Source organism: Rousettus aegyptiacus, unplaced genomic scaffold (genome assembly GCF_014176215.1).
Source record: "Rousettus aegyptiacus isolate mRouAeg1 unplaced genomic scaffold, mRouAeg1.p scaffold_m13_p_5, whole genome shotgun sequence".
NCBI lineage: Eukaryota > Metazoa > Chordata > Mammalia > Chiroptera > Pteropodidae > Rousettus > Rousettus aegyptiacus.
The window spans coordinates 58,922,488-59,066,666 of NW_023416308.1; the positions used below are offsets into that span (position 1 = coordinate 58,922,488).

A 144,179-nucleotide genomic window follows, 5' to 3' on the forward strand; every position below is an offset into this window, starting at 1 on the left:
GTCAGAGACATTAGTTTTCCTTAAATTACAATTCCTTTGTGCCACAGAAGATAAGACCTGAGTTCGAATTCAACCTCTTCTATTTACAAGTTATATGACTTTAGGCAACTTCTTTATCATTGCTAAAAATGTTTTTCTCAAATGTGAACTGAAGATCTGATATAATTTGAAAGGGTTTTGTGAAGATGAAACACTACCAGACTTGTAAAGTTTTCATTCCTTGCGTATTAATAAAAACTAATTTTTGAAATCCTATTATGAACAAGGCACAGAACTCAGAATTTTTATATATTAGAAATAAATTTAGGAATTTATATAATGATAAGTCACCTAAACCTTTATTTTGATATTTACACATATAGGATTACACTCTGGAGAAGATTTATTTTCAAACCACGCAGGAGGACTTAATTGACATCTTACTTGTGTACTCTATTTCTAGTTATATTTCTATCCTGACAGGTAAGGATTAATTCTGGACACTAGTGTGGCTGTCTATTCTTTACATTATTATCTATTTCGACAATAAAATTTTGTCAAGCTATTGAAAAAGTCATATATTTTGGCTTTTTGTTATAGGAATCGGCACACAGATCAACATCGAGAGTCAAGGAAACTTAATATAACTCAGTCCATATTCTTTCTTATTAGCAGCACAGGGCTGCCATCTACCAGTAATAAGAGAATTTGCAGTTTCCTAATTATAACAACATAGAGAGAAAAAACTGTTTTCATTATTTTGCTTTTGGAGTAAATTTCTAGAAATGTGTTGAAATGTTGAAATTATTGACATACCCGATGTTTAGAATCTCAAAAGAATCAGGCCCAGAGGACATTTCTACCTAAACTAGGCCTTAGAAATTTGATAACAAAGCCTGTTTTCTGTATGGTCCTAAGAAGGTTACCTTGAAAAGTTCATACATAAAGAAAAAACTGGGAAGAAACATTTCTGAAAGAATACAAACACTGACTGAACTAAGTAGACACTAGTCTAGGTGAACTAGATGGAGATCCAGACCTCCCTAAGTAAAATGTTCCCTAACACGGCATAAGTAGATGTTCAAATAAATCCATGTATTCCTAATATTAACAGTTAACAATTATATTGTGTTTACTGTGTCATTGGTACCAGGTTCAATTTTAAATGCTTTTCCTGTATAAATTTAGTAATAAAAATATTAATAAGTATACTATGAGGTAATTAAAATCTTTATGATCTTAGTGATAATTCTGTGCGTCAACTGGGGAGGACCACAGGATGCCCAGATATCTACTTAAACATTATTTCTGGGTGTGTCTATAAAGGTATTTCTGGAAGAGATTAGCATTTAAATCAGTGAATTTAGTAAAGCACATGGTCTCCCAAGTCCCACAAGTGTGTGTGGGTACTGTCCAATCCACCGAGGACCTGCATAGAATGAAAAGGTGGAGGAAGGTTGATTTTACTCTCTGCCAGACTGGCTGAGTTCACACATCTGTCTCCTTCCCTTATTACTTCTGGTTCTCAGGTCTTTAAACTCAGACTAAATAAATCTATATCATTGGTTTTCAAGCTGGCAAGCCCTCAAAGTGTACCACTGACTCTCCTGGATCTACAGGTTACAAACATCAGATTATGAGACTTTTCAGCTCCATATTGATTTGAGCCAATTCCTTATAATAAATCTCAATCTAGAGATAGAAATTGAGATAGCCATATATGCAGGCATACTTTGTTTTACTGTGCTTCGCATTATTGCACTTTACAAATATTGTGGGGTTTTTTAATTGAATATTTATGGCAACACTGCATTAAGCAAGTCTATTGGAACTATTTTTCCAAAAGCAATTGTTTTGAGGCACAATGAACTATGCCCCTATAAGATGGCAAACTTAATTGATAAATATCATATGTGTTCCGATTGTTCAACTGACTGGCGGCAGTTCCCCTCTCCTTGGGCATCCCTTTTCCTTAGACAAAACATTATTGTAATTGAGCCTACTTACTAATAACCCTACAATGGTTTCAAGTGTTCACGTGAAAGGAAGAGTCGCATGTCTCTCACTTTAAATCAAAAGATATCAAGCTTAGTGAGAAAGGCACACAGAAAGCTGAGATTGGCTCCAGAGGCCTAGCTTTTAGCCTAACAGTTAGCCAAGTTGTGAATGAAAAGGGAAAGTTCTCGAAGGTACTACTCCAATAAACACAAAAGTAATAAGAAAGCCAAACAGCCTCCTAAAGATATGAAAACAGTTTCAGTGGTCTTGTAGAAGATCAAAACAGTCACAAAAGTCTCTTAAGCCAAACCTAATCTAGAGCAAGGCCCTGATTCTCTTCAATTCTGTGAAAGCTGAGAGAGATGAGAAAGCTGCAGAATAAAAGTTTGAAGCTGGCAGAGGTTAGTTCATGAGGTTTAAGAAGCCATCTCTATAACATGAAAGGGCGAGGCGAAGCAGCAGGTGCAGATGTAGAAGCTGCAGCAAGGTACCCAGAAGATTAAGATAATGAATAAAGGTGGCTACACTAAACAACAGCTTCTAAATGCTGATGAAACCACCTTATATTGGATAAAGATGTCATCTAGGACTTTTATAGCTAGAGCAGAGAAGTAAATGCCTTGCTTCAAAGCTTTAAAGGATAGGATGAATCTCTGGTTAGGGGCCAGTGTAGCTGGTAACTTAAAGCCAATGATCATTTATCATTCTGAAAATCCTAGGGCCGTTAACACTTATGCAAAATCTACTCTGCCTATGCTCTATAAAGGGAGCAACAGGGCCTGGATGACACTACATCTGTTTACCATAAGGTTTACTGAATATCTGAAGTCCATCTTTGAGGTATACCGCTCAAAGATTCCTTTCAAAATATTGCTCTTCATGGACAATTCACTCGATCACTCAAGAGCTCTGATGAAGATGTACAGTGACTTTAATGTTGTTTTCATGCCTACTAACATAATATCCATTCCGAAGCCCATGTATTAAGGAGAAATTTTGACTTTCAGATCTTATTATTTAATAAATACATTTCATAAGTCTACAGCTGGCACAGTGATTCCTCTGATGGATTCAGGCAAAGTATATTGAAAAGTTTGTGGAAAGGATTCACCATTCTAGATGACATTGAGAACATCCCTGATTCATGGTAAGAGATAAAAATATCAACATTAAGAGAAATTTGGAAGAAGTGATTTCAACCCTCATGAATGACTGAAGGGTTCAAGACTTCAGTGGAGGAAGTAAAGACAGATGTGGTAGAAATAGCAAAAGAACTAGAATTAGAGGTAAAGCCTGAAGGTATGACTGAATTGCTACAGTATCCTAATAAAATTTTAATAGACGAGAAGTTGCTTCTTATAAACAAAGAAAGTGGTTTCTTAAGATGGAAACTACTCCTGGTAAAGGTGCTATGAAGACTGTTAAAATGACAACAAAGGATTTAGACTGCATAAAATTAGTTCATAAACCAGCAACTGAGTTTCAGAAGATTGCTTCCTATTTTGAAAGAAGTTCTACTGTGGGTAAAATGCTATCAAACAGCATCACGTGCTACAGAGAAATCATTCATGAAGGAAGAGTCAATTGACGCAGCAAACTTAGAGTCTTATTTTAAGAAACTGCCACCCCAACATTCCATTATCATCACACCAGTCAGCAGCCATCAACATCGAGGTAAGATCCTCCACCAGCAATAAGATTCAGATGTTTAACATTTTTTAGCAATAATATTTTTAAATTAAGTACATCGGCTTTGTAGATGTAATGCTACTGCACACTTAACAGACTACAGTTAGTGTAAATATAACTTTAGATGTACTGGAAAACCAAGAAATTTGTGTGATTTTATTACGATATTTGCTTTATCGTGGTTTGGAACCAAACTTGCAATATCTCCAAGATATGTTTGTATAGATATTCTATTGTTTGTTTTTCTGGGGGAACACTAATGTACATCTCTATTTTACATATATAAAACTGATATTATAGATGTGAGTTTTCCAAGAGCCAATTTTCAAACTCATGCATTCTGAATAGAGTCCATGTTCTTCAACTCTACATATATCTCCTTTCTATCCCTACATGTTTAAAATGTAAACAGAGAAAGAGATCAGAGAGATAGTATCTAGATTATACTCTCCCGAAAGGAGTGTAGGGTGATGTTTGAAAAACATGGTAACAGAACTAAAGTCTATTTCTATACCTCTTGTACAACTTACAATTTTTGTAAAATTAATTTAATTCTCTGGACATCAGCTCTTCATGAGTAAAATAAAGCAAAGGAGTGAATCATAATTAAACAACCCTATAAGTCTAAGGTGGTAATTACAGGGCTATGTGTTTCAGATGATGAGAATGAAGGTGATATAAATTAACCTAGTATGTTTCACCACAAAGAATTATTCTTCCAGGTTCAACCTTCCATAATAGCCTTTATAAATTTTAAGTTTGCACAACTCCTTGAACTGTAAATTCAGGTTCTATTAGAAATTATCTAATCACCTTCTCCCATTAATAACCCAGGAGAGTTCCCACTGTGTGTGTCGCAGAGATGCAAGACAACAGAGAATCCAATTCAAAAGCTCTTCTGTGATCATTGGAAATGGAGTAAATTTTGTTTTAATGGATAAGTGGATAAATTTTGTTTTATCCTGTATGACCTAGAGCATTGTAAGACAAACAAATGAGAAAATATAGTGCTGTGAAGAAAAGGGGAGTACATAAAATTTAGTGGTCAGAGATGAGAACTATTCTGATATGGTACTGAGTCCAGGTTTGTGGTTTTTTTTGTTTGTTTTTGGTCAAAATATACCACGCAGAAATAATTCAAATAATTAAGAATATCAAAGTCTTGTTGATAGTTTCCTCCACAGATAAATCATCTTCCTGTTTTGTACCTTCATAAGTAAGTGTTTTTGTCTCCAGACCTTTCTTTTAAAAGCAACAAAAAGCAAAGCTTTACATCTTTAACATACAAATAAAGTTTGTGCTTGGAAAAAAAATCAATCAAAATCAGGCTCTAGGACCAAGGAAGTAAATCATCAATCCATCTTGTCACTGTGATGGGTACAGTTCCTGTAAACTGCTTGATTAACCTTTTGACGCCAACATGTCTGAAGTTTCATCATTATGATTAATTTATTTTTCATTAGTGTTCCTATGAGCAAGCCCAAATATTGGGCAATGAGAGATTAAAAGTCCAATAAAATATTATAAAATGTCTTTAGAGCAGGAAAGAATTCATTGGGGTATTAAAGTATTGATCAAACAGTCCCCAAATGGGTCTACTCTAAGTTAGATTACAAACAAATCTTCTGATTGTAATTTTGTTTTTCCACATGGGCAGTACAAATAGCAAAAGTATATGTTCAAAGGCATCATAAATATCTTTCAATGCTTGTCATTTACATTTCGCAATGTATATTCTATTTACATTTATTTTATATAAATATGCAAATAGAAACTAACAGTCAAAAGGCAAATAATAACTTAATACTATAGTTAAAATATGAAGATCCATGCCTTTAAAACTAGATAATGCTTTCAAGGTCAATTAAGGCTCGTCACAATTCTCACTGGTACAGGAGGTCAAGGTCCCTTGTGCCATTCTATAAAGTTTGATATTTAAACTAAACTGATCTTGAAACATAATGGATTGCTTCTTCAGGCTTCATGTCATTACAGGACATTAAGTTAGAGTATAGTCCTCTTGTTGAAGATAATAAATGGTGACTTGGGAGCTGTATTGCATTGCCCTGCATGATCAAAGCCATCAAGGGAATAATTTGAAGGAGGCATTTGCCTGTTCCCCTTCTCAAGCAGTCTTCCTGCACTCTGTTTTCTAAAGTCAATGCTGGAGATGATTGCACTGGAGGAAAGTGAGACTGAAGTAGACCTGAGGGCCCTGACTGATTTTTCTATTTCTATGATGTGCCTGGCATGAAAATATACACATGAAATAAAATTATGAATAAAATAGAGACTGACTGGTATCCTTCATCTACCAGGTGAAAGACATTAACTATTTACATGGTTGGAAACATAATAGCTGTAGACAGTTACACATATAAAAGAGGAATAAATTTTGTTGGTGGGGTGTCAAAGAAGGCCTTACAAAGAAGTAGACATTTGAGGAGAATTGAAATATAAGATTTGGGGTGGCAGAAAAATTGTGGTGCTAAAATATCCCAAGTACAGAGAATGCCATGGAAGCAAGAAAGTCCATGGCACATTGTGGGATGGTAAATAGTTGAGTGTTTGAGAATACAGTGTGAATGATGGGGTGGAGAATGTTAAAACATGATGTGACATTGGGAGGGCCATACCAGTAAGCTTAAAATTTGTCCTATAGGCATTCGCCAGGTTTTCAATGTTTCAATATTTCCCAGGTTGATACAAGGTTGTAAAATGTTTGCCCCCTTAACTTTCTACAGTAATTTATTATTTTGGAAATCATTTATTGAAGAAACTCTGGGTATAATGAAAAGACAAAAATAAAGACATGTTCAATTACTGTTCTCAAGGATCTAATATCCTCTGGGGAAGCAAGATTTACAAGAATAAGAACTTAGGCACAGGCAAGATAGTTTATAAATTTTAAATCAGAGACAAAGGAGAAAAAAAATCTGGTTTGGCACTTGTGATTTCTAACTCAACTCCTCCAATATCAGTAGGTGTAGTGTAAAATCCAAGAGGCAATGGAAAACACAAAAAACTTAAGAAAGCTAACCAGATTTCTACAAAATAGATTCTCACTTCGATTTCACCTGTACTTCAGAGGTAGAGATGCTTCTAAAACTGAACACTCATTGTCTGTTATAATCTGCTTATATCAAGGTCTAACAAAAGTAAAGCTATGTATGAGCATTTTCCTTTTAGACAATGATCTTGATGCCAAATGTAAGTCAAACTGTCTTACCTGTCTTTCCTATGAGTCACTGATTCACTGCTCAATATCATGGATACTCAACTCTAGCTCCTGCATTCTGGAGGATGTTTATTGTCATTTTCTTCCTCCTTATCTCTTTCTAACTCCCTCTCTCTTAAATTCAAAATTGTCTTGATTTAACTCTAGTCAGTGGCATTTTTATCTTTCCAAAGTGGACTCTTAAGATCCTCTCTCATTTGTTTTCCTGTCCTTTATCCCTCATTTCATCTTTCCCCGAACTGGCCTCCTTTATCCATAACAGAGAAGTTACTCTTGATTCTTTCTAGAGGCACCCTTTTCCATTTTGTTCCCTTTAAAAAGAGATAGCAGCCTTGTAGTGTAACTAGACTTTCACAGGTGATCTTCAGGAAAGGTGGCTGAGGGAAAACTGATGCACTAGCCTAATTCCAAGAGACTTGAGGCCCTAAAAAGGCAGAAACTTCACAACAAGGAAGAAAGAGTCAGATAAAATCAGTGACTCTCTGAAGTCATAAGAGGTTCCTAAGTTGGAGCCTTACAAATCAGCTAAACTGGCAGTGATGAACTAGCCCAAGATTCGGGTCCATGAAAGGTCAGATTATATATCATCATTAAAGTATATTTAGGAATAATGCTAAAAGTAAAATTTTATCAACTGTATGTTTTATGCTTTAATGCATCCTGCACTTCTACTCTAAGATTCATTACACTGGTGATTTTTGTACATTAACTTTTTTCACTATAGACTTAGTAAAATGTAGACAAAAATTTGCCTTTTGAGAAATTCGAGAAAAGTTGCCTCTTAAAAATTCAAGAAATTTTATACCAAAATTACTTTTGTATAATTATTCCTTTGAAATATGTAATCAGATGAATAATAATCATAATGGAGTCTTGAGAGGTCATTTAATGTCCAGTTCATGAAGTTTCAAATGTCTGAACTAAACTTTCAAATAAAAGTACACATATATACTTATACACATGTATGTCAAGAAAAAAGCAAATGTGGCAAATCAAACACTTGGGAACCTTGTTGAAGGCTATGTAGTCATTTATTATAATAGTCTTTCAGCTTTCTTACAGCTTTGATTTAAAAAATAAAAATTAAAAAAAAAAAAAAAACAGGACAAAAAAGAAAGGAAGACTGAAGGAAGAAAGAGAGACAATGTGTCCTGTCTGCTCTCCTTTGAAGCTTCCAAGGCCTGCCAGATGAGTTGAACCCCTGCCCTGGCAAACTTCAAGCTATTCAATGGTAGTTGGCTCCAGACCTGTCTCATAAAGGAGCTAACAGGCAGCCTTAGAACTAGGAAAGATGGTTTAGAAATTCAACGACCAGGAAACCAGCTTAGAAATTGGCAAAATGTAAAAAGCAAAGATGTGTACTTTGCTCACCTCAGCTAGAAGAAAATAATGATAATGTGATGAAACTTTTCACTATAATCAAACCTCGCAAAACTGTATCGTCTTCCAAAATGACTGCAGAGATTTCTGTTTTTCACAATATGCGGGTGAAAAAGACAAGGGTCATGCTGCAATTTCTACAAAGCTTGTAGTAAAATGGCATTCCATAGCCATGGCAGATTGCCTCATCATTACAGACTTACATGCTTTTCAAACCTAGAGATTGACATTCCCATGGACAATTTACTTACAGAATTTATAATCTGCAAAGTGTTGAGGTAAATATTGCGGACTGGAGAAACTAACATGTTTTCCTCTAACACTGGTGTAACTGAATAGTTGTATTAATTGTGGACCAAGCAAATGCTAAAGAAAAACTAGCAAAATAGAAGGGATGGCTCTGGTTACTAGTACTATTATTAAATATTTTAGGAGATGCATGACAGAGAACTCAGAAGTAAAGTATTAAGGTGTCTGAAATTTACTATTTGCTATTCCTGATCATTAGCAATAAGTAAATATGTCAAAATATTCATATTTTTAAATCTAAATTTTGTTTTTAAATGTATAATTCTAAATCTAAAATTTATAACTTAAATCTTTAATTTTAAAATCTAGTTGGAAGATACACACATGTTCATTGTTCTATTCTTTCATATTTCCTTTAACTGAAAAAATTTTACATTAACAGTTTTCAAAAATGTTTTATAGAAATAATTTGACATCCATATAACTCATGAATACATAAAAACTGACTTAGATTGCCTGTGGTTCAATCCATCTATACTTTTTTTTTCTATTTTCAAGAGTTTTGAATGACTCATATTTCCCTAAATCACTTTTTAGACATCCTTGTTAATCTCTGGTATGGTCAAGAGCTGAAGTGTTTGTTTCTATAGCTTTTTGTGTTATTCTATTCCCTGGTGGTTCTTAAAACTAGCTCTTCTTAAAAAGTTTCCCCCCCCGCTGATACTTAAACTGATCTTTATGTTGCTCCAAATTAAATCCATTATTTCTAGTCTATCAATTTTCTAACTTGAATCAGCACCCTTTAAGATTCCCATCTGCTATCTATTGTGAGGCCAAGTTTTAAATATTTTTGTCCTTTTCATCTTGGCCTCCTCAGGTGCCTTGCAAGCTCCCATCACAGACTTTCCAGAAACTGATCTTTGCCTGCCAGTGATGTCTGGGCTACTCTGTACAGAATTCAGAAGCAGGCATCACTTCCACAGATTTACTATCAGATTTATAAATGTTCACATTTCAAAGAGCTTTCAAGCCATGAGTAAAGTTAACTCCCAAGAGAAAAATGAAAAATCCCTAGGAAATAGCTATAACAGACTACAGTAAAAGGATGTAAGGAAGTACTAATTGAAAAATCCCTGGGTTGAGAATTGAGAAAATTGGAATTGGTCTATCTGTGATCTGAATGTACAGTGCAACCTTGGCGAAATCACTAATTATTTCCCTCAACTATAAGAGAAATGGATTGAATAAAACCTGTGGTCCATTTCAACCTTACTTTTAAATAATTATAGTTTTATATTTATAAAAGTAATATATGCGAGGCTTATAGAAAATTCAGAAATTATTTAAGCACATAGAAAATAAATATTAAATATCACTTAGAATTGCCTACTTTTAAACTATTGGTGTGTATCCTTCTAACCTTGAGTGCATTCATGTGTTTCTATGTGTATTCATGTAGATATACTTAGATTTATTATAAATTATAATGTATAATACATTGAGCTTTGTATACTACTTTGTTTATATATTATATAATCGTTTTATACATTATTAAATATACATATATATCATTTGAAAACTTGACATTTAATGACCATATTACATAATATGGACGTGTCATAATTTTTACTCAGCTTTAATAATCTACTTTTTCAGACTTCACAATATGCTAAAGAAACACTTTCATTAATACACAAGATTGCTTCCTACTTCACGGACTATAGATTTTGTCAAAGCAAGTTTAATACTACCAGCTCCAGGGTTTCATTATTTCGTACAACAAAACAAAGAAAATATTCTTTTCTGGAAGTTTTTTTTCTCTTAGAGATAATACTTTGGGTAATCCTTGCTAGAACTTGGAAAGCATTAAAAATGGAAACTTACATGGTTTTAAATAGATTCATGTCTTTTTTGTAATGAATAATTGTACCTTTTTAGTAGAATTCCTGCTTTTCTATAGATATTGGGAAACATTTCTCCATGACGTCTCATTTCTGGATATCCTGTGAGGAGGCTACCCAAACTGATGACTTTTGTTTTGAATTGTGTGTGCAAGGGCGTTGGTACAGTGAGCAGCCATGGAAGGCAGGGAAAGTATCATCTTCCTTCAGAGCAAAGTTTTTGTTTCCATTTTTTTAAATATCTAATATAATAAAGACAATGCCTCTCTCAAATGCAAAGTTGAGTAGATTTGCTTGCAGCCCATTATAAGAAAAGACTTAGGTTTCCTAAGCATGACATTCTTGAAGCTATAATGAGAACCTACCTAGGTCTTTCTGCTTTGTCCCATGGGGCTTAGGAGATCAGGAAGTCCAATGTGAATATGAATCCATGCTGATCTTGTTTCATAAGTAATCTAGTCCTTCTCCTCTGACCAGATTTCTCCTGTCTTCTGTCAGCATCCAGAAATTGTGGCAAGTTAACATCTCAGCTAGGCAATAGGACAAAATTCCAAATGCTTTACAGTTCTTAACTGTTACCGCATTAAAAAAAAAAAAAAAAAAAAAAGCCAGGAAAAAGACTAAGCTTCTAAGAATAAAGAATAAAGGAAATTAAGGCTGTTTTTTTCCCCTGACTTCCGGGTATTATGGTCTTACTGCTAAATATCAAACTACAAGAAAATAGTGATTACTCAGGACTGTCTAGTCTTTTAAAAAGCAAAGTAAGTAGGAAACTTCCAGTTAACTTTCAGGAAATGATCAACAAATTTAAATTTAACACAGTTTTGTAATACATATACAATCCCCTCGATATATTCAAGAAATGTTATTTTTTGTTTTACTATAAAGGAGACTTTTCTTAAAAGGCCTATCTCCTATTACATCAAGCTATCAACATCCTTCTTATAAAGATAATTTTGAATATAATGAAACTATCCTGTTCCCTGAATTTAATCTACTTCTTTTATGCATATCCCCATAGACTGCTTATTCCCTCCAGCATTTATACTATTCAAATATTTGTAAGTAATCATGACAATCTTCATAAGTTATTAAATAGCTAGTTTACTTGGAATTAGGTTCTTTCTTCTCACTAGTCTAAAGATACACTCTCATATAATTTTTAAATGTCACCATAATCTTATCTATGAAATCATTTACTTGGGATTAAGTATATATGGGATCTTTATTCCTGGGACTTCATGGTCCTGGGCCAGAGCATGGATATCAGTCAAACAAGTGGGCTTATGGGTCCACCGTTTGTAGAAACCCATTTAGAGCTTGACTGAACTTTAAAGCCCATCTGTCCTAGCACCTCCAATGAAAGACAATGAAGCTGAATCTCTTGAGTTTAAATGACTTGTCTGACTCACAAATTGACTATTTCAGGGATATCCCCACTGTAGATGCCAATCATTAAAGAAAAAATAATGTTCCAAATTTTCCAAAAAGCAGGAAAATTTTTGAGAATATCCAGAAAATGTCAGCTCCATGAAAATCAATAGAAAAGTAGGAAGTGATTAAAGATTGGCTATGATTATCACATTTGAAATTCAAGCATATGTTAATGACTTACAAATCCTTTCTAGAGCAAAAAGAAATTCCAAGGACTAGTGAGATAGGTCACAAGACATGATTTATAAAAACTGGATACATAAATTACATTTTTATTCTGAGAAAATATCTTTTAATTACAAATTATCACAGTGAAAGAGAGGTACAGCCTTAAATAGATAAAATATTTATATTATTTTTGCAAATAAAACAGATTTTTCAAATATATATTTGCATATTCTAGGAGTCAGACCATATATCCCAATTTGAGAGACATTGAATGAGGGGGATCTAGACATGATTTTTTAAAAAAGGGCCAATTATAGGTCACATCTATTGAAGTGAAAGTTTATATAAAGTACAAAGAACTGTCTGTTCCACCTGGGTTGAGAAAATAGGGAAGGTTTAATTAAAGAAATTGATCTTTAAGTTAAGTTTTGAAAGATAAGGCAGTAATAACAGACTGACACCATGACTGAGCGGGGGCACTCTAGGAAAAGGAAGCATCAAAATAAACACACAACAACCTAAAGTTATGGAACAACATGTTGAGTGAAGTTCTGGTGATTGTTTGGCTAATGATAGGTGTTGATCAAGAAAACATGGAAGAAACAGGAAAGGAGGAGGAAAATGTGTAGAAAAATTATATTGAATTGGGTGAAAGCGTAAATATAAAGGAATGTTAATCCACTGGAATCAGAATAATCAGCTATCTTGGTTTAGCCAGGATTTAGAGGTTTTCAGTACACATGATATCACTGTTAAAAGAAGGATAATTGCAGGCAAATCAAGATGGTTGGTCATCCTAACCAGAATATAAACAGAAATGTGTTTGGTTGTCATGAGTGTTGTTTTAAACCCAGTTTCAATCTGTACTATGTTAAATTTTATATGATATTTCATATTTTATAGCTCTGCTCTTATATTTGGGTAATAGAATTAACTGAGTTCAATATCTAAATTCTGTCCTATATATCACCATATTTTTTTTTTTTAAAAAAACCTTTCCTCCTAAACTTAATTCAAAGTTCTTCTCTTTTCCCCTATACCTAGGTAGAGCTATGTGTAGCTCCTGAAATTGAGGGCCACTGGAAATCTCTTCTCTACAAACCTGTCTAAATTCCTATACCCCATCCTTTAGTGTCTGGCTCCTCTAATGTATTGGGCAAGGAAGAGGGGTAAGAAATTTAAGTCTTACTTAGTAAATTTAGATTGAAGTCTTTCTCTTGGAAAGAGTTGTATTGTCAGTCTCCTATGTTTTATCCATCAAGTGCCTCCCTATGCATCCCAAGGGTAACTTCAAAAGGTAGCTGCAGTAGATCAGACCACAAGTTTCTACACTACTTGCCAACTGGCTAAATATGCTTCCAGATACTCCCTCTAGATCAGCAACAGTATTACAACCACCTGTAAATCACTCAGCCAGACACACCACTGACTTGTGGTAGCAAGCGTAGCATAGTGTTAAAAAGTCTTGTTGGTTACATGGATTCAAAAGCTCATTTAGCTACTTAGTAATTATAGAACTTACTTTAAAAACCCTAGGTCTCAGTTTCTTCAACTATGAGGATGAATATTCTTATAGTAATCGTCTAAAATACCATAACCAAATAGGCCTACATATGTAAGAGCTCTAACACAGTGAGCTCATCTTTCACGCACACAGTGGTCCAGATCAGTGATTGAGATTGTGGACCACAGTTCTCATAACTGACAAAGCTTGTTCTTTCCAACAGACAGCTCTGTCATCCCCCAGCACCTTATCCTTAACAAAACCAGCTGGTAAAAGGGAAAGCGATTGAGAACAATGCACAACAGCTTCTCCAAGACTTTGACCCTGAAGTAGCATATACCCCTTCCTCTCACATTCCATTGGCAAGCACTTGTCACAAGGCCACACCTAGTTTTATAGATGGCTAGGAAATAACGTAGGGTTGTTTAGAGGATTAAATAATAAAATTATATATATATACACACACACATATATATACACATATATGTGTGTATATATACACATATATACATGTATATATGTATATATATAAAGGGCTTTTAAGAATGCTTAACACAGGCTAAGTGCTCATAAATAATAGCTATTGTTGTTATCATCTGGGACTTAACAGTTTTAACGTCTTGAAGGTCTTAAAGACTCTTCTCCCTAGTAATGCACACTAGAGTGTGTCACTCTGGGGAAGTCTCAGCAGTAGGAATTATATTAAACAAAAAAAGATAAAATCCTGTGCCTTTGCTTTATGAATTCTAAAAATAATTTTTAAAAACTTGAGAAATTTAATATTCATGTATTCATATTCTAAAAGTAACTTCAGCATCTTTTAAAATAAAACCTTACTGGTAATCAAAAGACTCTATGCACATTATCCTTATCCTTAAGGCAGTGACACTTCCCACTTGGAACTTAAGCAGAAAGATGCAGTCTTGGATTTAAGATCATTTCTTTTGATAGCCGTGTATGACTGTTTTCTCTTGGCTATGCAAGATTAATTGACACTGATTACTTCCTCTTAATGGTGAACTAGAGCGGTTTGGGAATGACACTGCTGGGTTCCCCACCCTTTCTCTATGACCTTCAACAGAGTTGAAGCCAACTCCTCTCAAACTCTTTCATTAATGAGCTGATGCTTCCATTTTGAGTGTATTCCTGCAAACTCATCATGAAACTTCTGCCTGACAGTTTTAGAAGTTAATGGACTTGAAATTACCATTCAGCAAGGTGTATATATTTACAAATCACCAGGTAGCCACCATTATAGCTTATATTTGATTAATAAAATTATATTCCCAAATAAACAAAAATGTAGGCATGCTAATTATATTATTTATTAACTGAAGCTAGTAATTGTCTCCCCAATGTGCAGCTCCCCACTTTTATTTTAATAATTTTTTTCCTGACAGAAAATAATCTCTTATGAAATTACTAGGCACTATGTAATACCCTTAAAATTTTTTTTATTAGTTTCAGATATACAGTACATTGGTTAGACATTTATATAAAGTGAAACCCCAATTATGCTAGCACCTTTAAATCTAAACCCACACAATCTACTTCACTCCTTCCTAACTCCAAAATTTTTAGATGAATAAGAAGCTAAACAAATCCCTTTTATGAGTTCTTGATTTTTATATTGTGAGCTTATTTATGGGCTCCAGATAGATATGCTATTTCCCAAGATTTATACTGCAGATGTCAAGTTAGAAGTTTATCTTTCCTCACTGAAGAGTCTTCTTTCGTGCTAAAAATTTACTAGATAATTTAACGTTTCTTTGAGTTGTCAACTTTGACTTTTTAATGTTTTCTTTTTTGAATTCAAATTGTAACCAAAGAATATTCTAGAAAGTTGGAAACTCAGAAAACACGAGTCATAACTTTTCATTCATTCGAAAAGATTAACTGAACTCTTGCTATGTGTCAGATACTCTGTTAGATCCAGAACTACTGTGTGAGGATGGATAGGAAAGTCCCCTACTAACAGATTTTCCAGAGAAGACAGACTAAAATAGCATCTAAATAGCAAACTGAAAAATGGATGAGACTGTCTAAGAAAAGAGTAGCAAGGATATTCCAGATAGAAGAAACCTCTTGTATAAGAGTTGCTAGGGTTCAAAGATCATGTAGCCTCAGGTCTACATGAAAGGAAGCTTTCTGTGTATGTTCAAAGAGAATTTTTATCTTTCTGAAACAGATGTGGACTGTCATTGGGAATATAGGGCCACACTGCTTAACGTTTTAGAAGCTCTTTAGGTATATTTACAGGTCATAAATATTATAAAATCATGGCAATGATTACTTTGATAGTTTTTTAGTCTTCTCTGTGCTGTTCTCAGAGATTTTAAGATCCAATATATAGAGAGCAACTAGATCGTGGCCCCAAGATTCATCCTTAAAGGGAAAATGAAGGAGAGTCTTGAGAAAGTTTCTCTCACAGTGCAGGCCTGCAAGAAAGGAACCGCGGATGCTAGAAGTGCATGAAACTTCTGTCTCCCCTCTTCTCTATCTCTTTTATGGGAAAAAGAAGGAAAAAGCCTTACCCTGAAATGGCAAGGACAATTTCAAACCAGTAAAACTGATTTCAATGTCCTTTCCTCCTATAGATTGGTTGTAAAGTTTAAATATAAAAATAAGCTGCTATGTAAGAACATACTTCAAATGTGTGAAAAGCTATGGAAATTGAACATAATAGTATTAAAATCTTTCATAAAGATGAAGGTTTATGAATTGCACTTAATCAAAGTAATTATCTATCTTGAAAAACTGCATTTCCAGAAGGAGAGCAATAAGCTGAAAAATACCTATTCTAACCCTGCTTTACCTACCCTCAAAGTCATATTGGAAAGGGGAGAATTACTTGCGTATATACCTAAGACTTGAATTATTGAGTATGTGCATATTTAGCTTTTTTGAGTATTGGCAAAATATGTCCCAAAGTGATTTTCTCCCATCGGTGGCCTGTGACAGACAGTTCCTGTTATTCACATCCTCGTCAACACACAGTACTGTCAGTCCTTATATTTTTAACCATTTGGGGGATTTGGAAGAGTTATTTTGTGGTTTCAATTTGCATTTCCCTGTTGACTAACAATGTAGATGGTAGCTAATCAAAGTGTGGCCCAGTAAGCCCAGCATCTACATCGTCTGGGAATTTGTTAGAATTGCAGAATCTCAGGACGTGAGTACTTGTTTAAATGGAATGAACGAAACTAAACATGAGAATTCAGCTAGAATAGTTGGTGAATTCAGAGGTCCAATGTGGGCTGGTAAGAGGTGTGAAGTCCTTGGTAACCCCCGTACCTTCTAGGAACTCCATACCACATTGAAGAGAACTGATTACGGCAGGTATCTTTTTCTTTCCTAGGCAAAAACTTTCAATCATTTATCATGAAGTATGATGTTTGCTCTGAGGCTTTTGTATATATTTTACAACAAATTGAGGAAACTCTCTTCTCTTCCTCATTTGTTTTTACATGAGTGACAGTTTAATCTTATTAAATGTGTGCTCAGTGTATTTAGTATTCCTTCATTATATTTGGGGATATGTTCCAGGATGCCCAGAGGATACCTAAAACCACAAATAGTACCAAAGTCTAAAAATATAATGTCTTTTCCTATACACATATACCTAAGATAAAGTTTAATTTATAAATTAGTCACATTAAGAGATTAACAATAAAATAGAACAGTTATAACAATATAATGCAATAGAATTTTTCTGAAGTGGTCTCTCTCTCCAGTAATTTTTATATTCTTCTAGTCCAAACCTATTCCTGAATATGTATAACCATCCCTTACTTGTAGTAAATGGCTTGGTGTCACTTGTTTCAGGAGACCCCTTGCTGAAGTCCTCATTTAGGCTTAATGCTTTCTGGTGCAACTCATGTTAAAGATATGCTGAAATGTATCCTGTTCTTTTAGTTTTTCATTCTTTTCACAGAAATCAGTTTGGATATTTTCTGTCTTGGCTTACTGCTTACTAATGTTGTCTTCTGTGTCTCATCTAAAGTCCCATTGACTGAATTTGAATTTACTTTTCATTTGTAAAATTTGTATTTAATTATTTACAGATTTCAATTCTCTGTTGAAATTATTCACATTTTTCTACTCTGTAATTTCTTCTGTATTCAATTAATTATAATAATTTAATGCTCATCAGCTAACCCCAGTATCAAGATCACCTACACATCAACTCCCATGGTTTGTTTTTTTTTTTTTTACTCTTCACTATTCAGTTGCATAGTCTTTTCTCTTGGCGTAAAATTTTTTTTTTATTGATTTCTAGGTATTATATAAAAATCACTTAAATGTTTAAGATTGTCATCTATGATAGAGGATTTACCTTTATATTTTCCATGCCTACAGAGCGGGAATTTAGTCACCTTAATCCAATAAGAAACTGAGTTGAAGTAAGGCTCATATTGAAGTGTTTTTGTGATCGATCAACCTCTGGTTCACTCACGTTCCTAAAACTAGGCCGACAGGATTTTTAACAGAACTTTGTCTCTTTCACATGGCCTCTTGCCATGAACTATTTATTTTCTCAGCTTTGGGAGATGGAAGAAAACTCTGCTTGATTTCTTCCTGTATTTTGCTTGGCTTTCTAGCCTTTCTCACACATATAGCTTCTGATTTCAGCAAATGACTTGAGAATATAAACCATGCTTAAGAGAAAAGTTCAGTCTCCAATTTTTGTCACTCCAGTATTGAGGACTGCCAAAAACTTGGTTGAATTATTTATTCTCCCAGCAGTGAGTCTTTCCACAGGATAGACCAACATTTTATGTTAATTAGACATAACCCATATTATAATGTGCTCCCAAATAAAAGTTGTTATATATTATCAATCAGCTTGCTAATTTCTTCAAAATCTTAATCCATCTAGTCATCTAGTTTTGACTGTTTCTCCAGATTCCTCATGCCTTTCATCACATGATTTTTTATTTTATCATCGTCTTCCAGTAGTTAGCAGCAGGAATTTTGAGATATCAAAAATGACTTCATCCTATCCAGAAATAAACATACCATTTGCCATTTCTTTTCTAAATTATTAATATACAATTTGAGGATGTGAATTTAAAGAGTCCTCCTACTGCCTCAACTTTATCCCAGAAACTTTGTCCTACTTAATTTACATTGAATACAACCCTCTATAAAAATTGTAGTTTGAAGGTAAGAAAAAAGAAGCTTAAGTCAGTGCTTATTCTGTAAAACTTGGTAATTTTTCTTCTAATTATAGATATTATAAAGGTTGATCAAAATTTAATAGCACCTATAATATGGATAGAATATATAGTGATTCGTTTTATGTGTGTTACATGTCATTGAATTGGCTCCAACTCCTGTTGACCCTATGAATGAATGATGCCTACAATGTCTTGTCCTCAAGAGCCCTGCTCAGCGACTATAGATTCATGTCTATGGCTTCTTTTATAGAGTCATTCATCTTATATTTGGTTTTCTTCTCTGCTGCCTTCTATTTTTCCCAGCATCATTGTCTTTTCCAAAGAACCCTGCCTTCTCATGATATACTTAAAGTAGGGAGGGCAGCTTTTGTCATTTTGCCTTCAGTGATGTTTCAGGCTTAATTTACTCCAGGACCTATCTGTTCATCTTTCTGGCAGTCCAGGATATTCACAGAGCACTCCTTCAACACTATATTCCAAACAAGTCAATTTTTCCTACCAACCTTCTTCTCTGTCCAACTTTTGCATTTACTAGGTATAAACACCAGGTCTCAGTGTATAATCTTCCAAAAAACAATATTATCACCAGGAAAACTAGCAGTTGACAGGTCCATCCATAAGCTAAAGACCTCCTCAAAGATATCTTGGTTCTTGACTATTTTTGTTGTTTCCATACTGTTATTATTAATTCAATTATATTACATTTTTAATTTAGACGTACTACTCTCCATATGTTCATACTTCTCAGAATACCTACATATTTCATTCACTGCAAATTTTCTATTACCTATCTGATCCCCAAGAATATTAAAATTTTTATTTTCTCCCTGATACCAGTAACCAGTACACTGTCTGGTACATAATAGAAAATAAACATGTATGGAGAAACTATTTGCTTCCATCCCTGGTCACATGTTTTTTATGTTTGTTTGTTTTTGGACATGTTTCTCTTAGATGTCTATATTTATATTTCCTGATTACTAAGCAATGCTTCTTTTCTGTGAAATATGACTTTTGATATATACTACTCAGATGGACTAAGGCATAAATTCAAATCTAAGAACACCTCAGGAGATAAATAACCACACATGCTGCCACAGCCTGCTAAACTGTGCTAATCTGACGAAGGCAAAGCCAGAAAACACAGAGATTCAAGATCTGGAACCAGATAATTTTAATATCAAGAATCCATTTCTTAAAAATTGATTTATCTATGATTACTACTTGATTTGCATAAAATTCATAATATTCATATGTCTTTACAGTCAAAGTGCTATAAAAGCTGACTCCAACTGACGTCAATAGTGTTATCTCAAACTATATATATTTTAAATTGCAAAGTAAAATTGTCTTTACTGCCTACATTTAGTACCGCATTTTCCTGCCTCTGACTTTGCTTAGGACTTTAAATCACCAGTAATAATTCTTCTCAACATCTCTACACATTAACACCCTAAACTTCAACTTCTGGCTTTCATAATTCTTCAATAAAGCTTTTCCCAATCTTCCACTGAGGATGCATTTCTCTCCCTCTAAAGTTGTAGTCCTTTGTTTATATTTTCTCTTATATCTTAGTCATTTGTGTTTATATCTGATTGCTCCTACCAGCTTTTACATTCCTCTGAGTTGAAAGTTCTATCAGTTCTTTACTGCTGTGTAACAAATTACTCTAAAATGTAATCGCTAAAATACATTTATTGGTCCAGAATTCAAGAGTAGCTTAGCTAGATAGTTTGACTGAGTCTTTCATAAGGCTGCAGTCACAATATGACTAGAGCTACAGTGATCTGGAGGCTTGACTGGGGGAGACAACCTGCTTCCGAGTTGCCTCACTCACATGGCTACTGACAGGTGGCTGCAGTTCCACCTGTTACTTGTCAAACTGCTTAGTTCTTACACATGGCAAGCAGCTTCCCTCAGAATGAATGATTCAAGAGAAAGCAGGAAGGAAGTCACAATGTCTTTTATAATTAAGTCTCAGAAGTCAGCTACTATCATTTCTGCCACATTTTGTTTGTTAGAAATGAGTTAAGTACAGCCCGAACTCAAGTGGAAGAGGATTAGTTTCTACCTTTTGAAAAGAAGAGAAACAAATAATTTGTGGATATATTTTAAAACCACCAGAAGAATGATATCTAATTACTATCCATAAAATTACATTACAATTAGCTACACATTTTAAATAAATAAATGAACAGATGAAAGAACATTATAAGAAACTAAATAAATTGTACTTGTAGATTTTTTATACACTCTTAGCATCTCTGGAAGTCCTCAAGGGGGCATATTATATGAATGTTTACATTTTGGGTGACACTACATCTGAATTTTCCAAAGACAGTTCCAATTAACGCCTATTGTCCCAGCATCCCATGCCATTTAATAATTGTCCTGGAAATTTTTTTTTAATGAACTATTGGTATGAACAATGACACTAAAATCAATCAATTGGATAGACCTTCACTCTTTTCAGCCTCTGCTATAATTTGTTCTAGAATTCATAAGAGAAATGTGTAGTTAAGAAACTTTTTAACACATGCTTAAAACATGAAATATACCTTTGACAACCCCAGCCAGATGCAACATAATACTTCCATTTAAAGACATATGGAAGCTACAAGTGACTAAAACAAAGTATCATCAAGCAGAAGCAGCTAGGACAGCTGACTACATCTAGCCTGGTATCAGGAAAAAAGATATTCAATTCCACTGCACTTACCGGAGACTTACATACTAATCGGTTGTGCCATATCCTGTGCAATGTTGCAAAGCCGCCAGCTGTCTCAGTGAAAATTGTAGTACGTTATCACCTCATTTTTAGTAAAATAAGAGCAGGAAATAGAGGATTTCTATCTCATGTTATATAAAAAGTGCAGTCTGAACATTCTTGGTATAAATGTTCCTGTTATACTGCATTATACTTTAAATATTTAACTATGTTTTGGTATTTTAACACTATTATTTTTCAAGAAACACTTACAGCAGAAATGTACTCGAAAATATCATTTCATAATAAAAATACTATGTTTATATTTCTCAAGAAAGTTGACAATAAAGTTTTCATTTCAAAAGTGTTTGTTGCAATTTACTTTCCACCATGGAAAATCACAGAGCACCTGACTATTATTAGATGATATAATTCTCTTGAAAAAGTATGAGTATCAACTTCAAAAGTTAGTATTTTAAGAGGAGGAACAGCATTGTGGGAGCATAAATTTTTCCTCTATTTTCTCCCCCTTTAGGAACTAATTAGATGTCCACAGCCAAACAAAAGTGCCTCTGTACATTACACTAAGGGATCTAAAAAGTTTCTAGCTCACCTGTGCATCTACAAGCAAACAGGACCTCAGTAAGAGCTACAGATCTGAAGAAGTCAACAAACTGCCCAACACCCACTCACCACAGTAGGGAATTAAAAAATCTAGAGTGAGAATTGGATGGATACACGTGAGAGACAGAATTTATGGAAGTCTGCATGATGGGAGATTCCAGCACACCTTCAGAGTGGGATAAAGATGAGTTTGGGAATAAGAGGCCAGATTGATGTCCCTCTCCAGCGGCATACTGCAAAATCCGGGATTTTGGCAATGGTTGTGGCAATGCCTTTGGCAGAAAGTGGTGATTTTTCCCAAGGAGGATGTATAAAGTAAAAGTAATGAGTGACTGCCCGACTATCCTGTTTGTGCGGTTTGTAGCTAGAGAAACCCATTTCTCTCCAGCAGCAGTTGTATTTCTGAGGAGATATCTCTGCAGCAGGTAGGAAGAAAAAGAAGGGAAGAAAGCACATATCAAAGGGCATTAAAGAAATGCGTTTCCTGCTATCTGTCCTGGAATTCAGCAGAAAGTCTACCCACAAACATCTGGGAGTACCCCACTCAAGGATTCCGCCAGTGGCCCATGGACAATCCTAAAACCCCAGGTACATACATCCCTCTACTCTAATGCTGGCTCCTTATACATTCTCTCCTGAGTGCATGCCTGAGATCCAGCTCTAGTAGACACAGAGGAAATTCAAAAAGATAGAACGTGGCTAGTGGGCAAGGGAGAAACCACAAACTTGATCTATAGTACCACCTTCTGAAAGACAAAAGTTTTCTAATAGCCAGCCTTTGAATTGTTAGAACCAAAAAAGATAAAAGCTTAAAAAGTTGTCTGTGAGTTCTAATGCAATAGCAGGAGCACATACCTTAAAAATACACACATGCAGAAATGTGGAATCATAAAAAGAAAATGAAAAATTATCTGGCGACTGAACTCAAAAGCACAGAATATTACGATCTAACTAATAAAGAAGTAAAAATAGCTGTTATGAAGAAATTCAATGAGCTACAACTCAGAAGTCAATTTAACATACTCAGAAACAAAATTAATGAACAGAAGTTCTTTAGAAAGAGATGAAATCATAAAAAAAGAACCAAATAGAAATTCTGGAGCTAAAGAATTCAACAAATGAGATAAAGTCCACAATAGAGAGCATTGGGAACAGGGAAGACCGTATGGGAAAATAAATGACTTGGATGATAGAAATATAGAAATGATTCCATTAGAAGAGGAGAGAGAACTGATTTTTTTTTTTTTAAACACCTACAGCACCTGGTATTCCGAGATGGTCTCCCATCCAAGTACTAACCAGGCCTGATCCTGCTTAGCTTCTGAGATCAGACGGGATTGGGCGTGTTCAGGGTGGCATGGCTGTAGACTCAGATTTTTAAAAAGTGCAAGAAATCTTATAAGAGCTAATGGATTCTGTCAGAAAAGCAAGTATAATCATAACTGTTGTACCATAAAAAAGGAAGGGGACAGAGAGATAATTTAACAGTAAACAGATACAAAGGGGAAATAAAGGCTTTCTTAGGTAAGCAGAAGTTGAGAGAGTTCACCACTAGACCTCTCTTGCAAGAAATACTGAAAGTGTTTCAAACTGAAATGAAAAGATTCTAGTCAGTAACATGAAAACATATGAAAGTACACAACATGCAGGTAAAAGTGAATAGATAGAATTAGGAACTATAACCGTATCAGGATTGTGTGCTAACCACTGAACTATAGTAAAGGTTAAAGGAAAAGATTGTTTAAAAAAAAAAAAGAAAGAAACAAAACTATAGCTACTATAGTTAATGAACACACAGCATAAAAGAGGTAAACTCTGCCACCAAAAACATAAAAGGGGATTCTTGCTTGCCCTTCCATACAGTCCTTTCTAGCGACCCTCATGCCTGCTCGTCTACCTTCTCCCTCAGTGCCAACATCAGGATGGGTTAGAAACACATTTTGTAGTTCCAAACTTGAAACTAAGAATTCTTTTTGTAACTGAATGGGCCCTCATATGGAATACAAAATTCTTCAGATGAGAATTTTAAAATACAAACCTTAGGAAGTACAAGATTGTAAATAGAAGGATCCTGAACTAATCTCTTCCCACAGACACATCAACTCTACAGCTACATAGGGAACAATTCCCTCTGAAAATGACCTGAAAACTAGCTGAACAGCTCCTTCACTTCATATGAGATAAGAGCCACATGAAGGCAGGTTGGAGAGGCTGAAACGCATTCTTTCCATAAACCCAGCCAGGAGCCCGGTGACCCACACTCAGGAGGGAACTCACAAATCCGGAGCTTCTCCTTGAGTGAAGGGTTCATACCCCATATATCAGGCATCCCAGTTCTTAACACTGGCACCTGAGAGATGAGCTCCAGAAATATCCGCCTTTGAAAACAGGGATGACTTCCACAAGTCCTAAAGGGCTATAGCAAACTGAGAAACACCTCTTAAAAGGCCAGTTTACAGACTCACTCAAACCACTGCCCAGGGCAAAACCAACAGTTTGAAAAGCACCTGCCTATGTCAAAGAGACTCATTTGCTTATCTTAAAGCATCAGCCTGAGGGGCAGGGGTCTATTGGGATACTCTCTTGGGACAGAGGCACTGGTGAGAGCCATTTTGTGCTCTACCTTGCTAAACCCAGCAGGCAACAAGTGGCATTTTTTTTTTCCTTTTTCTTATGTTCTCCCTCTGCCTCTCTAAAGCTGTGGGAGTCATCTCTGAGCCATCTTTATGCCTTGCTAGAGTGGTGGATGCCATCTTTGCACTCCCCCTCTGCCCCGCTCCACAGTATCAGTATCTCCCATAGGGGGGCTGTTACACAGGTCTGGTCTTTTTTTTTTTTTTTTTTTAATCTGGTGCCCTAATTTTTTGTGGCTATATCCCAGGGGCAACTCTTAAGCACTTGGCTCTGAAGGTCAGGGGGTCTTGCTTTCTTGGGTCCCATGGAACTGTAACAATTTAAGAGACAGCTGGCAGATTACCACCCCCAGGACACTGCACAGATATCAGAATGAAACATAGCCCTAGACTTCCTGAGAAAGCAGCCCATTTTATATCTAAGAGCTTTGGCCTGAGGGGCGGGCTTCTGGTAGAGCACATTTTTAGAGGCCTAATGAAGTCAAAAGAGAGCAGCTACACCCTCCGTGTGCTCTTCCTCTTCCTCACTCCAGCTTGCTGCTATCTCCCAGAAAGGAGCTTATACCCTTGTGTTGCATCCTGATTTTTGAAGATGCTGCTAGGGGGCATTTCTATGTTGCCTGATTTTGGATGCCAGAGGGGCTGATGTTCCAGAGTCCCATGGGAATATAACCAATGAAGAAAGTGTTCTTTAACAGCTACCGCCCTCAGGGCACAGTAAGAGGCAACAGATCCAAGACCTCAATCTCTCTGTGAAAAGAGGTCTATAAACTTGACAGCAGCCCATGAGGCAGGTTTCTAATTAAACACATTTCTAAGGCCTGACAGTAAACCTTTTCATAGACCTTGGAATGCGGATACTATCTAAATGCTCTCCCTCTACCATGCTCCAGAGTGCCATTATTTCCTGAACAGAAGCTCTTACAGAGGACTAGTGCTATAGTTTTTACATCTGGTGACATGCTTTTTGCAGCTGCCACACAGGGGAAGCCCCTTGATAACCTGGCTCTAGTGGCCAGGAGAGCTTGAGCCCCTATTTTTTGCAACTACCACCCAGGGAGCACCTCCGGATCACCTGGTTCAGAGGCCAGGGAGTTTTACAATTACAATACTGCAGGACCTTATGTATTTGCATACTTTAAAAGTTGCTGCCTCAGGGTCTGGTTTCTGATAAGCCTGAAACTAGTTGCTGACCGAGATCTCTCCCTTGTGACACTTAACAAGTCTCAGCTCACCCTTAACAACTGAAAGTTATTAAAAATAAAAGAGGCTGCTTGAACAATCACAAAGGTTCAAGAAATAACCAAGAGTGAAGGCAGGGTTGAATGATAAGTTTCACCTCCTATGAAGAGGCCACTCCTTCAAGACTGCGAGACCTAGCTATTTCATCTAATATATAGAAACACAGAACAAAACAAAATGAGTAAACACAGAAATATGTTTCAAATTAAAAAATGAGAAAAACCTCAAATGAAAGAGATAAATAAATTACCTGATAAAGAGTTCAAAGTAATGAACTTTAAATGGTTTACTGAACTTGCAAGAAAATTATCACAGTGAGAACTCTAACAAAGAGATAAAAAATGTAAAAATTACCAAACAGAATTCACAGAGCTGAAGATATAATAGCTAAACTAAAAAATACACTATAGGGGTGTATGTGGGGTCAACAACAGATTAGATTAAGCAGATTAGGAATGGGTGGTCTCAGGATAAAGCAATTGAACTCACCCAACCAGCAACAAAAAGAAAAGAAAATATTAAAAAGTGGAGATAGCTTAAAGGACTCATAGGACAACATTAAGCAAATTTTATAACAGTCACAGAAGGAAAAAAGAAAAGGGGCAAAAAATTATTTAGAGCAATAATGGCTAAAATCTTCCTTAACCTGGAGAAAGAAATAATGTTCATATCCAGGAAGTTCATGGAGTTCTAAATAAGGTGAACCCAAAGAGATCTATATCATGTAAATCATAATTAAAACATCAAAAGTTAATGATAAAGACAATCTTAAAAGTATCAAGACAAAAATAACTTGTTAGGTACAAGGAAACCTCAAAAGACAACCAGTATATTTTAAGCAAAAATTTTGTAGGCCAGAAGAGAGTGGCACTATATATTTAAAGTGTAAAAGAAAAAAAAAAAAAATCTTCAAGAATACTTACCCAGCAAAGTTATCATTTAAATTGAAGAAGAAATAAAAACAAAAGCAAAAAAAAAAAAAAAAAGTTACCACTAAAAATGTTAAAGGGACTTCTTGAAACTGAAAGAGTGCTAATTAGTAACAAGAAACTATGAAAGCATAAAACTGGTAAAGGTAAATACATAGTAAAGGTGGTGGATTAATTACTTACAAAACTAGCACGAAGCTGGTATGAAGGTTAAAAGATAAAAGCAGTAAAAACTATAGCTATGATAATTAAAGAATACACGAATAAAAAGATGTAAAATGTGACGTCAAAAACAAAATCTGGAGTGACTATAATTTAGAGTTGGAGAGAGCGCTCCAAATTAAGTACAAACTTAAAAGAGACTTATAAACATAAGTTGTTATATGTAAGTGTCATGGTAACCACAATACAAAAACCTATAGTTGATACAAGATAATTTGAAAGAAATCTAAGTAACTGCTAAAGAAAGTTATCAAACCATAAAGGAGAAAAAGAGAAAGAAACAGAAGAAATACGAAATAGCCAGAAAATAATTAAGAAAATGTCAATAAATATATGTCTATCAATCATTTAAATGAAAATGAGCTAAATTCTCCAATTAAAAGATATAGAGTGGCTGAATAAAATTAATACCCATCCATATGCTGCCTACAAGAGATTCATTTCAGGAGGACACACAGAGACTAAAATTGAAGGGATGGAAAAACATGTTCCATGCAAATAGAAACCAAAAGAAAGCCAGAGTCTGGCTCAGACAGACAGACAATTTGTGGCTGGTTCAGACCATCAGCCACCCCTGATGGAAAATGTAGCTTCCCAGGTCTCACTGACCTGAAATTTTCTTGAAAGGAAGAACCTGTGGCTCTTGGAGGAAACCAGCTTTCTGGGAAAAAGGTCTAAAGGATTGTATACCCTGCACAAGTGCAAACTGACGAAGAAAAGACGAGTTCTTCATGTCATAGGGAGAGCCAGGGGTAGCTTTCTCCATAGGCTTAGGAAACCCACAGCAGAAGGTATCCCAGAAGAGGCCTCTGTCACATTGCCACCTCTTATGGAACATAGGGAATGCATTACCTAGAGACTAAGATATGTGCTAGTTGCTTGTTTTCTTAATAAATCAAATTTTCGGAATTTAATCTAAAAGTTATACAATGCTTTAACAACTCCACCCCTCCTAAGACTCTAAAACTAAAATACTCACTAAATATCTCTATGGAATTTATGACCAAAAATAAGGCGATAGAGGAAGAAATTTTCAGTTAGTCATTTGACCACTTCTGTGACAATACTCACTGATGAACTTGCTTCATGATTTGTTTTTGTTCTTGTTGCATTCTTTAACTTGTTGGTCTATTTGAGATATTTCTGTGTTATCAAACGTATTAACTTTAGAAAAGGAAATTAAATGGGTGTTTTTTAATATTTTAAAGTTTGCTGACATGCTATAAACATCTTCAAAGCACATCAAAATTTTTCAGAGTGTTTAAATCAAGCAGTACTTGTCATCCACTCTTGTATTCTCTCTTTAACTAGATGAACTGTCCCTGAATGTGGGTTTTCCCAAATTCTCAGAGGGTTATTTGAAAATTTTTGTTATATTTTAAAATATATTTTGAAAGAGATGTTAATTTTATTTTTAGGAATCAAAGTTGTAAAAATATGCCCAATTATAAAAAGAACACCTACCTCCCAAGACATAATCCAGCATCACACTACACAGAGCCAGGCTCAGAGAGAGTGCCTCTCTGCAGATGTTTTTTTTTTTTTTTTTTTTTTTTTTTTTACAGTGGCTCTGAAAAGGTTTTATTTATTATGTGTAAAATGTTTAATTAAAAATGGAATTAAGGAAAGCTAGGGTAGTCACATTATATCGAACAGAACAGACTTTTAAACAAAGACTGTCATAAGAGATATAGAAAGGAAAAACATAATGATAAAGGAGTCAATCCAACAAGAGGATATAAGATATAAATATTTATGTACCCAACAAAGGAGCACATAATATGTAAAGCAAATATCATGAGACCTAAGAGATAAGATTGCCTAAGAGTAGAAATAGACAGCGAAACAATAGTAGGAAACTTTAATACTTCACCTACATCCATGGATAGATCAAGCAGAAAGAAAATCAATTTAAAAAATGGCAGTTCTGGTCAAGATGCCAGAGCAGGAAAATGCTGTGCTGACCTCCTCTCACAACCACATCGAAATTAAAATTAACCTACATAACAACCAACAATGAGAATTGCCTGAAGTATAGCTCAACAGAAGTCTTATAATTAAGGGTATACAGATGCTATACCAAGACTGGGAGGAGTGGTAGAGGTGCAAAACATGTTGGTTCCACATCCACGTATAGGTATTCAGAATATAGAGGGATATTTCAGCGGTAGAGGTGCCCCAGATCCACACTGAGCTTTCTAGCCTCAAGTCATTTCCAGTGGCTTTCATACAAACGTCCAGTCTTGGCTCATGCTGCAGACCTTCTTAAAATCTCTCAAAGGTTCACAAACCCTTACAAGTAGCATTTGACATTTATGACCCCATCCCCCTTGATAAGCATCCCCCAACCCCAGCACTAGCTGCATCTAGCCTTGATTGGTTCCTGGCTGAACCTGATGTGAGTGAGGACATCTGTGGATTGCTTTGTGGCTCATTCCAGGTAACCCTAGGCAGGGCACAGGTGGGGGCTGAATTTGGTCTGAGGTGGGACCCCTCCCAGAATACCTCAGGGCAGGTATGCCCAATGGCTGGTTGAGACCTAGAGCCAAAGTACCACCCAGCCACATCCACTAACACCACAACCAAAGGGCATACTCAGCAGGGACCAGAGCCCTGCTAATCCAAATCCCACTCTGTAGGGTTAGCCCTTGCACAACTCCTCCACTGGAGTCATGGACAGTCTTCACAATTAGTCCTAGAATCAATCTCTCCCATTGACATATAAACAGCAACCTAGGCTCAACTTCAAGAGAAAACCAGTTAGTTACCTATGAGCGAGCATCCATAAGAATGCCAGCTGATTTCTTAAAAACTTTGCAAGCCAGAAGGGATTGACAAAATATTCTAACTAAAATCAAGATTATCCAGTAAACCAATTATTAAAAAATCAAAGGACAAATAGAGTTTACCAGACAAGAAAAAACTAAGGATTTCATCAATACCAAACAAGTATTATAAGAAATGTTAAAGGGACTTCTTTAAGAAGAAAAACAATTTTTAAAATATGAATGTCAATAACTACATATCTAGTAACAATTATGTTAAATGTAAATGGATTAAATACTCCAATCAAAAGACATAAGGTGGCTGAATGGATAAGAAAATAAGACCCTTACATATGCTGCCTATAAGAGACTTACCAAATCCAAAGACACACAGATTAAAAGTAAAGGGATGGAAAAAGATATTTCATGAAAATGGAAACAAAAAGCTGGGTTAGCAATAGTTATACCAGACAAAACAGACTTTAAACAAAGGGTATAACAAGAAACAAAGAAGGACCCAGTAATCCCGATTCTGAGTATTTATCCAAAGAAATCTAAAACACTACGTAAAAGGGACATGTGCATCCACAGATTCATTGCAGCATTATTTACAATAGCCAAGATATGGAGGTAACCTGGATGTCCACCAATGGATTAAGTGGTACACATATACAATGGAATATTAGTTATAAAAAAGAATGAAATCTTGCTATCTGCCATATCAATGGACCTAGAGGGTGTTATACTGAGTGCGGTAAGTCAGACACAGAAAGACAAATGTCATGTGATTTCACTTATATGTGGAATCTAGAGAAAAGGATAAACAGTAGAAACAAGCTCGCAGATACAGATAACATTATGATGGTTGCTGGATTGGGGAAATATGTGAAAGAGAGGCGATTAACAGGCACAAATTGGTATAAATAGTCATGGGGATATAGAGTAAAGCATGGGGAATATAGTCAATAGTAATGTAATAATAACTATGTATGATGTCGGATAGGTACTGGATTTATTAGGTGATTGTTTTATAAGTTTTATAAACATCTAATCACTGTTACACACCTGAAACTAATACTGTACATCAGCTATAATTGAAAAACAAAATATAAAAATTAAAAAAAATCTCAATCTTCACCCCCAATGAAATCCCAGTTTATAGTGAGAAACAGAAATGTAAACAATTATCCATTCAATATTATGAATGCCATAATGAAGATAAGCCACAAGACTGAGAGGACAGAAGAGGGACTTCTAATCTTGAATGGCATATAGAATATGTGCACAGAGAAACATGTTTAAATCCTTACTGGGAAACTGATCACAGTGGTTGGCTTAGGAGGGGAAATACGTAGTTGCAAGAAGTCAAGAGAGACTTATTTTCATTCTGTATATGCATTCTTCAGCCTTTGAAATGTGCATATTTTACATGCATCACCTACTCACAATTAGTTTAAAATAAAATGGTAGATAAAAGTGAAAAACAAATGCAAAGTACCAAAAAAAAAAAAAATTCACCTTAAGTGACACTTTAGATGAGTTTAATAGATATATGGAGAACATGTCATCCAAAAACAGAATACACATTTTTCTCAAGTGCATATGAAACATTCTCCCATATAAATCATGTTAGGTCATAAAACAGGTCTTAATTCAAGACGACTAAAATATTATCAAGCATCTTTTCTGACCACAATGCTATGAAACTAGAAATCAACTATAAGAAGAAAATTGGAAAATTCACAAGAACATGGAGATTAAACTTGTCACTGAACAACACATGGGTCAAAAAGAAATCATATGAGAAATTTGAAAATACCATGGACAAATTAAAATGAAAATAGGACATATCAAAATTTCTGGATGCAGCCAAAACAGTTTTAAGAGAGGGAAGTTCATAGGGATACATGCCTACCTCAAGAAACAAAAACACTCAAACATTCTAATTTTATACTTCTAAGAACAAAAACAAAATAAGCCCAAAATGAGTAGAAGGAAAGAAATAACAAAGATTAGAGAAGAAATAAAATAGAGATTAAAAATACAATAGATCAATAAAACTAAGAGCTGCTCTGTGAAAGGATAAACAAAACTGACAAATCTTTAGCTAGACTCACTAAAAAAGAGAGAGCTTAAGTGAAATCAGAAATGAAAGAGTTTATATTACAATTGATACTACAGATACACAAAGGATCATAAACGTCTACCATGAACAATTATAAACCAAAAAATTGAACAACATAGAATAAATTACTAGAAACATACAACCTCCCAAGACTGAATCATGAAGAAATAAAAGTCTGAGTAAACTGATTACTGCAATGAGATTGAATCAATAATGAAAACATCTTAAAAAATAAAAGTCCAGGACTATACAGCTTCTCTGGTGTAGTCTACCATACATTCAAAGAAGAATTAATCTCAATTCATCTAAAACTCTTTAAAAAAAATTGAAGAAGTAAATGCTTTCAAATTCCTTTTATGAGGCCAGATATCAAAACCAGAAAAAGACACTAAGAAAATTAAGGTCATTATCTCTGATTAACACAGATGCAAAATTCCTCAACAAAATATTAGTAAGCCAAATTAAATTCAGTATCCCATTACTGTCAGTTTTGCTTTCTGCAGTTTCTGCTATCCACAATTAACCATGTTCTGAAAATATTAAACAGAAAATTTCAGAAATAAATAATTTATCACTTTTAAGTTGTAAGCTGTTCTGAGTAGTGTAATTAAATCTTAAACCATCCTGCTTTATCCTGCCCAGGATGTGAATTACCCCTTTGTCCAGTATAACTGCTGTATACATTACCTGCCATTTACTGACTTAGCAATCAGCTCTATATCAGTTTGACTGCCACAATGTTGCAGTGCTTACATTTAAGTAATTCTCATTTTACTTAATAGCCCAGAAGCACAAAAATATTGCTGCTGGCAATTCAGATATGCCAAAGAGAAACCACAAAGTGCTTTCTTTAAGTGAAATGTATGTATGGGTAGAACAAAACATAGTAAACCTACGGTTTGGTACTATCCACTGTTTCAGGCATCCACTTGGGGGCTTGGAATGTATCCCTCCCACACACATGCACACATGAAAATATTATTCAGTCATGATAAAGAAAGGCATCCTTTCATTTTCAACTACATGGCATAATGTCCTCAAGATCTGCCTGAGATTAGTGAGACAAAGACAACGTAGGATAGCATTTGTATGTGGAATATAAAAATTTCAAACTCATAAAAACAAAATATGGTTACATGGAGATGGGGGTTGGAGAGTGGAGAGACAGAACATATGTTTAAGGGTACAAACTTGCAATGAGTAATAAATAATTTCTAGAGATGTAATGCACAGTAGAGAGAATACAGATAGCACTAATATAATATTGCTAAGAGACTAGAACTTAATTAAATTATTCCTACCACTAAAAAGAATGTAATACGATAAAAATTCTAATTATTGCTACAATCACAATGAAGTTACAATATATGTGTATCAAATTATTATGGTGTACACCTTAAATTTATAGTTATACTTCAAATATATTTCAATAAAATTAAAAATCTGTATTTTAAAAATGTGAGCCAGGTAAGCAACAAGGGTAAGTTCAAAAGGTTTATTTGTATATTATTTGGTAAAGCATGGTGTTTTATTTAATAGACATCTTCCTGTTTTTTTTTTAAAGCTAAGTATTCTTGTCCACTTTTGAAAGTGAAATAATAGCTGTTAATACACTAGTTCCTTTAGCAGAACTTAGTTGAGTAATGCTAGTGTTATTACTTAAGTATAAAATTGGATGTTTTAATACGTAAAATTGTTCAATGTTTTCATCCAATTCATAGAATCAAAATAAAGCTTTTGAAAGTACATTCTTTTGAAGATTAAAATTAGATAGCAAGTGCTATTGAATTTAGTTTAAAAAACCAGTGAAGATTTTAAATACAAATATAAATATTGGTAAATTATAACAAAGTCAATGCACTTACTAAATTATAAAATCTATGCAACATAAATGTACTTGAAATTCTTTGTAAGACATTTTATTCAAGCAAGCTATAATATTCAACTAAATAGAACAGACAATTTTACATATATAAAGGGCAAATGACCTAAAAAATTTTGATGATCCTCATGGTGAGGTTGAATACAAGTTTTTTTAAAAGTGCTTTTGCCCTTAATCAATGGGAATTTAGAAATTTTGAAACTTTAACAAATTTTTAAATTAGCCTATGTTTTCTACAAGGGTATTAAGCTTGGGAAGCTGAGCTTGAGTCTGGCACCTTGGTATTAGACCTGAAAAGGTAATTCTTTAATATATTAGATGTACTTTGTTAAAAATCAATGACAAAACTAAGTAAAATATTCAACAAATAGAATGTCACATAAACTTTAGCATGTGAAATTTGGGCCACTTTGAATTATTGAAAACAATATTTACAAAGAGAAAAGCAATAAAATTTGTCTACATAAAAGCAAGGGAGAAATGCAACAAATTAAACAGTGGGAGCTCGGTCTCCTTAGTGGGCTGTGGAATATTTCAATCTGTGGGGAGAATTCTTTATAGTCCATACAAGAATATTGTAAAATTGAAATCCACTACTTTGGAGCATCTACACTTAGTAAAATATTCAAGAGAACTATAAACAGAGACAATACATTTGGTGAGTTTTGTCTTGTCAAAAAATTGTTTAGAAAAGATACTCTGAAAGGTACTCTGTCAAAACATTTGAGCCGAATATTTACACAGTCCAACAAAACTAATCATAATGAAGGATTTTATTATTTGACAGAATTTGTTCAAATCTTACTATATAGACTGTTTTCTAGATTAGAAATATTATGGTGTAGAGAGTGGTCAATTAAAAACTTCAGCAATTTCAAATTTATTAGCCATTTTATGCAATAATAGTACTGATGGGAATTTTGTGAAATATAGAATTAAGAAATCAGGTTAAAATATGTTCTTTAGAAATATTAGAGACATTTTATACATTAATATACTTATACAGTATGTGGATATACTTTTTAGCCAAAAATTAAACTCTTGTTACTTTTAATGTTCAGTTAAAAAAGGAATTTTTATATGTCCATTGGTGTGAAAAACAGACACATGAAAAGATGTTCAACATCACTAATCATTAGGGAAACACGAATCAAAACCACAATGAGATATCACCTATTAGAATGACTGTCATCAAAAAGACAAGAAATAATAAGTGCTGGAGAGAACATGGGGAAAAGGGAAGGTCATAGACTGTTGGTGGGATTATAAAATGGTGCAGCTAGTATGGAAAACAGTATAGAGTTTCCTTGAAAAATTAAGACTAGAATTACCATATGATCCAGCAATTCCTGTTCTGCATATTTATCTGAATATATATATATATAAACTAATCTGAAAAAATATATGCACCCCCATATTCACTGCATTATTTACAACAGCCAAGATATGGAAACAACCTGAGTATCCACTAATGGATTAATGGATAAAGATGTAGTCTATATGTATATGTAAATACACACACACACACGCACACACACAAAACACACAATGACTACTCAGCCATAAAAGAGATGAAATATTGCAATTTGTGAGAACATGGATGGATCTTAAGGGTATTATGCTAAGTGAATAAGTCAGATAGAAAAGGACAAACTGCATGATTTTTCATATGTGGAATATAAAATAAAAAAAGGAACAAAACAAAAACAAACTCATAGATACAAACAACAGATTGGTGGTTACCAGACGCAAAGAGGGTTGGGAGGGCAATAGGGGTAAAGGGTGTCATACATATGGTGAGGAATAAAAACTAGATTTTGGGTAATGAGCATGCAATAGAGTATACCAGTATCAAATTATAATGCTGTGCACTTGAAATCTATTTAATACTATTAACAAATGTTACTTCAAAAAACTGTCAACAAATACTTCAAAATCATAGAACTATGTAAATATTCCAAGTAGTCTTAAGTCTTCTTTTTCTCTCAAAATGATCACGGATGGATATTTAATTATATGGCCAATCTCCTTTTATGATTTTCAGATTCTGTTACTCCCTCTAGGCCTCTGCTTCATTCACTTTATATTACATTTTTAAATCTTTGACATATGAAGAAAGACTTTCTATTATTTCCTTTAAAAGCTAGTATCTTTATTTTTATATGTAGTGATATAAACTATTACCATGAAATTTCATGGTATTTATTATTTTACTGAGGAAATTTTGAAAGATAAATCTTGAATTTCTATTTGGTAAAATGAACTTGAAAAAATTACATAACTTTGAATCCATTTTCCACAAATTGCCACTGAAGAAGAAAATTGTATCTCTGCAGCTTTCATTCTTTACATTTTATAAATATAACACTGTTTCACAAGGTTTTAAACACAATATAACTCACAAAATTGGCAATGATCCAAAGCTTGACAGTACACCTTTGTTAAAAATAAGAGGAAACAAAGTCATACACTGCTAGCGGGATTGCAAATTGAAACAACTATGGCTTGGTAATATTTAATGAAACTACAGGGGCATCTATCTTTCAACTCGGCAATCCCACTTCTAACAATATACCCTGAAGGTGCACTTCCCAAAATAGAAAAACACATATGCACAAAGTTAGTCTTTACAGTGTAATTAATCATCGAAAAATGTTGGAATATTCAAGCATTGGAGAGCCATTGAATAAATTGTAATACACATCACATGTAATACTGTTAAGACTTTAAAAAATAGAATGAGTTCTATAAACAGATATACAGGAACTTCTAGCATGTATTATAAAGTAAAAAAGGAAAAATATAAACTAATACATATATTATGTCATGTTTTGTTCTTTTTAAAGGCAGGAGATAAGAAAACACGAATTTGCTTATCTTTTCACAAATAATATAGAAAAGATAAATAAAAAAATGAAACTGATTATTTTGGAGGGAGTAGGGGAAACAGTAGAATGAATATGCGAAAGAGACATTTCTGAGTATGCCTTTTTGCATAATTTAATTTTTTGGAAGCATGACAATATTGTACAGTAAAAAAAGAAAAATATGAATATAATTATTTTTGAAGGAATATCAAACACACTGACAGAAAAAGAAAAAGCTAATTTAAGTTATAAGCACATTATTCAGGCATATATCCTTGGTCTTGGGTGTATGAGTTGGGGAGGAGAGGAGATATTGACAGTCTTTTTAGAACACTTCATATTTTTAGTTGTATGAGTAAAGAAATTCTGAAATTTTAGATGCAGTATATGATTGAATTAGTTAATGTGCATATACTGGAAGTCTGTTTTCAATGTAGGAGGAAAATAAAAATATGAATAGGGAATGCAAGAAAGGACGTTGTATGGATGTATGAAAGAGGTATATAGGTTTCGACTTGATTTCTATTTGTATGTATATGTACACACATATATGTATATAAATAATATACATATTTGTGTGTATGTATAGATATAGATATATTAATGTATGAACATATATTTGCATGTGCTTCCAAGCTCTAACCATTAAAGGGCCTAGAAACAAATGTATTCAATTAATAAGTACATTTAACATTCAGAGATCTTATTTTCTGATAATATTTCCCACTAAAAGAAAAAGGTTGTTCCCAGTAAAAGAAAAAGGTTGTTCCCAGTCTATGATGTCATAAAGCAGCAGCTGGCAAAAAATGATGGGGACATGGTACATTGGGCACAGGTGCTAGATTGAAGGGGCCCACTGGTCAAGTCTGGGATAATCTGAACACCAAATATGATAACAAATTAGAAACAATGAGAAAGTTTGTCAGTCTATGTCAATCATTAATAATACATATATAAACATGAATAAATACATATATAAATGGGAGAGGAGTTGTTGCTTACAATAGAATGGCAAATACTGTCTAGTAAATGTGGAATAGATACTTGGATTGGAAAGTTATTTTGCAGCCATGTAGTAAAGTTCTGTTAAGCAGAGAATCGATAGTGGATGATAAGCTTTGGGGAGAAATTTCAACGAATACAGATTCTTTCCATACCTTAAAATAGTTTCCCACAAATTGCTTATCAGTTTCAAGTGAAAAAAATATATAAATGGTAAATCATACAATCAGACATTACCTTTTCTGGGTATTCAAAATTGATACCACTAATAGGGACAGATGGACATCAAATGGTTTCAGATGTGATTTTCTGAAAAGAAAATATCACTTAGGTATTATTCCAGACAGAAATATATAATGGGCACTTAATGATGAGGAAACATCAGGAAAACATATTGAGAAACTTCTATTGAATATAAATAGGAGATAACTAAATTATTTTAAAATGTAAAAGTTGCAATACACAAAGAAACACTGTGGTACCATTCTAAATTTTTAAAAAGACTAAATAGACAACTTAATACCTATACCTTAGTGGCACAAAAAATGTTGTAAAGGAAATTATTTAAGTGAACAATATCGAGCTATAGAGAGAAAAAATGATAGAGGCTCTGTTCATCCCTCTGGCGACCAAATCAAAGTTGTGATGGAAACAAGGAGAAGCAGTAAGGAAAAATCGCCTGGGATCTAGATGAACAAGCCATACAACTACTCAGAAATCCAAGAAACCACCATGCAATGACAGAAGGTAGCACGGGGCGAGGATGCAGGGCTGCTTGAGTGAGACAGAGGCTGCGGCAGCGGCAGAAGCCTCTAAAAGGGGCCACGTCCATGAGCGGATTTTTGCAGTGACAGATATGCTCACTCTGAGCACCAGTGCCCATTCAGCTGCACTCAGGGGGCACGAGGGACTTACAGGGAGATACTGTCCGAGTGAGGGCCTAAGAGAGACTCACTTGGTACAGAAGTGCCGACAGTATCCATTGTTCCCTGTTGAGCCCTCCCCACTACCAGTGCACCTGATACAGCGCCACCGCAGCTGTGACATCACTAAACTGGATACTAAAGGTCGCTTCACTCAGAGGATTCCCTGAAACCCCGCCTTCCCCAACTCATGGCGCCACCCAAGCCACATTCAGGTATATCCTCAGTGAGTCAGATGGTCTTTGCTAAGTAGAACCTAGACTCACTCTGGAGGCAGCTGGCCTCAGTTTCTGGTGTGGCCTTTTGAAGCAACTGTAAACACAGCATCTGTGGATTGCTTGCTGAATCTTAACAGGTGGCCCCGGAGAGTTAGAGGCACGGGCTAAGTTGGCCTGCAGCTGAACCCCTCAGGAGTGTGCCACTGGACACCTACTTCACAAATCCAACTAATAAGACCGGGAGACTTAGGAGCTTTGCTTAGTACATAGAAACAGACATGGAAAGGCAGCAAAAATGGGAAGACAAAGAAGCAGAAACCATATGAGAGAAAAGAACAGATTCAGATATAATGGAGTCAAGTAATCTGATAGAGTTCAAAACACTGGTAATAAAGATGCTCAATAAACTTTTGAGAAATGTAGAGAACTCCAACAAAGAGATACAAAAATGGAGATAGATATTGTAAGAGGGAACCAGTCTGAAATGGAGAACACATTATCTGAGATGAGAAGCATATTAAATGGAATAAACAAAGGAATAAACAAAGTGAATAAAGAAGAGAATCAAATGCCCTATCTAGGGAACAGGAAAGCCAATCAGGGCACTCAATCAGGATAACAAGAAAAAAGATGCCACGATTATAATAATAATTTAAGGAGGATATGTGATACTATTAAGGTTCCAAATATTCATCTGATTGGCGTAAGTGAAGAAAATCAAGACGTTGAAAGCTGTTTGAAGAAACAGTGATGGAAAACTCCCCTAACCTGGTGAAGGAAACTGACATAAAACCCCAGGAAGCTCAGAGGATTCCAAAAATCAGAAATCCAAAGAGGCTCAGACCGAGACACAACATAAGTAAAATGCCAAAGGTTAAATACAAAGAAAGAATATTAAAAACAGCAAGTGAAAAACAAATAATTACTTATAAGGGACACCCACACAACTGGCAGCTGATTTCTCAAGAGAGACTATGCAGGACAGAAGAGCTTGGTAAAAAATATTCGACAGGATGAAGGCCCAGGATCTACAACCAAGAATAATTTATCCAGCAAAGCTATCATTTAGAGTCGAAGGACAGATAAAAAACTTTCCAGACAAAAAAAAAGCTAAAGGAATTTATCACCACCAAGCCAGATTAACAGGAAATGTTGGAGGGACTTCTTTAAGAAGAAAAAACATGTATCAAAAACAGGAATAAAGAATGGTAACAACTACGTTCCTATCAATAAGTAACTCAAATGGAAAAGAATTAAGTGCTCCAACCAAGGGATGGAGTGGCTGAAAGAATAAGAAAACAAGACCCCTACATATAAAAAGGAAGGAGATGGAAAAAGATATTGCTTTTATGGACCTAGAAGCTGTTTAAGTCAGGCAGAGAAAGATAAACACTATGATTTCACTTATGCAGAATCTAAGGAATAAAAAGAACAAACTAATCAAAAACAGACTCACAGATATAGTGGACAATTTGATGATGGGGAGAGGGGTTTTGGGAGCTGGGAGAATGGGGTGAAGGGTTAAAGAAGTACAAATTAGTAGCTGATGGTCATGGGGATGGGGAGTATGGCATAAGGAATGCAGTTAGCATTAATACATTGGCTAGGTGGAGGGTCAGAGGAGGGAGGGAGAAATTAGGGGGATCATTTCACTAACTATATAGATGTTTAACCAATGTACTATATACTCAAAACTAATTAAAATTAAAAAAATATATTGAACTATAGACCATAGATGTTATAGAATTAGATCACTGTTAAATTATTATATTTAATGACTGTTCTGTGATTATACAAAATAACATCCATTTTCTAAGACAATATACAGAAAGATTTTGTAGTAAAGGGCCATATTTTACTCAACATATTCAAATAAAGTAAAATGTTAACAGTAGTTGAATGTGTATAAAAAGAATAAACATGTTCTCTGTACCTATTCTTGAAGCTTTCTTGGAGTTTGAAGTACTTGCCAAGTAAAATGTTAAAAATATTAAGTCATACCCCAAAATCAAAGCATTAACTAACATTATTGGGTATATGATAAGTATAATAAGTCCTTAAAAACAGTAACCCTAGTAGTCAAGACCTCTATTACCCTCTTTAGACAAGTGAAGGCACTAAATTTAGGAAGATAGTAAGTGGAAATTTCTGGCAAATATAAAACTAAGTGGAGTTAGTTTTCTTAACTTTACACATTACTATTTAACATTTTTTTGAGACAACCCACTGCCTTAAACCATGTGCTTTAGTCACACATGAGTGTAAACACAATCACACATGTCTTTTGTACATTTATTAAATTTTGTTATTTGAAAATCTGCAGTTTAGAAACCAAAGGACCTTGAAAAGACAAAAGGCTATAGCTAGCCTGTCATCTATTGTCTTTTCCTTTGACTTTCTCACTATAAATTGTTTATTTCGCTGACACTTGAAATATCCTTGGCTTCAAGGATATTTCTTATGAATTTCATTCATTGATATTTTTATAAACACCAAGCAGTCATAATGAATCCCCAGTGACATGGATGAAAAGCAAACTCTTAGCCTCAACTTTAGGTCATACCTGTTGAGTTCAACAGTGTTCTCACAAAGCTATTTCAAAAATCGTGTAATTAAAACGCATCAAAGTCCCCCTGCTTTGTGTCTGTGTGACTATAACAGAAGCCAATTTTTTATAGAAAGAATGTACCCTTTTTATATAAAGGAAAGTTGTGAGGTGATTTCAGTTTTTGAAATGTAAGAAAATAGTTATTCGGAAGAGTTTAGATTTTAAGAAAAATACTCTTTTTAAAATGCCACCCTTCAAGTGAATTATAAATCCAAAATACAGGCTCCAAATAAATTTCAGTGCTTCTCCTAAATGCCAACAATAGGTAATCATCTTGAATAAGTCACTATTTGAAAAAGTTGAACATCACATCACAATGTTCTGGTAGTAATCACCTTATCCACAGATAAATCTCAGATTTTAATAATCAGAGTATGAAAGTAAAATTGCACTTGTGGTGTGCTTATTTCTTTTCCAGTTATTATTATGATGGCGTGCTTAATATCACTTTCTTAACATCTGTATCTCCCTATATGTTAAGGAAAATAGAATTAGTCTGTCCATATCAGACATGACAAAAAAATAAATAAATAAAAAGGTGGGGGGCAGAATTAGTTACCACATCCTTATCAACAAGTACCAAATTAATAAGTACTTGAAGTCTCAAACTATGGAGAATGTCTATTACCTGTATAGTCCCTCTATTAAAGGTTATTGTCAGCACTTGGATTGACTTTTGCTGTTGGTGATGATTTATGATTTTTCCCCTTTGCACTATTTAAAAATGGGTAATATATTTGTATTGCCAATATATACAAATTTTATTTGACCCTTAATTTCTTAAATTTTATATTCTTTGGATAAATCAGTATTACATCCAAGCATTTTTCTCCTTATGCAAAGACTATTACTATAATCTCCTGATTCAACAGTCTTTAGATTCTTCCTATATTTTATCTTTTCCTTTTTATTTGTTTTCAGATACCATCCTTCATGATCCTATTGCCTCATGCTTCATCCTCAGTAATTAATTCAAATTCATGTCTTCATTTTATCCTTCCCGTATATGATCAAAAAAAAAAAAAATCTTACCACTGCTTTCGCTAAGTATAACATGAAATAATAATGAGATAAATCTTCAATATGCATATGATTTTTGAAAATCAAGGTTAGAGGATATTCTTGGAGATCTGCACTTTGGGAAAGAGCTATGATCAAAATGTTGGATTGTAATACTTGTTAACATGTTAATCTTTTTGGGTCTAAATGATTCAGTCTCTTTCTCATTCATTTTCCATTTTTTCACCAAAATCTGTCAACTAGGAATTTCCTAAATACCTCTGTATAATGTGAAACTTTATAATTAACGATTTTGGTTTATATTTAGTTCTATACACGTGGTATTTTTTTTTCATGCCTCTATTTTCATTTTTTCTGAGTTTTTTTTTTCCTTATTTTAGGCCTCATATAAGTTGCTGGCTATTTAAATATTCACAATGAGAACATCTTTTATTTAGAAATGTATCCTCTTATATATAATTGCTGTTCCAATAGAAATTATTTTTCCTTTTCTTTAATTCATATGGTTCTTTTTCATCTTACTTGCCAGACATTCACAATTTAGTGACAAAGTAATTGAAAGGAACAAACTTCCAAAAATGCATAGAACAAAGATTGTGGGCTCCATTTTAGGCCCAGTGTCTGCAGGTACACATTCAAATATACAGCAGTCTAAGTCAAGAGGCTTTGAGAGATAATGTGGCTCTTTGCAGCTGGTTTCTTTAGAGGGACAGTACTGTGGGTTCACAACAAACTCCCTGGACAGCTTCATAAATTCCCTTTTGGACACTTCTCCCTCTTTCACAAGTACGTCATACACAGAAACTGCTAAAAATTCTCTTATCTTTTCTTTCTTTGTCTCCAGGGGCTCTATTCCACTCACCGTACACAAATACATCTATATCACACAGTGATTACCTTTAAATCATGTTGTTCTGCCCACTTTTTCTTTTCCTACTTGTCTACTCAAACGCACAGTACTTCTAAAATATCCTCGCAGACATTCACATCTTACATAGACTTCGAGGGAAATCTAGTTTATTTGGAAGACCAAGTTATTTTTCTAAATATTTGCTGCTCTTCCTGAGTAGAAGTTTACAGGCATAAGTTGTTTTACTGCATTTCACAGATATTGTGTGTCGTTATAAATTGAAGACAAGATCCTCCATTAGCAAAAAGATTACAGCTTGCTTTGTTGTGATACTCACTTTTTTGCAATAGTGTGGAACTGAACCTGCAATATCCCCGACTTATGCCTGTATATTTTCTTACTCTTTCTGCACACAGGCTTGCTAAAGTGACTTTCTTTACCCAGTATTTGCAAATGCAGTGTTTGTCATTTTAGGGTAGATTTAAGAGCCATCATGAGGAGAAGTTCACTGGGCTGTTTTTTTTTTTTTTTTTTTTTTTTCTGTAACAATTATGAGTAATGTTTCCATGATAGTTATTTAGTTTAACTGAGAAATAAACCCTGTCATGCCTAAGCTACCAAGATTTGGGGGTCGTTACTTTTCAGTGTAACCACGTATGTCTTTTATTTTTCCAATCATATTTTTAAATTTATTTTTTATTAAAGCATAGTTGACTAACCAAATACCTCTTGATCAATATTCATTCATCTCTCTCTGCACAGTGGTGTTGCATGCAAATATCTCTGGGATATTTGGTAAATAAATTGCTCCACAAAATATTCAGCTATGAAAAGTACTATATTGGAAATATAAACAAAGGAATAAAATAAGAGTGAAATAATTCTGATAGGGAAAGTTCTGTGGCAGTAGAGCCTAAATTGAGTAAGCTAATTTGTTAGAGGGCTCTGAGGAATATTTTGTATGGAGTGAGCTAGGAAGAACTGTTTACATCACGGCAAAGATGCCAGCCCACTACTACTAACAACAATTAGGCTTATTAGACACTTTTTATTGGATTCGGTTTTAAAGAAAACAACGAAAATTCCAAAAAGACTCTGCAACCAAACTGTCAGTGGATAACTCATGTAGCAAGTAGATTTGTATCAAATTTCAGCATATAGGAGTGATTGAACAGATGAGGGGGGGGGGTCGGTGGTTGGAGTATATTAGTTTTCTATCACTGTCATAATCTACCACAAATTTAGTGCCTTGAAACAACACAAATTTATCATTTTACAGCTTTGTAGGTCAAAAATTCAACATGGATTTCCATGCAATAACCTCAAGGTATCAGAAAGCTACATTCCTTTCCAGTGAGTCTAGGAGAGAATTCATTTTCTTACCTTTCTCAGCTTCTAGAGTTCCTGTTTTCCTTGACCGCTGTCTGGCTCTTTCTTCCACTCTAGCAATGTCCAGCTAAGTCTTTCTCACTGTGCCACTCTACAAACTCTCCCTTCTGAGGCCTTCTTTGACTTTTAAGGACGCTTGTGATTACTTTGGACCCACCTGCATGATTCGAGATTCTCACCCTCTTTTAAGGTCAGCTGATTGACATCCTTAATTCCATTTGCAACCTTAATTTTCCTTTACCATGTAACTTAACATATTCACAGGTTCCAGGGATTAAAGGTAACCACCTTGTGGGGGGCGAGAGGGCATTATTCTGCCTACAACAGAAGGTGATTCTATTTTCCAGTCAATATTGAGATTGAAGTATAATTATCCTCCAGGTGACATATGGTCAGGTGCTAAGAGGAATTGCAGCAATACCCTCTCCCTTGGTTTTCAAGGTGGGCCCTTTAATTTCAGCTGAGGCCCATCAAAGAACTCTATTGCCCTACAAATATTAACAGTAAAGTGAATTTCTACAAAAAGCTTTACCACAAGCTTTGCCTATGTCAACCTGATTGACCCCCAGAATTTTGTTATGAAACCTTGCTTTGGACATGTCTACATGTACAAGAGCCTTCTCACCACAGGTCTGCATACTTTATAAAGAGAGATTATACATGGTCACTGCCACTCTCAAGCAGCTGTAGACAGTTGAAAATCAGAAGCCTTATTTGTACCTCTACCTCAGCTTTGAAAGAAAAGGTCTACAAAATGACGTGTAACTAACATTAGAGGATGAAATCAATAAAAAAAAAATCCTCAAAGCTATCAAATGTTATTAAAATATTATCCATTTTTAAAAATATTTGTAAAACCAAAATATTATTGAGCAGAATTAATTGCAGTTATCACAAAGAATCTAGGAAAAGGGAGGGGAATTAACATGTAAATTACTTTGTTGTCTTTGGATCACGTGATGTGACTTAACACAATCAAGACAAATGACTGTGCTTTAAATCTATCCCGGATTTATTGCACTGTGTTCTATTTTGATTTATTTTATTAATTTATTTTATCTACTAGAGTTGTTCAGTATTAACATCCTCACAATCTGCCACAAACAATTTTTATACTTATGAGACCTTTTTGGATTAGGTTTTGATTAAAGTGGGCAGATTACAAAGGGATGTGCAAAATAGTAGAATGATTCATAGAGTGAGTATGAGGTACACACAGCAAAAATCATACAAAAGGGTTGAAAAGAGTGATGAAATCAAAGATAGGCTCTCTAAAATGTTTTGGTAGAAGGTTCCAAATCGAATTCTTTTTATCATTGACATAAAAAAAAAAAAAAAGGATGAAAAAAAATCTCAATTCTTTAGAAACTAGCTTTTATATCAAGATCAATGAAACATGGCTTGTTGGACTCAATTCAACTAATTACTGACTAAAATTGAAATATGTCCTGTGTATCAGCACAAATTCCTCCCTTGGCCATTGTAAATACTCCCATGTTCTTCACATAGGCATCTTTAGGGCCCAGTCTACTTTGTGTTATACCTTCATAGACAACTACATCTTTCTTGAAGTATCATGTGCATTATGTTTTATAATACTCCAGGTGAAGTCTAACTACTTTATATACAATAAGACCATCTTTTTGATTTATATTGTATTTCTCTAGAATTCTGCTTGCCTCTTTCAATATAGATTCATAGTGAATTTCAAGCCATGGGGAATACTTTCATAATAACTCACACATTTATCTGCAACTGATTGCATGCTGTAGAATTCTTTTTCTATTATGTTTTTTGCAGAATTTGTTACTCTATTTTGTTTGAACTAAAATTTAGTTGCATCTCAGTGAGCACACTGGGGGGAAAAAGCTTCTTTTTCTCAACTTTCTTTTCTTTGTCACACTTTAAGTCTCTTATCTATAATCATTCTCAAACAAATGTATAATGCTTTCACACAGTTACACATATTAAGCAGAAAGTAGTGAAAGGTTCTAGGTATATTTTTACTCCTTGATAAAAACAAAGTTGATGAAAAGTAATGAAAGAGCTTTTGATTAAAAGAGAAAACAAAACAAAATGAAACAAAACAAATGAAGAGCACCTGAAAGAACAACAGAAAACAATGCATTTTCTCCTTTACTCTTTCCTTCATCTTAAGCTTGCAGAAGATATTATACTGCTGTATCATTACTTTCCCCTTATCAATGTTAATTTCTCTCCTACTTTTCATGTTTAGTTGGCCTCGTAATTCTTTTAGCCTGCAAAGAAGGCCAATATGTTTGAATAACATATTTTAAAATATAGTAACTGTACCTATATTTATATGGATAAGAAAACCAATAGAGCTATTTTATAGCTTGAAGACCACAAAAATAATCAGGAGGAAGAGAATTATAGACTTGTATATCTTCTATTAAAAAAGAAGCTATTGTTTTTTCCTTTAACTAATCTCAGTAGTACTGTACTGGATATATTAATAAAATCACTGCTTTTGATTTTGGAGTTCTCTTAGTCTGGGGAAGGAAAGTTAACAAGAGGCTTTAAAAAGGGAGAGGTCTGTGAAGCCCAAACTTAAAAAGGCCACATAAACAAAAATGAAGGCAGCTTTGCTAGGCTGCCCAAATCCCACATTAGTGAACACTGTGTGTCTCAATGACCACAGAGCTGTAAGAGCCACATAACACCTATGGGACCGTTCAGCCGCTTAGGTCAGGACCATACATCACCTATGTAGAGTTCCTTTATTAGCCATCTTTCTTGTTTTTGTCTTGTGAATACATTCCATGGAAAGCAATCAGTATATCACAGTTTCATTTGTCCAGCAATAGTAAATCTATGTGACCTGAAACTTTGAGAGTTTAGATTAAAATATTCCCTCAGATTTGCACAGTTGTGAAAACAATGCCTGAAAAGTGAATTAATATTATTTATACCTCTACGCTATTAACGAACTATTAAAGATATTATATGAAGGCATCATTCTTTAATTATGAAATCAATTGTTAACAAAGACCTCAAACAGGAAGTTATTCTAACAGAGGGAGTGAAATGTCTTTTCTATCGCTCATGACACCACTTTGCCAAATGACAAAACATGCAACGGTTGCTCAGATTAGGGAAATATCCTTATTTTTTATAGTATCATAAAATCAATGTATCAATCCTAGTAACAGTCATCCTCAAAAAACTTATCATTTTCAAGTCCTAATGTAACTCTTGTAAAACATGCTTATCTAGAGATTTTAGGGGAAGGTTCAGTTAGGGTCTTGACATCAAGATTTCAGTAGCAAAAGAATATTAATACTATTTTGTATAGTCAGAATGACAAAGTAATAGGGCATGATGGTTAAAACTACAAGATTTGAGGTCATATCACAGCCCGAACTCACAACTGAGTTACAATTTCAGCTGTCAAATGTATATTGATGAAAATGATTATATTAATAAAATTATTTGTATTATTAAGTGCTAGGCATTGCATTGACTGTTTTTAAATATTATCTAAACAAAACACATTTTGCTCATGTTTTCTTCATCTGCTATGCCTTTCCATTCTCACTCTCATATACATATCCCACTATCTAAACTTTAAGAGCAAATCAAATGCCATCATTGCTGAAATTCTGTAAATCTACATCCTGAAATACCTTCTACTACCACTAGACCCAGGTATAATCCCTTCTTCTAATGTTCCCATAATGCACTTTACATAATTCTACTGTTTCACTTATTTTTATGTTTATATGCTTAAATTAAATACAAATGTCAAGATATACCTTTTATAAGTTTCTCTTCTATTGTCCCAGACATTTAGTATACCCTGAAAAATAGTGGCTTATTGAAGATGAGAGTACATGACTATGAACTCTAAATAGTAAACACATGAGAAAGGCTGATTCCAGAACTGTATAATGTGGTTTTCAATGGTTCAAAGATAAAAAGGAAGGAAGTTAACACATTGTTCAGTAATTGCAATGAAGAGACCAATACTGACAAGGGAGATATTAGCAACAGGAAGAATGAGGGGATGTTTTCAGGTAGGACAAGTATTTTTTTTTTTTATTAAAGTAATTAATTATTTAGTAAATGAATATATGCAAATTTTCTGCAACGAAGATATCAAATTTTGAGAACTAAGAAGAAAATAAAACACTGACCCAAATATCAGTGAACCAAAGATAAGCAGGTCTCTACATTAGAAGAATCAGAAATTAAAATCAGAATGGCATCTCTTCATGTAATGGCAGTTGATTTGAATTCTTAGGAAAATAATTTTAATTTAATTTTATTCTTCTTAAATTATATATGTCTATAGCCCCAATTGAAATGACACTGTAAGTATTTATCATAATAGAAACAAACCTATAAGAATTTTTTTCCAGTGCTAGAAAATATTTATTCATTTCTTTTTTTCAACTTTTAAAAATTTTTTGTTTGCTACAAACGAGGCACAATTTTAGGTACTAGAGATAGAAGAGTTATCAAAACAAAGTCATTGCCCTCATAAAATTTACAATCTATTGGGAGGATGCAATGTTTAAATAAATACATAAAAATAAAGTATATTAAATGATGGCAGGTGCTATTGATAAAAAATGAAACAGGTGAGAGGAGAAGGTGCTGAAGGTGTGATTTTGTACAGGGTAATCAGGGAAGTCTGCATTGATGGAGTAAATTTTGAGGAGAAATCTGAAGATGGCACAGAACAAGCCATGTGGATTCTTAGGAAGGAGAATCACTACGAGAGAAGAGCAAATGCAGAGCCCCAAGATTTGAAATCAAATGGTTTGACTCCATACTATGCTCCTAATATGAGTACTCTATATCTTGTAGGGTTGTTATGAGAATTAAATGAGTTACTATATAATGGCACTTATCATGGTGCTTTCAAAAAGTCTAATTATTATTAGAAAAATTGCAAATGCTTACATAGACCAAATCGGAGTGTTATTATAAAGATTTTTTACTCTTCAGTAATACAATACTGGCACACTTTATCAGCTAAAATAATATGGCAAACTGCAGAATTCAGACTTACTAATAATGACCCTAAAATATGTTAAAAATATTTACTATTCAGCTGTGAAAATACTGGCACTATAAAAGGTATTTTCTTACCAGATTATATGACTTAGGGATAAAAATAAGAATTAAGGAACAGAACAAGAATCAGTGGGGTTTTCTGAGTAGTCATTGGTGAAGATTTTTCCAGGCTTACTGGTAACAGATTTTATCCAACTGTGTTACATCATGAAACTTTCAATAAAATGTAAATAAAAACTCTCTCCCATAAAATGTTCCCTGAGTTGTAGAATCTACACATTCTGGAACTGCATGTGCCCATCAATGTCCTCAATACATTTCCAGAGCCAAGTGGCAGATGCACCATGCTAATGGAAACTACACTGCCTGCATGTTGGACTACACGTCGTGATTGAATTTGCAACACCCCATCAGTTACAAAATGTTTTGTTGGCACAGCCTCTTTGGGCCAAATGGTTGCTCCTGAATTTACACTTGTAGAAATGCTGGGCAACCTTTTACACTGTGATGACATAATTCATAGGTTGGTTCGGATGAGCTCAGAAGTACAAGATTTTCATGAACATCATAGACTAGTTCAAATAAGTGTCAGTTTTGTTGTTAAATAGAGGAAGTTAAGAGCTATGATAGTCACTAGCTCCCACAAATTGACTGTCTCTGGGTCAATACTTTCATTTAAATGCCAGTCTTCATCAACTTTTAACTCATAGAATTCAAATACAGCATCAATTACTTCAACAGCCTCTCGCTATATACCTGAGCAACGCCTTCTCTTTCCCAAAAGCCATTTCCCTCCTGAGTACCTCATATCGGTTCATAGGGTAAGCAGATCATGCTGACTTGTAGTAGCTTATCTTTCTATTCTGTTCTTAAGAGCCATGCCAATCTATTTTATTTCTCAAGTTTTCCCTTTCTAAGAGATTAGAGATAGTTACAGAGTTTTCAGAAATCTTTCCAAGTTATTACGGTCTCTATACCGTTTTGGTAGAACCTATTTTCCTGAAAACTCAAGTACTCACTTTGCCTATATTCCCTAGTCAATTCTCTAGATAACAATGTTGGTATAATTTAACATAACTTGTCACATTTAATTCTCACATCAAAAAGGAAAGCTGTATGGCAGCTACTATTATTTCTCTTTAAACATAAGACTGGGTTTCAAACAAGTTTAGGTAATTCATTGACTTTTAAACCTTTGTTTACTCAACTACACCCACACTTATTCCTTATGATATGTTAGAACATAAGATAATGATTATGAATAAAAGTATTCAAGAGGCCAGAGGTGGGTATTGTCTAATACTGCATCTGTTTGAGCGCATGTCAGAGCTGATTCCACTCCTTCCCCAAAGGCTCAGCTTTTGTTTTTTCATAACCTGCTTTAAGTTATCTGCTCTTTTCTTTTTCTCTTCTGTTCACAGGCACTTTTGTGATGGGTATAATACTTACGAAAACAACAAAAATCTTCCTTACAGTTTTTTGTAAGTTGTTTATAAAATGACACATCAACTACTGCTGTAATTTGATTCTGAGCTTGTTAGCAGAGGGAAATTAAAACAATGCCTAGTCCTTATTTTTTATAATTTGAATTAATTTGCTCAAAGGATGGCCAGGGGTGTTGTGTGTATGTAATGTCTCTGATAGAAGTGAAATATCATTGCTATCAATTTTATATTTTATAGAGTAATAATATTCGAATTTTAAAAAATGTTTGAAAATGTACTGATTGATAAGCTCTGCAGATAAAATACACCAAAGTGAATATGTAAGCATATAATCTTGCATTTATATTTGTAGCTAAGTGGCTCTCAGACTGTCAGATCTAATGTTTTCTCCTAAGAAAATAAAAATATTTTGAAATTTCCTCTTTACTTCTTGAAATAAAGCATACAGCTAATATAAAATGCAGACATATAGAAAAATAAATGTTAATGCATTAATGGTAATAAGAGATGGATAAAAAATTAATGTCTCAGGTCATTTTCCCTAGAAGCAGAGTCTGGCACAGGGATTCAAGCACTATCAGCAGAAGTAGTATGTGAATAAACATGTGCTCTCGGCTGGACTCTAGCTTTACTACAAGGAACTCTGGAACCATGTTGAACAATTTAGTAGCCACTTTACATGTGTGTCAGTTGCACACTTGAATGTGGTTAATTTGACTGAAGAGTTGAATTTTGTATTTGATCTTATTTTAATTCATTAGACTTTAAAATCTACCCATTTAAGTATTGGAAAACTTTTAAACGTGTTTGGAAAATCTGGAGTATGTAAATCTACCTTTTGACCATAAATATTATGAAATCTAAATACAGATCAGGTATTTCTGGTGAAAATTTAGTTGTCAAATTGAGATACACTGTAAGTTTGAAATACACACCTGAGTTTTAAGGCTTAGTACAAAAAATATTGTAAAATGTATCAATAATAATTTTAATATTTATTACATAGGTAAACAATAGTATTTTAAACCCATTGGGTAAATAAAATATATTATTATAATGCATTTCACCTGTTTTTTTCGCACATTTTTTCACGTGGTGACTAAAACATTTTAAACTTCAGGGCTAAACTTCATTTTATTTTTATCTAGGTCTGTTCTAGAGTAATGCTGTCCAATAAAATTTTTATCATAATGGAAATATTCTGTATCCATGTGATCTAAACCATACCACTAACCATAGGTGACTCTTGAGCCCACAAAATGTAACTAGTGAGATCAAGAAATGGCATTTTCAATTTTATTAATTTAAATATAAATTTAAATGGCCACATGTGGTTAGTGGTTACCATATTAGACAGGGTAGTCAGAGCGCGACTCGACAGAACTGGCAACATCTTAGTCGTGTTAGTCCATTCAGGCCGCTGTAACAGATAGCACAGGTGGAGCAATTTTTAACAGAAATGTATTTCTCACAGTTCTAGAGGCTGGAATTCCAAGATCCAAGGTGTCATCACGGTCCAATGAGGGCTCTCTTTAAGGTCACGGGCCTCTCAGTTTGATCTTCACCTGGTAGAAGGGGTGAGGGAGCTCTGGGGTCTCATTTACAAAAGCATTAATACTATTTATGAGGGCTCCACCCTCAGAACCTAAGCACCCCCTAAGGCTCCATTTAAATAATATCACATGGTTTTAGGACTTGGACATACAAATTGGGGGTCATTGGGGGGGGGGGCATGAACATTCCTTATCATAGCAGGGATTGAGGAATCTCCCATTTCAACCAAAGGCAATTATCCAAAGGAGTACCTTTGAGCACTTAGCAGTCACTTATCATAGCAGTTAGGGTATAGAAATGTAGGCCAGGTAATGAGGATAAAGATAGGGCAGCATCCACTGCAGAGAGAAATTTATAACAAAATGGCCCACGTTTTAATTTATAAATGCTCAGGTATAAACACACTTGAGAATAAAACATTCAGTCATCTGAACCTGTTTCTGGAATTATCATGAATGTGACAGCTGATGATATAGGCTAATACAGGTGATTTATATACAGGTTCAAATGTCATGCACAGTATTGCTTTAAGAAATATGATTTTACAAAATATGATTTTAGCTAAGTCTAGGGAGAATTTGAATTAAAAAAGACAATCTTCCTTCAAATGACACAGTACTTAATTTAAAAAAAATCAGCGTGCATAGAAACTGCAAAAACATGTGCTGGATGAATAAAATAGAGTTGGGATCTAAGGTTGAGTAACAATAAACAAAGTGTTCACTTTCAATCTATCTAGAGGAATATTTTAGTTGTGAAAAACATCAGAATATTCTTAATTTTTGAATTTCACATTGATGCTTAGCTTTCTTAACTTGTCCACTAATATCCCCTCTTGATCCTTGGAATAGATGAACAGCCCCTGCCAGAAATTTCCAAATATCCCTGCCACTCAATTTCCAAGATATCTCCAGGGTTCAACACAACCTCACTGAGTGGGGCATGGGCATTTTGTCTATCCTGAATATTGAAAGGGGATATTAGTGGGCTAGTGAATTGGGAACCTGAGAGTTAAAATAGTTGGTCTCTCTTAAACTCAAGACTGTAGTCATTTGCTTAGTTTTTAATAATAATAACAATAATGCAAAAAATGCTTACATCAGGCTCTCTCAAACTATATAAAAAATATCCATTAAAATTCTCAGATTTTATATCTGGCTTTCCCCCATTGGTGCATTCAAGTTATCATATATCTTAAAGACTATAATTTAAACAACTCTGAAATCCTCTACCTTTGAGTTTGCCCTGAAAGAAAATGGAGAGCAGAAAGGACAGGCATAGAAGGAAAATAAGATTGCCATCTCATTAGTCAGATGATTGAAGAAAAATGTATTGGAATATGTCCATCATGCCTAACTGCCTTCACAGACTGCTTATACTTGCCCTATAACCTGAACATGCTGAAAAAGCCTTTTAGCTACTGCATAAATTATTTTTCCTAGAGAAGAATCATTAAAGAACCAGATGAGTCTCAGCAGGCAGGAATATTCTGAGAAAACTAGATTTATGGAGAAATAATTGTTACTAATAATTATAGTAATTACCACTAGGAGAAAAAGATATCATTCTTAACTAAAATCACTTTCTTTTCTTATGATCGAAACTTCATCATTTCCCGTATCTTTGTGAAATACATTTCAACAGTAATATCTAATCTCCTGCAATCATTTAACTTGTTGCTATCTTCTATCTTCTCTTTTAATCTATCCTTTATATTCATTCCACACTGATCCTAAAATTACTCTCTTTAGTTACTCCAGGGGAAAAACTATAATATATGCATTATACCAAGTTTAAATTATCTGGTTGGCTTTCAAAGTCTATTATAGTCTGCTCCGCCCAACATTTTCATCCTTATTTTTTACTATTCCCTGAAGTGCTTTCTTTCCATTGTTCTACTCAAGCCTATGTGCTTAATGTAGTTCCCAAATTCTAATGAGGTGACTTCAAGTGCAGTTGAAGAATATTCTGGATCCTCTACTTAGTTAGGAATCTAAGGTCAAATTAGTCATGGCTAATAGTTCCAACTTATTTTGCTCCCAAATTACAGTGTTATGTCACTTTGCTATTATCTTTTAAACAGAGACCTGGAAGAATCTGCTATGTCATTTCTCTTCACTTTTCATCATTGCTGTGGAGAATCAATATAATTTACATATTTATCTGAAATACTGATGCTCAGTGGGTGCAAGGGTGGGAAATTATTGAAGTGTCAAGATTTTGGGTGAATGTCATGAGGACATAGGTATTCAAAACAAGGGTGTATTCCCAGATAAATACGTGAAAGTTAAGGGCAACAATTGTGGGGAAAAGCCTAATTCTCCCATTTTTCATGATAATGATTTCTACAATTCTAATCAAGTAATGTAGTCTGTTACTATGTTACAAAATTGTTAAGTTTAGGAAAATACTGTCAAATTCTGTCTTAGAAGAAAGATTTTGGCTTTTTTTGAAACTCCTTTCATATAAACCTTAATCATACTACCTTACTTGGGAGCTAGTATTATTGAACCCAAGGAGTTTATTTGGCCTGTGAACATCAAACTCAAAAGACACATGGACAGGCGTTTGCAGTAAAGTAGAGGTTTATTTAAAGAAATGGCACCACACCTAGAGACACAGGTGAGCTTATTCTCAAAGACCTGGCTCCCCAATGGCTCTATAGGGGATAGGTTATATAAGAGGAAAACTCATTAGTAGCTAAGGGAGTTGGGGTCGTGAGCTCTACTGATTGGTCAGGGATAGGGTAGGAGGCAGTTTGATTATTGCATCAGGTCCTGATGTCAGTCAAGTTATTGTTCTGTCAGTTTCAAGGAGACACTAGCAGTGTAGTCCACCTTCTTGTGTGTGCATCTGCAAGATGTTAACTTTAGTTTGACCAAAACTTTGTTTCTGTAGTCAACAAACCAGTCTTTGTTCCGAAGACTCTTTGATGCTGACCTAAGGAATTAATAATTAAGGGAGTGGCCGTGCAGTATATAGAAGCGTAAGGAAAGAAAAGAAGCAAGTGAGCCCAAGGCCAGTTTGAATCAAGGAGAATGAGGAGAGAATAATTCATTGAAAGGAAGTGAAGAGCCAGACTAGTCTTTTTATTTTGACTTTGCCAGGACTCAAACAAGATATTATTACTGTAAAAGGAGTCCTGGAACTGGTTACACATTCCATATTTTCTGAATCTTAGTATGTTTAGTCATTCTGTTTTTCTCTATCTGTAATATTCCTGAGATCTCTAAATACTAATTAAAAGCCCTACAAATTATTTGTGTCAGTTCATTTTTTTCCCAATGAATTTCTACCAAATGAGAAGGAAAACTTGATTGCAATTAATGGAAACTAACTAAAGAACAAGGAATTTTTGACCTCATGGATATCTAATATCAAAAAACAAAGACCAGCGTCCTGTGAGGCTATCTACTTCTTCTCGAATTAAATCTTTTGTCTGTGTCTCTTTGAAAAATCTACCTACTCTCCATATGGTATAATAAAAAGTTGTCTGGTCTTTGCTCTTCATTCCTAGGAGATAATCTCTAAATCCTTGTAATTTCCTGAGTGATATGAGTGTTTTTGTTATTTATGGTTAGCCCTTGGACCACACCTAAGTTATGTTAAGTGGATAAAATAGGGTGAGAACTGCTCATGCCAGAAAGATGAACCATGTCCTTAGAGGGTTGGGGCTTTGAGCCAATTGATATCAGCCCAAACTAGCAACATCATGAGAGGATTGGAGGTTGAAGGTTAAATTCAATAAAACAGTCAAAGATTCAATTAATTATGCCTACCCAATGAAATGAAATTTCTTTGATGAAAACCCAATAAAAACTCTGAGCACAGAGCTCAGTGCAACTTCCTAGCTGGTGAACATATTGATGTGCCAGAGAAACTGATTCCAATGGGGAGAGGGCACAGAATCTCTGAGTTCTGGACCATCAAAGACCTTGCCCTATGTGTCTTTTCATTTAGCTGGTTCTTATTTGTGTCACTTATAATAAAACTGCTATTGTTAAGTATAGTACTTTCCTAAATCTTGTGAGTTTTTTAGTGAATTATTGATTCCGAAGGGGGTCTTGAGAACTCTCAAATCTGTAGTCAGTTGGTAAAAAGTATGGGTGGTCTTGGGACCCCTACAGTGCAGCTACTTTCTGAAGGGAGGGCATTTTGGCAGAGAACTGAGCCCACAACTCACAGAGTCTATGTCGACTCCAGGTGGGTAGGGGCAGCAATAAATTGCAGTTCACCAGTGTGTGTCGGAATACTCATTCTTATTTTCACGGATATGCTATTTCAGCCTTTATATTTTGTCTTGACTCTGCCATTACTTTGGTTTACATAAGGCTTTGACTTGACCATAGTAATGTTTTAGCCCCTTTAGTTGATGTACAAAGATTACCAGAAACTACCTTAAATCCATTGAAGTTGGAGGCAAAATTTAGCAACCACTGGCAAGATTTTGCTAACTTTTGACCAAGGAATGAATTTAGACTAAATAAAAAATTATTTTTCTGGTTAAGGCATCTCCTCTGTGGTAAAATGAATTCCATGCCCCCATCGGATGTTTTAACATCTGATGCAAAGAATTGCCCTGCATATTAAGTAGATCAATTTTATCCTTTAGAGAGCTGAAAATGAAAGCAACAAACAACACTTGCTTTCCACATAAAAATGAGTTCATCCAGCCCATCAGAAACCTACAATATAAGCTAAAACTGATAATTTTGTGTGACAATTATTAAGCATCTATTATATCTGTAAATTTATTTATGCCATTGACTCTAACTGTGAACCTTCTTCCCATGGGAGAGGAAGTCCTATCCCTCCACGAAATTGCCTTATGTATGAGCTACCTACTTACAAGTGCTTAAATGAGTCAAAATGGAATAATTTCTTAGTGAAACAAATAGAGAAACCAAAACTTTTGGTTTAGTGAATAACAAAGAAAAATGCTCCTTAGTCCAGTTCATATGTCACAAATTTTATGACATACGTGTTATGGCTATTTGAATGACCAAATCTTGAACAAATTCTTATTGACAAATAAACATGTCAGTGCTTTCAGCAGGTAGCCAGAAGAAAGACAAACTGTCTTGGATTAATATGCACCTAAATAACACACAATTTGGGGGATCGATTCCTGATTTTTAAGTGACTTAGTTTTTTTATTATTTGGGGGTTAAATTTCGTGAGAGAGATAATATGAATGGTCCATTTTGGGTTGGATGAACACTCTTGGTTCAGAATCTGGGATTACTTGATACTAGTAAGGTCACTTTGCCTTCACCAGAGGCTTTAATGTGGGAACTCTACAGGATACATGTTAAGAGGCAAAACTTATGATGGATACTACGCTACTGCACAAAGACCTAACTCATAACGTATTTCTGTTTACTATATTATTTACTAGTTTTCCCATAAGTGTTGAATCTGTGACTTAATTGGGAATATTTTATACTCATCCTCAGTACCTAACACAGTGCAAGTTTGCAATAGATGATTAATAAATCATTATTGATAGACTAGGAAAAGAATATTGTAATTTAATCTTTGTCTATAGTGAGGGGTTGGCAGATGGTTATTAAAAAGAAAAGAGTCAGGAAAATAAAGAATAATAGTATCAATATGTGAAGTGCAAAACATATAATAATGACCTGGTGAGATACAGTGGAAAAAGCCCTCATTCAACAAGGCAGGAGACCAAGATTCAATTCCTGAGTTGAGGAAAATGAATTTCAAGTTGTGCCCAATGATTTAATTCCCTATAAATACAAAATTATATATTGCCTAAGTGTGATAGTTTTAGTGGTCTACATTAATATTGAAGTAATATTAGTGTTCTATGAACAGGGTGAAAGAAAGCATTAATGAAGGAACTTGAAAAAGGAAACAGATATTTTTAGTGCCCTCCAATGTGGGTGAAGGGGTCTCTTCACACCAAGAAGCAATCCTTAGGACATCAGCTGGGGGTTTTATGATTCAACTCAATCCTGACACTGTCTACCAGGAGAGAGCATCAGGTTATATAGGTTAAGGATCTAGTCCCAAAAGACTGTCCCCACCCCAACTTCAGATATCAGTCACAAGTTCAGGTTTTGGCTACTGATAAACTGGCTACATATTGGAGGTTCTCACAACCCTCTCTTTGGACTTCAGATGCCAGTATCAAGTTTAAGTTGTTACCTGTATGTCTGAACAACAGACTGTAAATCAGAGGTTTCCATGACCCGTCCTTACATTTGATTATTTTGCTAGAGTGGTTCACAGAACTCAAAGAAACATGTTACTAGATCACCAGTTTATTACTGAAGGATATAACTCAGGAACGGCCAGATAGAAGACATGCATAGGGCAAGGAGCTTCCATGTCTTTTCCATGTCGGTCACTCTCCCCAATCTTCACATGTTAACCAACCTGAAATCACTTTGAACCTCATTGTTTTGGGATTTTATGGAGGCTTCATTATAATAGGCACGATTGATTAAAGCACTGTCCATTGATGTACTCGATCTCCAGACTCTCTCCCTTCCCCAGTAGTCAGGATCAAACTGAAAGCTACAAGCTTCTAACCAAACGGTTCGCTCCACTGGCAGCCAGACCTCATCCTTAGGTGCTTTCCAAAAGTTACCTCATAACAAAAGACACACTTATCACTTAACACTTAGGACATTCCAAGAGTTTGGGGAACTGTGAGTCAGAGATTAAAAATAAAATATGTATGAGAATTATATTTTAGTCATCTGAGTGATTGAAAAAAGCATACGTGTTTTGTATAAATCACAGTATTGCATGTCCCTAGTTTATGTTATATATTATTAAAGCATTCTTAGTTATATGATTTTATGTTATCCTCAAAAATATTCCATCAAAACTGATATAAGCATTCAAGTGAATATATTGGCTTATGCAGATGAAAAGTCCTTTAGGTATGGCTCATTCGAGATCTAACATAACAACATGAGAATCCGAGCTGTATGATCAGTTAGCTCTGTAATTCCATGGGTTGCCTTCATTTTCAGAAGGGTGCCTCCTATCAGAGTGACATGATCACTGTTGCAGATCCTCCCAAACATTCTGCCAGCTCACAGCATGACAAAAATAATAGCTTAAACCAAGATAGCAGGAATATCAAGGGCTCAAATTGGGCTCCATGTTCACCCCTGAACTAGCTACAGTCATCCAATGAATGGAATAAATTGACTTAAACTCAATCTGTACCTCCAATAACACAAAACATATAAAAGAGAGTAGAAAAAAATTGCAGAAAATCCAGGGTAGAAATTTCTCAAATCAGACTTAATGGAGTTTAGGGAGCAGCATCAGTGATTTATTTATTCAATAAATGTTTTTTCACCACTGTCCATGAGCCAGACACTGTGCTAGGCACTGGGGGTATAGCACTAAATAATCAGACAATGTCTTTAGCTTTCATGTAGATTAGATTGGTGGGGTGGGAAAAAGGACAATCTCTTTCTGAAAATAGATTTTTATTTCTACTTATCCAGAATCCCAGAGAAAAGGCAAATGCATTGAATTGAGCCCCACATTCTATGCCAAATTTTCTATTATGCATTTTCAAATTTGTAGGTGACATGAGGTCAAGCAAATAAGAAGCTGTGCTGAAAGTGGTGCTTAAAATGTGTAGGACTGAAATGTAGACAGGATTCAATATGTAGACTAAGGGTAAATGGAGATAAATATTTAAGTTTCTAGGTTTATTGAGAAAGTATTAAGATTAATAAGTGATTGAAAGCACTTCAAAATTCCATATAATAGCTATAATGTCCTTTAGGCTCTTTAGATGAATCATCCTAGTTCTTTATCTTTAATAAATATTATTTATGTGCATATTTTGTTATTTTTGTTTTTGGTTTTAATTTTTTGCTTTGTTTTTGCCATCTACACCCATATAGCTTGTAGTTAATGGTCACATGACTTTACCATTGAACTACCCTCATTAACATGTCTTTTTCCTGGAAACTTTTGCCCAGAAAGATAAAAATTGCAAATCATTTTATTGTTCATTTAAGGATGTTCCCTGGAAACTATTTAATGAACATCAAGTAGATCAGCTTTTCAATAGACAGCTTCAAAAAACTGTCTGCTTTCCAGGATTCCAAGACTGTTTATGCTCTTGACACAAAACTTCCATCCTGTTGTATCCACCAACCTGCGAGTAGTGTTTCCTGATCCTTACCCAACCCAAATCAAACCACTGCTTTAAAAGATCCACCAAAACTGGACTCTGTAACCTGGTAACTGTCCTGAATATGTCCTTTCCACTTAGAGATGCTACTAAGACTCTTTCAAGGTAGAGATCTATCTTACTAGCTTTGCCTCAAGAGGTGGTTATAATGACATTTTCATGCAGCTAGAATTCAATAGCCATGAGAATTTATCAACTGCAATTCTAACATGGAGTGCCTGCATATACTTGTAGGATGAATTGAAAGTTCATTCTGATTCAGAATAGATCCCACTTTATAGTGCTATAATTAAACTACAAAAATTCTGTAGCAAATTATCAAGAATTATGCTGATAAAGCCCCTAAGATATAGCATTTCCACATTTCTGTTGTCTTCTTAAAGAATAGTTCAAAGAATTATAAGGGAGAAGTATGAAAATCTGGATGAAAATGTTTGCATCATTTGCAGACAGAGAACAGAATCAAAATGGACCAAGTTAACTATTTGTTGATACCTGATGAAAAGTACTATATTTAGGATTACAAATTTAAATTCTTTATGAGTGTTTTCTAATGAAGTATAGACAGTCAATACTCAAAACTCAAAAGCTTTTGTGCAATCATTTTTTTTCCTCATCAGCTCTAAGTGCAAAAACCTCACTGAAATTCATGCAAGATAAAATGGTACCAGAAACACAACCTAATATTTAAGAAAAATTTATTTCAAGCATTTTGGCCCATTTAAATAACTGGCCCATTTAAGTAACAGCTTGTCTTACTACTTCCTTAAAGGAGTTGCCTTCCTAAAATATAAGCTAACTTTTTAAAACATAGTTAAATGTCAGTTTTCCATGATTATATTAATCTAAATGTCAGGATTAGAACTCAAGATTTAGAGTCTCAGTTCTAGGGTTGCTTAGACAAGAGAGGAATAATAGCATTGACTACTCCGTCTTACAGAAATAAATAATGTGAATAGATACAGCCTTAGGATAGCAAATAATACACATTTAGTCTGTCAAAGTTCTCATGTCCCAGGAGGTTCTCTGTATGGACAGAAGGTGAACTCAATGAATGGTTCAATAAATGGCAATCCCTCATTTCTAGCTTCAGAATTTGATTTTGAGAGAAAATTTCTTTTCTCTCACATGTAGAGAGGGGAAACCCACAACTGCATCCTAAGCCAAGGTATTCCCATAGACAGAAATAGTTCAGATAGAAATTAAGGATGAAAGGTAGCCTAATGATTTGGGGTTTGCTCCTACTGAGTAGTTAGACAAAATAGACTAAGAATACTTTTGTAGACAACAAAGCCCTGTAAAAATGCTATCCCATTAATCAAGTGATTTTAATTACTGTGATATTGATTAGTATAGCAACTATGCAAAATGTAAGGCAGAACTGCACTTTCCTGAGCTTGCTTTTCTTCACTCAGTTTCATGAACAGCTGGTTTGACCAAAGACTATTTTAAGACCCAAAAAAGAGCAAACATGAATAAAATAAAGTTGAAGGTTGTAGAGAGCTATGATGAGAAGTTATTGAAGGCAATGGAAATCTGGTTTCTCTTAGAAAACTTGGAATTTTCAAAGAACACTTATGCCTCCAGGGAATGATTTAGTCAATTTTTTTTTACAGTAAATGTGTAAATGGTTTTATTTGGTTTATTCTCAAGATTGAATATATGTAGTTATTTTAAAAGATATATATTTGATGTACTTTCCAAAATAAATATGTACATTCTGTGCTTAGGGGTCTATCCTCTCAGCTTTTGTGGGAACATTATCTTCCTACACATAATTTTAGTTCACAGAAACAGCAATAAAGAAAACCACTGATTTATAGTGAAATAATATATCTGAAAATATCATGTCAGATTCACACACTTAGGCACGCAACTCAGACATGAGAAAACAGTTTCTTTTCTATAACTGATCTAATGGTCTTTACAAGTTCTCAACCTGCTATGTAGTGACAAATATAATTTAACTTTAAAAAACTTCAAAATCTTCATTTAATATCCTTAATGTATTTTGGTTTCAAAACTCTCTGAATGGATTTAAGAGTTGGGTAAATACTTAGGCTTTCAGATTTAATTTCACTGCCCCCATTCCCCTCACGTGATCTCTGAATACCGAAGGTAGGAATCTTAATAGATCTCAAGGAGAATGAGGTGGGCAAATGGCAGGGAGTCCAAAGAAGACTCAGAATCCTTACACGTAGGTCCTTATTCTGTTTTCTGAAGCAGAATATTTAAGCAGGTTGGTTTGTCACTTTTTGGCCTCTGAACTAATATCTCTTGAGACACTTCATGTCTGAATTAGCCTTCAGCTAGTACCTAATGATAACTTCTCGACTTTTCTTTTTTGGTCACAAAATCTCTATGTACTGTAATCACCTTGTTCTCTTGTCAATTTATTAATCTAGTCAGTATATCTGTGGTTCTCCACAGGAATGTGCAGAAATTTAAGGGTCTTTTACATTTTCAGTGGGCCTGTGGAGCCAGAAGCACTGGCTCATCTGTCTAGCTGCTTCTTCATAATCTCTCACTCAGACACTTGAGGAGCTTCTAAAGAACAGTAGCCTCTCAGGGACTATGCCATGAAAAAGCAGCTTCTCGTGTAGTAGCTGGTAGTGAGGTAAGATTAGAAAACAAGATCACGAATGGAAAACTTGCCTAACTTTCTTTCCTACTTTTTCTATGAAGGATGGTATAATCAAAGAAATAAGCTTAAAATATATTTTTTAAATGTATAAAACAGTTTTCAGTTACATCTTTAAAAAATGTATAACAAATAGTTCCCTTATCCTAATAATTAAAATTTATGTGTCAGGCATCATGCTAAAATGTCTTATTTAATCATTATATTAAAACTGTAAATAAGTCTCAATATCTCATCAATTTAATAGTAGTTTCAGGCCTTAGGGAAGCTAAATAACTTCTCTAATGTCACACAGCCAGTACGTGGTAAAATTGGAATACACATCCAAGTAGGTTTGATTTCAGATCAATATCTTTAAGTGTTCTGATCAAATGTAAGAGAAGGAATAACTAACTCACCTACACCCATATCCAGTAAGAAACAAATATCCATATACCTGAAACCTACTGGATTTTGTTAACCAATGTCATCATAATAAAATAAAATAAAATAAAATAAAAAATCCAGGAAAATAAAATGAAACCAAGCAAATACAACAAATGAAAATTTTCATTTATTTGGTTTTTTTGTTGTTGTTGTTTTAGATTCCACATGAGTGAAATCATCAGTATTTATTTATTTATTTTTCTGGCTTATTTCACTTAGCAATATACCCTCAAGTTGTATCATATGCTTTTTGCAAATGATGAGACTTAATTTTTTTAAGGCTGAATAGTATTTCATTAAGTATATGTGTATTATATATAGTAATATGATATATATCATATATATGATGTGTGATATATATGTGTTGTGATATATATATATATATGTGTGTGTGTATATATGTCACATCATTCATATATAACATCTTTATCCATTCATCTATTGGTGGATATGTGGGTTGTTTCCATATCTTGGCTATTGTAAATAATGCTTCAATAAATATAGGGGTGCATATATCTTTTCAAATTAATGTTTTCACAATTTTAAAATAAATACCCAAAAGTAGAATAACTAGATCATATAGTAGTTCTGGTCTCAATTTTTTGAAGAATGTTCATATCATTGGCTACACCGATTTACTTTCTCACCAATAGCATATAAGGGTTCACCTTTCTCCACATTTTCTCCAATGCTCGTTATTTCATTTTTTTTTTTTTGATAATAACCATTCAAGCAGGTGTGAAGTGATACCTCATTGTGGTTTTGATTTGCGTTTTCCTAATAATTAGTAATGTTGAACATCTTTTCATGTGCCTGTTGACCATCTGCATGTTTTCTTTGGAAAAATGTTTATTCGGTTCCTCTGTCCATTTTTTAATGTTTGTTTTTATAGTAAAGTTGTATGAGTTCTTTATAATTTTGGATATTAACACTTATCAGATATGTGGTCAGCAAATATCTTCTCCCATTTACTAAGTTGCCTTTATATTTTAATGAAAGTTTCCTTTGATGTTTGATGTTTGAAGGTTTTTAGTTTGATGTAGTCATATTTGTTTATTTTCAAAATATGCAGTTTCTTAACTGAATAGGATCCAGAGTTCAAGTCGTTGCTGCAAATGATCACTGTGATCACAATGAGGAATACAGAGACTGAGGTGATCTGGCTTCAACTGACTAAACAGGAATACCATAAAGCAAAAATAATATGTATAGCACAGGGCCTTAAATACTTGCTTTACCTCTTTCTCTTTCTCTTTCCTTCCTTCCTTCCTTCCTTCTTTCCTTCCTTCCTTCCTTCCTTCCTTCCTTCCTTCCTTCCTTCCTTCCTTCCTTCCTTCCTTCCTTCCTCTTTCTTTCTCTACTCTACTTCCCAAATTCATCTGCACCAATAGATTTAGACTTCTCTGAATCCCTAAAAGAATCTTTTACAACAGATACTCACTGACTGAAACAATAAATCAGACACAGAAATCAATTTGAGGAGTTACAGAAATATAAAGTAATTTGAATGCCTGACCTTGCCAGGTCTCTTGGGAAAGAGTTAGGCTCTCAGAATCATAATGGAAACATTTGAGTGAGTTACAATAAATATAAATCTCATAAACCTCCATCCCATTAATGTCCCCTTGACCTATAGAAGTAGCTGTTCTTCACCTATTTAGGAAGAAAGCCATGTCTTCCTTGAAGACACTAAAACGATCTTACCTGTATCAGTCGGAATGCAGTCAGGAAATAAAGACCACAGCAATTATTTGAACAGAGAATTTTATATGAAAAACTAAGTAGGAATAAATTTGTTAGACAGAAAACTGAAAGGATAAAGTGAGAACTGTAAGATACTATAAAGGTGTCAACTGCAGAACACAAAGAAAGTGATTATAATTACAACTTAGAAACTTATAAGAGGGGGCCTGAGAATCTGAGTCCCAGACCTCTGAAGAGGGGACACTGTCCAGCTGTAGCTGGTGTCTCAGCGTGGGTAAATGATAAAGCTGGCTGTGCCAGTGTTGGAAAAATTGCAAACTGGATTCAGATACTGCTACTAGAAGGAACTGAGACATATAATGGAAGAAATTCAATAATTTAGAAAAATAGTAATAAAATGCTGGAGTACATTTTTTATATGACCTACTCACCTACCCCTATCTATACCACTCTGGAGGGGCATCGAATAAATACTAGGCTAGTCTTCCCTAAAGGATTCATAGCCTTTTCTCAAGACGGGTATACATTTTACACTGAGGAAAAAGGTGAACACAAACTTTTCAAGAAATATTATACACTGGCTTCCAGTTAACAATATCAGGGGTTCTCCATGTGACTGAGATTTACCAGTCACAATAAGTATATATATGGGCTAGGTGATAAATGGTGTTTGGCTCCTACAGCAGGTTTATAAAACAGCCCTCTATTTTTTACCATTTTTGATTACATAATTGGAACAGAAAAACTTGCCAGCTAACAGAATTCCCACACTGGTGCGCTCACTCATAGAAGAAGGATAATTTTGCTTGTTAAGGCCTGAACTTCCCATCTATACCAAAATGATAAACCAAATTCAATCCAATAACCCTGGTGCACCACAGATATTAATGCCATCAGAAGTCTTGAAGAATGCCGAGGTGGTGATTTTTATCACGTCTCCATTAGGTGTAGAAGATAGATGGTGTTGCGAAGAGAAGACGGATTGGTCTTGGAGAGTGACAGTGAGTTATTTGAACCTTGGTAAGGTAGTTAAATGCAATTGGAGCTGCTGCTCCACTTGTCTCTTTATTGCAAATAATAGACATTCTTTTGACTACTGCTAAGCACTTTTCAATGTGCAAATTATTTTTTCTTCTTCTGTCATAACAGGTAGGTACAGTTTGTTTGAAGGTCAACAGTAGAGCTCTGCTATCCTATCTCTGGTTTTCTGCAGAAACTGACTTTACAAATCTTGATTCTTTTACTATCCTTCAAAATATTATGCTGGTTTAATGCACTGATAACATTGTGCTAACTGATTTTGGTAAGCAAAAATACTCTAGATGCCTACACACACACACACACACACACACACACACATTCTAGAGAATGTGAGGTAAACCTCACAAAAATTCTGTGTCACCTCACTGTAAGACAGCAGACTGAGATGTTGAAATAACTCACCAAAGTAAAAAAATAATCAACATCATTGTGCACAAGAGTTACTTCTTCAGTTGAGGGTGGCAGGGATGTTAGTGATGGTGGCAGTTGACATTGTGTGATTTTGAAACCAACAGTCCAGTGATATCACTTCGTTCAGTTCTCATATTTCCGACATTTTAGCAATCACTGAAATCTTATATTAAATTTCTTTCTGCTTGAAAGACAGTGATTTCTGCTACTGCAGTGCCCCATGATGGATACTGAATTACTTTCATATTGCTACTACAAAAAAAAAATTACTCCAATTTAGCAGCTTAAAACGATACCCACTTATTATTTTATAGTTCTGGAGGACAGAAGCTGAAAATGAGTCTCACCGGGCTAAAATTAATATGTCAACAGGCTGAATTCCTTCACAGAGGCTCTAGAGGAAAAGGTACATTTTTGCTTTTCCCAGCTTCCAAAGGCTGCACACCTTTCCTGGCTAGCGTCTCCATTTCATCTGAGACCAGCAAGCAATGGTCAGTTCAGTCTTTCTCACATTGCTTCACTCTGATTCTAACTTTTCGGTCTCTTTCTTTTACTTATAAGAGCTCTTAGCCATTACATTGGACTCACTCAGATAATCTAGGTCATCTAATAAGCAACTTAATTCCATCTGTGACCTTAATTCCCCTTTGCCATGTAACATAATACATTTGCAGATTCCAGGAATCAGGACTTGAACATCTTTAGAGGGCTGTATTCTGCCTACTACATTTACCTTTCCTTTCCCTCTGACCTCATGTATCTATGAGAAAGGATTTCTGTTTAGTAACCATTCTTGACCTCCCTTGGACTACTCAGAGTAGTAACAGTGACTTTTACTGAACCAGAAAGACACACAGTTGACCCTTGAACAACAGGGGGTTATGGGCACAGTTGGAAATCCACGGATAGCTTAAGTCGGACCTCTGCACACACAGATGACCCTCTGAAAACACAGCTGACCCTTGAACAACACCGGTTTGAATTGTGTGGGTCAACTGTAAATGAGCAGACATGCCTCATCTCCCGTACTCTCATAGGGCACTGCTCAGGTGTAGAGAGCACACATTGCATTATCTGTTGTTAAAATCAAAAGCAAATGGAGACCCATTTTGAAAATTCCCTGGGCAGACAAAACTGGTTTAGTCATACAAATAAAGCTTAATTTAGCTTATTTTGCAAGACTAACTTGACCTGGGTCATTTCTTGCTTATGCCTCTGGAAATCATAATAAAAACTCAACTGTTTCTGAAGGTTGATACACAGTAACTACTGAAAATTCTAATATTATAATCAATCACTGTAAAGAATAAAGTCACTACTTTTTCCTATATGAGCTGCTTTATAATGATAACATTCCCCTGAGCCCTATTCCATGTTTTCATCTGAGTGCTCCCAGTTTGCAAACTGTCTTTTTGGTATGTGCACAATAAACTTTCACTAATTACTACTTCAGTAATTCATTAGTTTTACTTCTGTTATTTCTGAACTTTTGCCACCAGGCAAGATGGTACCTGAGGGAGGTATGAAGCTGTCTATTACAGATGAGGTGGATAATTCTGGGGTGCATAATAGAGGATCAAGTGTTAACCAGATCTGTATTTAGCATATCTAAAGTACGTTGGCCAAAAGTCATTATCAGTAATTAAGTATTTTATCTTCAACAATCTGTTTCCGGAATACATCTAAATTGGTTCCCAACTCTGACAAAGAAAATAGGGGTGTAATATATTAACTTTGTAATGTGCCAAAAGAAAATTATATTAGCTGCTACATGAGTGGTTACAAGCATTAGAGGTTGCACATTTTAAAGTACTATGTAGAAACAAAGCAAATATATATAAAGAATTTATACGGAAAGTTAATTGCCAAATCCAGTATGATAGAATTCATAGGGGTTTATTAAGGTTAGAACCTATTTTCTAAAATGACATATTCATTACATAAGATGTACATAAGTCTTGGGTTCTGCACTTAACTTCAATGTGTGGAAGTGTGTGGTTCCCACACACAGCAAACAAAGCTTAGGACATCAATTCAACTCAATTCTGACACTATTTACTGGGATGTAGTATCAGATTCCACAGGTTAAGGGTTCAGTCCCACAAGACTGCCCTCCCTACCCACCATCCCCACTTCAGATGCCTGTTGCAGGCACCCGACTACTTCTGACCAATAGGCTATAAATCAAAGGGTCCCATGACTTTTTTGAGTTTAATTAATTTGCTACAGTAGCTTACAGAACTCAGAGAAACATTTTACTTACTAGATTGCTGGTTTATTCTAAAAAATATATAACTCAGAAACAGCCAGATGGAATTGATGCACAGGACAAGGCATAGGGAAAGGCAGATGCTCTCTTTGGCGTACCACTCCTACAGCATCTCTTCATGTTCACCAACCCAGAAGTTCTCCAAATCCTATCCTTTTGGGTTTTTATGGAGGCTTAATTACATAGATATGATTGACTTATTGACCATTAGTGATTCTTTCAACCTCTAGCCCTTCACCCCTCCTCTCGGCTCTAGGAGGGGTACTGAAATTTCCAACCCCCCAGTCACAGGGTTAATACCCCTAGTAACCAAACCCCAACCTTAGGTGACTTAGAGGCATTGTAAAAATCACCTCATTAATATAACAAAAGACTCCTTTATCTCTGTCTCCGCTTAGGAAATTTCAAGGGGTTTAGAAGCTCTGTGCTAGACGCTAGAAGAAGACTAAATATACATTCATAAATCACAATATTACAATAAGAATCTTTAGTTATCTAGTATGTCTATCATCTACACCTTAAAACGTTTTAGTTGTTGTTGTTGTTTTAGGATAAATACTACCAAAACTTCATTGCTTAATTCTGTATCTAAGGAAATAATACATGAATTTTACTATAACCTTTTCTTGATCCATTTTTATCATAATTATAATAAAATAATTTATTAATTTTATAGAGAGTAGAGAGCCACTGACTTCTTTGGTGATCTATATACTTAATTTTCTGAATAAATTTGTTATATTTTTGCTTCATCAATTTCTGGATTTTCATAAAAACAGAAACTGACTTTTTGCAAAACAAAATTATTAAATAAAAGATGAGGGTTGCCATTTCCAAAATTATGTTTTTGTACTAAATAACATCTTAAAATTATATTTATTATTGCTGTCTGACTTCAGCTGCATTCAAATCATTTAATAATTTTTGGCATCAGTAACCATTTCAATACTTTTTTCAAATGTAGTCTATTTTATTTAAAACACCATTAAATTTGTTGGTTAGCCATACGGGAATCTCTACTCACTTACCCACTTCTGAAACCTACCTAAATCTCACTGCTTTCTTAGCACTGACTTAGATACTCCCTCTAGACAGAGTTTTCAGATTTCATTTAAACTTTCTTACGTACTTCTTCTGTGTAACTGTACAATATTTCCCTATCAATTGCCCTTGTTTTTGATACATCTTCTCAATTTATCTATATCTTCCACTGGTAGGTAAATTCTTTCAGAGCAAAAATAGCATATAAACCTGCTCACCATTTTATCTGTAGTGCTTAGCGTAGTGACTTACACTACACAAGTAAATGCATAAGATTTATTATTTATTTTCTTTAGCTTTTCAAATGTTCATCACTGACAATGATTCATAGTGGAGATATGCACTATTGAGGTAGTATTGTAGCAATACAGTAGTGGATTTTAGTTTTTGAATTGAACTGACAAGCAGTAAGATTTATTTCTTAATAGACACATTTACATTAACGTCAAGAGACAACAGCAATGTTTCATTAATTTCTCACTTTTGATGCTAATTTGGATAGAACATGATGGTAGATGCTTTCCCCCTTTCCTCGGGAAGCTTAAAGATAAAGCTTTATGATTACAATGACCCAACCAAAGTAGTAAGTGGAGAGCTAAGATTGTCTTTCTTTAAGTTGTCATGTTTTCATTTTTTTCATTATTACAAAACTATGACTTACTCGCTAATTCCTGGTCATTTCTAAGTATAGGACAATATGTGATTCCTAATAGTTAGCTCATGGTTTAAAGTAATAATTGCTTCTGGCTGAAGTTAATTAGTTTTGGTAATATATTCAGCAACTTGGTCAAGTATACTATCCCTCATTCTTCTTAAAATCATATAATTTCTGTAGTAACATTTTTCCTGTGACCTAGTACAAAGACCATCCCTGTGATAGAATAAATAAGGCCAGACACTAGATGAATTATAAAATAAGTTTATCTTTAGTAACTTGCATTCTCCTTCTTTTAAGTGTCCTCTTTAGGTTATGCTAATTAAAAATCACCCAATATTCTCCTACTATATAATAACGTAGAATCTCATGAGTCCAGGCAATGTTCAAAACCTTTCTAAATACACATACACACATTTAAATCTATATACCATTCCTGTCAAATGTCCCATTTTTGTGCTTTACAGCAAAAAATAAATTAAATAGATATGCTAATCTCTCTATCTTCAAATTCTGTAAACTCCCTACCCTAAAAGTTTGAATCGTTAATCTAGAGGCTAAAATCAAGGTTCTTTAATATTTAACATTTATTCTTTCAATAAATGTATATTAAGCTAGTATAGGGACTCTTCTCTGAGTCTATAATAAAAAGCCAAATAGACAAAAATCTGCTTCAGAGTTAATGTTTCTGTAACAGAGTAAAATGCCCAACCTTTCTGACTCCATTTTATTCAAGCCTGCTTTGCTCCCATGACTTTCAGGTTAAGACTAGCTTCTGTTTAGTCTTGCATATAGACATGCTAATCATTAGGCTCGAGTTCTTTACAAAAGTAGCCCTTTACCAGAAAGTGCCTCTCCTGAGGGAAATAGGTAATGATTGTTTATCAGAGATTTGCAGGAAACTCTTGACCAGATTCACATCAACTAGAGTCAACAGAAAAGGAAAAAGAAGTTTTACAGTCTTCCTCAGACACCTGTTGGCTCCCGGATATCTGTGGTTGTCAATCACTTCTTGCCCTTTCTGTTTCCGCTTTTCCTTGACATCAAAGAAGCCTGAATTCTGTACTTGCTTAAGATGTTTCTTTAGGTTGCTAGTCCATCATCTTCTCAGCTTGCTAGCTTTCTGAATAAAGTCACTTTCCTTGTACCGACACCTTGTCACTTGACTTATTGGCTGTCATGTGGCAAGTGGTATGAGCCTGGATTCAGTTACACTACTCTAAACAAAGCAGCAAAAAACATCGTTGTATTTATTTGTTTATTTTTAGTCTATTTCATTGTCTTAAAACTTGTCCTGATATTCAGTCCATCTTCCTTTCATACGCCATCAGGTCTCCAGTCTCTATTTAACCCTCTTGTCCTAATACCTTTTCTCTCTATATCCATATCTGTCAAATAATCCTATTCTACATCTTATCTAGTCAAGGTCCAGATAGCCAGATACTTGCAGGTGTCAAGGATTCTAATGATGATAATGAACTAAAATGTAAATCATTCAATAGTCAATACCCCCCAGCATATTAGCATTGCAATGAAGGCTTTAGGAAGAGAAAGAAAAAGAGAGAGAGCAACAGCAGAGAACATACAAGCAAGCAGGGTAGGAGTGAAGGAGGGAGTAAAGGAAGGAAAATAACAATAGTAGAAATTCAGCCAAATATTAGTTGATTGTCAGTAATCTCTAAAAACCATGCCTCTTATTTGTAAGCATAAGCTCTATTTTGTACAATTTTCATCATTCATAAATAAAATTTAGCATTTCTTTTCCGAAACTATAGACATCATCTCTGAGTGATGCTTTAAGTCTTATAACTTATGGGCCAAATTTATGAAAACTATCAGTGCTAGTTTTCTATTGCTGTTTAAAATATTCTCACAACTTATCAGCTTAAAACAATATATATTTATTATCTGACCATTTTTATGGGTCAGAAGTCAGGTTATGGTTAGCTAGGTATTCTGTTCAAGGTCTCAGAAGCCAGAAATCAAGATGACAGTCAGGGCTGCAATCTCACAGGAGGCTTAGAGTTCTCTTTAACGCTCATTCAACTTACTGACAGAATTTAGTTCCTTGTGGTTGGTTATAGAACTGAGGTTTCCATTTCCTTGCCTTTACCAGAGAACCTCTCACTCTCAGCTTATATAGGCTGACTTCTGGTTTTAGCCATGAGGTCTTCTAACAAGATGGCAGCTTTTTACTTTGAAACAGACTGAGCAATACCATGCAAGTCTGCTAAGAAAGAGCCTTACATAACATAACCTAATCACCATCACATCTAAGGAGAGGGGATAATACAGGGTATCTATGCAAAGGGCGCAGGAAAATTGGTGACTATCTTAGAATGTTGCCTGCCCTAATACCCTTAAAGTTTCTTATTTTACATTTTATAAATAGTATTGTTCTTCGAAAACTTGCTTTGTGGATTAATAATGTGAAATAGGTATGGATTCTATAAAGCAGCAACAATTTAGCTCAATTCAGAGAAAATCTGCAAATTTTCCTGGAGATTTTTTTCCTTCTAGAAAAGCACTCTGCTTATTTTCTCTCCTAACAAAGACAAAAACCCCTCTTTTATAAAAAAGCAATATATGATATGTCATTTAAGAATATGTTTAAACTATCAAAATCGAACTGTATCAATATAATATTTTATAGCCCTAAAACATAAGTTTAAAGTCAGTGGTTTCTGTGGAATTAGATATTTTTCTAGCTTCCTGCTTAATATTATGATTTAAATAGTCTTTTAGAACAAAACGTGCTACCAAATTTCTTGTTTATCTTCTTTATTTTAGAATTGCAAAACTTGCCAAGTACATAAAATTCTGTGAATTTTCAAATATCTTCTTAAATATTCAACATAGGAAAAAAAGATTTAAAATGCTCAGAAAAGCAAGATGAAATTTAAAGACATAAATTATACAAAAACCTGTTCAAATTCAAAATATGTTGAATTCTGTGTATAACTAACAGATTTTTTAAAAAAATTCAAACATATACATTTACTTCTGAAGCACATTGAAAGAAAATTAGATTCTGAATATAAAAAAAAATTAAATGTAAGTTACATAGACACACTGAACCATGACAATAATCTATTTATTCAACTGAGTGGTTTCTTTCCACAAGAGTGATATCATTAACCAAAAGGCTTTGAATATTATTTTCAAAATGTATATTATAATATAAAATAAAGAACAAGTAAAATCATGGCTTATTTCATATCTTCTGAAATAAATAAATCTAATTTATGTCTTCTATTTTACTCCCCCACTCTGTAGAAATAGGGAAGAGCATAGGAATGGGGGAGGTTTGGACATGTATGTACCTGGGAAAAAACAAACATAGTCACTACCATAAAGTTACAGTAACACAAAGTAGCACAGATGTGGTCTTACTGTATATTTGATGGATTTAAAACAAAAGCAGATTTTTTTTTTCTTATTTGGGTATGTAACCGAATAAAAAAATATTTCCATTAAAAAAAAAAATCTGACACGTGAGTTAATGTTGCAGATTCAGATGCATTCTAGTATGGGTATCTTTTGGGTTCCAGCTCCAAATTTCAATGTTGCAGGGATTCCCCTTACACCAACAAACAATTTTCTGACAACAACAGGATGTCCAAGAATTCAACTAAATTCTGAAACTATCTACCCAGGGATAGCATTAGATTTCACAGTTTGAGGGTTCAATAGTACAAGACTGCCCCCTCTTCCCCAACGCCTTCCCTCCCGGCATATTTAGATGCCAGTCTTGAGCCCAAACTCTTCCTGGGCGGCTTCTGATCAACGGGCTATCTGTTGACTGGAGGTTCCAACAACCCCCTCTAATTGAGAATTCTAATCGCAAGTCCAGTTTGTTACCTGTACTTCTGACCTACTGGCTATAAATCAGAAGTTCCCATAATCCTCTCTTGAGTTCAATTAATTTGGTAGAATGGCTCACAGAACTCATAGAAACACGTTGCTTACTAGATCACTGGTTTATTATAAAAGGGAATAACTCAGGAATAGTCAGATGGAAGAGATGCCGAGAGCAAGGTATGTGGGAAAGGATGTGGAGCTCACCACTCTCCCTCAATCTCTACGTGTTCATCAACCCAAAAGTTCCCTAACCCTAACTTCTTGGGTTTTTATGGAGGCTTTGTTACAAAGGCATGATTGACTAAATTATCGACCACTAGTGATTAAATTCCTTTTTCAGCCCCTCTTCTCTCCTGAGGTCTGAGGATGGGACTGAAAGTTTCAATCCTCTAATCATGTGATTGGCTCCACTAGCAAACCAGTCCGCAACCTTAGGGACCTTAGAAAAGTTATCTAATTAAAATAACAAAAGGCACTTTGCTATTCAACAATTAGGAAATTCCAAGGGTTTTGGGAGGTGTGAGTAAGGAATTGTGGACTAAGACCAAATATATATGGAGCTACATATTTGATTATCTGAATGACCAAGTATATATATATTTCTTATAAATCACAGTAAGGTAGAACTGAAATGTTGGAGAAAAGTTTTTTGGTATCGCCTAGATTTGTGATTAGTGTGGTTCATATAAAACCAAATAGAAAGCAGATCATAAAGTAAATGATTTAATTTAATAAGAAAGTATTTCTCTGCATGACAAAATCTGGACTGTACACTATCTAAACTTTCTTGCCAGCTAAATAAAGGCATAGTCCCTTGCTCCTAAATTGGAAATTATGAAAATGTTTAATTCTGACTTTATAAACAAGGAAGCTAATTTAATAATCTGAGGCCTTCCTTTGTAAAACATCTGAGTCATCAAGATCTTTTAAACAATTCTTTAGTCATGTCCTATTGAATTTATATATTATTGCCATCATTATGATTCTTTGCTCATCTTTCCACTAATCAATTTTAAAGCATTTTAGCTTTCCCCTATACTTAGGCCATAACTACTGACAGAGAGTAATACGGGCAATTATTTATTCATTATTTCATTTATCTATAGATATAAATATTCATTCACTAGTATGTCAGTCAAGTTTTCACTGGAGAAACAGAACTAGTAATAGATATTAGAAGAAATATATATATTATATATACATAACATTAAATATCAGTTATATACACAAACACACATAAATTCATTGCAAGGAATTGGCTTAGGTGACTGTAAGGATTGATTAGTCAAGTCTGAAATACAAAAGCAGGCCATCAAGAAGGGGAGGTTTAAAATTTTGGGGGGGAGGCTGATGCCGAAAACCACAGGCAGAATGTTTGTTCCCCCAGAAAACCTCAGTTCTGTTCTTAACATCTATCAACTGATTAAATTAATCCCAACCCAATTAATAAAGAGTACTTCCTTTACTTAAAGTCAACTGATTTAGGATGTCAATCACATCTACACAATACCTTTATAACACCACTTAGATTAGTATTTGACTGAATAACTTGGCTACTGTGGCCTAGCCACTTTGACACACAAAACTGACCATCACAGTATCAAATATATGAGAAGTACCATGACAGGTACAATGGAAATTGCTACAATGATGAAGTTGTGTCTAACTAAGAATTATACTTTCCCAAGTGGGAATCCTTCTACCTCCTACCATGTTTGGGGGACATAATAGTTTTGTTAATGTGAAGTAAAAGGCTCAGTTCACTATGTCTTAAACCACATTTTTTAACATTTAACTCCTGGGAACTCATAAGTAGGGGATATGAATTATGTTGGCCTGAAAGTAGGAATTAAAATGAACTCCACTCTTGTGTTCCTACCAATACTTCACTGTCCTTCTCCCTGAGGATGAGCTGACATACACTAAAGCCTGTAAAGGGCTACACTGAGACTCCTAGACTTGACTTTCTAGTGCCTCTTCCTACAAATGTCTTCACTAGTCCAAAGAGTTCAACTAATGGAGGTTAAAGTGACAGAGTCTTTTATAGAGTAATAAAACCTTTTAATATATACTTTAGGGTGTCTAATCCTCCCAGTTCACAGTATATGTAATGAATATAACAATCCTTTGCAGCTGTCGTGTCAGTAGCAATAATAAACTCTCGGCACTGCAGACCCAAATAGCATCTGGTATTGTGATTCACCCAATTGAATCACACGGAGTTTGAACATTTACCTCTTTATAAGCTTTGTTTATTGATTTATAAGATTTTTATAAGATTATGTGAAATCCTGTGGAACACTTAGCATGGCCCCATTTTCTCACCCCACAGACTCACACACACTACCAAAAGGGCTCTCAAGTGTGACTTCAAGGAGAAGTTTAGCATTATACAGAAAAGAGCACTTAGTGAAAAGAAGAAACCAGACAGTGAATTCTTACAATTTGTATGATGATTTCTATCACAATATTAATAAGCAAAATTAATAAACTTTTTCTAGCTCTTAACTTTCAGATTTGCAGGAATTATCTTGCCAATAACTACAGTTTACTAAGATCTCTAATGATGTCTATTTTTTAACACAGCAGATCTTGAATCAGAATTTAAGACATGACACATTTTTATAAATCATAAGTTTGGGAGATTTTTATATATTTTTTTCCTTTCTCAACAAAACCAAAAACAAATCAAATTTTGAAGTTGGTTGTCTGATGGACACCTTCTAGAAATAATAAAAATCCATTTCTGCAGTCCATATTCCTTATTTGCAAGTTTCTGTGGTTTCTTTCACATTGCTACTGTATAACACTAGGGATTGTGGGACAGAAATGCCTTCCACACTGAGAACTTTAATGTGGTTTATTAAATGTTATAAGATATCAAACAACTCTAATTATATTCATATGTTTAATATCTAGAAAATATCCTCAGTAAAAAGTAAATAGCTTTCTTGAAATTTTTATTCATAATATATGCCATTTATATTAAAAAACAGAATTTAACCAAAGATTTTTTGCGTTTTCTGTGCTAGCACTGTGCTAAGCATAGGAAGTTCAGAATCAAATAAACATGGTTCCTGATCTAAAAGAGAATAATGTCTTTGAATGAAAGCGGTAAAAGAAAGTATAGAACCCTTTCTTTTCCAACACTCCCTCTGAACATGAGTCCCCGTTAGTATTTGCTTAAGAATGTTTAACAGAGATAAAGTTTCTAGTGTAGATGTGAACAAGGAGATCACAGAATTTTATTTTAAACCCAAAAGATACATTTAAAAAGAGAGATACAGTGAAGTGAACAAAGAATTAAAGAACTTCTTTTCTCCTAGCTATTAAAAAAGGCATGTACTTTGCTAAATTCTGCCTCCTTCTGCTTCTCCCACACCTCCCCGCAAAAATGCTAAAGCCAAAACATATTTGCCTCTTGATTTCATTTGTTTTTTATTGATGTCCTGGCTTTGAAGATAATGTTCTATGATGATGTGTTGGTGCTTGGTGTGTGCCAACTGCTACTTTGATAGTGCTTATGTTATATGTCCAAAGATAAAGGCTTGTTCTCTCTGCATGATGTAGCCATGAGTGCTATTGTTATTCCTTGTCAAGATTTACTGATATGGAATATTCTTGTTAAGAAGGTACAGAAGAATTTGATTCCTAAAGTAAATTAACCTCTGGGTGTCCAGGGGATATCTTACATGTCTATTATTTTCACACACAGGAATTGATCATTGTCTCTGGAAAAGAAGTAAAATATGACTCAAAATGGCTTTTGAGTGTTTATAGGGCAGGGAGGAATAACAACTGGCTGAAAAGAGAATACCACCTTCCATGAGGTTATCACAGGAGGACATGGACTTCGAAATATGGAAAGAGAGATTTAGGTTTCCACATGAGAGGGAGTTTGCTGATAGAAATAAGAGACTCTGTCTTTTCTGACTGTCCATCTGTCTTGAATAATAAATGTGTATCTTCCTTAGTTGCTGACAAATGACTAAGATCACAACATATAAGATGCTTCACAAGCTGGTGTAGATTAATATGAATACCTTACTATCATACAAGCTAAGTAACTGATAATTTTTATTATGAGATTGCAAAATAACTTGTTAATATGCTATCTTTAAACAAGTAGCAAAGCAATGACTTTAAGAGATTCAATTGATTTGTGAAGCTCACCGTACTTAGTCCCTTCTTGTAGAATCCAGTAAATTCTGTAAGAAAATTGTAAGCTGTTTGCCTGACTCATAGTAGGGGGAAAAACACAACTTAAAAAACAAAACAAAACAAAACAAAAAAAAACCACACACAACCTCTTTTTGCCTGCAGCTCAAAATCCAAGACTATTGATCATCTGATAATCATAAATTTTGCAGAACTGAAAGATCAAAATTCTTTGTTTCATAGTGAAGTTAGTGAAGGTAAAAACCAGGAGACAAGAATCAGGACAAGGCTTAGATTCAGGAAGACCTGAAAAAAAAATAGATCTGACCTGCCAGGGATCTCTCAAATACTTTATTGCCCAGCTGAAGTTATTCGTTACATCATCTAAGATATAGCAGGTTTGCAGGAGTTGACTTGTTATGCTTTATCTTCAACTGAGAGTCTGGGTAAAGCCCTGAGGACTACACTGAAAAGATTGACCCTGTAAGAGAAGAAGCAGTTTAAATGGCCCTTCTTCTATTATATCTGGTTTGGTTTCTAGCCCAGGTTATGACCAGAAATTAAATTAGCCAACTAGTAACCACGGCAAATCCCAGTAAAAATGTAAGGACTTTATTTGCTGAGTAAAGACATCTGTCCTTAATCCTTCATAATTGTACCAATGTAAAGTACACTTTTAATGTGATGGAGCTCCGAAAAAGAGAAATATCTCTCTAGCCTCACTGAGTCAAGGTCATGGAAGATAAGAGAATATGATATTTGCACAGGAAGCAGGGCCTGGAGAAAGAAGTGGAAGACCAGGGACTAACTCCACTTGTAGGGAAATTAGACCTTGCTATTTCTGTCCAAAAAAAATTGGAATAAGACACAGATCAGTGCTATCTTGCTGTAGTGAATCTCCAAAGTCATTCTCCAGCGAACCACTTCTTCCAGTGTTCATGCCTTTATGGGTTCCCTTATGTATTTAATTTGAATGTCCCTGCAACTAGCTTTAACCAAGAGAATGTGATGGAAGTGATGCTGTGACAATTCTGAGCCTAAGCTTTAAAAAGGCCTGAGGAGCTTTCTAGAGAGCCCTGAGTCATCATGTAAGAATTCCATCTACTCCACTGGAAAGTCCCCTGAGGGAGACTGTGTACAAAGAACAAATAGAGAGACCACGTGAATAGAGACAGATGCCCCAACTTGGAAAGGGAGAGAGCCCAGCAGTCCTAGCACAGCAGCGTAAACTCCAGATGAATCCAGCTCCAGCTGGTATCAGACTGCAACCACAAGGGAGAAAACAAGTGAAACCCGTAAAACCATGAAAGATAATAAAGTGATTATTTTAAGCCACTAAGTGCCGGGGTGGTTTTGGAGACAGCAATAGATAACTGGAACAGGAGTTGTCATCTCTTTTGTTTTTTTAAAAAAACTAAATAAGTGTTATTATTGTGGTTAGCCTGTTTACTATCCTATAGTGTATGCAAGTTTTTGAAATTAATTTAAATTAACCAGTTAGGCATAGATTATGGACTGTGTGAAGCCACATTTGGACAAGACTGATTGAAATGCTCACCACCCATTGATCCTAGATCTGGAGCTGAATGTAGCATTTGCACATGAGTTGGGGTTGTTAGAAACATTATTAGAGCATTTTGGTTTTATGTGGAATAGTTGTAACATGAGGAAACACACTTGAAATAATTTGTATGAGGAAAAAGTGTGCATATGGGGAAGATATTTGTTTGCTTGCTTTTTCTAGAATCACTTCCCTACTTTATCTTGTAACAGAAACTTCTTTGATGGGGAAACTGCCGGATATGGTTTGGAGGTACAGATGTGTCATCCTAACACCCCCACAGGATGCTGAGCTTCCAAGGAAGACTATGTAGAAGCTGCTTATCTAGAGGAATGTGTGTCTAAGACTACTGCTAGCCTGCTTGTCTACCAGGTAGGAAGTGTCTGAGAGAGAAGCCAGATAGGACAGAGAAATATGTATCTTAAAGAAAGAAGGAGGAAGAGAGAGATGGAGGAAGGGAGGGACAGGGAGGGAGACAGAGAGAAGGAAAAAGGGAAGGGGTAGGGGGGGGAGAGAGAGACAGACAGATAGACAGACATATTCCTGACATTATTTAAGCACCTGAACAGGTAGCATGTAGACCAGCCTTTCCAAGAAAACAAGCCAATAAATTCTCTTTCTCTGTCTCCTTTATTATTATTATGATTATTGTTATTATTTTTGCTTTTGAGTTGTTTTTCTGTCATTTGGAAGGAGTATAACTAATGTCATTTCTGCAAAATTTTACTGTAACTTCCTCAAGTATCAAGTATAGTTATTATACTAGACAAATGAAATATAAATAATTGGAACCTTCTCCTTTTCCTGGGAGAGGTATACAGAGGGTCATATCCTGTGATGTCGCCCAATGTCGTAATAGCTCCTTTCCAACAGGATTTTGTGCAGTGTTTTCCTCCCTGGACTATGTCTTAGGGAGGGTCTGACTTTCCAAGGTGTGTTTCACCACGGCCCTTTTTCATGTAGGATGTTTGGAGGTGTGTGTATCAAGTGCAGAGGCATATTTACTTTAAAGGCAGGAAGTCACATGAGGTAACCTAGGCTGCAACCTGGGAGTAAAATCACTGATTGCCAGAAAAAAAGTATTTTAAGCTTTTCCCAAAGCCATAGACTTAAGCCAAGTCAACTCTTGTGCTCTGAAGTCACAATAGGGTGATAAGCAGAGCTCTAAAAGCTGAATATCAGCAAAGGCTAGTCATGAACTAAAAGGAATAAGAGGATGTGAGGATCCTCCCAAAGGAATCGCATGTCTTTTGCTCACCTGGCGTGTGTGTGTGTGCGTGTGTGTGTGTGTGTGTGTACATGCACATAGGTTGAAGGAAGGCATCACGGAAATGTTCACAACCAAAATACCTCAACTACCTTATTAAAATCTGCACCCTTCACATTTATTTTTTAGACAAATATTTTCAAATGTATGCTCCATAGAACACTATTTTCACACCATGAATCATAATATGATGCATAAGATTGGAAGACAACAAATTATACACTTCCTTAGAGATCCACAGTAGACATAACAACATCAAAGGTGGTGAGAAGTTTTCACTAAAGATATTATTCAACATTTGTTTAACAGATTAATCAACTCATTTACCACATCTTAAACCTCGGTCGGTCCATTAGCACTTTCTCTGGGAAAAGATTGGCTTATTAAATGCTTTTAATACAGCTTTTTAGTACAGCATCAGTTTCCATAAATTACTCCAAGTTATCTTTACAGACTTTCTCCTACTCTCTACCTGCATAAATATACTGGTCAAGCCACAATGATCCACTCTTAAATCCTAAATGGGACACACGCTGTTATGCTACCATGCTGTTCTTAGGTCCAGCAAATAACCTTTACCTATCCTTTTATTGAGCGCAAAAAACCACTTCCTCTGTGAAGTCTTTCCTAATTCCCCCATTAAAAACATGATGTTTCTTTCTGTAAAATTTCAAAGCAGTGCTTGAGTCTCTTTGAAGAATCGATTTGACCTAACATTAACATTATTTAAGGTACAAATTCTTTGTAGGCAGCATTATAATTAATTTATCTCCTTATACCCTGATGCCTAGCAGAGTAACATGACTATATGAGGAAATACACAAATATGTTGAATTGATTATACGAAGTCATATTTATGGGTTTGCTAAATGGAGGGACTGTACAGTGATGACGTAAGAAAGATATCACGTGTAGCAAAGATATAATGAGGAGTAACTGTAGCTAGGCATAAAAACTCTTTACTATTCATATTAGATGCTGTGATATAATGCCAAGGACTCCTCAAGTTTAAAGAAGCTGGCTCATTGCTACTCCCTAGAGATAATCCAGTATTGTCTCTTCGTATTGTACCTTTTCAAAGCAGAAAATCTGGAAATGATATTTCTCTGTGTTTAAATATCAGAATTCTCCAGTGCAATCTCTGGCTCTCAAATTCGTCATTTCATAATGCTTTTCTGGAAAAAAATGAGGCACCTGGGCCTCCTATGTAATTCATCCCTTCCATCAAGACAACAAAAAAGTCTTCCCTCAAAATAAATAAGTATTCTTACATTTATTTGTATGCAAAATCCAATGGGAATTATTATGCTTGTACCTGAGAAAAGACATTGTCACAGCAAGGTAGTGCAGAAAAAAAAAAAAATTCCTCAGGAGTTTGGAGGCAGACACTCCTGAAATGAAATCATGCCCCACTACTTATCGGCTGTAAAAAACTTGAGTAGTTACATAACTCTTTAAACCTACTTTCCTTATTCATAGAATGAGATAATAACATCTATTTTATAGTATTGTTTCATAAATTAAATGACACGTTATATGTAATGTACCTTACATCTAGTCATCTTTATGGCAGATATTTTCCATATATGGAAACTTGATTTCTTGGTCTTGGAATGACAAATTTATGACATTTAAAGCCTAGGTGTATGTGGAGAGCTCAGGCATTTGTTTGGTTTAATATTTTCTTGACAATCTCTTTACATCATATCAGTCACCATAAATAGGAAAATTAATAAATATTTCTTCCTATCCTTAAGGACAGGCATATAATCAGATAATTATCAAATTATCAAAAATAGGATGTAATGATAATAGAAGTAATAATAGAGCCGTTTCGAATAAAATGAAAGCATAAAGAACAGTTAACTGTTGGGGTCATATAAGATAAACAGCACTTTTTTCTCTACTTGTTTCTTGAACTAAATAAGACATATGACAAGGAAGAAAATAAATGGGAGTGAGAAAATATCCCTTTGGTATTGATAAAAATGTGTGGTTGCGGTGGGCTTGCTAACTGAATCCTATATTTAGACAGAATTACTCAGTCATAAAAGCTGTTGTCACCTCTAGGAAAGAGGCCTTAATACTCTGCATGTGAAATGGCCCAGAGCAGTGAGGATTACAAGCTCACAGCTGGCAGGCTGAGTCTCAGAGAAGGAAAGAAAAAGCGGAAAGTGGACTTCACAAATCAAGCTCATCCTTTCAAATTTATCAAGCAAGAAAATCACTTATCATGCTGGTATAGAATCGGAGAGGAAAGAGGCCAGAAAAACTCACAAGAGTTCTCTCCACACTAGAGTGGGGAAGTATTTTCTCCATAACAGTACCTGGTCTGTTTTAGGTAGGATGACTAAGCATCTCTGTAGGACAGGTCCATCCTGGTTTATACTAGTTTTCCCAGTGTAATTATTAATTGTGTTCCTTGTCACTTTCAAAAAAAAAAAAAAAAAAAAGTTCAAGTTTGTTTTAACAAAGAATTCTGTTTGACAACATATTTGATCATAATACCAGGGGATAGAGCAGATTTTTCTTTCTTTCTTTTTTTTTTAGTTTTATTTTAAGCCATGCCATTTATCGTAATATTGTTATATAGCAATAGTTAACTAATATATCTTTACCCATAAAAGAAAAAATCTAGGTGTACCCTCTCTGCATGCATTGGTGTATGAAGAGAGCACCTCTTTCCAAATATTTCCAACAAAATTCTCTAGGCTGTATGGGACCGGTCTAGAAATTATGACATAGTCTTTGAGAAAGAATGAAAGTTACTGAGGCTAAGAGAGAGGGATGGTGTTATAGGGAAGTGAAAATGGGAAGGAATAGGGATGAGGGAAATACAAATGTTAGGAAAGCATGAAGCAAGTACCTGGATAAAAAAAAGAGTATGGTTTTTACAGAAATTATAAAAATATATATGCCCCGGAAGCATCAAATATAAAGCAGAAATGCTGACAAACTGAATTCAGGTTCCTATTCCTGGGGAGAATGGAGGTTCTGGGATTCTTTACTATATTATGGGTTTATCTAGCACAGCTTAAAATATTACTTGTCATATTCAATGTAACTCCACTGCGTGGCTTTCAAGAGTCTCCACAAAAAGATGGCTAACAATTTATGTATCATAACTGATTTTCCCTATTCTTTCCCTATTATATATATAGAGAGAAAGCTTGTTACCTGAAGAAATTGAAGAAATATTTTAAAACTCTTAAAACGTACTGTCAAACACAGCACTGTTTAAAGAATTCTTTTTCCCTAGAACAATTTTAAAATTCACAATGTACTTAAACATCATATACTCAATTGAAGAGTTTATTCAATATTATTAAAAGTTATTTTCTCATAGAAAAAAACACCAAAGTACTCAAGAATATGTATTTAGGTTTTAAGACAAATTGTCATATGTTAATTTCAGATACTTATTTTTGTCATGTTTGTGAATTGAATCATAAAATTCAGTGATTTTTTTGTTCGATTATAAAATAAATGTCCATGAAATTCAGAAAACTAAAAAAATTACAATCCTTATCTCTAAACAAAATTATATCTTTCGACCAAATTTCACCTTTCACATTTACCAAGTAGTAAATTCTACCATAAAAATATTTAATAGCTTACTAGCTAGAAATGGGAGGATAGTTCTTACTTTCAGATTATACTATATTATCTCAATTTGTAGCAATTGAACCCTACCAATATACTAGGTATTTTATGTAGGTTTTCATTTTACTATTCACAACAATCCTATAAGAAACATGTTCTAAGTATATACATGAAATATTTTAGATTCAGATATTTTTATAAAATAATATTTAACCAAAATAATACCACCAATAATGAATTAATAGAGCTCAAGTTTATTTATTATTATTTATGCCTCTATTTATTTTTTTATTATTTATTATTATTTATGCCTCTAGTACCAGGTCTTCCTAGGTGGTCTCCCATCCAAGTACTAACCAGGCCCAACACTGCTTAGCTTCCAGATCAGATATTAGGTTTGTTCAGACAACCATGCACTGTGGCTCCACTGGGGCACAAACCTAGGATCTTCTGTGTGTAAAGCAGACGTGCTAACTGCTATGCTATGGAACCAGGTCCTAGAGCTCAAATTTAAATCTGAGTCCATTTGCTGCAAAATCCAATTGTCTTTTGATTACACCACATTGCCTCTTTCATATTATCATGCTTTTTATTAGACTCAAAAAGTGGAACAGTTATAATGTTTTATAAGACCATTATATCCCATCTTATGGGACAGTGATATTAATTGAAGAAATCAAGCAACAATTTAATGATAATCACGTCAGAATTGGTTGTGAACCTCTATAGGGGAAAGAAAGTATAACTTCTTGTTCCCAGCTAACTTTATACCTGTCATAGTTTCTAAGCTCCTGTATAGAAACAAACTAAAAGAGGAAGAAGCATTTCCACTGCTTATTTCCTATTCCCACAAAGCATTTGTCTTCTAGTCTGCACTGTTGTCTGCATTGCTAAATCATTTAGAGTGGTGCAAAGGCATTCCTCTGTGCTCCTACTCACACCTTTTTACTTTCACTTCATTTTAGCCAATAGATCTTTTGATTGAGGGGAAAAAAAAAAGAATTTCAAATTTAAATTGTCCAGTAGCACTTGAGACAGCTCCAAATTTCAACCAAAACCACTTATATTTTTGTCATTAACTTTCTATTCTTTAAAAGGATTTTCTAATTTTTTTCCATATGAAAGATTCCATATGAACCTTTATGAAGAAAGTTCCTATGAGCCAGCCGAGAAATATTTCTACACTTTGACACAGACAACATCTACACATTATCAAGTGCAATAACAATTTAGAAAGCAATCATTCCTTATTTTAAGACCTCACTCACTCTTAGACAAGAACAAATAAATAAAAGAGGTTGTAACCTCTGAACTGTAGAAAAGAAATCCTGAAATTTTGCTTTTACCATCTGTGAGTGATTGCATCTGGGTATACTATACTGAAATGTTAGAGCATGGAAAATAAATTATGTAGCAAGACTAAGAGTAATTCATTAACGTGATTTTGTTTGGTTTATTTGTTCATAGTACAGTCCTTTGGATTTCAGAGAAATAAACTTCACAGGAGACTTTTCAATGTATCCTATCTTTAAACCAAAATATCTCTTATCATAGTTAACCTAGATCCCACCTGGTATATTTTAATCTAGACTTTTGCTTCTTTCCAGTGTCTCTCATTCAAAATACTCTAGAAAAGCAAATTTATAATAAACTCTCCTAAAGACCTCTTCCTTTATATCTCAAAAATGAAATTATTTTAGCCTTTTGCTAAGGGCAAACTTCTAAGCATTTTTCAAGATTCCACTCTGCATAGTCTTCTGATTATTCCTAACAGTTATGAAATAAAAATATGAACACAGGACTGACTCAATTAGATTTCCACTGATAATTAAGAGGTTAACTCCTCATCTTAATGTGGTAAACTCCAACATAGCCCTTAAAAATAATAACAAAATTTATATTATGGTCATGCAGAAACAAGTCCAAACTAAGGGGTATGACCAAAAACAATCACCTAGGAATTTCTTTGTATTCTGTAGGTGACAGAAATCTGTCAAAGTTTTCACAACTTTAAAAAACTTATTTTCTATAATTTATGTATCATTTTTGTTTCTTGTATCTCTTGCACTGCAGCTAGCCATAAAATTACATGCCCACTGATACAAGAAAACAAAACAAAGAAAATAAAAAGAATTTCTGGCAAGGGAAATACAGAAGGGTAAGGGAATACAGAAAAGTAGAAAAAGGACAACAAATACTGCCAAATACCAGAAACTATTTCCTTATTCAGGAATGGGGAAAAGCTGAAATGGAATAAAGAGATCAGTGAAGTAACTACCTGTGGCCAAGAAAAGAGCCTGAGCCTCACTTTCCAATGAGACCCATTCATGCTAAGTCCCAATGTAGGAAGGGATGACTGAGGCTCCCAGTTTTATTAGAATCTAAGAGAAAAGTGAAGACTCATACTCCTGTCAGTCTCTCAGAGATGACACCGGGGATGGCTATGTCATGCATTTGGGCAGTTTCCCTAATTCTTGTTATGAAATAAAAATAATAGAATTACTTATGAACGCTTGGAAATCGAGCAGAATTTTGAAGATATCTATACACAAAAAAAATACTGTGTTTATTGCAAGCACAAGAAAAAAAATGGTGGGGAGGTTTCTTAGCAGAGTCTATGAAAACATTGAATGAGGACCAAAATCCCCATGCAGATTCATCAACATATATACATATCTCCAGAATGCATATAGATGCCCGGGAACACAGAGAAAGATCCCGTATCACTGAGTTGTCTTAGCTTTTTAAACACCCACAGAATGAAGACCTAAAGCAAGGTAGGTTATGAAAAAATAAGAAAACATATCTTTCTCTTTATACTTGAATTTTTAACTCATAAGGAACCTACAATAAAGATTTCATCAGGTATTCTATTACCCAACACTATCTCCTGTTAATGTGAGTTTAATAAAGGTAGATGCTATCCATTGTGCATTTACTTTTACCAAGTCACTATATCGAACATTTAAAATTTATAATGTAATCTTCACAAAAATCTGTTAGGATAAGTATTATTATAATTATAAAGTTACTGATAAAGATGATTAGGCTTAGAGAGGACTAGAATATTTAGAGTATTAGTAAATTGCCTAAGAACACAGAGATAATGAGACAGAACTAGAGCTCACATTCACCTTTGTTTGCATCCAAAATCAATGCCCTTAACCAATGTACAGTGTCAATTTATTAACACAGAGAAGAGACATTCCCTATAAATTTTCTACTGACATGAAATTTTGTCTGAGTCCTTCAAGGAATGCAATTACTCAGAGTAAATCTTTCTCAAAACATTTTAAAGCTTGACCATCTTCTCTTCTATACTTATATGTAGCCCACACAGACACCACATCCTTGCCACTGATGATTAAAAATATTCCGCCCCATTCTTTTTTATGCAGTTTATTTACTCTCCAAAATAATTAGCATTAACTTTTTATATCAATGGACTTCTTCACCCTGAATATTCCTCACTGCCCTCTACAATGTTAAAAATTTATTCTTAATCTGTTGTCCCAGGTAATCTTAATAATCATTCTCTCAATTCCATCACAATAGACATTTGACAGGTGAAGAAAAAATCTTTCTCATTAAAAGCAACTTTATATTGTGATTACTCTTTTAGCCCAGTTGAGTAGGAACTCAGGGGAAATTCATGATATGAATTTAATTGGGTAAGAAGAGGTATTCAAACCTGATCAGCTTGGAGATAGGTGATTTGTAAGATTAATGACAAGAGAAAGAGGGAAAGATTTGGAGGAAAGTTGGAGATTTCTGTACAGAAGGATTTTACATACAGAAGTAATTTAGAGATGTTCAGTAGGATAGGAGAAATTTGGCTCTGGAAAGAGGTCAAAACTAGAATCAAATACAGAAAGGAAGAAATGAGCAGATGCTTAGAGTCCAAAGTACAGAAGAATTATCTGACACTCAAATGTGGTGACAGGAAGATTATAGAAACACTAAGGTCACTAAAATAACTGCACAATTTATTCTGTCTCTTGTTTCCTGTCATCTCTCTTACCAATATTTTTGACCCACTTTTCTCCTCTTTATAAACTAATTCCTCTATTTTATATATGTGGAGAACCTTACCGTGCCAACAATTCTAGTATCGACTGCTCATAATAATGGAGCAAAAAGCAAAAATTATGTGAACATATTTTTTAGAAAGAAATAGGACATAAATCCTAAATTTTTTGAAATATGTCAAACTAGACTTAAAGTACATTTTTTCCTATAGTTAAAGAATAGAAACATTTAAATTTTGTCATATTTAAAAAAATTCCTGTATGTAAGGTCTTTCTTTTCTTGAGTTTGGTTAAGACTTGGTTACTTAAAGAGCAGCTATATCTAATGCTAATCCAAACGATAGCTTACGCATTCCCTTTCTGCTTCTTATCTCACTGAACTGAAAGTCCTTATACTCAGATATCTGGATGTTTTAGGCTTTTATGCTGGGGTAAAATGTTACTTATTATATTGCTAAACATGACAAACCACTGCAAACTGAGATATTCCCATCACTGAACTTTTAGGTTTCTTTCCTAATGAAGCAGTACAGATTGGCTTCGCCATGAAATAGCAAAGGTGCCATTAACAGTAGTGTACAATTAATGCTAAAGTTTTTAATTTTTCTCAAATCTAAATCTATTATGATTCCTTCTCAAGTATTAAAAATATTATGTACTATTGTAATAGCTGCTATGGAAACTCGAAGGGATGTGTTATGTTATTATTTTTAAGTTATAACACTAAAGAAACTCAGGGGTTCAAATAAAGGCCCTCCACTATAGATCTGAGAGGAAAAATCTGAAACTCTAAAAACAGAACTGCAGAAAATGGAACTGAGGTGAGGAAAAGAAACGTAAAGTTTTTCTAAATATTTTCTATTTTAACTTCACTTAAAGAGAGAGTCTAAGAGTCTAACTTATTCCAAGCCTCAGAAATGTGTAAGTATTCATATGGAACAAAGCAACAGCACCCTAGATGCAATGAGACACCTGGTAAGGCTGTCCCCAAGAAGGAAACAAGGGTGCATAATGTTTTCTCTTTTACATCCTTACAGAAGCTCTATGTAAAATACAGCCACATCTTATCTGAGACCTATAAGGAGGAGATAGACTGTAGGCATTTTCATAAGAAGTTGTGTTTTCTTGGTTAGCTTTCTCATATTAAAAGAAAAAGTAGTCTAAAACTTTTATGTTTTTCTACTTTTAAGCTCAGTGCCTTTGAAAATGGATTACCCTATCTTTATCCAATTAAGGTCGAGAAGAGATCTAGATGAGAACTTCTGGTGCTATAGTCACCAAAAAGTTACAAAAGCCACAAGGAAAAGTGAAGATTTGATCTCTCCCTCTGCCTGAAGCAGTACAGATTGAAATTTAAAAATAAAAATAAAAATAAAGCGTAAAAGCCATCACAAAGTTAAAGAAAACATCCTGGACAAAATCTCTACATGGCTCTCTAATCTGATGAAGGTCCTCTCGTATTTCTGTCTCTATATCTGTTCATACCATTCCTCCTACCTGGAGTTCTCTTCTTACTCTTCTTGCATCACCCTAAACAAAGTTCACATTACTTCTTTTTGGAAAGTACTACCTAGAATAACTTCAAAATGTCTGTCTTCCCTCTCTCTGCACTGCTGTCCATAGTACAACTTGTCTTGTATTTTTCTTTGTTGAAATCACTCCCCTGTTAAACATAAATAGTTTGAAAACAAATGGGCATATTAGTGTCATAATAATTATGATCTCCATCATTCTGTCATCACTCTGATGGCCCTCATAGAGGGATCCGTGGACACCTAAATCAGCTACACGCTGAGCTCTGAATCCTGACTCCTCTCTTGATTTGGGGCAAACATCAAAATATTATTTGCTTCAATGTCTTATTTATAAGCACTAAGTAGGATTTTATGCATTAAGTACTTAGCACATATCTAGCACACGATAAGAGCCTAATGGATGTTACAAGATATATGAGTCATTCAGTTATTAAAGAAAGCACAGATGTGCCAATTTGCACAACTCCAGGAGGCACCATTTATATTGCAGTCTATGGGAATAGCAAGATAGAGCTGTGACTTTATTCTGTGCAGTATTACATAGGTATATCACGTTATTATTTTTTTATTTTAGTGTGATCTGTCTGGCCCTGTGCTAAGCTTTAAGAATATAATAAAAATGCACTTCCATTGCCCTTCTCTAAATTATTTAAAAAGGGAGTCTCATTTTATTACCATGAACATGAAATGTTCAGTCCCTCCAATATTTAGTGTAAGAGTTGAGTTCTTTATCCTGAAATCACTTTGTGACATTTCTTTGCTGTCAACTACTAAGTTCAAAGTTTTGATAGAAAATGTCAGACAGACATGATCTGCCAGCATGTCTCATTCCTCCCTACCGATTAATCTAGAAAGATAAAATGAACATGTAAAGCCATGGATTCTCCAAGTCCAAAAGTGAACACACCTCCAAAAAGGTAAAGTAGAACATTTTTTTCAAAGGTCTTTCTCTGTTTTTCTTTACAAGTTGTAAGGCATGCCTCTCATTGGCTACATTTTGATTGAGAATTCGTTTCTTCTTTTATAGCTCTTTTTTCTTTATATTTCTTTGCCATATGCCATCTCTTTATTGTTGGTCCTTTATCTCAAAATAATAGCTTTCTTAAAACTGGATAAGTATCTCAGTTGTGGTAACTGACAACAGACTGCTGGTAGAGGAATCCTTTTGTGTGAGTACAAACGGCCATAAAGGATACAAAATTTCCTTGCACATCATTGCTGTGCAAACAGCTAATCTTGAACTCATCTCTTTGAAATTATCCTTTACATTTTGGCTCTATCTGAACATCAATAATTCTACCCCATTCAATATTTAATAGAGATATCATGAAACTTCTCTATTCAAAGTCAGAATCTACTGAGGCAAATTAGTGTGAGGGCAACTATTAATAGCATGTGCTTCAGTAGATTAATTCTGAATGCATTTGAATCTCTATTGGGACAATATTCAAGATAAACCCTTGGAGCTCTTTGACATCAGAGTAAGACGGTTATTCATATCCCTCACCATGCCCTTCAAGTCTCTACTTTTGCTTTAGCAGAAGTCAAATAGACAATCTGTAATTCCATGTTATTCTGTAGATATACTCTCTACTGCTCCCTTCCAATACCCTACCCTGGTCACTGCTTCATTTGCTTTGAGACCATTAAAATTAATTATATTATGTCTTTGTCCCTATTTTCATTAGTTACATTAAAAATAATCATCTCCCAAATTATACTTATCGCCCACATTCTAATCCTGACATGTTATGTTGCATATATATAGATATCTATATATGCTGCATATATATAGATATATATCTCTATCTATCTATCTATCTATCTATCTATCTATCTATCTATCTCTATATATATATCTTTCTAAAATCTTTTCACTGTGTCCTGTGGAACTCATTGTCATTCATAGGAAAAATCCTCTATATCTTCAACCTCTTCTAAATGCTTTCTTTGACTTCTAATGGAAACTCAGTTCTCTCAGAGGTCTTTTCTTCCTTGTAAGATTTCTCAAGTACAGAGTGACTAAAATCCTATTCTCTAGATGATAGACATGTGTGGCCCATGGTCTTCATTGTTAATTTCATATTATTCTTACTCCATTCCCTCTAAAAACCACAAACTTCTAATCTTATGCTATTAGACCATAATGCTCATTACTCTTCTTTACTGTACTTATCTATAAATTCTGGTTCTCACCAACTTATGCTAGATTTTATACCCTGACTTACTGTCACTTTCTTTAATACTAGTCCTATCATATTTTGGGTGCCTAGATGTTAAAAAAATATCAGGGATCTTGGTTTTATTCAGGTATGATAAGGCCAATAGATCAAGGGTCAATTGCCATTAAAAAGATAGTTTACTTACAGTTTATAAGGGAAGGGGCACATCACACTAAGCAGGACCATATAAGCAAGTATTAGGATGGGCAAGAAGGCAGAAGGTGGGTAAGGGGCTAGCATGGGCCACAGCCTTTTTCAGAGAAACAAATGAGCAAGGCAGAATAGATAGGCTAAGTTTAGGTTTAAGTAGTCTTAATAATTTTGGTAGGCTTTGGGCTATAGAAGTGGTTTCTTAGCTGTTCAGTGATTTAGTTGTCTAGTTTTCCAGTTGTCTTGGGTGATTTAGGGCAAAGGTAATATTGGCTTGGTGTCTCAGTCATTAAAATCACTCCCTTGTATATACCATCCATTCTCAGCTTTCTTTCCTTATACTTTTTTGACAAAATCCCTACTGCAGATACACCTACATATTCACACTACACAACCATTCCTTGTTAGCTAAATACAGAGGAAAACACACCCACATGCTAATTTTAAATATCACTTTAATTTCATGATCATTACTCTGAAGACTATTATTTTATTACTGTCAAGCAACTGTATTACATTTTTTAATTTACTCTTTTAGCTCCTAGACAACTACTTCACATCTTCTCCCTCTTCAAATCTCCAAAATCTTCTGCTTATGCTTAATCTGCTGATGATTTTCTTTTCTATTTCACTTCCACACATTTCTAAGATCACATTTACCTGAACTTCCCTACGTATATACCTTTGTTTTCTGCCTTCCATCTGCCTTCCCTGATTCTGTTATAAATGCCATAGATTCCATATAAGGCCACCACTTCTGATTCTGAAATCTATCTCATCCTTTCTCCTCTATTAAGGTCACTGCCCCCACAATCTTCTCTCATTCTCATAAATCACCAGTTTCTCTCCCTGTCTATGGATTACTTCCATTATCACACAAACACCATAAATTCTGCTCCTCTTTCTCACATTTCCTCAAAACCTCTTCTTTTGATTTAATTTCTTCTCCAGTTAACTTCATATTTTTGTGATTCCATACAAAAGCCTTTGAAAGATTTGTCTCTATTTACTTTCTTTCAATTTGGCCTATTTTGTTTCATCTCAAATTCAAAAAATTTAGACATTTCTCTCCTGCCACTCCACTGGAAGTTTTATTGTTCAAGGTCACCAATAATCTCTGAGTATTTATTCCAATAATTAATTCTGTTTCCATTTATTTAATATATTAATAACATTTGACATCACTGATGTCCATAAAGGAAGAGAAAAAACTTTTTTTTTTAAATTAGTTTCCTAAATGTAATACTCTCCTGATTTTCTTTTCAACTTCACCTTTTCTTATCAGACCCCATTGCTAATTCTTTCTTTCTTTCTTCTCTTATCTTTTCAGGTCAAAATGCTCTAGATGTGTACAGTTGTACAATTTCTCTTCTCTCTCTATACTCATTCCCTTGTTGACCTTACCCAATCTTATGGTTTTGAATACCACCTGATGATTAAGAAACTATAATATTTCTCAAATGTATAAATTCGGGTTGGAGTTTTCCCTGAACTCCAAAATAATATAGACAAATATACAAGCAAAAATAGTGTTGGCATTTCCATTTGGGAGTTCAATATATATCTCAAACTTAACACATTTAAAATCCATTCCTGATTTTCTCTTCAAGGTTTGCTTCTACTAGAGCTTTCTCCATCTAAATAAATGGCAGTATCATCATTCTGGTTGTTCTGTCAAAGAACAGTTTCCTTTTATATCTATTAACATCCCTGTCCCAATATACATCCAGAATCTGATTACTGGTCATCACCTCTACCATTATCTCTCAGCGGGATCAATGCAATAATCTCTTAATGCCTCCCTGTTCCTGCTCTTATCTCCTACTGTCTTCTATATTCAATACAGAAACATAGCTTCCCATGTCACTTAAAATAAAAACAAATCTCTTACAGCAGCCTCCAAAGTCCTACGGAAGCTGTCCTGTCCTCAGAATTCTCCGATCTCATTTCTCCCTGCCTTCCTTACTGTTTACTCTGCTCCAACCACGTTGTCCTCACTGCTCCTCAAATATACTAGACCCGTTTCTGCCTCAGGGCGTTGTATATGTTTTGCTCTGTATCTAAAATGCTCTTTTCCCAAATGTCTGCATAGCTCATTCGTTCACCTACTCTTGATCTTTGCTCAAATGTCCTCTTTTCAATGAAGCTTCCCAAAACACTTATTTAACACTGTGGGCCTCACAGAGAAATGACAGTATGGCAGAGTGAGAGATGTCTCCAGATTTCTCCCCTTAAAATAACAATAAGCTAAAGATCTAAAACTCAATAAAAAAACACCCAACTGTACACAAGCACATCTGAGTGAAGGATCTGTGCATAATAGCTACCACAGGTCAGAACCCAGGGAGTCGGGTGCTAGACTGGGAGAAACAAAGATGTTACCTCTTGCAGACAGAGCTCCCTGAAGGAGTAGAGGGAGGGGAGAAGGTATGGTGAGTTCCCTGAATAGCCCTGCTTAAGAGATCTATGAGCTCCACACAGCAGCAGAGCCCAGGAATCAGGGCAGAAAACAAAAGGGGGGTGTCAGAAATGCAACAGGCGATTATTACCAACCACGGGTGCAAAATATGAAGCTAAGCCACAACAATCTCCAACCCAGAGGGCCCCTACCCCCATATCCTCTAAGGCCAAACACCAGGGGAATCTCAGCAACACTTACAGGGACTGAGACTGAGGGTAGCAACCATGAGTTAATACTTTTAAGAAAAAAAATGCATTATTAAAGCTCAAAGCAGGGATCCAAGAGACTTAGATACCACCTACTAGAAACCAAAAGAAAAACATCTTCTTGGCAACAGGCTAAAGAGAGACTTATATAATAAATCTTGCTGGGACAAAAAAAAGGAAAGCAGAATACACTTCCATTAATGCCCAGGTGATGAAATAGGCCATTATAAACCATGAACAACCAAGGTGACAAGGCGGCTCAGAAAGAAAGAGAAAAATCTCCAGAAAATAAGCTTAAAGACAGAAAGATGCGACTTAAATGACAGAGAATTCAGGATTGTACTTCTGTAAAAAATTCAATAATATAATTCCTATCAACAGTTTCAGGAGTCGAAAAACAACTAGATCAGCAGAATGAGCTTTTTAGCAGAGAACAGAGTCAATCACATGAAGGAAAGGATTAGTGATACCAAAATTTGCAAAGGGTAATGGAGATAAGGCATGCACAGAAGAAAATGGATGACTATGCGTGTGCTTGTGCACGCGTGCGTGCGTGTATGTATAACAATTTTTACAATTATTTGTAATGGTAACTACACACCAAAGATTCAGAGCTGAAGTATATAACATAAAACAAGAAGGACCAGAGGGAAAATCCAAAAAACACAACCAAAACAAACAAACAAACAAACAAACAACAACAACAACAACAAAAGAAACACAAGGATAAGGAAGCAATGGAAACACTGAGCTACCAGAAAGTTAAAGATAAAATGGCCATCAGAAAACCTGATATTTCAATAATTACCCTAAATGTAAATGGACTGAACTCATCAATAAAAAGGCACAGAGTTGCAGAGTGGATCAAAAAAATAAAACCCAATCATATGCCACCTCCAGGAGATGCATCAGTTCCAAAGACAAATATAGAATCAAAGCGAAAGAGTAGAAAATGATATTTCAAGCAAATGGCATTCAGAGAAAAGCAGGAGTAGAAGTAATAATATCAGATGAAATAGACTTCAAATAAAAAAGGTAAAGAAAAATACTGAGGGATACTTCATAATGATAAAAGAACTCATGCACCAAAAAGATATAACACTTGTTAATATCTATGCTCCCAATCAGGGAGCCCAAAAATATGAAAAGAAATTACTAACAGAACTAAAGGGAGAAACAGACCAAAACACTATCATAGTAGGGGACCTAAATACCCCTCTGTCGGATACGGACAGGTCATCCAAACAGAAAATCAATAAAGAAATAACATCCTTAAATGACACCTTAGACCAATTGGACATAGTTGACATTTACAGAGCCTTCCATCCCAAAACAGCTGTGTATACATTCTTCTCTAGTGCAGATGGATCATTCTCAAGGATTGACTACATACTGGGACACACACACAGCCTCAACAAGTACAAGAGGGTTGAAATCATACCAACCATATTCTCTGATCATGCTTTGAAGCTGGAGATAAACTGTAAAAAGAAAGCAGGAAGAACCACAAATACATGGAGATTAAACAACATACTACTGAAGAATAACTGAGTCATAGATGAAATAAAAAGAGAGATCAAGAGATACATAGTAATGAATGATAATGACAGCACAACATATCAAAACTTTAGGGACATGGTAAAAGCAGTCATAAGAGGAAAGTTCAAATCATTACAGGCCTACCTCCAAAAACAAGAACGAGCCCAAATAACCTAACACTTCATCTCAAAAAACCAAAAAAAGAAGAGTAAATGAAGCCTAAAGTCAGCAGAGAGAAATAATATTAAAGCAGAAATAAATGAAATTGAAAACAAACAAAAAAAAATCAATAGAAAAAAATGCAACAAAGAGCTGGTTCTTTGAGAAGGTTAATAAAATTGTCAATCACTTGAGGTCTTGGGACAGTGTATGGCTGTCCTGGCTAGACTCACTAAAGAAAAAAGAGAAAGGAAACAAACAAAATCAGGGAAAAAATAGGAGCAATTACAACAGATACTGCAGAAATACAAAGGACCATATGAGTATACTATGAAAATTACATAACACCAAATTTAATAACCTAGAAGAAATGGACCAGTTCTTAAGAAGTACAATCTTCCTAGACTGAATCAAGAATAACTGAAGAATCTAAGTAGACTGACTGATCAGCAGTATGGAAATTGAAACAATCATCAAAAACCTACCAAAAAGTAAAAGTCCAGGACCAGATGGCTTCCCCAGTGAATTCTACCAGACATTTGAAGATTTAATACCTATTCTCCTCAAACTCTCCCCAGAAATCAAAGAGGAGGCAATACTTCTTAACTTATTCTATGAGGCCAATATTACTCTGATACCAAAACCTGGTAAAGATAACACACAAAAAAGAAAACTACAGACCAATATCTCTCATGAACACAGATGCAAAAATCTTAAATAAGATACTAGCGAACTGAATATAGCAACATATTTAAAACATTATTCTCACCAGAGTGGCCAATATATGAAAACATGAGTTGACATAGATCATGGGGAATTTTTTTTTCCTGAAAGCTTTATCATAAGACCCCTTTAAATCACAAACTTCAGCCATACACTGTCCCAAGACCTCAAGTGATTTACAAATGTAGTATTTGGAGTTCTTAGGAAAATCCACCCACTATACAAAGCAAAATTAAAAAGGCATATAAATCTTTAATCTCCTTAAAGTTTTCCTTATTAAAAGGAAAGGACATTTAGTGGCAGGAACTGAGACTCCATGTTCACTTGGCACAGCACCTGGCCTTCAGAACAAGACTCACTGCAAATAACTGGAATAAATGAATGAAGGAACAAACTAAAAAAACAAATTGAAGCCCAAGAAGTTAGATTAAAACAGTGCCGATATGATGCTTTAAATTGACTTCATGGACACCTGCAGTGTACTTCCAGTCCCAAGCATGTTGCCTGGTACTGTGCAACTATTTTTAGAGAAATCCTGAACTGAACAACAAATGGCCAAATAAATAAATAAGTAAATAAATACAATTTTTTTAAAAACAAAAAGATTATACACAAAGATCAAGTAGGCTCATTTCAGGGGCACAGAGGTGGTTCAACATATGTAAATTGATTAATGTGATACACCACATAAAAAAATTAAAAAATAATATCAATAGATGCAGAAAAAGCCATCAACAAGATACAGCATCCATTTATGATCAAAACACTTAAATAAATCGGTATAGAAGGAAAGTATCTTAATATAATAAAGGCCATCTATGACAAACCCTCAGCCAACATTATACTGAATGATGAAAAACTAAAAATCTTCTCTCTAAGATCAGGAAAAAGGCAAGGCCGTCCACTAATTGCCACTCATTCAATATAACATTGGAGGTCCTAGTGAGTACGATCAGGCAAGAGAAAGATATAAAAGGCATCCAAATAGGAGAAGAAGTCTAATTGTCATTATTTGTGGAAGCCATGATTCTCTATACAGAGAATCCCTAAATACTCCACAAGAACACTACTAAAAACAATAAGTAAATACAGTCAAGTCACTGGATACAAAATCAATGTTCAAAAATCTATAGCATTCCTATGCTCTAATAAAGAATTGTCAGAGGAAGAAGTGGAAAAAATAATTCCTTTGTAATTTCGATGAAAAGAATAAAATGCCTAGGAATAAATCTAATGAAACATGTGAAGGACATATATAATGAAAACTGTAAGACCCTATTAAAAACAACCAAAGAAGATACAAAGAAATAGAAAGATATTCTGTGTTTTTGGATTGGAAGAATCAACATAGTTAAAATGACCTTATTACCAAAGAATTATACAGCTTTAATACGATTCCCATTGAAATCCCACAGGTATTTTTTAAAGGAAGAGAACAAAAAATCATCAGATTTGTATGGAAGCACAAAAGACCCTGAATTGCCAAAGCCATCCTGAGAAAAAAGAATGAGCCTGTAGGCATCACTCTGCCCAACTTCAAATTATGCTACACAGTGACAGTAATCAAAACAGCAAGGTATTGGCAGGAAAACAGACACATGGACCAGTGAAATAGAATCGAGAGTCCAGAAGTGAACCCATATTTATATGGGCAAAGAATTTTTGACAGAAATGCCAAAAATATACAGTGGAGAAAGAAAAGCCTCTTCAATAAATGGTGCTGGGAAAACTTGGAAGACACCAGCAAAAGCATGAAACTAGACTATTGTCTATCACCACACACCAAAATTAACTCAAAATGGATTAAGGACCTAAATACAAGACATGAAATAATAAATTGCATAGAAGAAAACATAGTAACTAAACTCATGGACCTTGGACTTAAAGAAGATTTTATGAATTTGACCTCACAGGCAAGGGGAGTAAAAGCAAAAATAAATGAATGAGAGTATATCAAACTAAGAAGCTTCTTCACAGCAAAAGAAACTGTCAACAAGGTAAAGAGACAACCATCCAAATGGAAAACTATATTTGCAAGCAATGCCCCCAATAAGGGTCTAATATCCAAAATATACAAAGAACTCATACAACTCAATAACAGCAAAAAACAAACAAACAAAAAACTCCCCCAAAAAACAAAAAAAAAAAAACAAAAAAAAACAAAAAACAAATGATTTAACTAAAAATTAGGCAGAGGACCTAAACAGACAGTTTTCCCAAGAAGACATACAAACATATGAAAGGATGCTCAGTATTGCTAGCTATTAGGGAAATGCAAATCAAAACCACAATGTGATACCCTCTCATATCTGTTGGAATAGCTATAATCAACGGGACAAGCAATATTAAATGCTGGAGACGATGTGGAGGAAAAGGAACTCTCATACACTGCTGGTGAGACTGAAAATTGGTACAGCCATTATGGAAAACAGTATGGAGTTTCCTTAAAAAACTAAGAATTGATCTACCATATGATCCATCCAGCAATCCCTCTACTGGGTATTTACTCCAAATACTTGAAAACTCATATCTGAAAAGATATTTGCATACCGATTTTCATAGCAGTATTATTCATGGCCAACAGGATGTGGAAGCAACATGTACTGAAATGTCCTACAACAGATGATTGGATAAAGAAGCTATGGTACATATATACAACGGAATATTACTCGGTTGTAAGAGGAGATGAAATATTGCCATTTTCAACAACATGGATGGACATGGATAATCATGCTAAGCATAATAAGCAGACAGAAAAAGTTGAAAACCACGTGATATCATTTATATGTAGAATATAAACCTAAAAGCAACAAACAAACATGACAAACAAACAGAGACTCATGGACATGGACAATATACTACTGGTTACCAAAACGTAGGAGGGAGGGAGGAGGAGGGAAGTAGACAGGGTAAAAGGGGTCAAATATTTGGTGATAGAACATAATCCAACTATGGACAGCGAACATACAATGCAAAATATATATGACTTACTATTGAAAAAATATAAAATAAAATGTTCCTGCCATAAAAAATAAATGAATAATAAGACTGTAGGATTCTCTCCATCATTATCTCACCCTTTTTCCTCCTCTGTTGTTCTCCACGGTGCTTTGAACCATCTAATATACTTTATATTTCGATTACTTATTTTACTTATTTTATGTCTCTCCATACCTCCCCTTCTTGTCTCTCCCCCAAACTTTCACCAGAAAGTGAATTCTTTGGGGACAGAGATTTTAATCTGTTGTTCACTAATGAATTTCCAGTGCCTGGTACAGAGCTGAGTATAAAGTAGGTGCTCAATTCATGTGTGTTGAATGAATGAATATAAACCAAAAAGTGTACAAAAGAATCAGACACCTCCACTTTCCCCTCCTTTAGACATTCAGAGCTCTTTTATCTTTCTTCTCTGTATCTTTAAAGCAATTCCTAATTTTATGAAATATTTTCTACTAATCGATAACACCTCATTAGGAATTTTAGTTCTTAGATTTCTGTTTCCATAACACTTTACTCTTAAATGTCCAATGTTTCCTATGCATTTCAAGAATGTGTGCCGTCTTAAATAGATATCAGACAATAGAGAAACAATGGTGCCTCTTTTCTGTGCCCCTGATTTTACAGTTTTACCTCAGCTCTCTTCAAATCATCTCTTCTGCCAGTCCCCTGTGCACTTGCTAACATTGTAACCTATAACTGAAAGAGAAATGGGGTGAGTGCATCATATTTAAACTCAGTTATGTAGGCACAGCTTTTGCCATCTCTAGATAGGACCGGCCAGGCTTACAGCTAGCTATTACCCACTTGAATGATTTAGTCTTCTCTTTCAGCCACATAAAAATGCCACCTGCTACTCATTTGATTGAAGATAGAATGATGTGAGCATCAAGTAAAGAAGACAGAAAAATAACACAGCATTTGTGATTCATGTGTTTGTTTTAGTTCTCATTTTACTTCTCTCTTTCCATTTCATTCAGAACAGACTATGTTTACCCCACTATTAAGCTCATTATATTACTGTATTTCTATTTTCATTCTAGACTATTCTCAAAATCTATCTATCTATTCAATTGGCTCTTATATGAAAAAATTACTGATAGCTAAGTCCACATCAAAGGTTTTCAGTGAGATACAGCATATTCTTCCAACAGTCTAAAGAAAGATTTATAATGTCATTGTGAATATCATTCAGATACCTGGCCCATTAAGTTGCAACTGATGCTTAACTAATGTGCTTTCTTTTGAAGGAACTATCTTTCTACAGCAATGGACTGCAACATGCTAACAAGATGAACATATGATGGGTGATAGTTCAGCCTGAGACTGCCACATAGGAGAAAAGCTAACTAGAGTTCAAAGAAAATGTCATACTCATATACAATCATATCTGAGGCAGTAGACTTTCTAATCTAATCAGATTAAAAATTATTACCTACCTAAACTAAATCTCATATTTTTACTTCTATTTTTAAGTAAATTAAAAATAGCAGAAGAGAAAATAGTGTTTAGATTAGTAAAAATATAAGTCAGTTACCTAGCAATAAAAAAGGTTATCACATAACTCTATTTTTCAGATCATGTGGAAAAAAAAAAAAAAAAGGAAAAACCCTTTGCCATTCCGGTTCATTTTTAATATACCTCTGTCCTCAGTTTTCAGAGATAATACTAATGATGGTCCAGCTGTAATTATTCTCTTAAACAGGAGAGTTAAATTCCCACAAAATGCTTGTCGACATTCCCACATTGATGCTTAAACAATATCACGCATGCAGCACCTAAAAACTCAACTGCTTCTCTCTGCTCCAGCCTACTTATTCTTCTTTCTTTTGGGGAAACAGTGACATAATGATTAGCAACTAGGATATTTGAGTCCCAGCTCCGACAATAACCAGCCATTTTACTCTGGGCAAGTTCTTTAACCTCCTGGTTCGCAGTATTTCTTCTCAGAAATGAGAATAAGGGCATATATGCTTGTGAGATATGTTGTAGGGTTTAATCACTGAGATCATAAAAAGCTCTCTATAGGTATCAGCTGTTTTGTTATTATTTGTTGTTATTTCTTTATTTCCTACTGTGATTAAGAGCAATGATCCTTTTTTTCAAGTTAGCCAAGCTAAAAATTGGAAGGCCATGGTTAATATCTCTACTTCTAAAATAATTTAGTTACCAAGACTATTTCTACCACAATAAGAGTTTTCCTATCTGCATCTCTCCTTTTCGATTTCTCTGTTGTTATAGTAGATTCTATCTAAATTATATTTCTCTGTATTCTTAAATCAGACTCAACTCTTCTACCACTTTCCAATCTATCTGTCATACTATTTTATGACTTATTTTGCTAAAGAGAGAATTAAGATTACAGCTCCATCATTCTTTAAAACCTTCAATGATTCTGATTACCTATAAAAAATCTCTAAACTTTTAAACCTGGTATTCTATGTTTACTATAGTCTGATTGTAAGCTACCTTCAAAGCTTTATGTTCTGGTATAAACTCCACCGTCTTCATACCTGGCTTTTAACAAACATACAGTTCTTCATACAGTTCCCTCAATCTTCGCTACTTCTCTAGCTACCAAAATCTTATTCATTCTTTAAACCATATTTCAAATTTCCTTTGGAGAATGCTTTCTGATCCAGATTAATAGATGTATTATTTCTTATCTTTCTCCATGGTTTGCCATTATTAAAGCAGCTACTCCATTTTGCTTTATACGCATTATCGATTTATATGGCTATCTCCATATTCAATCATAAACTGCTTGAATCAGAAATTTTATCCTTTTCAAGTTTTTACCTTTAGCATCTTTCACACTATTGTGAAGATTCTCAACAAATGTTTGTTAGATAGAATAACTAAATTTAATTCCAGAGCTGTTTATTAATGACATTCATTTGTCAAACAGTCTGTTAAACAATAGAAATAAGCCCGAGTTCTTGTTCTTAAAGGGCATATAGTAAAAACACCTCAAGTTTGTGAGGTCTATGAAGCATAATAAGATCTGTATCATTCTCATTTTCTGAGGTTATTCCATGAAGGCATGCCTGACAGTTAAAAAAAGGCCAAAGCAAACCATGAGAAGGAAAAAGAGTCCATATCCGACCTAGTATATAAAAAAAAATCCAGTCATATTAATGAGAGTATTGTGGACTGAATGTTTAGTTCCACTAGATTAACAACTTATAATAAAACAGAAAACTATAATAATATATTGTAATAAAAATTATGTGAATGCGGTCTCTTATTCTCTCAAAATATCTTAAGGTGCTGTACTTACCCTTCTTGTGATGGTGTGAGATGATGCAATGCCTACATGATGACATGAAGTGAGGTACTCAGAATGGCATCCAATTTGCAACTAAGAAATTTTTTTCTGGAATTTTTAATTTAATATTTTTGAACCATGGTTGCTCATGAGCGAAATAGCAGAAAGTGAAATATGGAATTAGAGAGAATTACTATACAGCAAAAAGTTGGCCATCTGCAGACCAAGAAGAGGACCTCATGAAGAATTCAATCCACTGGGACCTAGATCTAGGAATTCCCAAACTTCAGAACTATGAAAAATATATATCCGTTGTTTAAGCCACCCAGTCTTAGACAGACAGGCTTATTTGTTTTTTCGGGTTCCACACCTGAAAACAGAGAGATCTATTTCAGCCTTCAATTGATCTAAATCCACATTTTAGGAAGAATTAGAGCATTTGTGGAGAATCTCAATCAGAACAGTTTCCAAAGTTGTACAAATCTAGATTTTAAGAACAGATTAACCTAAGCATTTAATGTGTTCTTATAGCACCTGATCCATAACATTATATTTTTCATTTAGTTATTTCAAAAATATTGGAACATACACCAAACATAATTTACCCATTTTAACCTTTGCTTTTTATTTGTTTAAAATAAATGTATCTCCATTCACTCAGAAGTAAATTTATAAGAGCTCAGTTTTCCCTAAGTTTATGTTTTAAAAGCACTTATTTAATATATGTATCTTCTTTCACAAGCATAAGAGTTCGTAGTTTAACATCTTTATGCACAGTATCTACCATGGTGCCTCATAGGTATGTGTGTTTAATAATAAGTGTTTGAAACTATACTATTTTAAACATACAATTTTAATCTCACAAAAATACTAAAAGATGCCACTGTAATTCCTATATTTTACAACAGATAATCAAAGTTTAGGGAAGTTAAGGGACTTGTTTTGCTCCTCATGAGTAAATTTAAACAGTAAATCTAACTTAAGAAACCCTGTGTCAAAGCACTATATTTTTTTATCAACTGTTCTTTTAAGAGTATGTGTGTGTAAATCCCATAGAAAGATGGTTTGAGGACATAAAATTCTATTAAGTCATTTTGCCCTATGTGTCTACTTTAAATGTTTTAAACTTATAGAGCAAAGTTAGTTTTGAAAACTCAATGAAACCAAAAGAATGCTAATTCTTAATCATCTCTACTGGAAATAAACTATGGAAAAAATTATAGAGCACCCAAAAGTCATTTGTTTTTGCCTTTGAAGTTAATCATACGAATTTGTATAGAATGTTTATCTTCTTAATTGTGTGTTACTTAGGCTAATAATGAAATGAATCTATGCCCTGTAATAGCATTCTTTTGAGCTCTTCATGATAGAAAAACAGAAGGATAATTCAGCCCCTACTTGTATTCTATAATTAAATATTTTTAGCATGTATTCTTTAACATATTATATCCACTCGGGGGTAACTGAACAATTTAGAACCAAGCCTCCAAAAGTGGATAGGATATGCTTTGGTGCTATATATGGATTAAATTCCTCTCTCCTCTGAAACTATGTAGCACATATTACCTTTCCTGAATATTGGCACTTAATTATTCTTTATCTCAACACTGCTAATTACTAGCAAATACTCTTGGCATCCTAATATCAACTTAGCTTCTCTGTAAAATGTGAGAAGGAGGGTATTTAGATGAGTTTAGCTTTTACCATGGCACTAGTATTAATTTTTTTTCTTATTTTCCATAGAACCCCAGCTATTCAGAATATAGCAGAAAAGGTCACAAGAATAGAGAACCTCTAAGGTCTATTGCTAGTGCCAGTAATTCTAAACTCAATGATACATTATATTAAACAAATATCTTATTTTGGTGTGTGTATGTCTTAGTTCTTCAATTACCCTAACATTTTCCTTGAGGTCGGAGATAGTATTTTACATAGTATACTGAATCCATGTTAAATGTTCAATGAACATTTGCTGAAACAATGAATTAACAGACATGATTCCACAACTGCCAGATTCAACATACTCTTGAGGGATAGAAACACAAGCTTATGTATCTCAGGGGCATCAGGTTCACTACTGTGGGGGAAGGAAGGTCAATAAAGAATGCCTTCCAATGCTCTGCACTCTATTAGCTCCTCCTGAGAAAGTTACCATTTCATTAAATACAGTATTTGTGCATGATTTTCCTTCTGTATCTATCAAAAAGGTATTTTTTTCATGACTCTGGTTGTAGCCAGTGTGATGTTTCTCTAGCTACTACTTCTTAAGCTACATTCACTCATACAAGTGGCAGGTTTGCTCTACCAACACCCACCTCCATGGCCCATGGGACACTGGTGCTTATTCCACATTGCAGTTTGATGCCTATTTGACTCTAAACATAGTTGAAAACAGAGGGTGTTGTCAAAAGCAAGGACAGGGATTTGGGAGGAAAAGCTTCTTTTTTAGAATATTACATAGGATATGAGAAGGTGAAATGGGGAGAGACGGTACTAAGAAAGAAAGAATTTGCTTGAGAAAGATTAATTTAAAAAGAGAAATTTGCTATTGAGGGAACACTACACTATTTTGTCAAGTTAACCATATTTTTAATTTTTATTAAATATATTATACATGGTTTTGTTTTGGTTTGTGGGGTATGTGTGTATTTTAATGAGTCATCTTGCCTATATTTTATTTTCTTAAATTAGAACAGTTTGCACCTTTTCTGGAGCACGACTATTGGCCAGTATTTTATGAAGGGAGGAAAAAAAGCCATTTATATAAGACTATCTAAGCCTAAGTGATTTTTCTGTTATTAGCTCCATTCATTCATTCCCTTTTGCTTTCTAGAATGTTATACATACCTCTGCTATGAAGATTATTCCTTGACAAAAGGATATAGGAGTGAACTGGTCTACTTAGGGTACAAAATTCATTGACCCATTCACATCTCATTGTGTGTGTATGTATTTGTGTGTATGTTTCATCTGCCTATACCTAGTTACTTCCACACTTTGATCTTCAAAAGGTAATAACAAAGTGATATTTGTGGAGTGTGTATGTGTACTCACTAGCTACTAACTGTATGATTTGTGCTTTATTTGTTTTTGATCCTAAATGCTTCTTCAATCATTAAGGTAATATGGGTACTTTTATAAAGCTAATTGTAATTCACTGAAAAAGATCTGATCTACAAAAAAGATAATAAGTCAAGAATTTTTACCCTACAAATGAATTCACTGAAAGATTTTTTCAGTATATTTCAAATACTAAATTTATACCAATTTACTTAACCCATTACTTTTCAGGAGCACATAAAAGCATATATAAAGTATGCTTTACAGTATATTTAGGTTAACAACACAATATATGAATCTCCAAGAAGTAATCAGATAGAGATAAAAAACAGAATATGTAGTATTTTCTTTGGCTCTATTTGATTCATTTGAGACCTTGGTAATGTCATCAGTGTTTATATTCTTGCTGAAAACTATAGGTCATTCATCATTCATTTATTCGGCCATTCCCTTAAAAAAAAATTGAGTTCCTACTATAACCTAGCTAATTTTTAAGTATCTTACAGTCCAAGTAAGAGACACTGGCAATAAAGAGAATTGCTTTCATAATCAATAACAGAAAATAAGCAAAACACATATTCACAATAACAGAGAAAAAGTATTACTGGGCATTACTAGCAACTGCAGTGTGGCCTCTTAATGAGACAGTAGTTTGAGCTTTGCTCTATTCATTTGTAATCTTTGGTAAGTGTGTTATTACCTCTAAGCCTTGTTTTTTTATCTTTACATTTGAAATTACGTATTTACCTCAGACCATTATTAGAGGGCTAATTAAGCTAACGTATGTAAATTATTTAACATACTGCCTGAAATAGAGCAGGCTCTCAATAATGATTAACTCTTTGTTGTGTAATTATTATTACTATTTATCACTATTATTATTATTATTATTATTTGCCTTGTCTTGAATAACTTATTTTTTTTTTCCTATTTCTTTGACAGGTATGAACAAGCTTTCTTACACTCTGTCATTAGTCTTCCCAACACAGTAGTCAGCATTTCAGCTAGGTAATTCTTCATGCTATAAATGGAGCCATTTATCAAAACTTACCAAATTTCTTCCTCATGTACAAGAAGAAGCCATCCTGGATAGCCTCTGTCCACTGAAACGTGCACTCAGGCAGTGACACGGAAATCACTACAGCAGGAGCTAATGATCTGGTTCCATTAACAATTGCTCGTTTGGGTGCTAAGTGACCTGAGACGAAGAGAAAATGCAATTTTGCCTGCCAATACAGTAAAAAATGGTTGCCATTATGGTTCTATAGAGATTATAATCAATGATACTTTTTATTGGCTCAATTGAACTACATTGTAGCCAATTAAATCCTTGTTTTGATGACATGAAGTAAAATGAAAGAGTCTAGTATTTTCCATGGCTTGCACAAAATTAGCTTGCATACGACAGCTTTAGCCCTAATGCCTTTTTAATGGCAGGAACACACCTTGTTCACCTGACAAATTAACCTGTAACTTAACCAAACAATTTTGATCTCTACACTAAAAAAAAAAAATGTTTAAAGTTTGCACATTTTCAAAGAAGAAAATGGTTTTCGTTCTGCCAATTTTTAAATAAAGTATTTTGTTGTTTCTTTAATTATATGGTAAAATTTTGTTTTATGTGAAAATTGGCAACTTTATCTGAGATTTTATGTCCAACTGACTGTACAATGGACAAATTACTGAGAGCTTTGAAACTGTCACACCCTTTTATTATCCAGAAATATATATTAAACATCTATGCAATATTTTGATCTATTCATGCCAAAGTATGAATTTCTTTTTTTAAAGAATCATTATAGAACACACACGTGAGCATATAGGATAAAACTTTTGTTTTAAGTTTCCCAAATATTTGGACTATGTCTGAGATTTACCATGTTTCCAAATCAAACCATAATTATGTTTCTAAAAAGATATATGTACAACCTGGAATTATATAAACCTAGTTAATTTGGTATGACCCATGATGATGTTTTCTAAACTTCTTAATTCTCAGAAAACTTTCATAACATAAAAAAGGGCATATGTCACTAAATTATTCAGTTAGATTTCTCCACCCAAACTTACAAAGAAGAGAAATTAAGAGAGAATTCTGTTTCTTCTATGCTCTTTTCAATTTTTAATTGATTTTTGTTTCAAGCATTATTGAGCTCTTATTTTTATCTGTGATAGAAGCTAGATATACAAAGATGAATATAACAGAATAATTTTCTTTCAAATGTTTACAGTTTTGTCTTTCTATATATTGATAAACTAATGTTTCCTTTAATTGGCTGGATATCACTGAAAGAGAGTGAGGAAGTGTTATCTGGCAGGAGGAGAACGGAGATAACTGGATAGTTGTAAAAATTATGTTATTAACATGAACACTTCTGGCTACTTTTTTCAGCAAAATTTATATCTGCTTCAAAGGAATGGAGCCAAATCTCTTTATTAAAAGACCTGCTAGGACATGATGGGCAGGGCCCTATGTAATTACAGACAAAGGAAACTGTCCGGTTTAGGGAAGAAACAGAGAAATGATTGAGGTAAGAATTAAAAATAAAAAACTTTTGTCTCTGAAGGAGATCTGTAATTTAAACACCATTCATTACTTCTTTTAAGTTGTAGGCACCAGGAAGAACCCATGATATTTTCCTTTCTTATTACAGTTTGGTTCATTTGATTATTTAATTTAAATAAACAGGAAAGTTGGTATCTTGTTTAAAATAAAATCCAGAAAAAAAGCAGCTGGTGAAAGAGGTGTCAATATTAATATTATACATTCATGACACAAGTGAAAAGATCCTTCATTGTTTCCTTTCTAATGACCCAGATCAGAAAGTCAAAGTCTTTATCAAGTAGAACACTGAACAATTATTCCTGTATGTCCAGGATGTCATTTTACCTCTTTGACTCTACCTCCTTCCTCACTGGTAGCTTTCTTTTAGAATCTGAATACTAAGATACCCAGAAACAACTGGGTAGAAATTGTAGAGTCCTGGAGGATACAAAAAAATACTCACATAGTGACTATTACAGCCTTTTATTTAAATTATCTTAAAACAGAAAAAAACACTAGATGGAAGTCCACTAGAAAGCATCCCTTGACTCCAAGCCTTGTTTATTAAACAGTTGTCCATTTATAGACAAAGTTAGGAGACTTAACACACACCCAGGAAGATATTAAGAGAGATTTGGGGAAAAGTCACAAGGATTTCTCCACATTTTAAGTTAAATAAATAGAAAGTTGAAATAAAATAAAATGTTAACTTAAAAAAATCTCCACAGAAGAATAGTTAGGATATAATGTCCTGAGTTTTTCTCTGAATCTTCTAATAGATTTTAAATGTCATGCCAAATTATATTGAAGCCTGAAGAAAAATTATGTTTGTTATTATACAAATGTTTTAATCTATTTTAATTGATAAGTTTGTTCCAGATAATTAAGGTGGTTATTAAAAATGTTGAAACTTTAAAAGTAGATATATTAAAATTCACATTATTTTTATTTAAATATTTTATTCATACCAAAACAGAATTTTAAAAATAATTTTACTGTCTTGGTTTTAATAAAAACTCATCAATAATGTTTTTTAAATCTACTTTTTTCCTTACATTTTCAGTTGAGAGAATTGCCATGTTCGATAATTTATTGTGGTTAAATAGTGATAATAAATAATTTTAATTAATTTTATTATTTAATATCACTGTATATCTAAACTTGTGGAATATGCTAAACTGATATTTAGAGGAAAATGTATAGCCTAAATGTTTATGTTTCAAAAGTAAAAAGGCTAACAAATATTGAGATAACTATCTTTCTTAAGATATTAGAAAAAGAACAACAAAACAAATTCAGGTAAAGAGATAACAAAGAGTAGTAATTAATGAATTAGAAAATAACATAATAGTAAGGATCAAAAAAGTCAAATGTTATTTATTTCAAAACACTGATATAATTTTTAAGGGAAAAACCTCTATTGAGGTAAACAAACAAAAGAGAATTTTCTCACACTCAAAAAAAAAACAATAAAAGTGGACAAATAAATTCAGCACATTTTTTGAGAATATTAAAATAGTTTAAAAATGTCTTAAAATTGAAAAGTAGATTTATCAAACATAATAAACATCTTTATGCTAATGAATTACAAAACACAAAATCTATACAGCCCCCCAAAATTTAACTTGCCAAAATTGAGTTAAGTCATATACATTTTATAAATCATACTTTATAGTTTAAAGAAATTGAGCTGAAGCTAAACCCAATCTTTCCCCATAAAATACTGGAACCTAGGAATTATACTCCAAAGAGAAGTGATTTTTCTATAACTACCAGAAGACATGTACAAGAAGGTTCATGGCACTTTTATTCACAACAAACTCTATAAGCAATGCGAGTGCTCATAAACACTAAAATGAGTAAATAAGAGGTTAAATATTTGAGGCAGGGGATGCATGAGAACTAAGAGAATATATATTGCCTTCAAGGCTGTGAAATAACATTTCATGACTAGAATATGTGTTAGGGAGAGAGTAGAAAAAGTAAAGTAGCCTAGCTAGAGAGTTGGGAAAAACACAAATGCTGGAGAATCATAAATACTATATTAAGGAGTTTGACTTTTAATCAAGAAAGGCATTGACAAGTTTAAACAAGGAAGAAATATTATCAAGATTGATGTGTAGTTTAAAAGGAGGTTATGGGTGCAGAGAATAAAAGTAATTGAAACAGAAGGTATAATTGTGGATATAAGATTGTTTACATAATTGGCTCATTTATAGCATCATAAATCTATTCAAATTTAACTTTTTTGAGAGGCTTTCCTTAATTTTTCTAAAATAGTTACCACTCTCTTACCTAATAGGACTCAATAAATATTTACAAGACTACCATATGACAGAAACTATATCATATAGAATGCCTTTCTATACAGAGCATATAATCTAATGGGGAATAAAGAAAAGGACACAGACAATAAAAACATCATGTTACAGGTGTTATGTGGGGAAACTGGGTGGTAACAGGGCATGTATGAGGACCACCTAACCTGGACTTGAAGAGAAGACATGCTTAGTAAATGAAGTTCATATGAGGGCTTGAGGGAAAGTAGGAGTTAGTTAGACAAAAGCTGGGGAGAGTTCTAAAAGGTGGTAACAGCATAAGTTTATACTCAGAAAATGTTTTCAAGTGACCTTTCCAGAGCTCGGGTTGTTTTTAAAAATCATGTATAAGTAATGGATTGAAGGACATAAAGTTGGATATAAACATAAGTTTTATATAAACATAAGTTTTATAATAGAATAAAAAGTAAAATTAATGAATTGATTTTTAAAAAAATTCTGAGTGATCAATGGGGAATTGTTTGTAGTTAGAGTGAGAGAAAGACCAAAGAATGGAGGGACCTGATGATGGGGACAGGTTATTGAATACTGACAAGCAACGCAGAGAAGGCTAAACTTCTGTTTCTATCTCAAAGAGAAAAGTCTTCAAAATGGAAAGGGAAGAATAAGCTGCCTTTGGCCAGGGAAAAAGAAACACAAGATTGGTAAAAATACGTTAGGGAGACTTACAGATTTATTAAATGCCTTCAAGTCTCCTGGCCCATTCTATATTCTTGTCAGTGCCGCTAATATTCAACAGAGCAAGAGTTACAGCATGTGTGACTGCTCATTAAAAAATAACCTTCGGCTAGAAAGACAATCTATTCAGCAAAATTAATCAGACTGTCCTTGACAATGATCACATATTTCTGTCTTTTGGTACATTAACTAGGATTCCTTGCAGAGATATGGGGGTCAGGGAGATGTTGGTGGGTAAGGGGAGAGAGATTTACATAATTTGGACATGGTATATATCTTTCTTTGAGAAGCAGACGTTTTTTTATTTTTTACACTGATTAAAAGTTAGCAATTTTACAGTTTTGCAAAACAAATAGACCTGTGACATTATTTCCAATTTATGTAGTCAATTTTATGTTTTTTTTTCAAATTTTTCATAAAACATAATGGTTATGTGTGCAATCTCTGGAACCAGAATGTTTGAGTTCAAAATCTAACTCCTCTACGTTTTGTGTGACCTTGGACAAGTCACTTAACATCAGTGAATCAGTTTCCTCAGCTGGAAAAATAGATTTGATGATAGTAATTGTCAAGAACTATAAAGAGTCTGAAGTTTTACCACACTTGTATGATAACAAGTATGACATTTTTGCAAGTGCTGGCAGAAGACATGAGACTCTTGAGTCAGAAACAAAGGACTCTATTACTCATGAAACAGCAAGCAGTATAAAATTCAAGTTTCCATAGATTTCTCTTCATCCTCAAATAACTTTAGGGGCAATGTAGCACTGAGTCCAGGTAAATGCTATGTATGTAGAAGTCTGTGTCACAACTGGGGAAATTTAAATTTAGGAAAGTCTTTAATCTTATAAGAGTTGCTAGCAAACCTAAGCAAGCTTTGTAGGCATTATCTTTTTTTAATCTGAATAGCAAATAAATCCTCCCTCTCCCTGTGAAGAAGACATTATGTCTGTTTCCCAAGGCTGTCTTCTATAGTCTGGAACAAAAGCTATCACCAGACATAAAGAAATATGAGAGAAGCAAACAGAACTATCTCTCAACAATAATTATATACCTATCCTATAGATTTACTAAAAAATTAAATGAATTAATAGTTGTAATCATCTTCCACAGTGCCTGACATAGATATCTGTATGTAAGTAACACAACTATTGTAATAACCCAGGCTTGTCTGAATATTACTTTGACACATTGAGAAAGGCAAAGCACTCTTAAATATTCTCTAAATTGCATATGCCATCAGATTTCTGGTATACAATATTCTCCCTGGAACATAACTTCTTTTATTTCTTCTGCTGAGATCTCGTCATCCTTAAGAGAATCTCTGAAACTGGCCTTGAATGCACAACTGTAACCTTAATAATATAATGGAAAAATATGTATTATTTTAGGCCAGATCTGTTTTAAGCATTTAATGTATATTAAAATATTTCATTCTTAAACAACCCTTTGAGATACTGTTATCTTTCTCATTGTCCAGGTGCTGAAACTAAATAAATGACATCCCTCTTGGTCATACCACTGCTGATGTTAACCATGGTGTTTTTAGGTTTATCTTTTTTCTTTTTTCTTTCCCTCCATTCCTATACATTACAATGCACAGCCCAGGCCTAATGAACGTGAAGTTATGTTTCACCTTCTTAAAGGCAAGTGATCTATGTAAATTATTTGGATTTCTTTGCATGGAAGAGTTGTCTATTCTCCCTTATTTATTTGTTTATCCAATCATTTATATCAGTGCAGTTCTATAGTTATTCTATACCTTGTTTTGTAACCCAATACTACTATATTTCATTGTTCACATCATTCTACTTTCAGTCATTGGGAGCTCTGACTGGTTCCCATATCAGTGATAGTTTGACAGATCCTCATCACTGTGGTTTTCATAAAGTGCTTTCTTACTATATGGTACTACAAGATGCTCTACTCTCTTCATGTACATTTACTCTCCAATCATATAATCAGCCATTTCTCTAACAAGCCCTTGTTTCTTTTACTAGAGAATGCTATTAGAAAACATGATTTGGGTATTAGGTGTGCTTACTGCTACCAGAATGTCATTGCATCTAGTATCTCTTAGGTAATAGAGCAGGGAGTCATTGACTATACTAACACAAGTATGTCTATTTCTAAATATTTCGGTATATGACCGCATGTATACGGTAAGCTAAATATGAGTTAATACTACTGTCTCCAGTGCTGATCAATTCTCACATGGTCATTGTAGTCTCTTCTTGCTCTGTCAGTAAGAAATCTGGCTTCTCTTATCTACCACCAATTCACTTAAAAGTTCAACTCCTATATACATACATGTATAATGGTTTCAGGAGCATTAGCCTATAATCTATAAGAAAAAATCGTACCAACTAGAGGACAGTATTTTTGTATACTCCCCTTTGCTCTTAGTTTTACAGATATCTGGCTGCTAGTAAATTGCTGCTGCTACGTATTTCAAAGTTACTTAGGTCAGTATTCTTCCACCCTCTTTGGTAAGTTTGTTTCATATATTTGTAATACATTTTTTTTTTTTTATGGTGACATTGGTTAGTAAAGTCTGGTAAGCTGCAGTTGTACATTTAAACAGTAAGGCATGTACATATTTACATTGTGTGTTCAGCTCCCATAGATTTCTTTCTGTCGCCACATATTTGACACCCTTTACCCCATCTACCTCCCCCCGCTCCCCTTGCCCCTACTCTCTGGTAACCACTAGTCTATTGTCCATGTCCATGAGTCTCTGTTTGTTTGTCCTGTTTGCTTGTTGCTTTTAGGTTTATATCCCACATATTAGTGATATCATGTGATTTTCAACTTTTTCAATCTGACTTATTTCACTTAGTATGAGATTCTTTTATCACAGTATGCATTTTGTCCTGAGATCCCCCTACCTCCTTTTTAAAATTTACATAATTTTTTATGCTGTAAAGCTCTACGATTTCTAACAAATGCTTATTGTTTATATTCATAGATTAAATGACCATACAGAATAGTTTGACTAAGGAAATCTCATGGGATTCACATATTAAACCACTCTATGATACCAAACCATCAGCAAGCAATGATATGCTTATTGTCTTTATAATTATGCCTTTTCCAAAATATCGTATAATTGGAATCACAGAGTATGCAGCTTTTTAAGACTAGATGTTTTTCACTTACCAATATGCATTTCAGATATTTTTTTTTCTTGCTTTGATAGCTCATTTGTTTCTTGCTGAATATTTCATTTCATGGATATACACACACTTATTCATTTACCTATTTAAGGACATCTTGATTGCTCCCAGGTTTGTGATTATGAATAAAGGTACTATACATATTCATATTCAGGTTTTTATGTGGACATCATTTTTCAAACCAGTAGGTTAAGTAACTACGACTGCTGGATGATATGGTAATATTATATTCCACACCTTCGCCAGCAGTTGGTATTATCAATATTTTGGCTATTAGCCATCCTAATAGATGTGTAGAGGTATATCACTGTTGTTATTTGCAATTATTTAATAATAAATTATATTAAATATTTTCTCATGTGCTTATTTACTATCCAAATATCTTCTTCAGCGAGGTGTATTTTTGCACATTTTTAGAATTTGAATTGTTTTTTAAATTCTGTATATTTGGGATATAATTCATTAAATATGTGTTTTCCAACTGTTTTTCCCAGTTGTTGGTGTCTTTTCATTCTCTAACAGTCTTTGGCAGAACAAAGTTATTTATTTATTTATTACAATTTATTAACTATTTTTCATGGATCATGATATGGGTGTTTTATCTTAAACCTAATCACCAAACACTAGATTGTCTTCTACTTGTTCTCCTAGAATTTTTATAATTTTCCACTTACATTTAGATCGATGCTCTGTTTTGACTTAATTTTTATATAAAATGCAAAGTCTCTTTCTAGGCCCATTTGTTTTGTTTTTCATTTTGATGTCTAGAGATGTTCCAGCACCATTTCTTGAAAATATCTTTTCTCCATTGAATTGCCTTCTTTTCTTCTTTTCAGATCAGTTGGCCTATTTCTGCGCTATTTTATTCAATGCCGTTCTATAAAATGAGTTAGGAAATGTTCCCTTCTTGTGTCTCTTCTTTTACCAATATCATTTTTTTTTAATTACTGTAGCCATATGGTAATTTTTGGAATTGGATAGTGTGTGTCTCCACATTTGTACTTTAGTATTGTGTTGACTATTCTGGTCTTGCCTTTCTGTATAAACATTAGAACCAGTTTGTAAATAATTAAAAATTGCATGCTTAGATTTTGAGATTGTATTGAATATATAGAATAGTTGGGAAGAACTGACATTTTAACAGTATTTTATCTTTCATGAACATGGTATATTACTCCATTTTTAAAGATTTTCTCTGATTTTTTTTAATGTATTATAGTTTTTGGTAAATAGGTCTCATACATACATTTTGATGTTTACCCTAAGTATTTCATTACTATGGTATTATAAATGCCATGTTTTATTTTAAATTCTTATTGTCAATACATAAGAAAGTAATCAATTTTTCTGTATTAACCTTGGAACCTGTAACCTTGCTATATTTTCTTATTAGTTCCATAAGTTTCTGTTATTGTTGCTGGCGGTGGTTTCTTGGGATGTTCTACATAGAAAAAATCAGGTCATTTAGGGATAGAGACAGTTTTGTTCTCCTTTCCAATTTATAGTCCTTTTATTTCCTTATCTTGTCTTTTTTTTTATTAGGTAAGACTTCTAATATAATATTGAATAAAGCTGATGAAAACAGACAACCTCACCTTACTCTCAGTCTTAAAGGGACATGGTCCAGTCATTCACCAATAAGTACAATGTTATTGATTTTACATAGAGCTCCTTTATCAAATTAAGGAAGTTTCCCGTAAACTCTAATTCACTGAGTTTTGTTCTTAATTGGTATTAGATTGTTGTCAGTTGCTTTTTTCTGCATCAATTGATATGAGCATTTTATTTTTCTTCAGTTAATATGGTAGATTATGGTGATAATTGTTAAATCATGTTTGAATGTCTAAAATAAATTCCTCTTGGCCATACTGTATAATTATTTAATACGAAGTTTGACTCGAATTGCTAGTATTTTGTTGAGAGTTTTTGCTTATATTTTCATGCTAGATGTTGGTCTTTAATGTTCCTTTCTTCTAATGTTTTTATTTGCTTTTTTGTTTTAGGGTAATGCTGTCCTATAGAATGAGTTAGGAAGTGTTCCTTTGTCTCTCTTCTGGAAGAAGTTGTGGAGAATTTCTATAATCATTTCTCCATTAAATGTTTGGTAGAATTTTCTGGTGTAACCAACTATCCTGGCCTGGTGATTTTTTATAAAGTTATTAATTATCAACTCAATCTTTAAATAGCCATAGAGCTATTTAAGTGATCTATTTTTCCTTTGTGAGTTTTGGTAGTTTATGTATTTCAAGGAATTGATACAGTTTATCTAAATTATTAAATTTGTGGGCACACAGTTATTCATAGTATTCATTTATCATTTTAATGTTCATAGGATCAGTAGTGGTAAGTCCTCTTTCATTTCTGCTATTGGTAATTTGTGATTTATCTATATTTTTTCTTCATTAGCCTTTTGAGAAATTTATCAATTTTATTGATATTTTCAAAGCACCATCTATCTGTTGGTTAATTATTTTCCCTCTCCCATTCTGGAGAGTAGCCTTTGCTACGGAGAAGTCTCTAGAAATATTTTATGGAGATTATTCTTTCCTTCTTCCTGTCACAGTCATAAGGAGTCTTTCTCTGAATTTTGCCATGAGAAACAGTAGGTTTCCTGGAAATGAAGCTCACAGAATTATGGGGGTTGAGGGACCACCAGGAGTTTCTCACCCTCAGGCTGATTCACACTCAACCTCCAGAAATTTGTCCAAATTATCACATAAATATCGCTACCAGTTAATGACTCCAGCAGGTCTGCTCCAAATAAGCAGATTTCAGCTGAGACTCTTTGGGTTTGCCTGTTTCTCTAGTTTTTTGGGTGGCAATTTGACCTGAAAAATCATGTCTCTATTAAGTACAAGAAAATTTGTTACTTTTCTGTTTGTTTAGCTTCTTCTTGTCATAAAAATGTGAGTGACAACTTCTTGACTCCACATGCTGGAGTGAAGTTGTACCAAACCATTGACACAACATATATACAATTAAACCAGGAAAATGTGGTAGAAAGAAAGTGTCTCTATTAAAAAAAGGATTTGGTAAGATTTCACATAAAATTCTTAAAAGCAAGATGATAAAATATAAATAGGATTAAATAAAAGCCAAATGAAACCTAATTAATTCAATTATCATACTCAAAACATACAAATAGATGGATTGATAGTTATCTGAGAAGTTATTAGTGGAATTCCACAAAGGTCTCTACTTGATTCTCTTGTTGGTCTTTTGAATCACTTATTGAAATACGGAAAAGCCATTTTTATCACAATCATAGATTACAAGAAATTTAGAGAAAAATATATGGGATGACAAATTGAATGCTTCATTTCTTGATATGTTTGAATTTCAAGTTGAATTTCAGTATTTTGTAAATATTCCAAAAATATTTCTTTTTGGAAAAAGTTTCCAAATTTGAATTATACACAACTGATAAGTCACAATAGAATTAGTCAAAAAGATTTATATCTTTTAGTTGACATTTTGTTCCTATGTATTGAAATTTTGATATGATCACCAGACAAGCTAATCTAACTGTAGAGGTATAATATGCTCCTTGATAGACTTACTCTGCTATGAGCTAGTCTTATACATGGCCTAGTATTTTCAGTTCTGAAAAACATATGTAAAGAAACTATAGCATTCAATGAAAAATGTCAGAATGGTAAATAAACAAAACCATTCAAATGGGAAATGATTAGAAGAAGTTTAAAATATAGTTTAGATAATAGATGAAAGGTCATTGTAATTCTTCAAATATCTAAAAAACATGAAAACATAAGAATAATCAGACATACCATTAGAGAAAGCTAGTAGTTAGGTTACATAGGTAGGAAGAAATTTTTCATTTCTGTGTGGAAAAAAAAAAAACTGTATAAACAGAGAATGTGCTGCAAAGAATATGTTAATTTCTCTTATATTAGAGAAAACAAACAAGGATATTTTTGAGAGAATTTAAGCATTGCATAACTGATTATACTAGAGTTTCCTAAAGATCACTTTTTCATCCCAGATTTCATTAACCAATGAAAAAGATTAAAGATAGACTTTATCTATGAGCTTTAGACGATAGTTCAATATAAGTATCCTTGAGATGTGAAGAAAAATTAAGAAGACATTTAATTGTGTGAAGACAATATAGCAAAGGTATAACTAGTGTCATCCATTTCACGTTCTTTTAACTCCCATTCTTGATCAAAAATCAGAGTGTTTTAATGTTCTTTCTTTTTATGGGAACACATACCAAGTGGCTTCTTCTAGTAAGAATATAACATATATCCTTCTTTCCTATCTAGGGAAGCCTGGAATGATGTGGGAGATTTTACTTTACAAAAATGACAATGACAATATCTCTTATTCTATAAGCTCCTGTATATTTGGCATTTCTACTTCCTTATCAACAGGTGTAGGATATTTCCCTTTCCCTTGAACTAGGAGAGTCTATCCAGTGAACCAAGGTAAGAATAAAAACTAAAAAGCAACAAATCTAGAAAGGAAGAAGTTGTCATAGACACTATGCAAAGGCAAGAGTGACATTCATTCAAGATTCGATTGAGACTGATGATGCTACATACACTAAGAGGGTAGGAAAAGTATATTAACTACATAAATTGAGCTTCTAAGAAGAGCAAGGAAGTCCTATCAAGCAGGTCTGAAAGGACTGGAGAGAAAGGAGAGGAGATTGATTCATGGTTTTGATTGTAGTTAGCAAGTGTTCCTATAGGAGAGAAGGGAATTGTTTGGTTTAAATCTCCCACTGGCACCAGAGGTGAATCCCCTAACAATATAGGATCGATCTGTCTTATCAGCTTGCCCAGAGGCGAGATGTAAGGGAAGAGAAAGGAGTGAAGTTTAAAAGCTGTAATCAAACATCAAAAAAAATGGAATCTGATTCCTCATTATAGAAGTAAACTTGTCGGTTTTTGCTATAACATAACCTCCTAGGTAGATAATATAAAGGATGAAAGACAAAATTAACTATTAGAACTAATAAATGAGTTTAGTAAGGTTATAGGATACAAAAATATACAAAAATATTTGGTTTTCTATATGCTAGCAGTAAACAATCAGATATGGGAAGACATGATAAGAACATCCTTGATTTATTCCTGATTTTGGGGCAAAAACATTGAATCTTTCACCATTAACTGTGAAGTTAGTTGAAGGATTTTCACAGTTTATTATTTTTTTAATTTTATTTTATTATTAGTTTCAAGTATATAGTACATTGGTTAGACATTTATATAGTTTATAAAATGATCCTCCTAATTACTCCATTTTTTGGAGAATGTTTTCTCCTATTCCCAGTTTGCCGAAAGTTTTTATCAGATATTACAACTGGATTTTGTCAGATGATTTTTCTTCACTTATTGAGAGGATTATTTTTTTCTTTTTTAGTCTATTAATACAAATTAAATTGATTTTTATATATTAAGCCAACCTTACAAGTTTGGAATAAACCCTCTTTGGTCATGATGTATGATTTTTAATATATTTTTTGTATTAAATTTGCTAAGTATTAAAAAAACATTTGTCTATAATCAAGTTTTTTTCTTGTAATATTTTGTCTGGTTCAGTTATCAGATTAACAATAGTATGACAGATTGATTTCCTTACCCTTAGTTTTCTGGAATATTTTGTATAAAATTGATACAATAGCCTCTGTATATATTTCATAGAAATTAACAGTGAAGTCATCAGTATCTGGCTTTTTTTTGGTGGAAGTAAGGAAGATGTTAAACTACAAATAAAATATCTGTAATAGATCCAGGCTACTTCAGACTATCTCTCTGGAGCAAGCTTTGGTATTTGTGTTTTTCAAGGAATTTATTCATTTCATCTAAATTGTCAAATTTCTTGGTATAAGGTTTGTCATATTTTTCTATTATCATTTTCATTTATATGTATACCAAGTGTTACCAGTCTCATCCTCATATTTGTATCTTGTTTTTTTTCTCTGATCAGTCTAGATGTTTATCAATTTTTTTTAATTAATTTATTTTTTATGGTCAAATTGGTTAACAAAATCCAATAAGTTTCAGCTGTACACTTTAACAGTAAAGCATATATGTGTATGTGTGTGTATGTATGTGTGTACGTATATTATATATATTTACACTGTGTAATCACCTCCCATCATTAGATTTCTTTCTTTCACCACATATTTGACCCTCTTTACCCCATCTACCACCCCCTTCCCCCACCTCCTACCCTCTTACCACTAGTCTATAGTCCACGTCCATGAGTCTGTTTGTCCTGTTCATTTGTTGCTTTTAGGTTTATATCCCACATATAAGTGATATCATGTGATTTTCAACTTTTTCTGTCTGGCTTATTTTGCTTAGCATGAGCATCTCGAGGTCCATCCATGTTGTTGCAAATGGCAGTATTTCATCTCTTTTTAGGGCTAATATTCCATCATATATACGTACGTCCATTGTATAGATGTACCACAGCTTCTTTAGTCAATCATCTATAGTAGGACATGTTGGTTGCTTCCAGTCCTGGCCACTGTGAATAATGCTGCTATGAACATCAGTGTGCAAATATCTTTTCGGATATGGGTTTTCAAGTTTTTGGGATAAATACCCAGTAGAGGGATTGCTGGATCATATGGTAGATCAATTCTTCGTTTTTTGAGGAACCTCCATACTGTTTTCCATGATGGCTGTACCAATTTGCAGTCTCACCAGCAATGTATGAGAGTTCCTTTTCCTCCACATTGTCTCCAGCATTTGTTATTACTTAACCTGTTGATTATAGCTATTCCAACAGATATGAGATGGTATCGCATTGTGGTTTTGATTTGCATTTCCCTAATAGCTAGCGATGTTGAGCATCTTTTCATGTATTTGTTGGCCATTGTTATGTCTTCTAGGGAGAAGTGTCTGTTCAGGTCCTCTGCTCATTTTTTGATTGGATAGTTTGTTGATGTTTATCAATTTTATTTACCTTCCAAAATAATCAGTTTTAGATTTCTACTTACTTTGAATTTAATTTATGCTTCTTTTTCTATTTTCCTAAGGTAGAAGTGTAAATATTATTTTGAAGCCTTTCTTCTTTTCTAATAGCAATATCTATTACAAATTTTCTTCTAAGTACTGCTTTAGCAGCATCCCATAATTTTTATATTCAGAGTTTTCATTTTCATTCAGTTCTAAATTCATCCTGTTTTACTTTTGATTTCTTCTTTAATCCAAGTTTAAATAAATTTGAATCTTTCAAATTTATTGATACTTGTTATACAGCCCAGAATAGGGTCTATTTTGGTAAATGTATGTGTACTTGCAAATAATTTGTATTCTTCCCCTGTTGGCTGACAGTGTTTTTCTATTTATTTAAAAATTATTAGTTTCAATCATACAATATATAGGTCAGACATTTATATAGTTTATGAAATGATCCCCCTGACTACTCTTTCTCTCCTCTGGCTCTCCACCTAGCCATTACGTTACTCCTGACTTCATTCCCTGTGACCGTCTATCAACTACTAATTTGTATTTTAACCCATCATCCCTTTCTCCCAGCTCCTCAACTCCCCTCCCTTTCAGCCATCAACAAATTGTCCTCTGTATTTTTGAGTTTGTTTTTAATTAGTTTGTGCTTTTTGTTCCTTAAATTCCTCATGTAAGTGAAATCATATGGTATTTAACGTTCTCTTTGCTGACAGTATTTTTCATATCTTCCATGTCTTTACTGATTTTCTACCAATTTGTTCTATAAAATATTGTGAAAGAATGTTGAAATCTTTGGCTACAGTTATGTACGTATTTGATCCTCCTTGCATTTCTATCAGTTTTATTTCATGCTTTAAAATACTGTTGTTAGGTGTATAAACATTTAGAATTATATGTCCTTTTGATAAACGGACTTTAAGGTTATGAAATGACTTTATCATAAAATCTATTTTGTCCGATATTAATGTAGATATTCCAGCTTTCTTTTTATTACAATTACTATGGTATATATTTTTTATCCTTTTACTTAGAGAAGGAAAAAATCTAACCAATTTAATTTTAATATAGTTTAAAACTGAGATGAAAATACAGAGAAGTATCTACTTCCTCTCCCCCCATCTTACAGTCTCTACTATTATTAACACCTTGCATTAGCGTATAACATTTATCACAATTAATGAATCAGTATCAATATCTTATTAACTAAAGATCATAGTTTACATTAGAGCTACATTAGTGTACAATAGTTGTATATTCATATACAATATTCTGTGTCGTACAGTTCTACCGGTCTCAACAAATGTATGTCTTCCACACACAATTACATCATCATACCAAATACTTTCACTGCCCTAAAATCCTCTGTGCTCCATCTATTCATACCCTCCTGTATATCCTTTTACTTTTATCCAATTTAAGTTTATATTTAGAGTATTTTTTGATAGAAAACATACAGCTGAGTCTTTTTTTTAAATTTACTTGATAATGTATGCCTTTTAATTGGTAGATTTATACTTAATTTGGTTATAGTAATACTTGGTTCAACTACTCTCTTTGATATTTATTTTCTTTTTGTATCATGTTATTTGTTCCCTTCTTTTTCTGCCTATTTTGTGCTAAGTATTTCATTTATCTATATTTTTAATTTACATTATTTTTATAGCCTATCTTATCTATTCCTATTGTTGCCTTATCAGCTATAACTCTTTGTTGTGTCATTTTAGTGATCATTTCAGGGTTTATACATTTTTAATTTTAACTTTATGGTGTCTATCTTAAAGTGATATAACACCACTTTAATATAAAACCTTACAAGAGTACATTTCCATTTCTCCTCTCCTGGCATTTATCCTAATTTTGTCATACATGGTAATTCCACGTATGTTGTACTTCCAATGACATTATATTCATCATTTTTCATTTAAACTATTATAATTTTAAAAGATTTAAATAAGAAAAGCAATTCTGTATCCATGTTGTTAACATATTCAGGGATCTTCATTCCTTTGCACTGATCCAGATTTTCACCTGGTATCATTTTCCTTCTGCTTGGAGGACTCATGTTAACTTTTCTTGCAGTGAAAGTCTACAGTTAATGAATTATCTCAGCTAGTGTATCTTTGAAAAAGTCATTTCTTCTTCATTCTTAAAAGACTCTTGTTCAGGGTTGAGAATTCTAGATTGATTTTTTTTTCTTCTTCCATTACTATAAAGGTGTTGCACTGCTGCCTTCTAGTTTTTATTGTTGTAAGCAAGAATTCTGCCATTATGATATTTGTATGTCACTATGTAATATATATTTTATATGTCAGCTCTGTATATTTTCTCTTTATTCTGACTTTAGACAGTTTACTTATGTGTCTTGCTGTGGTTTTGTGTGCTTAAATGTGTGTCTGTGTATGCATGTGCATATGTGTGTGATTGAGGTTCATTCAGTTTCTTGTATCTGTAGGCTTATAATTTTATTACCTTTGGAAATTAATTCTTCTTTTTTTTAAATTATAATTGACATCCAATATTATATAGGTTTTGGGCCGTTATTTTCTTTAAAAAAATGTTCTAAAGGCTCTTCTGACTTCTCAATTTCAGGCCTCTAAATATATATATCTTAGGCCACAGCCAACTGAAGCTTTGTTCAATTTTTAATTTTTTCTCTGTTTCCCTTTTATACTTTCTATTTCTATCCTTCGGGTTCACTAATTATGTCTTTGCTGCTAGTTCCAGCCAGTGTAATTTTTACCTCAAACATTACAGTTTTCATCTTTAAGATTTTAGATGTTTCTTTTTAAAAATACTATTTACATTTCAGCTGACATGCTTGCTTTTTACCTTAGCTTAGTGAACGTATAGAGTTATAATAACTGTTCTAATTTCTTATCTACTACCTCCAACATGTATATCATTACTGGATGAGTCGAAATTGATCTTATTCTCTTACAATAGGTTATATTTTTTTACACTTCTTTGCATACTTAATAATTTTTTGGATGTGAGACTGTGAATTTTGCCTTTTTATGTCTTGAATATTTTTGTAATTGCATAAATATTCTTGAGCTTTATTCCTAGACATACTGGCAACAGTTTGAATTTTTCAGGTCTTGCTTTTAACTTTATGCAGTAGGACTAAATCAGAATTTAATCTGGGGCTAATTTTCTCCACTACTGAGGTAAAACCTTTCTGAATACTCTACTGGAGTACTTGTAAATTATGAGGCTTTTCACACTAGGAAGTAAAACCAGAACTATTCCCAGCCCAGCTTTAATGGTTTTTGCATATGCATGCACTAATCAGTTCTCAGTTTGACATGAGAGGGATCCTCTGCATATCTCTGGAAAATTCTCCTTTTGTAGGTTTCTCCACGTTAGTACTCTGTTTTGAGCACTCCAGCCATTTTGACCCCCTTGGTCTCTTATCCCATCTCCTTAACTGAAGGAGACCACTAGCTTCTGTCTTAGTTTCCTCAACTGATGCTATGGCTTGGAAATTCTCCAAGAGGTAAGCTGGATAACTAAAAAGTCTTACTCATTACTTTCTCTTCTCTTAGGGACCACTTCCCTTCTTTGTCTCATTTCTGATATCTTTACATTTGTAGTTTTATATATTTTATTTGGATTTTAGTTGTTCTGAGTGGAAGAGTATAGCTGAATTCTATTATTCCATCTTGTCTGGAAGCAGAATATATTTTTTTCACATTGTATAATAAAATGTTTTATCATTTGGAAATTTGCATAACTCTGCAAACCAATGTTTTCCCAGTGATTAAAGCATATTTCAAAATAAAGCATAAATAAAATATCCATTCAAATTGCAAGATAGACCAATTGATTTTTACAAAGTAGAGTATTAAAATTAATTTATATGGTTTCGGATTCCACAAAGAAAAATGCACAAAGTTATCTGAAAAGAACAAAATGCTTTTCTCTTTTCCAACTACATATGTGAGACCAGACTTCATTTGTATACCTCAATTAAAACATATAGCAATAGATTGACTTGGCAAAAGTATAAAATGTTGACAAAAGTATAAAATGATAACACTCTCCTTACTACACTTTTTTGTCTGTTTTGGAAAATAGAGTTAATTTTTTCTTAAAAGTATGTTATTTGGGTTTACATGTAAGGAGTTTAGCATTGATTTAAATATTTTAATAAATACACATGATTTTTGGAATTTCTCAGTTTTAGTTGAAGTATGTGTAGATATTACCTATGCAAACAAAAACAATTAGACATTCTCAATTCTATTTGACAATGTAAGAGTCCTGAGATCTCAAATTTTGAAAATAGCAATATTGGAAAAATGAGACCCTCTAATTAAATCTTTTCCCTAAGGTTGCTAAAACAGATGTAAGCAGCTTACCTTTTGCGGGCCTAATTCCTCTTAAAAACTTATTAGAGCAGTATGTGTTCGTATTAGAAAGGCGTGAGGAATCTAGTCACAGAGGTCATCATTCAATTATCTATATGACTAAGCAAGGGAAAATTTAGTAATACTACAAATAAAAATAGGTCTAGCCAAAGTGCATTATCTGTTACTTTTGTTTTAAGGCATGTTTTAAGTCAAAACAATTACCACCTGAAATCTGTATGTAACAGTATTGTGTTCCTGTTTTCTAAGGGTGATAAAAAATATTCAGAAGAAAAATCATTTAACTATTAAAATATATTCACACTCACTTCTGCTTTACCTTATTTCCTACAACAATGTTAGAGTATCACAACAGAAATACCCTCAGAACTCTAGTCCTTTGATTCAGAAATTATTTATTTGATATAAGTTATGGTGGTAGGAATGCCAAGGCAGAGTTTTTGCATTCAAGAAATTCGAAATCTCATAGATTTTCAGAAACTGATATAAAAAGTAACAAAAAAAATAATATAATGCATGGACTTTGCCATAGAAAAACAAGATGGATTAAAATTTAGATTAACCATAAAAAATATGCCAGTAATAAACTCTCAAACACAGTCCTTAGGAATGGGTACTGTAATAAAAAATTCTGTCTTTTCATGACTTTAAAGAGTTACACACAACAAGAGTATTGAAAATTGGCCTATTGATGGTTGACCTGTTTTGGTTTTTGAGAAATGTAAACACATAGAAAATTTTCTCATTGTTCCAATTTAAATATTTTCTGTTTCTGAAAACATGTCCTAAAATGAATTATTTTGAATCAACAATGGTAGTTAAATCAAATATGGAATACTTAGGAAAAAGAATAAAAATATTTAAAAGCAAAATATTATTTTACTGTAGATCACAGCTAGGTTCAGAACATTTATCCTACTAGTTAGCTAATGAGGAGGAAAAGCAAGTGTACCTGTCCACAAAGCCAAGAGAACGAGCTCTGCATTTTATTGTTGTGTCAGTTTCTCTAGATGTAAAATAGGAAGAACATCATTTTCTTTTTGGGCTATCTTTAGCTTACTCAAATGTTGTATCCCCTTTCTTCCTAGGAAATAGCATACTTCAAGTAATTCCCGTGGGGACCTTAATGAAGTAAGACAGTGCTTATTTTTATTTTTCATCTCTTGAACTTTCATCACCTTGAAAGTTCAAAAAATGTTCCATCTCAGCCTCTAATCTGATAGGATTTCGAGTGTGTTCACTTTTTATTTTATTTGCACATTGTAGTGCCATAAGCAACAGGCTTTTTTGGTAACTATCCAACCATTGTTTGATATTATAAAGATGTTATTGATTTCATTTGTACTGCATATAGTGATTTTAATAATTATTTAGCTTGAGTACTAAATATCTCACTTTCTAATTATCTAATCATTTTGGATATGAAATCATTATTCAATATTGATTGAATGTTTTTAATATTCTATACTTTATAGCTATAGCCAAGCTCCTGCTGCTTAGTAGCTTTATTATAAAATGATAGCCTATACACCTAATCTGAACAGCTATTCTCCATATACTTATTGATTTTATCCTAATATAACATTCTACATCTGTATCTAATTTTTAAAAATCATAGAAGTGTGGATCTTACAAATTAACAAAACTACCCTTGAAATTTATATTATACAGAAAAATGTTTTTAATTCATTTAAAAGTGATTCAATAATGCAAAATGAGAAAAATATTAAAGGTCTCTCATGGAGATGAAGAAGATAAGGGACAAGATCACAGGGGCTGCCTGGATTCAAAGTTTTCATCACAGAATAATAAAATATTAGACCAGAAACAGACTTTAGAGAAGTATGCATTCCCATTCTGCGTTTCACACAAGTAATTAAAGTTTAGGGGAGAAAAAAAAGAGACATGTTCAGTAATACATAACTAGTCTTTGACAGAGTTAATACTTGAATTTGGCTTCTATGCAAACTTTTACTGTTTAGTAAAATAATTAGGCAAATCAGATTTTAAAACAGTTTTAACTCAAAAAGAAAATAAATAGGCGTAGCAGCATTTAGAGAAGTTTTCTTAAACAGAAATGTTAATGAGGCATGGAGGAGGGTGTAGTATACAATGAAATGTTTAGTTGAGGTAGAGGCCAATAGTCAGAAGTTGCTCGCATTGAGGAGACTGCCAGTGCTAAAGTTGAATTAAAAAGTTACATTGTTACTTCTTTGCTACATTTAAATTATCCCTTTTTCTCACTGACAACTAAATTTAATCAAAATAATTTAAAAGATATGCGGCATGTTGCACTCAATCACCTGATAACTTTTTTTTTTTTTTAAAAAAAAGGGATTCGAAAAGAGAAATGAGTAAGAATCAAGTGCACTTAAATGAAATTGTATTTACAGTCACTGAAGGGAAGCTATTCTCTACACTAATATTAAAGATTGTCATTGAGGCATTAATTCTACAGTGAAGATTAGTATAGGAGGAAAAGTAGAAAACTTTCTTTCCCTTCTTTTCTTAATGATTTGAGAATAGAGCTGTCACTCCACTAAAGTGAAGCGCTTTCCAAGAAAAAACAAGGAAAGGAACTGAGATGCCTTCAAGGTGGAGCAGGTTTCTCACCCAATCTTCTTGTGTGAAATGCCGTTCCATACGCTGTCAGCTCTCACATTGCTCTCTCTGGCCCAAAACTCCGCCCTGAAAAGGAAATCTAACTATAGATTCAGTCTCCGTAATTAGATATCTAACATTACAAAATGGGCATGTTCAAAACTGAACTTATTTCTAAATCCTCCCTTACACCTCTCAGTCTTCCCTCATCATAGTAAATGACAACTCCTCTCTTCCAGTTTCTTCGGTAAATGTTATCAGGGTCATCTTTGACTTTTTTTTTTCTTACATCCTATATCCAGTCTATAGGAAAATTGTAACAATTCTTCCTGTAAAATTCAATCAGAATCCACTTATTTCTTTTCATTCCTTCTCCAACACTACTTCCCTGGACTAAGTCTCCCTCAGCTCTTGCCAAGATTATTGAAATAGGTTCTGAATTACACATCCTGTCTTTGCAATTACCTCTCTCTATTGTGTTTTGTTGTTGTTTTATTCTGTTCCTGCAGCTGCTAAAGTAATCTCCATTTAAAAAGATAATTTGATCATGTCACTTCTCTCCTCAAAACTTTACAAAGCTTTCCCATCTCTAAGGGTAAAATTCGTGAAGCCCTCACAATGGTTAATCTCCCAATATAGCTAACCTTGCAGCCTCCTGCAGCCCCGCACATCCCCCCACATACTTCTCTGAACCTCTCTCTTCTAACTTTTCCCTTTCCCTCGCTCACTTTTTTTTATTGTATTTGTTGTGCCTGGTATATGGCATAAATGGTTCCATTTCAGTTCCTTTGTACTTGATGGTTCTTATGCCTGGATCATTTCTCTCTCTCCTTTACTTTCTTTTAGACTCTGCTCAAAAGTCTCTTTAATACTGGGGCCATGGCCAACACATATACAAAATAGTAACACTAAGCCCTGGGTATTCTCTAGCTCTCGTCTCTTATTTTTGCTATAGCCTTTATCATAATATGACATAGTATATTTTTTATTTTTATTTTTTGCTTTTTTTTTCCTAGCTAGAATATAGTTTCATGAAGATAGGGCTGTGACTATTTTATATAATCCTATATCTAAGTTGTCATATAAAATATAGGACATGTAGTTAAACTTTAATTCTGGATGAAGTCAAATAATTTTTAGTATAAGTATGTCCCGAATTTTACATACTTTTAATAAATTATTTGTTTATCTGAAACTCAAATTTAACTGAACATCTGAATTTTTATTTGCTAAATTTGGCAAGCCCATCCATATTTCCAGTGCTAAAAACAGTAATTGACATAGAGTAAGCACTCAGTAAATATTTGTTGCATTAATAAGAAATAAAATGAGTTTTGTGGCCATCAATGATAGAACATTATTCGAGTGTTCTTAGGAAGAACTAATATGTATCCTTAGGGCTTAGAGGAGCATGTGAATCAACAACCTGGTGCCTAACTCTATTCTAGAAAAGTCTAAAGACCAAATGTTGGCCAAAGTAACCATGATCTACATAATTAAGATTGAAGAATTAGTAGCCAGGCATGGTACACTCTCTTCCTCCTCTTTAGCAGGGTAAGGATACAATACATTTCCAAGGAAAGGTAACCTAGCTCATATAATCTGGAAAATACCTTGGCCAAAAAAGTTGTCTATTATGGAAAGAGGACTACAACAATAAAAGTCTATGGGTGGGTCACTAAGGAAGAGATATGAAAAGCAATCATATATAGGCATTTGCCAGGGAGAGCATCAACCAAGGCAGAAAACTGGAAATGCACATTCCCCGTGAAGGAGCCAGCATTTGAAGGTCAGCCATGACAGTGGACAGTTATGTCTGGATTATAACAATATGACTCATTTAAACATTGTCTCTCTGTATTTAACCATTGTTAACCCTATGCCATATCTAGAGGACAGGAAGCAAAACAGGAAGGAAATCGATACAATAAAATCTTAAAAAAGAGATAATACCCTTATTTCCATATTATAAATTCCTGAACTACAAGTCAAAATAAAACTAAAAGGAGAGAAAGTAAATGAATAATAATATGTTTATAGAAAAAAAAAAAGCCATTTCCTGTATTCCACTGGATTTAATATAGTCACTGTAAGTTACCTTCAGAAATGATGTGGAACAGCAAAAAAAAAGTGAAAGCCAGGATAAGAAAGATTGAAAAATAAGGGGAAAAGAACTTGAACATATGTGCTCAAGAAAGTTTAATGCTAATTTAAATATTGCACATCCTAGTCAGACTATAAGATGCACAAAACACCACATTAGCATTTAGGAAGTCTAAATATAATTATAATATAGATTAACTGTCCTAACAGGGTAGTTAAAATGACAGAAAAGTGTAATTATAAGGAAATAATAGATGAGATATCATAAAGATATACATGGTTAACTGCTAGATGACTTGTACAGACAATGAGTAGTTTTGAAGAGAGAAATATAAATTAAGCCATGGTAGATAAGGAATATTATGAGTATGTGAGATTTTAAATGTGTGATTAGTAATAAAAATGATTTTAATAGATATCATAGAGAGAAATTACATCTCAAGTACTCAAAACAAGAGCAAAAGTATGAGATGGAAAATGTTATTAAAGGACTATAAATTTTTTCTTTGTTTCCAGCAGACTGAAAATAGTCTGAAAATTCGTCTAACTGTAAAAAATCAAAACAAAATTAAACTAAGAGATGAATAATTTTTTTAAAAAAAATACTTTAAACCCATCAATGAACCTTCAAGAAAATATAAGAAATAACCAAGGGCCGAAAATTATAGCCACCATGAATTTAAATCAGTGTTAAACCAACTGGATATTAGAAGTGTCCCTGGAGGGAAAAATATATATATATATTACCAGTAAAATAGAATTTGAGAGACTGACATTAGTCTGAAGTAATGGTTTTTAGGTCATGAGCCTACATACTGTGTGGAGCAGAATCTGAGACTCCCAAATAAAGCTGTGATTCCTGAAGGGACTATATCCTCAGTGGAAGTAGAAAAAAATATATATATCAGCCGGCAAAGAGAAACTATAGAAGAAACTAGATCTACTTCAGATCAAGAAAGAAAAATAATTAGATAATAATAACAATCTCCTATGAAAATTTATAACTTTATATGGATCTAAAAAATTATAACTGCAGAAGCAACTCAAAATGACCTTATCCTATTTAACAAGATACTAAATTGCTTTTTAGAGACAACAGAACAAAACCACAAATCAGCAGCCCAAGCACATGTAGAAGAAAGAACTTTGACCTATAGATGCACCCAGAACCAAAGTCCTCCTTCACTTCCCTCCACCTAACCGTAAATTGGACACCAAGACTCACAGAAACCAAGCAAGGGTCCATTGTTCAGGGATATCTCGTGTTGATTTCTCTTTACCATAAATGGTCAGGTTCCAAGTTCATCTAAGTAAAACTTTCCCCACCAGAGCTTTAACCTGTTCTCTCCAAACTTAAAAACCCATGGTCCAACCTCTGTATTGGGGATTTCAAGCTTTTGAGTAATAACTTTCCCTTTCTCCTTGCTTAGCACTCTCTGAACAAAGGAACTTTAACTTCTCCACCACAATTCTCAAGGTTTAGTGTTTTACTCTGCTAGTGCCAAGTGGACAAACTATGTAACAAAATGAATGTATATAACTCATACCAAAGGAAAATTCCATGATAAATATTATATAATAGAGATTAGTATTTCCCCTCATAAATGTAGGATCAAAAAAAAAAGAAAAGAAAAGAAAAAAACTTCAACAAAGACCAAATTCATCATTAAATAGTAGAACGTTTTCTTTAATTGAAGGAAAAAGACAAGATGTCTATTATCGGTCAACATTTTACAGAAAGTTTTTGCTGATCCGGAAAGGCCAATAAATACATTAAGATTGTTAGATTACATATATTTATATACCTAAATATACCATATCTCTACCTATATTATCTATTTTAAATGGAAAGAAATAAAGTCTACTATCTCCTTATTATAATTAATGAAAGTTCAGCAAGGCAGCTAGTTAAAAGAGCAATATATAAAAAATGCATTTCTATAGTCAGTCAAGCAGTATAGTTTTAGAAAATATAACATTTACATTCCATAAATTTGTGTATATATGCATATAACATTTTTAATGATTCTAATAAAAGATGGATGCAAATTTTATAAAGATGTTTAGCTTTTTTGAAAGGCATTAAATTGATGTAATTAAATGGAGACATACATTGTGATCATTGAAATGAAGCCACGGCTTTATAAAAGTCTTATTTATCTCTAGTGTCCTATAGATTTAATGCTTTTACAGAAAAACAAATAAAAGTTTTGTATAAATTGATATTTATTTAAACTTTATATAAGGAAACTAAAGGTCAAGAACTTTTGAAGAATGATATCATAAAGAACCATAAACCTTCAAAAATTTACATAAACCTATAGAAATTAGGTTAGAGACAAAGATTAACATACATGGGGAGGGGAAGTGGGGCAGGGAGAGGAAGAGAGAGAGAGAGCGAGAGAGAACAAAACAGAACCAAGTGTATATGAAAACCTGTTATCTGAAAAGATGGTATTGGAGATCCGTGGGAAAAGATGGTTTATAAATAGTACTGAGAAAATGTTTTTATATGGGAAAAGAATTAAATTGTTTTCTTACTTTATACTATTTAAAATTTAAGTTCAAGTTTAGTTTTTCTCTAATGAATGTATATGTGAAAAAGAAAACAAAACTTTGGAGAGTAGAGAAACGTCTACATGGTCTCAATAAGTTAAGAATGCCTTTAAAAAGACACAGAAAGAATAAATGAAAAGGGGAGAATATAAGTTTAAGTCTATTCTAAGAACATCTTAAAAAGTGAAAGTCTACAAACCAGAGAAGGTATAATAGGCATTAAATATTCATGATATGTAAAATCTCAAATATTAATTTAAAAGAATAACAATTAAGCATGGACATTTCATAGAAAAGGAAATATAAATGACCGAACAACATTTTTAAAATGTGTTTAATTTCATTAGTTAGAAAAATTAAAAAGTAAAACCACCACGAGATATTTTACTACCTGTAGAGGGGCAAAAATATAAAGCTCTAACAATACAAATAACATAAGCATATGAAACAAAGAGATATCATCCATTTGGAATGCAAATGTAACTGGCCAAAAAAAGTTTGGAAAATAATTTGGCATTTGCAAATTAATGTGCTATACCTACAGGCATGTACATAGATGAGTTTCAAAAAATAATTCTGAATGAAAAAACATGAATACAGAAGTAACATAAGTAATAGTATATCTCTCATGGTACCTGTCAATATTCAATGACAGGATACTTGTAAAACACATAGAACACATACACAGTGCCTGCCACATAGCATGTATTTAATAAATGTTAATTATCGTTGCTGTTATTACTACTATTATGACTATTCAAGTATTTAATTAACAAAACACAAACATTTGATTAATTCAGGGAAAAGAAGACCATAGACTAATTAATTCAAACAATTGTTGATAATGTTATATTTCTAAAAAATTGATATTGAATCAAACACTTTGAACTTAAGAAAACAGGTATGAATTCACAAAATAAGATTTTTTTATACGTTTAAGGAGCTTGACCTTTGTTTGATATCCACACATCATCTGTATGCATAATAGGTTTCAGATGAAATTGTGAGACAAGGGAATACTAAAATAACACCTTTACAAACTTGTACCTCTCATAACCTATTAGATGACTATTATGATTATTTCTGAAATCAATATGCAACAGAAGAATAAAGTAACTTACCTAAGATCCTATAGATCTAAAATAAACTCCCCTTTTCTTGAACATGCCTTACACTCTTATAATTACTAAATCTCAAAGCAACGTCAAAATGCAGATCACCTAACCAGATATGTTTCCTCTATTCTTCCTCTGAATTGTATTTTAGTGGAATCTGTATTTTATTTTCTATTCAGTTGCATAGTTACTATGAGCAGAAATATGTGTCCTCTTTATAATCCATACATTAATGCATGTTGTTTAGTCATAATTGTTTAATATAAATATATTGGCCAATTAGTTTCTCTGAAGCACAAGTTAGATAGCAGAAGTGAGCTGGAATTTTCATTCATTACTTTCAGTCTAACTATGTTGTATTTGCAATATACATACTTATTTATTTCTCATAACAGCCCTATAAGAAAGTTACTATTTTTATCTCTGTTTTCCACTTAAGGAAACTGAGGCACAGAGCAGAGAGAAAATATTTGTTGAGTAAAAAAGAAAATGATATAGCTTTCTATTGATAGAAAAATTTTGTCATTTTTGTCTTATTATCTTTTTCTGAATTATTTCTATTGAGTATGGAGTACCTTTAGAACTAAAAAAATTTCCAAAACTGTTGGTCAGTGATGCATTGGTCAATCTTGAACAAACTTCAGTGCAAATATCAATACCAGACAAGTTGGATTATAAAGCAAGTGTAAAAATTGGCTAAAACAAATATTTTATATTACAAAACTATGTTATCAAGCTTTGAAACAAGTAGTAAAATAATTACTGAAAATGATTGACATTACTTTTAATAAAGTAAATGCTAATGATAGCAACCAAATCCCCTCTTTACAAAAATTTACTATGATTTTCTTTACATTAAAATATCAAAGAAGTAGAGATAAAGTGATACAAGTCATATTTTAGCAAAGTCTTCTTCTACTATGGGAAAAATATTTAGAATATTCATTTTTAATTCACATATTCTATTTCTGAGAGTCTAAGAAATTCACTCTGAACAAAGTGAAAACTTTGTGCATAATAATGATGATTACTGATATCTAGCTTAAATATTTCTGCATTTTGAATTTTGGTATAAATTACATAAAGACAAATTGTTCTGCCTCAAATAATGTTATGATATTTTCTGAAATTCACATTATCTGGACAACATGAAAATGAATGTTTCAAAAAGCCATGTGGATCCAATTAAAAATGGGAAGAGGACCTGAACAGACATTTTTCCCAAGAAGACATACAAATGGCCAACAGACATATGAAAGAATGCTCAATACTGCTAGCTATTAGGAAAATGGAAATAAAAACCACAATGAGATAACATCTCACACCTGTTAGAATAGCTATAATCAACAGGACAAGAAATAACAAATGTTGGAGAGGATGTGGAGAAAAAGGAAGCCTCATACACTGCTGGTGGGACAGCAAATTGGTACAGCCGCTATAGGAAACAGTATAGAGTTTCCTCAAAAAACTAAGAATTGATCAACCAGTAATCCCTCTACCGGGTATTTAACCCCAATACTTGAAAAGCCATATCTAAAAATATATTTGCACATTGATGTTCATAGCAGCATTATTCACAGTGACTAGGACATGGAAGCAACCGAAGTGACCTACGATAGATGATTGGATAAAGAAGCTGTGGTACATATATACGATGAAATATTACTCAGCTATAAGAAGGAATGAAATATTGCCACTTGTGACAACATGGATGGACCTTGAGATACTCATGCTAAATGAAATAAGCCAGACAGATAAAGTTGAAAAATCACATGATATTATTTTTATGTGGGGTATAAACCTAAAAGCAATAACGACGACAACAACAACAACAAAAAACCATGACAAACAATCAGAAACTCATGCACATAAACAATAGAGTAGTGGTTACCGGAGGGGAGAGGAAAAGGGGGAGGTAGATGGGGTAAAAGAGGTCAAGTATGTGGTGACAGGAAGAAATCTATGTGTGGTGAACATGCAATTCAAAATATATCTGACTTACGCTTAAAACTTACTGGATTTTATTATCCAATGTCACCATAAAAAAAAAGTTATATGAGCATTAAAAAAAATTTTATTATTACCATCATTCATTTTACTTATAATAATAGGAGTTACTTGCTCTGCTATCAGGTGATGATATTGTGAAGATGAAAAAATATTAAATTTTTCACACATACACAAAAAACTTCTTGCTTTTAGCCAGAATCTTATTGACTTGGGGCCATAGTACAGAACCAGTTTGACCATTTTAGCTTAACCAGTAAATTAATTAAATGGAAGTTTACTCAAACTACTGTGTGTGTGTGTGTGTGTGTGTGTGTGTGTGTGTGTGTGTGTGTGGACAATGGGGTCTAGAATAAAGCAAAGAAAAAACAAATTAACATCTGTTATATCCAATAAGTACCTAACATGGTTAGAGACCCTTCTCACCTATTTTATCTCATTTTGTGCTCCTGACACAGCTGTTAAGTATTGTAATTCCCATTTTATTCATGATAAAACTACGGCTCAGAAAGTAAATTTAAGTAATTTGGTCAAAGCTATGAAGCCAGCAAGGAGCAAAGTCTGAATTCTAATTTAAAATTACTGATTATCAAGATGATTTTCTTTTCATTATACTACTACATTAACAGATTGAACTAATTTAATTGTTCAGTGACTTTAGAGACTAGTCAAATTTTTCACAAATGACAAAAATATTTATAAATACACCTAGAACAAATAGCCCACATTAGAAGATATCCAATCCTCTTGGCAAAATGAGCTTTGACTTTGCTTTATAAAAGAGTGAAATTTTGTTTTGTAAATGAAGATAGACTTAAGCAAAATCTATTTGAGTCATCTGATTATAAGCATACCAACTCATGAGCAAAGGGGAAACAAATAGCAGTATTTAGGACTATTAATCCACATTGAGCGTTGGTTATCTGTCTTAATCTACTATAATTTTGTTTCAAGATGACAGGGACTCGGTTCAATCTCTCAATAACAAGAATGTTCCACTGAAAAACCAATATGAGTATGCTGAAAATTAGGAACAAAGTACCTTGTTTACTACCATAAATTAAAATGTTCAGATTTGTTTGTATTTGCCTAGAATCCCATGCTTAATTTCAGTTACTTTTATTTTTGCTTACATAAACTGGGTGTTGTCAAAGAGTAATGGAGTCTAACTTTTGCTTTCTAACAGATGGCCACAAGCATTAGTTCATCTAACTGGTTATGACTTTAAAAATTCAAGGGTCATCACTACTCACATTTTTTTATTGATTGCAGAAAGTTAAATACATTTTTTTCTGCCAAAAATTTAAAACTTTCCAAATTATACCTTAAAGCACTTAAAAAATAATGTCTACTTTTCTTTCCTTTTCATTAAGTCTGGAGAACAGAAAAAAAATAACAAATGGATAATCCTAAACAATAGATTTCAAATACTTAAGACTAGAATACAAAATATTGATCAATAATTTTCTGCCATACAAAACATACATGACTCTTTTTGTATAAGCATAAAAATTCAAAATGAGTTATTCGCTTTTATAATATAAGCTTACCTATTAAGAAAGTGTTTTGTGAAATCTTATAAGAATCATAAATAAATTAAGAATCTTATCCGTTCTCATTTATACAGTATGCTAGCTATGCTTGTCCTATTTGACCCTCATCCACTACTTCATAATTATAATTTTTAGTTACCATGCTTTAAAAATAACTGAATATAATAGCAATTCTGTAAGACTTCAAATAATTTACAATATTTCAATTTTCCTTGACTATTTCAGTTCTATCTTAAAGCCAATGTACTCAAAATTTTGACTTGAGTTGTTATAAATTAAGTTGTAGTTAATCTTAAAACAGAAATTCTTAGATTGATGTAGAGTTGAGAGAACTACAATATGCAGACATCTCTTACACAACAAGCAAGTTTATTCTCCGTAATAATGAACAATTTTAGAAGTGCCAAAGCATAAAGGAAAAATCCACGTATAGTTTGCTGAAAGTCAGACTGAAGTTTTTAACTTCAATCATATGCCTATGTATACAATCAGTTTTCCTGGATGAGTTAAAGTGACTAGCAAGTAGATAATGCATGTAAGATGACTAGGTAAATGACCCCTAAAATAGTGAGTATTAAATGGTTAAATCATAAATCTGAGGATCCAGAGGAAAGAAAGTATGTGTGACAATGAAAGAATCATAGAATTCCAATGTTTCCTATAAAAAATCATAGACAGCATGAAACCAGCTTTCTCGTTACCAGAAAGCTAGGAGCATAGAAAACCCTCCTTTTACTGCTGTATGTCTCAAAGGCAGTTGAACAATAGAAAGATGTGTAAAGTGTGAATAGAAAGTTACACATAAAAGTTTTAGATATGAAAAGAGGGAACATAGACACATTAAAAGGAATGCAATGGTTGAGATTGATGTTACTAGGTACTAAGAAGCTGCAGATGGTTTTGTATGATGACAAATAAGTTATATTCAATTAAAACAGTCATAACTGAAACCACAGGAATAAAATCAATTCATATTTTGTAGTTAAAACTGAACTTTGAAGTGTTTCAGAAAAAAATACACCCAATTCTCACCAACAAGGATTCAATAATCCAAGTAAGAGAGGTTGCTCATTAAAGGACTTTTCTGGAAGAAATATCCTGGCACCTGGATTCTGCCAGCAGGTCCTCCTTTGAAAATCACGAGTACAATGTTGAAGGAGGAAAAGGAAGAGAAGTTTTCAAAGGAAAAAGAATTAAATCAATAGCCTAGACAGAGCCAAGGCTGGAGACAAAAGTAAATTCCCAGCAAGGTGAAAGCACATATTGAAAGTGAGCTGAAAGAGGAGTCACTGAAGGAGGTTGAAAGTATGAGCCAGGACAAAACGACAAAACGACAAAACGTGTGGGTGGATTAAGCCAGGGATTTAAAGATCTAAGCCTGAGAATTTGGGGAGGTTCTGGGGATTTCCTTTTATCAAGGCACTATAAAACCTTGCCTGGCCAAGGTAGACTCTCAAAAAATAATGAGAATCAGAAAGAATTAGCGAGAGGATTCTCTGCAATTAGTATCACATTCCTAAAATGAGAAAGTAATAATACAGCACAACTCATGTAAAATGAGAATGACATAGATTGTGTCAAAATATATCAAAAGACAATATAGAACCTAGACTATTTAAGAAAAAGCAGATTAAAAGCTGGACTAGTTATATTTTCTCTATTTTCACCTAAATATGGGTATCTTCAATTGCTCAGAGAAGAGGAACTATTTGCATATTCAAGAAACTCATTGTGTTTTTATAAATCATCTTACCAGGAAATTACTAATTTTTCTGACCATATAATGTGATTTAGTCAAATACCAATTATTGTTTATCTTTTAAAAGTTCAGAATTAAACAATATTTCAGACATTTTAATATTTATTCAACGACATCCAGCAAGTATTTTGGGGGCCTCTGCTATGTGATAAGCCCTATTCTAAGTCCTGAGAATAAGACAATAAGCAAAAGGAGTAAAAATTCTTTTGCCTTGTAAAGCTTTCATTATAGTAAAAAAAAAAAAAAGAAAAAAGAAAAAAAAGAAAGAAAGAAAGAAAAGAAAAGTAAAGAAAAGGTAAAGAAAAAGAAAGGCCATAAAAGAAGGGCCAGTGTGGCTGGAGCACAGTGTTGTGGGCCTTATAGATAATGAAAGCATAAATTTTGTACAGAATGACACAAGTGATACCTGAAAAGATTTTGGTGCCTGGAGTGGAAGAATAGATAATTGGCTGGCTGACAAGATTCAAACTCAGTCAGCTTTCTTTTCTTTTTTACCCGTTTAGATACAAAAGGACTTTTGGTATTTTTAACTCCTGTTTTTAAATGGAGCATGTGGGAACATAAACAAAATGGAGAGGAAGAATATTAAAGGTTTCTAATCTCAAATTTTCCAATATTTCTAAAATATAAGAAATAAAACAGTTCCCTGAAAATTTTTCAAAACAAGGACAGATTTATTTACACTCTAAATTACTTAATAAGAAAGGAATCTGGCAATTTTCAGCAAAACATGACTACCAAGGAGAAGGGATCACTTTTGGTCTACTTTACTTCTATTATATGCATGACATAGAAACACAAAAATGACATATCCATAAGCTCCGCTGTGTATACATTTTATCTTGATATTTTGGTATGTTTTACTTCAAACTTTACCACATCTGAAATATCATCACCAATTAGAATAGACTTAAATTTTGCCTCATATATGACAGTCCATAAAATTTTTGTTTTTCCTGCTGAAAAGTTTTGAGAGACAGAGATTTTAACACAATATATTCATTTGCCATCACATAGAATTCATCCTGGCAAAGAAAAAGGATGATTGTTTCTATAGCTGTCCTTTCATTTTCTTTCCAAATTATTATTTTTTTAATAATTCCAGGAAGTTAGAAGCTAATGTGAAATATAGTCGATTAGTTTTTAATTTAAAATTAGCTACTTTTTTTCTACTTCTCTTCCTCAATTTTCCATATAATTTATGTTTACAAATAGTATAAATAAAACGTGTGTGAAATTCTAAGATTTCCATATGAGTTTAATTTTCTTCCACCAGATAAGGGTCCAATTCTCCCTTTCCTGTAGACTATAAGACAAATTATATATCAGCCATATGTATAGCAATTGTTTTTCAAGTATTTGACCTAAGGGTACAAACATTTTTAAAAAATAGCTTATAGTTCATTAAATCATTAAAATGATTTCTTCATTCAAATGGTTTCAAAAGAAATTCAATGTCCAAGGTACCTTACTCATTTCATTATACATACCCAAGAAAATGTAGCAAATAGATTAATGAAAATGATAAAACCAATGATTTATTTTTGCCATACTATGAAAATTCACAGAGAGCATGAGAAGTATAGTCTCATTAAGACTTGTAGCTTACTCTGCCAGAAGTGAGCACTTGCAATTTTATGAAAAGAAGAAAGATTTGGCTTTAAAACTAGAGATTTCTCTTTTGTTTTGAAGATCTCTGGGAGAAAAAAGAAATTTGGTTCCTAGAGAAATTAATAAGTGTTTCGGTACCTACCATTATTCCCCCATCTGGTTTGTGAACACTTGTTTCTAAATTTTCAAGATATCCTGCAATCTCTGTAGCTGCATCACCAACAAACAAAGAAGAAGGATTTACTTAGCTTAAGCTAACTGAGTGTGTATAGTATTTTGACCTTAGATTTCAGAAACTTATTTGCCTTTATTAAAAAATAAACATGACAAAGTACTAGAAGAAGAAAAAACATCTTTGTAGAGAAATTGCTTGCTCGAAATGCCCATATCTAACCTGTAATTGACTTCTGAAAACCTCTGTATAGAATAATTCACACTGAAGACCTTATAGGGAAAAATTAAATTGGAAGAACAAGATCACAAGTATTAATGTGAAAGTTCATAAATATGTTGCATTTTCACAAAACTAAAATAAAGTGATACTCATTATAAAGAAAAGATTGATATTATACATATCTCAGTTAGTACTGATTGGCAATGAACAATTTGTCATCTTGTATTTTTATTTTTAGAGTAAGATGATTTTATAAATTGGTTTTACTGTTGTAATTATTATGATTGTGAGAGTCCAAAAATAACAGCCACCTGCTACCAGTAAATGCCCCATAAATATTATTAAATGAGTGAACTTAATAAATGAGCCTCCATTCAAATGCAAATGCTTTTGAGTTTATAGCTCAAAGATTCTAACTGCTCCCCCAGAAGCACATATTGAGACAAAGTACCAATCAGCAGATCCCTCGGTAAAAGG

General features: G+C 33.7%; 1 pseudogene; it reads right to left on the minus strand.

Annotated features, from left to right (window-relative positions):
* Positions 1-23,301: 23,301 nt before the first annotated feature.
* On the minus strand, positions 23,302-23,420 carry LOC118603398 (annotated as a pseudogene).
* Between the last annotated feature and the right edge of the window lie 120,759 nt (positions 23,421-144,179).